Genomic DNA, 144,179 nt, shown 5'->3' on the forward strand with positions numbered 1-144,179 from the left:
ACAGCACCATATCACCAGGTAACATTCTGAGTATGTTGTCTAACAGCACCATATCACCAGGTAACATTCTGAGTATGTTGTCTAACAGCACCATATCACCAGGTAACATTCTGAGTATGTTGTCTATCACTAACAGCACCATATCACCAGGTAACATTCTGAGTATGTTGTCTATCACTAACAGCACCATATCACCAGGTAACATTCTGAGTATGTTGTCTATCACTAACAGCACCATATCACCAGGTAACATTCTGAGTATGTTGTCTATCACTAACAGCACCATATCACCAGGTAACATTCTGAGTATGTTGTCTAACAGCACCATATCACCAGGTAACATTCTGAGTATGTTGTCTAGCAGCACCATACCACCAGGTAACATTCTGAGTGTGTTGTCTAACAGCACCATATCACCAGGTAACATTCTGAGTGTGTTGTCTATCAGCACCATATCACCAGGTAACATTCTGAGTGTGTTGTCTATCAGCACCATATCACCAGGTAACATTCTGAGTGTGTTGTCTAACAGCACCATATCACCAGGTAACATTCTGAGTATGTTGTCTAACAGCACCATATCACCAGGTAACATTCTGAGTATGTTGTCTAACAGCACCATATCACCAGGTAACATTCTGAGTATGTTGTCTAACAGCACCATATCACCAGGTAACATTCTGAGTATGTTGTCTATCACTAACAGCACCATATCACCAGGTAACATTCTGAGTATGTTGTCTAACAGCACCATATCACCAGGTAACATTCTGAGTATGTTGTCTAGCAGCACCATATCACCAGGTAACATTCTGAGTGTGTTGTCTAACAGCACCATATCACCAGGTAACATTTTGAGTATGTTGTCTATCACTAACAGCACCATATCACCAGGTAACATTCTGAGTATGTTGTCTAACAGCACCATATCACCAGGTAACATTCTGAGTGTGTTGTCTATCACTAACAGCACCATATCACCAGGTAACATTCTGAGTATGTTGTCTAACAGCACCATATCACCAGGTAACATTCTGAGTGTGTTGTCTATCACTAACAGCACCATATCACCAGGTAACATTCTGAGTATGTTGTCTATCACTAACAGCACCATATCACCAGGTAACATTCTGAGTATGTTGTCTATCACTAACAGCACCATATCACCAGGTAACATTCTGAGTATGTTGTCTATCACTAACAGCACCATATCACCAGGTAACATTCTGAGTATGTTGTCTATCACTAACAGCACCATATCACCAGGTAACATTCTGAGTATGTTGTCTAACAGCACCATATCACCAGGTAACATTCTGAGTATGTTGTCTAGCAGCACCATACCACCAGGTAACATTCTGAGTATGTTGTCTAACAGCACCATATCACCAGGTAACATTCTGAGTATGTTGTCTAACAGCACCATATCACCAGGTAACATTCTGAGTATGTTGTCTAACAGCACCATATCACCAGGTAACATTCTGAGTATGTTGTCTAACAGCACCATATCACCAGGTAACATTCTGAGTATGTTGTCTAACAGCACCATATCACCAGGTAACATTCTGAGTATGTTGTCTATCAGCACCATATCACCAGGTAACATTCTGAGTGTGTTGTCTAACAGCACCATATCACCAGGTAACATTCTGAGTATGTTTTCTAGCAGCACCATATCACCAGGTAACATTCTGAGTATGTTGTCTATCAGCACCATATCACCAGGTAACATTCTGAGGACGTTGTCTAACAGCACCATATCACCAGGTAACAATCTGAGTATGTTGTCTAACAGCACCATATCACCAGGTAACATTCTGAGGACGTTGTCTAACAGCACCATATCACCAGGTAACAATCTGAGTATGTTGTCTAACAGCACCATATCACCAGGTAACATTCTGAGGATGTTGTCTAACAGCACCATATCACCAGGTAACATTCTGAGTGTGTTGTCTAACAGCACCATATCACCAGGTAACATTCTGAGTATGTTTTCTAGCAGCACCATATCACCAGGTAACATTCTGAGTATGTTGTCTATCAGCACCATATCACCAGGTAACATTCTGAGGACGTTGTCTAACAGCACCATATCACCAGGTAACATTCTGAGGACGTTGTCTAACAGCACCATATCACCAGGTAACATTCTGAGTATGTTGTCTAGCAGCACCATATCACCAGGTAACATTCTGAGTATGTTGTCTAACAGCACCATATCACCAGGTAACATTCTGAGTATGTTGTCTAACAGCACCATATCACCAGGTAACAGTCTGAGTATGTTGTCTATCAGCACCATATCACCAGGTAACATTCTGAGTGTGTTGTCTAACAGCACCATATCACCAGGTAACATTCTGAGTATGTTTTCTAGCAGCACCATATCACCAGGTAACATTCTGAGTATGTTGTCTATCAGCACCATATCACCAGGTAACATTCTGAGGACGTTGTCTAACAGCACCATATCACCAGGTAACATTCTGAGTATGTTGTCTAACAGCACCATATCACCAGGTAACATTCTGAGTATGTTGTCTAGCAGCACCATATCACCAGGTAACATTCTGAGTATGCTGTCTAGCAGCACCATATCACCAGGTAACAATCTGAGTATGTTGTCTATCACTAACAGCACCATATCACCAGGTAACATTCTGAGTATGTTGTCTATCAGCACCATATCACCAGGTAACATTCTGAGTATGTTGTCTATCACTAACAGCACCATATCACCAGGTAACATTCTGAGTATGTTGTCTAGCAGCACCATATCACCAGGTAACATTCTGAGTATGTTGTCTAGCAGCACCATATCACCAGGTAACATTCTGAGTATGTTGTCTAGCAGCACCATATCACCAGGTAACATTCTGAGTATGTTGTCTAGCAGCACCATATCACCAGGTAACATTCTGAGTATGTTGTCTAGCAGCACCATATCACCAGGTAACATTTTGAGTATGTTGTCTATCACTAGCAGCACCATATCACCAGGTAACATTTTGAGTATGTTGTCTATCACTAGCAGCACCATATCACCAGGTACCATTCTGAGTGTGTTGTCTAACACTAACAGCACCATATCACCAGGTAACACTCTGAGTATGTTGTCTATCACTAACAGCACCATATCACCAGGTAACATTCTGAGTATGTTGTCTAACAGCACCATATCACCAGGTAACATTCTGAGTATGTTGTCTAGCAGCACCATATCACCAGGTAACATTCTGAGTATGTTGTCTAGCAGCACCATATCACCAGGTAACATTCTGAGTATGTTGTCTAACAGCACCATATCACCAGGTAACATTCTGAGTATGTTGTCTAACAGCACCATATCACCAGGTAACATTCTGAGTATGTTGTCTAACAGCACCATATCACCAGGTAACATTCTGAGTATGTTGTCTATCACTAATAGCACCATATCACCAGGTAACATTCTGAGTATGTTGTCTATCACTAACAGCACCATATCACCAGGTAACATTCTGAGTATGTTGTCTATCACTAACAGCACCATATCACCAGGTAACATTCTGAGTATGTTGTCTAACAGCACCATATCACCAGGTAACATTCTGAGTGTGTTGTCTAACAGCACCATATCACCAGGTAACATTCTGAGTGTGTTGTCTAACAGCACCATATCACCAGGTAACATTCTGAGTGTGTTGTCTAACAGCACCATATCACCAGGTAACATTCTGAGTGTGTTGTCTATCAGCACCATATCACCAGGTAACATTCTGAGTGTGTTGTCTATCAGCACCATATCACCAGGTAACATTCTGAGTATGTTGTCTATCAGCACCATATCACCAGGTAACATTCTGAGTGTGTTGTCTATCAGCACCATATCACCAGGTAACATTCTGAGTATGTTGTCTAGCAGCACCATATCACCAGGTAACATTCTGAGTATGTTGTCTATCACTAACAGCACCATATCACCAGGTAACATTCTGAGTATGTTGTCTAACAGCACCATATCACCAGGTAACATTCTGAGTGTGTTGTCTATCACTAACAGCACCATATCACCAGGTAACATTCTGAGTATGTTGTCTAACAGCACCATATCACCAGGTAACATTCTGAGTGTGTTGTCTATCACTAACAGCACCATATCACCAGGTAACATTCTGAGTATGTTGTCTATCACTAACAGCACCATATCACCAGGTAACATTCTGAGTATGTTGTCTATCACTAACAGCACCATATCACCAGGTAACATTCTGAGTATGTTGTCTATCACTAACAGCACCATATCACCAGGTAACATTCTGAGTATGTTGTCTATCACTAACAGCACCATATCACCAGGTAACATTCTGAGTATGTTGTCTAACAGCACCATATCACCAGGTAACATTCTGAGTATGTTGTCTAGCAGCACCATACCACCAGGTAACATTCTGAGTATGTTGTCTAACAGCACCATATCACCAGGTAACATTCTGAGTATGTTGTCTAACAGCACCATATCACCAGGTAACATTCTGAGTATGTTGTCTAACAGCACCATATCACCAGGTAACATTCTGAGTATGTTGTCTAACAGCACCATATCACCAGGTAACATTCTGAGTATGTTGTCTAACAGCACCATATCACCAGGTAACATTCTGAGTATGTTGTCTATCAGCACCATATCACCAGGTAACATTCTGAGTGTGTTGTCTAACAGCACCATATCACCAGGTAACATTCTGAGTATGTTTTCTAGCAGCACCATATCACCAGGTAACATTCTGAGTATGTTGTCTATCAGCACCATATCACCAGGTAACATTCTGAGGACGTTGTCTAACAGCACCATATCACCAGGTAACAATCTGAGTATGTTGTCTAACAGCACCATATCACCAGGTAACAATCTGAGTATGTTGTCTAACAGCACCATATCACCAGGTAACATTCTGAGGATGTTGTCTAACAGCACCATATCACCAGGTAACATTCTGAGTATGTTTTCTAGCAGCACCATATCACCAGGTAACATTCTGAGTATGTTGTCTATCAGCACCATATCACCAGGTAACATTCTGAGGACGTTGTCTAACAGCACCATATCACCAGGTAACATTCTGAGGACGTTGTCTAACAGCACCATATCACCAGGTAACATTCTGAGTATGTTGTCTAGCAGCACCATATCACCAGGTAACATTCTGAGTATGTTGTCTAACAGCACCATATCACCAGGTAACATTCTGAGTATGTTGTCTAACAGCACCATATCACCAGGTAACAGTCTGAGTATGTTGTCTATCAGCACCATATCACCAGGTAACATTCTGAGTGTGTTGTCTAACAGCACCATATCACCAGGTAACATTCTGAGTATGTTTTCTAGCAGCACCATATCACCAGGTAACATTCTGAGTATGTTGTCTATCAGCACCATATCACCAGGTAACATTCTGAGGACGTTGTCTAACAGCACCATATCACCAGGTAACATTCTGAGTATGTTGTCTAACAGCACCATATCACCAGGTAACATTCTGAGTATGTTGTCTAGCAGCACCATATCACCAGGTAACATTCTGAGTATGCTGTCTAGCAGCACCATATCACCAGGTAACAATCTGAGTATGTTGTCTATCACTAACAGCACCATATCACCAGGTAACATTCTGAGTATGTTGTCTATCAGCACCATATCACCAGGTAACATTCTGAGTATGTTGTCTATCACTAACAGCACCATATCACCAGGTAACATTCTGAGTATGTTGTCTAGCAGCACCATATCACCAGGTAACATTCTGAGTATGTTGTCTAGCAGCACCATATCACCAGGTAACATTCTGAGTATGTTGTCTAGCAGCACCATATCACCAGGTAACATTCTGAGTATGTTGTCTAGCAGCACCATATCACCAGGTAACATTCTGAGTATGTTGTCTAGCAGCACCATATCACCAGGTAACATTCTGAGTATGTTGTCTAGCAGCACCATATCACCAGGTAACATTTTGAGTATGTTGTCTATCACTAGCAGCACCATATCACCAGGTAACATTTTGAGTATGTTGTCTATCACTAGCAGCACCATATCACCAGGTAACATTCTGAGTGTGTTGTCTAACACTAACAGCACCATATCACCAGGTAACATTCTGAGTATGTTGTCTATCACTAACAGCACCATATCACCAGGTAACATTCTGAGTATGTTGTCTAACAGCACCATATCACCAGGTAACATTCTGAGTATGTTGTCTAGCAGCACCATATCACCAGGTAACATTCTGAGTATGTTGTCTAGCAGCACCATTTCACCAGGTAACATTCTGAGTATGTTGTCTAACAGCACCATATCACCAGGTAACATTCTGAGTATGTTGTCTAACAGCACCATATCACCAGGTAACATTCTGAGTATGTTGTCTAACAGCACCATATCACCAGGTAACATTCTGAGTATGTTGTCTATCACTAATAGCACCATATCACCAGGTAACATTCTGAGTATGTTGTCTATCACTAACAGCACCATATCACCAGGTAACATTCTGAGTATGTTGTCTATCACTAGCAGCACCATATCACCAGGTAACATTCTGAGTATGTTGTCTAACAGCACCATATCACCAGGTAACATTCTGAGTGTGTTGTCTAACAGCACCATATCACCAGGTAACATTCTGAGTGTGTTGTCTAACAGCACCATATCACCAGGTAACATTCTGAGTGTGTTGTCTAACAGCACCATATCACCAGGTAACATTCTGAGTGTGTTGTCTATCAGCACCATATCACCAGGTAACATTCTGAGTGTGTTGTCTATCAGCACCATATCACCAGGTAACATTCTGAGTATGTTGTCTATCAGCACCATATCACCAGGTAACATTCTGAGTGTGTTGTCTATCAGCACCATATCACCAGGTAACATTCTGAGTATGTTGTCTAACAGCACCATATCACCAGGTAACATTCTGAGTGTGTTGTCTAACAGCACCATATCACCAGGTAACATTCTGAGTGTGTTGTCTAACAGCACCATATCACCAGGTAACATTCTGAGTATGTTGTCTAGCAGCACCATATCACCAGGTAACATTCTGAGTATGTTGTCTAACAGCACCATATCACCAGGTAACATTCTGAGTATGTTGTCTAACAGCACCATATCACCAGGTAACATTCTGAGTATGTTGTCTAGCAGCACCATATCACCAGGTAACATTCTGAGTATGTTGTCTAGCAGCACCATATCACCAGGTAACATTCTGAGTATGTTGTTTAACAGCACCATATCACCAGGTAACATTCTGAGTGTGTTGTCTATCACTAACAGCACCATATCACCAGGTAACATTCTGAGTATGTTGTCTAACAGCACCATATCACCAGGTAACATTCTGAGTGTGTTGTCTATCACTAACAGCACCATATCACCAGGTAACATTCTGAGTATGTTGTCTATCACCAACAGCACCATATCACCAGGTAACATTCTGAGTATGTTGTCTATCACTAACAGCACCATATCACCAGGTAACATTCTGAGTATGTTGTCTATCACTAACAGCACCATATCACCAGGTAACATTCTGAGTATGTTGTCTATCACTAACAGCACCATATCACCAGGTAACATTCTGAGTATGTTGTCTATCACTAACAGCACCATATCACCAGGTAACATTCTGAGTATGTTGTCTAACAGCACCATATCACCAGGTAACATTCTGAGTATGTTGTCTAGCAGCACCATACCACCAGGTAACATTCTGAGTATGTTGTCTAACAGCACCATATCACCAGGTAACATTCTGAGTATGTTGTCTAACAGCACCATATCACCAGGTAACATTCTGAGTATGTTGTCTATCAGCACCATATCACCAGGTAACATTCTGAGTATGTTGTCTAACAGCACCATATCACCAGGTAACATTCTGAGTATGTTGTCTAACAGCACCATATCACCAGGTAACATTCTGAGTATGTTGTCTAACAGCACCATATCACCAGGTAACATTCTGAGTATGTTGTCTATCACTAGCAGCACCATATCACCAGGTAACATTCTGAGTATGTTGTCTATCACTAGCAGCACCATATCACCAGGTAACATTCTGAGTATGTTGTCTAACAGCACCATATCACCAGGTAACATTCTGAGTATGTTGTCTAGCAGCACCATATCACCAGGTAACATTCTGAGTGTGTTGTCTAACAGCACCATATCACCAGGTAACATTCTGAGTGTGTTGTCTAACAGCACCATATCACCAGGTAACATTCTGAGTATGTTGTCTAACAGCACCATATCACCAGGTAACATTCTGAGTATGTTGTCTAACAGCACCATATCACCAGGTAACATTCTGAGTATGTTGTCTAGCAGCACCATATCACCAGGTAACATTCTGAGTATGTTGTCTAACAGCACCATATCACCAGGTAACATTCTGAGTATGTTGTCTAACAGCACCATATCACCAGGTAACATTCTGAGTATGTTGTCTAACAGCACCATATCACCAGGTAACAATCTGAGTATGTTGTCTAGCAGCACCATATCACCAGGTAACATTCTGAGGATGTTGTCTAACAGCACCATATCACCAGGTAACATTCTGAGGATGTTGTCTAACAGCACCATATCACCAGGTAACAATCTGAGTATGTTGTCTAACAGCACCATACCACCAGGTAACATTCTGAGTATGTTGTCTAACAGCACCATATCACCAGGTAACATTCTGAGTATGTTGTCTAACAGCACCATATCACCAGGTAACAATCTGAGTATGTTGTCTAACAGCACCATATCACCAGGTAACATTCTGAGTATGTTGTCTAACAGCACCATATCACCAGGTAACAATCTGAGTATGTTGTCTAACAGCACCATATCACCAGGTAACATTCTGAGGATGTTGTCTAACAGCACCATATGTGTTTGTATCGATGCGTGCTGATTGGTCTGTGTGTTTCCTCAGAGCCTTTGTGATGTTGGAGTGTCATGTGGTGTGACAGTGCGGGGGTTCCGGGGCTCACGCATCGGAATGCCACAGGGTTCCACGCCGACACCGCTGCTCGTCTTCCTATTGGCCACGCTGGGATACGGTGAGTGGGAGTGGCTCGAGGGTTTTAGTGCTGACTTGGAACAAAACTTTGCCCTAGAGTTCCACGCCGTTGCTCCTCTTCCTATTGGCCACGCTGGAATGGAGGGTCATATCAATCAATCAAATGTATTTATAAAGCCCTTTTTACATCAGCAGATATCTCAAAGTGCTGTACAGAAACCCAGCCTAAAACCCCAAACAGCAAGCAATGCAGGTGTAGAAGCACGGTGGCTAGGAAAAACTCCCTAGAAAGACCAAAACCTAGGAAGAAACCTAGAGAGGAACCAAGCTCTGAGGGGTGGACCAGTCTTCTACTGGCTGTGCCGGGTAGAGAGGAACCAGGCTCTAAGAGGTGGACCAGTCCTCTACTGGCTGCACTGGGTAGAGAGGAACCAGGCTCTGAGGGGCGACCAGTCCTCTACTGGCTGTACTGGGTAGACCAGAGGAACCAGGCTCTGAGGGGTGACCAGTCCTCTACTGGCTGTACTGGGTAGACCAGAGGAACCAGGCTCTGAGGGGTGGACCAGTCCTCTACTGGCTGTACTGGGTAGAGAGGAACCAGGCTCTGAGGGGCGACCAGTCCTCTACTGGCTGTACTGGCTAGACCAGAGGAACCAGGCTCTGAGGGGTGACCAGTCCTCTACTGGCTAGAGAGGAACCAGGCTCTGAGGGGTGGACCAGTCCTCTACTGGCTGTACTGGGTAGACCAGAGGAACCAGGCTCTGAGGGGTGACCAGTCCTCTACTGGCTGTACTGGGTAGACCAGAGGAACCAGGCTCTGAGGGGTGACCAGTCCTCTACTGGCTGTACTGTGTAGACCAGAGGAACCAGGCTCTGAGGGGTGACCAGTCCTCTACTGGCTGTACTGGGTAGACCAGAGGAACCAGGCTCTGAGGGGCGACCAGTCCTCTACTGGCTGTACTGGGTAGAGAGGAACCAGGCTCTGAGGGGTGGACCAGTCCTCTACTGGCTGTACTGGGTAGACCAGAGGAACCAGGCTCTGAGGGGTGACCAGTCCTCTACTGACTGTACTGGGTAGAGAGGAACCAGGCTCTGAGGGGTGGACCAGTCCTCTACTGGCTGTGCCGGGTAGAGAGGAACCAGGCTCTGAGGGGTGACCAGTCCTCTACTGGCTGTACTGGGTAGACCAGAGGAACCAGGCTCTGAGGGGCGACCAGTCCTCTACTGGCTGTACTGGGTAGAGAGGAACCAGGCTCTGAGGGGTGACCAGTCCTCTACTGGCTGTACTGGGTAGACCAGAGGAACCAGGCTCTGAGGGGTGGACCAGTCCTCTACTGGCTGTACTGTGTAGACCAGAGGAACCAGGCTCTGAGGGGTGACCAGTCCTCTACTGGCTGTACTGGGTAGACCAGAGGAACCAGGCTCTGAGGGGTGACCAGTCCTCTACTGGCTGTACTGGGTAGACCAGAGGAACCAGGCTCTGAGGGGCGACCAGTCCTCTACTGGCTGTACTGGGTAGAGAGGAACCAGGCTCTGAGGGGCGACCAGTCCTCTACTGGCTGTACTGGGTAGAGAGGAACCAGGCTCTGAGGGGTGGACCAGTCCTCTACTGGCTGTACTGGGTAGAGAGGAACCAGGCTCTGAGGGGTGGACCAGTCCTCTACTGGCTGTACTGGGTAGAGAGGAACCAGGCTCTGAGGGGTGGACCAGTCCTCTACTGGCTGTCCTCTACTGGCTGTACTGGGTAGAGAGGAACCAGGCTCTGAGGGGTGGACCAGTCCTCTACTGGCTGTACTGGGTAGAGAGGAACCAGGCTCTGAGGGGTGACCAGTCCTCTACTGACTGTACTGGGTAGAGAGGAACCAGGCTCTGAGGGGTGGACCAGTCCTCTACTGGCTGTACTGGGTAGAGAGGAACCAGGCTCTGAGGGGTGACCAGTCCTCTACTGACTGTACTGGGTAGAGAGGAACCAGGCTCTGAGGGGTGGACCAGTCCTCTACTGGCTGTGCCGGGTAGAGAGGAACCAGGCTCTGAGGGGTGACCAGTCCTCTACTGGCTGCCGGGTGGAGATTATACCAGAACATGTCCATTAAGGCTGGATTCCAGATCGTTCTTAGATGATCAGCAGGATCAATTTATATTTATATGTATTTTGTATGTTTATGTTTGTATACATGTTTTGTATGTTTGAACATGTTTTGTATGTTTGTATACATGTTTTGTATGTTTGTATACATATTTTGTATGTTTGTGTATATATATTTTGTATGCTCGAGGGGGTACAGGGGTGGCCGTAAAGTGTGTTAGTGCTGGGCTGGAGTGAAACCTTGCACACCATACAGGTCCTCATTGAACCAGAGTGTCCAATCCCTGTGATAGTGTCTCACTGAGATGCATGATAAGTAGCAGGATATGATGCTCGGTAGCAGGATATGATGCTCGGTAGCAGGATCTGATGCGCGGTAGCAGGATCTGATGCGCGGTAGCAGGATCTGATGCTCGATAGCAGGATATGATGCTCGGTAGCAGGATCTGATGCTCGGTAGCAGGATATGATGCTCGGTAGCAGGATCTGATGCTCGGTAGCAGGATCTGATGCTCGGTAGCAGGATCTGATGCTCGGTAGCAGGATCTGATGCTCGGTAGCAGGATCTGATGCTCGGTAGCAGGATCTGATGCTCGGTAGCAGGATGCAAAACAATGACAATAAATTATGCCGGGTACTGTTTCCTCTTTCCCAAATGTGATCGTTATCAATGTTGTCTTTGAATGTCAGTGACTTGTAAGTAGATATGGACTTTCTTTGTTTCGCATATTTACCTTTTGACACCTGCACTGTACACACACACACACACACAGGCACACACACACACACACACACACACACACACACACACACACACACACACACACACACACACACACAGCATTCAGAAAGCATTAGTCCACATGTTGTGTTACATCCTGAATTCATAATGGATTAAATTGTTGTTTTTCCTCACCCATCTACACACAATACCCCATAATGACATCACAATACCCCATAATGACATCACAATATCCCATAACGACAAGAGGAAAACCTGGTTCAGTCTGCTTTCCACCAGACACTTGGAGATGAATTCACCTTTCAGCAGGACAATAACCTAAAACACAAGGCCAAATATACACTGGAGTTGCTTAACAAGAAGACAGTGAATGTTCCTGAGTGGCCGAGTTACAGTTTTGACTTAAATCGGCTTTAAAATCTATGGCAAGACTTGAAAATGGTTGTCTAGCTATGATCAACAACCAATTTGACAGAGCTTGAAGATTTAAAAAAAGAATAATGGGTAAATGTTGCACAATCCAGGTGTGTAAAGCTCTTAGAGACTGACCCAGAAAGACTCACAGCTCTTAGAGACTGACCCAGAAAGACTCGCAGCTCTTAGAGACTTACCCAGAAAGACTCACAGCTTTTAGAGACTGACCCAGAAAGACTCACAGCTCTTAGAGACTGACCCAGAAAGACTCACAGCTCTTAGAGACTGACCCAGAAAGACTCACAGCTCTTAGAGACTGACCCAGAAAGACTCACAGCTCTTAGAGACTGACCCAGAAAGACTCACAGCTCTTAGAGACTTACCCAGAAAGACTCACAGCTCTTAGAGACTTACCCAGAAAGACTCACAGCTTTTAGAGACTGACCCAGAAAGACTCACAGCTCTTAGAGACTGACCCAGAAAGACTCACAGCTCTTAGAGACTGACCCAGAAAGACTCACAGCTCTTAGAGACTGACCCAGAAAGACTCACAGCTCTTAGAGACTGACCCAGAAAGACTCACAGCTCTTAGAGACTGACCCAGAAAGACTCACAGCTCTTAGAGACTGACCCAGAAAGACTCACAGCTCTTAGAGACTGACCCAGAAAGACTCACAGCTCTTAGAGACTGACCCAGAAAGACTCACAGCTCTTAGAGACTGACCCAGAAAGACTCACAGCTCTTAGAGACTGACCCAGAAAGACTCACAGCTCTTAGAGACTGACCCAGAAAGACTCACAGCTCTTAGAGACTGACCCAGAAAGACTCACAGCTCTTAGAGACTGACCCAGAAAGACTCACAGCTCTTAGAGACTGACCCAGAAAGACTCACAGCTCTTAGAGACTGACCCAGAAAGACTCACAGCTCTTAGAGACTGACCCAGAAAGACTCACAGCTCTTAGAGATTTACCCAGAAAGACTCACAGCTCTTAGAGACTGACCCAGAAAGACTCACAGCTTTTAGAGACTGACCCAGAAAGACTCACAGCTCTTAGAGATTTACCCAGAAAGACTCACAGCTCTTAGAGATTTACCCAGAAAGACTCACAGCTCTTAGAGATTTACCCAGAAAGACTCACAGCTCTTAGAGATTTACCCAGAAAGACTCACAGCTCTTAGAGACTGACCCAGAAAGACTCACCGCTCTTAGAGATTTACCCAGAAAGACTCACAGCTCTTAGAGACTGACCCAGAAAGACTCACAGCTCTTAGAGACTGACCCAGAAAGACTCACAGCTCTTAGAGACTTACCCAGAAAGACTCACAGCTCTTAGAGATTGACCCAGAAAGACTCACAGCTCTTAGAGACTGACCCAGAAAGACTCACAGCTCTTAGAGATTTACCCAGAAAGACTCACAGCTCTTAGAGACTGACCCAGAAAGACTCACCGCTCTTAGAGATTTACCCAGAAAGACTCACAGCTCTTAGAGACTGACCCAGAAAGACTCACAGCTTTTAGAGACTGACCCAGAAAGACTCACAGCTCTTAGAGACTTACCCAGAAAGACTCACAGCTCTTAGAGGCTGACCCAGAAAGAGACTCACAGCTCTAAGAGACTTACCCAGAAAGACTCACAGCTCTAAGAGACTTACCCAGAAAGACTCACAGCTCTTAGAGACTGACCCAGGAAGACTCACAGCTGTAATTGTAAAGGCTGTAATCGCTGCCAAAGGTGATTCTAACACGTATTGACTCAAAGTCAGTTAAGAACAAATTCTTATTTACAACGACAGCCTAGGAACAGCCTAACCCCCTGTTATTTGTTCTTAACTGACTTGCCTAGTTAAATGAAGGTTAAAAACATATTTTTTTAATGTATATATGTACAGTTGAAGTTGGAAGTGTACATACACCTTAGCCAAATACATTTAAAATCCGTTTAAAAAAAATCTCTTTTCCTGACATTTAATCAGAGTAACAATTCCCTGTCTTAGGTCAGTTAGGATCACCACTTTATTTTAAGAATGTGAAATGTCAAAATAATAGCAGAGAGAATGATTTTCTTTCTTTGTTCAGGGGAAGAACGACAGATGTTTACCTTTTCAGCTCAGGGATTCGATCTTGCAACCTTTCGGTTACTAGTCCAACTCTCTAACCACTAAGCTACCTGCTCTAACCACTAGGCTACCTGCTCTAACCACTAGGCTACCTGCTCTAACCACTAGGCTACCTGCTCTAACCACTAGGCTACCTGTCTCTAACCACTAGGCTACCTGTCTCTAACCACTAGGCTACCTGTCTCTAACCACTAGGCTACCTGTCTCTAACCACTAGGCTACCTGTCTCTAACCACTAGGCTACCTGCTCTAACCACTAGGCTACCTGCTCTAACCACTAGGCTACCTGCTCTAACCACTAGGCTACCTGCTCTAACCACTAGGCTACCTGCTCTAACCACTAGGCTACCTGTCTCTAACCACTAGGCTACCTGTCTCTAACCACTAGGCTACCTGCTCTAACCACTAGGCTACCTGCTCTAACCACTAGGCTACCTGCTCTAACCACTAGGCTACCTGCTCTAACCACTAGGCTACCTGTCTCTAACCACTAGGCTACCTGCTCTAACTACTAGGCTACCTGCTCTAACCACTAGGCTACCTGCTCTAACCACTAGGCTACCTGCTCTAACCACTAGGCTACCTGCTCTAACCACTAGGCTACCTGCTCTAACCACTAGGCTACCTGTCTCTAACCACTAGGCTACCTGTCTCTAACCACTAGGCTCCCTGCCTCTAACCACTAGGCTCCCTGCCTCTAACCACTAGGCTACCTGCTCTAACCACTAGGCTACCTGCTCTAACCACTAGGCTACCTGTCTCTAACCACTAGGCTACCTGCTCTAACCACTAGGCTACCTGCTCTAACCACTAGGCTACCTGCTCTAACCACTAGGCTACCTGCTCTAACCACTAGGCTACCTGCTCTAACCACTAGGCTACCTGCTCTAACCACTAGGATACCTGTCTCTAACCACTAGGCTACCTGTCTCTAACCACTAGGCTACCTGTCTCTAACCACTAGGCTGCCTGTCTCTAACCACTAGGCTACCTGTCTCTAACCACTAGGCTACCTGCTCTAACCACTAGGCTACCTGCTCTAACCACTAGGCTACCTGCTCTAACCACTAGGCTACCTGCTCTAACCACTAGGCTACCTGCTCTAACCACTAGGCTACCTGCTCTAACCACTAGGCTACCTGCTCTAACCACTAGGCTACCTGCTCTAACCACTAGGCTGCCTGCTCTAACCACTAGGCTGCCTGCTCTAACCACTAGGCTACCTGCTCTAACCACTAGGCTACCTGCTCTAACCACTAGGCTGCCTGCTCTAACCACTAGGCTGCCTGCTCTAACCACTAGGCTGCCTGCTCTAACCACTAGGCTACCTGCTCTAACCACTAGGCTACCTGTCTCTAACCACTAGGCTACCTGCTCTAACCACTAGGCTACCTGCTCTAACCACTAGGCTACCTGCTCTAACCACTAGGCTACCTGCTCTAACCACTAGGCTACCTGCCGCCCCTCCACTCTAACCACTAGGCTACCTGCTCTAACCACTAGGCTACCTGCCGCCCCTCCACTCTAACCACTAGGCTACCTGCTCTAACCACTAGGCTACCTGCTCTAACCACTAGGCTACCTGCTCTAACCACTAGGCTACCTGCTCTAACCACTAGGCTACCTGCCGCCCCTCCACTCTAACCACTAGGCTACCTGCTCTAACCACTAGGCTACCTGCTCTAACCACTAGGCTACCTGCTCTAACCACTAGGCTACCTGCTCTAACCACTAGGCTACCTGCTCTAACCACTAGGCTACCTGTCTCTAACCACTAGGCTACCTGTCTCTAACCACTAGGATACCTGTCTCTAACCACTAGGCTACCTGCTCTAACCACTAGGCTACCTGCTCTAACCACTAGGCTACCTGTCTCTGACCACTAGGCTCCCTGCCACATATGTACATACATATATTACACATATATACTTTTTATTTTAGAATTTTTCTTCTACTTTGACATTACAGTATTTTGTGTAGATCGTTGAAAATAATAAAGTACAATTAAATCCATTTTAATCCCAATTTGTAACACAACAAAATCTGGAAAAAGTCAAAGGGTGTGACTTTCTGAAGGCACACAAACACACATCCACACAACAAAGTTGTTCTCTTTGTTCTACTCTACCTCTTGCTATTGAGGTTTGTCCCAAATGGCACCCTATTCCCTATGGGCACTGGTCAAAAGTAGTGCACTAAATAGGGAATAGGGTGCCATCTGGTCTAAAGTAGTGCACTAAATAGGGAATAGGGTGCCAATAGGGACATATCTTTTTTAGTATGAAGGTCAACCAAACCCATTCAAACCTGCTGAGAAAGGAAAGACCACTGGGACAGGAAATAAAGGGAGAGAGAGGGGAAGGGAGAGAGTGTTGAAGAGATGGAGAGAGAGAGGGGAAGGGAGAGAGAGAGGGAGAGGGGAAGGGGAAGGGGGAGAGATGGAGGGAGACGGTTGAAGGGAGGGGCAGTCTGTTCCTCCACCCTCTTCCCTTTGTAGGGTGTGACAGGATGTGACCGATACACAGCGGCATTCACACATCACAATGCCACTGCAGCCCTGTACTACAAAGACACAGAGACGGACAGACAGACACACAGAGACAGGTAGAGAGAGAGACACAGGCAGAGAGAGAGACAGACGGATACACAGAGACAGACCGAGACCGATAAAGAGATGCGGAGGCAGACCGAGACGTAGAGAGGCAGACCGAGACGTAGAGAGGCAGACCGAGACGTAGAGAGGCAGACCGAGACGTAGAGAGGCAGACCGAGACGTAGAGAGGCAGACCGAGACGTAGACTTAGAGGTAGACAGACAGACAAACAAACACAGAGATACCATAATTGATGAAATGGACTACAATCTACATGATTTTTCTTACTGTCTACCTAACTACCTACTATTTAAATAAATCTGCCCCCTTCTCTGACTTTATAGCTATGGCTGGTCTCCGCCTGTGGCCCTCCGTCCATGTTGCCCTTAGTAACAGCAGTGTGTTCCTCAACTACGACACCGCAGACCGCAACGCTTCCTCCGACATCCGGAACATGACCCTAACTCTGGTTGACACGGAAACTAACGCCACCCTGCTCACCAAAACCCTGCCAGCCAACCAATCAGAGGGGAGATTAGGTTAGTGCTCTGGTCTAACGACATTGTCTGTAGACAACACTTGTCTCGTTCTAATGGTCTACGGACAATGTCGTTAGATGAAACCAGCCTTTACTTTTTTTTTTAACTGAATGTCAGAGCCGTGTATTTAGCGAGGACATTGAGGTTTCTGCGTTATGATACATTTACATGAAACTACATTTCATGGCAGCCATGTTGGCTCCCCGTGGGCAATATTGACCAATAGCAGTTCACTGAATTTTCTGACTTTGTACAAGGTTCCAAATTGTCGTCATGAATGGTTAAATAGAATGCTGTAAAGCGCTAACATGGTATTCATTCTAAAAGCTGGCCAAAACATCTCATTGAACTATGTACACTACGCTGTATCCCATATTACAAATACACTTTGATCTGACTTGATTTCAGAGTTAAACTGCTCCTGCTTCCTGTACGCTGGAACATTCCGCTTCCGCCTGGAGCAGATTGACTACGCAACCGCTAATGCTAATGCTAGCGTAACGGATAGAGATGGGAATGGGGTTGTTACGACTACTATTACTGCCACCTGGTGGTGGAGCTCGGAGCTTCGGGTGGAGTGGCCGACCTTTCACATTGCCGTGGACCGAGCCAGCAACCAATCAGGATCCTTCCAGGTGAGGAGAGGGTCTGTATGTGTGGATGGTTGGTTGTTAAACTTAATGATAGCCGTTTACACAATAGCTGCTATTTATCATCTTATGTATCATTCAAGTGAGCCACTGTCTGTCCCTCGTCCCCTTTGCCTCTCCCAGGTGGGGATCTCGACCAATGAGCTGTTCCAGTCCTGCTCCTCTGGCCTTGGTTCCGCCCTCTTCCTGGAGGTCAGCTACCTGGAGTTCAACCAGATTGGTCGAAATAGCATCGACAAGGTCCGCGCCCGCACCCGGCACCCAATCAAAGAGCTGCGTTCTCAGACGGTGGATCTGTCGTGTGCATTCCATTTCACAGAGCGAGACTTCATCAGGTACTTTGTTGTTTTACAATCTTTTAAAAAAACAATATGAAGGAGTGAGGCAGTTTATTGTATAGAGAGAGTTAGGCTGCGTTTACACAGGCAGTCCAATTCTGATCCCCCCCCCCCCCCCCCCCCCACCCACTATTTGGTCTTTTAACCAATCAGATCAGATGTGATTGGCCAAAAGATCAATTAGTGAATAAAATATGTGTAAACGCAGCCTTACACCTTGATCAAACCGGCCTGCGCACCATCGTGTGCATGTTGATTTTTGTCTATCCCACATGTAACAGTATAGCTTCCATGTAACATGTAACAGTATAGCTTCCATGTAACATGTAACAGTATAGCTTCCATGTAACATGTAACAGTATAGCTTCCATGTAACATGTAACAGTCCCCATGTAACAGTATAGCTTCCATGTAACATGTAACAGTCCCCATGTAACAGTATAGCTTCCATGTAACATGTAACAGTATAGCTTCCATGTAACATGTAACAGTCCCCATGTAACAGTATAGCTTCCATGTAACATGTAACAGTCCCCATGTAACAGTCCCTCTCCTCGCCCCAACCTGGGCTCGAACCAGGGACCCTCTGCACACATCAACAACAGCCACCCTCAAAGCATCGTTACCCACCGGGCCACAAAAGCCGCGGCCCTTGCAGAGCAAAGGGGAACAACTACTTCAAGGTCTCGGAGCGAGTGACGTCACCGATTGAAACGCTATTAGCGCGCACCACTGCTAACTAGCTAGCCATTTCACATCGGTTACACCCACAAGACATGACACGCAGATTAAAATTCCAAAACCCACTGTATTAATTAGGAGACAGGTCGAAAGACACATGAAACGTTCATGGAGATTAGTCTCTCCTTTTGGATTAGTCTCTCTCCTTTTGATTAGTCTCTCCTTTTGATTAGTCTCTCTCCTTTTGATTAGTCTCTCCTTTTGATTAGTCTCTCTCCTTTTGGATGAGTCTCTCTCCTTTGGGATGAGTCTCTCTCCTTTGGGATGAGTCTCTCTCCTTTTGATTAGTCTCTCTCCTTTTGATTAGTCTCTCTCCTTTTGATTAGTCTCTCTCCCTTTGATTAGTCTCTCTCCCTTTGATTAGTCTCTCTCCTTTTGATTAGTCTCTCTCCTTTTGGATTAGTCTCTCTCCTTTTGGATTAGTCTCTCTCCTTTTGGATTAGTCTCTCTCTCCTTTTGGATTAGTCTCTCTCTCCTTTTGGATTAGTCTCTCTCCCTTTGGGATGAGTCTCTCTCCTTTTGGATTAGTCTCTCTCCTTTTGGATTAGTCTCTCTCCTTTTGGATTAGTCTCTCTCCTTTTGGATTAGTCTCTCTCTCGTTTTGGATTAGTCTCTCTCTCCTTTTGGATTAGTCTCTCTCTCCTTTTGGATTAGTCTCTCTCTCCTTTTGGATGAGTCTCTCTCTCCTTTTGGATGAGTCTCTCTCTCCTTTTGGATGAGTCTCTCTCTCCTTTGGGATGAGTCTCTCTCCCTTTGGGATGAGTCTCTCTCCCTTTGGGATGAGTCTCTCTCCTTTTGGATTAGTCTCTCTCTCCTTTTGGATTAGTCTCTCTCTCCTTTTGATTAGTCTCTCTCTCCTTTTGATTAGTCTCTCTCTCCTTTTGATTAGTCTCTCTCTCCTTTTGATTAGTCTCTCTCTCCTTTTGGATGAGTCTCTCTCCTTTTGGATGAGTCTCTCTCCTTTTGGATGAGTCTCTCTCCTTTTGGATGAGTCTCTCTCTCCTTTTGGATGAGTCTCTCTCTCCTTTTGGATGAGTCTCTCTCTCCTTTTGGATGAGTCTCTCTCTCCTTTTGGATGAGTCTCTCTCTCCTTTTGGATGAGTCTCTCTCTCCTTTTGGATGAGTCTCTCTCTCCTTTTGGATGAGTCTCTCTCTCCTTTTGGATGAGTCTCTCTCTCCTTTTGGATGAGTCTCTCCTTGTTCAGCTTTCAATCACCCACGTATGTTAGTATGCTTGTGGAAACCAATGAGGAGATTGGAAAGGTGGGACTTGAAGCGCGTCAAGCGTCTGAAATAAATAATAAATTCAATTTTTATCACCTGACTAATAGGGCTGGGAATTATACTACTACTATACCATATTATCACCATACCATATTATCACCATACTGAGAGACCTCACCATACCATATTATCACCATACTGAGAGACCTCACCATACCATATTACCACCATACCATATTATCACCATACTGAGAGACCTCACCATACCATATTACCACCATACTGAGAGACCTCACCATACCATATTATCACCATACTGAGAGACCTCACCATACCATATTATCACCATACTGAGAGACCTCACCATACCATATTACCACCATACCATATTATCACCATACTGAGAGACCTCACCATACCATATTACCACCATACTGAGAGACCTCACCATACCATATTATCACCATACTGAGAGACCTCACCATACCATATTATCACCATACCATATTATCACCATACCATATTACCACCATACTGAGAGACATCACCATACCATATTATCACCATACAGAGACATCACCATACCATATTATCACCATACTGAGACCACCATACCATATTATCACCATACCATATTATCACCATACCATATTATCACCATACCATATTATCACCATACAGAGAGACCTCACCATACCATATTATCACCATACCATATTATCACCATACCATTTTACCACCATACCATATTATCACCATACTGAGAGACCTCACCATACCATATTATCACCATACCATATTACCACCATACCATATTATCACCATACCATTTTACCACCATACCATTTTACCACCATACCATATTATCACCATACTGAGAGACCTCACCATACCATATTATCACCATACCATATTATCACCATACCATATTATCACCATACCATATTATCAACATACCATATTATCACCATACTGAGAGACCTCACCATACCATATTATCACCATACCATATTATCACCATACCATATTATCACCATACCAAAGTATCACCATACCATATTACCACCATACTATCACCATACCATTTTACCACCATACCATATTATCACCATACCATATTATCACCATACCATATTATCACCATACAGAGAGACCTCACCATACCATATTATCACCATACCATTTTACCACCATACCATATTATCACCATACCATATTATCACCATACCATTTTACCACCATACCATATTATCACCATACCATTTTACCACCATACTGAGAGACCTCACCATACCATATTATCACCATACTATATTATCACCATACCATATTATCAACATACCATATTATCACCATACTGAGAGACCTCACCATACCATATTATCACCATACCATATTATCACCATACCATATTATCACCATACCATATTATCACCATACTGAGAGACCTCACCATACCATATTACCACCATACCATATTATCACCATACCATTTTACCACCATACCATATTATCACCATACCATTTTACCACCATACCATATTATCACCATACCATTTTACCACCATACCATATTATCACCATACCATATTACCACCATACCATATTATCACCATACTGAGAGACCTCACCATACCATATTATCACCATACCATATTATCACCATACCATATTATCACCATACCATATTACCACCATACCATATTATCACCATACTGAGAGACCTCACCATACCATATTATCACCATACCATATTATCACCATACCATTTTACCACCATACCATATTATCACCATACCATATTACCACCATACCATATTATCACCATACTGAGAGACCTCACCATACCATATTATCACCATACCATATTATCACCATACCATATTATCACCATACCATATTACCACCATACCATATTATCACCATACTGAGAGACCTCACCATACCATATTATCACCATACCATATTATCACCATACCATATCACCATACCATTTTACCACCATACCATTTTACCACCATACCATATTATCACCATACCATATTACCACCATACCATATTATCACCATACTGAGAGACCTCACCATACCATATTACCACCATACCATATTATCACCATACCATTTTACCACCATACCATTTTACCACCATACCATTTTACCACCATACCATATTATCACCATACCATATTATCACCATACCATATTATCAACATACCATATTATCACCATACCATATTACCACCATACCATATTATCACCATACCATTTTACCACCATACCATTTTATCACCATACCATATTATCACCATACTGAGAGACCTCACCATACCATATTATCACCATACCATATTATCCCCATTTTACCTGTGTCATCTATTTACTTCTTGTCTAAAAAATGTATTATATTTGTATCTGTCTTTATGTGAGTGTGAAGGACTGCAATTTATTGTTGGAAATGTGTGGTATAAATAAAGTTGTATTTTATTTGACCACAGGGTGGCGCTGCGCTCCCCTCACACAAACCAGGATGTCAAGTCATCTGGCCCGCTCTACCTGTCTAGGATCTTCTCCTATAAGCTACTGGTGGACAACATCAACTCCTACAGGTACACACAGAATCTCACACACACACACACACACACACACACACACACACACACACACACACACACTTTTGCAAAGTATTGTATTGAACCAAAAGACAGTGGGGGCCATACTTTGCGAACATAAGCAAGCATTTAAAGTTAATAAACAGGTTCTCACGCACATAATGCGTATCAGCCAATTAAAATTGTCGATTTACTTGCATGTGACAGAAAGCGAAATTGTAGCCGGTCCCATAAGATAACATGGCACATGTTAGCCCTATGCTAACCTCATCAGGTGGCAGTGATTACTTCCTGGTACAACTTCTGCTAGCCAGTTAGAAATTGTAGATGTAGTTTTGTAATGATCCTCCTCCTCCTCCAGGTCAGGCTGTGAGGGAACGGTATCTGTACGCCTGGTGACCCCTCCCTGTGCTCTGATCAACGGCAAGGTCCTCTTATTCCGGGACGGAGGTGTGGGGTCAGAGGGAAAGGGGGGCACAGGGGTGGGGGGGGCAGGTGGAGGGGTGGAAGGGGGTGTAGGGGCAGAGGGCCCGCTCCCCTCCGTTCCACTGGCGTTTAATTGGCTGACACAGGGGGAGAACGAGACAGAATTCAACTGTTCGGTGTTTGACCCAGGAAGGAATAAATACTGCTTCAGATTTGTGCTCAACTTCAGCCGCTCTCCGAGTCCAGCACAGACCTGCCTGGTGGTACACAGGAACGCAGGTAGGAACACAACCCTGGCCCAACCATGACCCTACACCCCTAACCCTGACCCAACCATGACCCTACACCCCTGACCCTACACCCCTAACCATGACCCAACCATGACCCTACACCCCTAACCCTGACCCAACCCTGACCCAACCCTGACCCTGACCCAACCCTGACCCTACACCCCTAACCCTGACCCTACACCCCTGACCCTACACCCCTGACCCTGACCCAACAATGACCCTACACCCCTAACCCTGACCGCAAACCCTAACTGCTATATTCTAGCACTAACCTTAACCCTAACTCAACTCAGAAAAAGCTTGACCAGCACTGACCAGCATCAGTCTAGCTTGACCAGCATCAGACCAGCATCAGACAGCACTGACCAGCATCAGACAGCACTGACCAGCATCAGACAGCATCAGACCAGCTTGACCAGCATCAGACCAGCTTGACCAGCATCAGACCAGCTTGACCAGCATCAGACCAGCATCAGACCAGCTTGACCAGCATCAGACAGCACTGACCAGCATCAGACCAGCTTGACCAGCATCAGACCAGCTTGACCAGCATCAGACAACACTGACCAGCATCAGACCAGCATCAGACAGCACTGACCAGCATCAGACAGCACTGACCAGCATCAGACAGCACTGACCAGCATCAGACCAGCATCAGACAGCACTGACCAGCATCAGACAGCACTGACCAGCATCAGACCAGCATCAGACAGCACTGACCAGCATCAGACAGCATCAGACAGCACTGACCAGCATCAGACCAGCATCAGACCAGCATCAGACAGCACTGACCAGCATCAGACAGCACTGACCAGCATCAGACAGCACTGACCAGCATCAGACCAGCATCAGACCAGCATCAGACTAGCTTTACCAGCATCAGACCAGCTTGACCAGCATCAGACAGCACTGACCAGCATCAGACCAGCTTGACCAGCATCAGACCAGCATCAGACCGCACTGACCAGCATCAGACCGCACTGACCAGCATCAGACTAGCTTTACCAGCATCAAACCAACTTGACCAGCATGAAACCAACTTGACCAGCATCAGTCCAGCATCAAACCAACTTGACCAGCATTTTTCAGCAGCTAGATAGCTACTGTATGTGACATCTCTCGCTCGCTCTCTCTCGATCCCCCAAAAACTCTTGCTCTCTCCTCCTCCCCCTCGCTCTCTCACCCCTCTCTCCTCTCTCTGTAGAGTCATGGGGTGTGTGGCAGGCGTGGAGTGTGTGCAGTGTGAGCTGTGGAGAGGGGGTGAGGGAGAGAGTGCGAGAGTGTCTGCTGCCCTCCGGTGGTGGAAGTATGCAGTGCACCGGCATGGTCAAGGAACAGTCTCTCTGCTCACTGGAAGACTGTACAGGTACGTTGTTCTTAACATCATCTAATGTCAACTCTCTCTCTTTTCCACTCTGTTTCTGTCATTTCCTCATATATTCAGTCATGCAGTATCTCCCTCCAACTCTCTCTCCTTTCTCTTTTATTTTTATCCCCAGTAATGTTACTTACCCATCAGTACAAGACGTGAAAAGACGTCTTTTTAACAAAAAATACATATTTTCAACATCTTTTCATTGTCTTGTGCTCATAGGCTTATACTCAATGATGTCATATTGATTTCCTCAATCATCTAACTTTGTTTCTCTTGTCCCCGCCCCCTCATCTATTTCTCTTTCTCCCTATTCCCTTCTCACTTCCTCTTTCTGTCTTCCAGTCCTCCCCGCTCCCTCTCCGTCCCTCCCCCCTCCTCCAGCCTCCTCCTTTCTCGGTGGTAACCTGGTAGTCGTGGCCGGTATATCCCTGTGTCTGGCGGTCATCCTAGCTACCATCCTGGTCACCCTGTGGCGTAAACTCTGCCGGACACCTCAGTGTAGCTCGGTCCGCAGCGGATCTATGCACTCACCTGGGGGACGTAAACTCTCTGACGAGGCCTCCATCTGTGGGAACAGCCTCCAGAGACCCAGCCTCTCCGACAGCCAGGGGAACCACGGGGGCACAGGGCCAGGGCTAGCCCAGAACGAAAGGCCTAACCCGGGGTGCAAGCCTCTGCCTCAGCCCCCTCCTCTGGTTATTCCCCTGGATCAGGACCCAGATAGACTGTCTCCATCGGGACAGAAGGTGCTACCGCCAATCTTTGGGTAGGTAGAGTTTGTTTGGTTATTTCAATTTAATGTATTACTATAATTAATATATGTTCACAAAATACTGGGTGCTCCACAAATACACTTTGACAGTCAAGTCCCTATTTTGACCAATCAGATTGCTTGGCTGGGACTAACCATCTCATAACTGACAATTTGATGTACACTGTAGTATTCTAGCTGAAGTACGGGGAATAACTGTAGTATTCTAGCTGAAGTACGGGGAATAACTGTAGTGTTCCAGCTGAAGTACGGGGAATAACTGTAGTGTTCCAGCTGAAGTACGGGGAATAACTGTAGTGTTCCAGCTGAAGTACGGGGAATAACTGTAGTGTTCCAGCTGAAGTACGGGGAATAACTGTAGTGTTCCAGCTGAAGTACGGGGAATAACTGCAGTGTTCCAGCTGAAGTACGGGGAATAACTGTAGTGTTCCAGCTGAAGTACGGGGAATAACTGTAGTGTTCTAGCTGAAGTACGGGGAATAACTGTAGTATTCTAGCTGAAGTACGGGGAATAACTGTAGTGTTCCAGCTGAAGTACGGGGAATAACTGTAGTGTTCCAGCTGAAGTACGGGGAATAACTGTAGTGTTCCAGCTGAAGTACGGGGAATAACTGTAGTGTTCCAGCTGAAGTACGGGGAATAACTGTAGTGTTCCAGCTGAAGTACGGGGAATAACTGTAGTGTTCCAGCTGAAGTACGGGGAATAACTGTAGTGTTCCAGCTGAAGTATGGGGAATAACTGTAGTGTTCCAGCTGAAGTACGGGGAATAACTGTAGTGTTCCAGCTGAAGTACGGGGAATAACTGTAGTATTCTAGTTGAAGTACGGGGAATAACTGCAGTGTTCCAGCTGAAGTACGGGGAATAACTGTAGTGTTCCAGCTGAAGTACGGGGAATAACTGTAGTGTTCCAGCTGAAGTACTGGGAATAACTGTAGTGTTCCAGCTGAAGTACGGGGAATAACTGTAGTGTTCCAGCTGAAGTACGGGGAATAACTGTAGTGTTCCAGCTGAAGTACGGGGAATAACTGCAGTGTTCCAGCTGAAGTACGGGGAATAACTGTAGTGTTCCAGCTGAAGTACGGGGAATAACTGTAGTGTTCCAGCTGAAGTACTGGGAATAACTGTAGTGTTCCAGCTGAAGTACGGGGAATAACTGTAGTGTTCCAGCTGAAGTACTGGGAATAACTGTAGTGTTCCAGCTGAAGTACGGGGAATAACTGTAGTGTTCCAGCTGAAGTACGGGGAATAACTGTAGTGTTCCAGCTGAAGTATGGGGAATAACTGTAGTGTTCCAGCTGAAGTACGGGGAATAACTGTAGTGTTCCAGCTGAAGTACGGGGAATAACTGTAGTGTTCCAGCTGAAGTACGGGGAATAACTGTAGTGTTCCAGCTGAAGTACGGGGAATAACTGTAGTGTTCCAGCTGAAGTACGGGGAATAACTGTAGTGTTCCAGCTGAAGTACTGGGAATAACTGTAGTGTTCCAGCTGAAGGGTTAACTATATGACTGTATTCTCCAGGTACCGTCTGGTTCAGCAGCTGAAGGGTTAACTATATGACTGTATTCTCCAGGTACCGTCTGGTTCAGCAGCAGCTGAAGGGTTAACTATATGACTGTATTCTCCAGGTACCGTCTGGTTCAGCAGCAGCTGAAGGGTTAACTATATGACTGTATTCTCCAGGTACCGTCTGGTTCAGCAGCTGAAGGGTTAACTATATGACTGTATTCTCCAGGTACCGTCTGGTTCAGCAGCTGAAGGGTTAACTATATGACTGTATTCTCCAGGTACCGTCTGGTTCAGCAGCTGAAGGGTTAACTATATGACTGTTCTCCAGGTACCGTCTGGTTCAGCAGCTGAAGGGTTAACTATATGACTGTATTCTCCAGGTATCGTCTGGTTCAGTAGCTGAAGGGTTAACTATATGACTGTATTCTCCAGGTATCGTCTGGTTCAGCAGCTGAAGGGTTAACTATATGATTGTATTCTCCAGGTATCGTCTGGCCCAGCAGCTGAAGGGTTAACTATATGACTGTATTCTCCAGGTACCGTCTGGTTCAGCAGCAGCTGAAGGGTTAACTATATGACTGTATTCTCAAGGTACCGTCTGGTTCAGCAGCTGAAGGGTTAACTATATGACTGTATTCTCCAGGTACCGTCTGGTTCAGCAGCTGAAGGGTTAACTATATGACTGTATTCTCCAGGTACCGTCTGGTACAGCAGCTGAAGGGTTAACTATATGACTGTATTCTCCAGGTACCGTCTGGCCCAGCAGCAGTTAAAAGAGATGAAGAAGAGAGGTTTAAAGGAAGCCACCCAGCTCTATCATGTCTCACAGAGCCCTGTCCACGACACTCTTCTGGAGGACTCCCCCACCTCCACCCCTACCCAGCCAGGGTTCACCCTCCCTGGGCTCAGCCCCCTGGACCTCCAGGAAGAGGATTCTAATCTGAGCCGGTTTCGTATCACCGCCCCCTTCCCCGAGCCCAGGGTCCCGCAGCGCAGCTCGGTTACTCTGCCAGACAGACTGAGCCCCAGGGTGGAGCTCGTCCTGGGGCCTCCCGTGACCGGATACATGAGAGAAGGCGGGGGAGGAGGTGGCGGGAGCTCCAAACGACGAGACCGCACGGCAGACTGGGTGGAGATGGTGGAGAGGACTGGGGTAGGAGGGATAGGAGGAGGAGGAGTTCCCTCCAACTCGTACCAGAAAAACCCAAACTGCAGACGAACATCCAGCTTTCACGTCACCAAGCCCCCACCTCCCCCAGCAGCCCCATGTCGCCCCCACAGGGAGAGGAGTCAGACCCAGGTAATAACCAATAACACCCGGGGAGGTAATAACCAATAACAACCCAGGGAGGTAATAACCAATAACAACCCAGGGAGGTAATAACCAATAACAACCCAGGGAGGTAATAGCCAATAACAACCGGGGAGGTAATAGCCAATAACAACCGGGGAGGTAATAGCCAATAACAACCGGGGAGGTAATAGCCAATAACAACCGGGGAGGTAATAGCCAATAACAACCGGGGAGGTAATAGCCAATAACAACCGGGGAGGTAATAGCCAATAACAACCGGGGAGGTAATAGCCAATAACAACCGGGGAGGTGATAGCCAATAACAACCGGGGAGGTGATAGCCAATAACAACCGGGGAGGTGATAGCCAATAACAACCGGGGAGGTGATAGCCAATAACAACCGGGGAGGTGATAGCCAATAACAACCGGGGAGGTGATAGCCAATAACAACCGGGGAGGTGATAGCCAATAACAACCGGGGAGGTGATAGCCAATAACAACCGGGGAGGTGATAGCCAATAACAACCGGGGATAGCCAATAACAACCGGGGAGGTGATAGCCAATAACAACCGGGGAGGTGATAGCCAATAACAACCGGGGATAGCCAATAACAACCGGGGATAGCCAATAACAACCGGGGATAGCCAATAACAACCGGGGAGGTGATAGCCAATAACAACCGGGGAGGTGATAGCCAATAACAACCGGGGAGGTGATAGCCAATAACAACCGGGGAGGTGATAACCAATCTCAACCGGGGAGGTGATAACCAATAACAACCGGGGAGGTGATAGCCAATAACAACCGGGGAGGTGATAGCCAATAACAACCGGGGAGGTGATAGCCAATAACAACCGGGGAGGTGATAGCCAATAACAACCGGGGAGGTGATAGCCAATCACAACCGGGGAGGTGATAACCAATCACAACCGGGGAGGTGATAACCAATCACAACCGGGGAGGTGATAACCAATCACAACCGGGGAGGTGATAACCAATCACAACCGGGGAGGTGATAACCAATCACAACCGGGGAGGTGATAACCAATCACAACCGGGGAGGTGATAACCAATCACAACCGGGGAGGTAATAACCTGGACCACAATGGAAATAAGTCAGTAGGCTTTGTGTTTTTATTCCTTGATAATATTTAATGTATGTATTGCTGTACTCAAATGACAGTGTACATATGCACAATTAATGATTAATTCAGCCATTCATCTATTCATTAATTCAGGTGGGTCCCCGCACCAGGACCCTCCCCGAGGGCAGCTGTAGGACCCGAGGAACCTTGGAGACCCAGAACCCAGCCTACCCCCCCTATCCCATCCCAGAGCAGAGCACCCCTGACTGGGCCAGGCCCAAACCGCGACCCCTTTGGCCTGGGGACGACAGGAGAAGACCCTGGGTGGAGACTGGATGTCCTCCGTCTTTCAGTAACAAACCCAAACACGCTGAAAACAACAACACCTACTTGATCTCTGACCCTGAACACACAGAGACCAACACTACAACGGCGGCCATGTTAGGATCTGAGCTGCTTAGCAACCCTGAACTCACCCTGGAGAGGCGGAGGATTGGTGATAGAAGAGAAGGAGGTGAAGAGAGAGGTGGGACTTCAGGTATAGGTGGACCAGGATTAGGACCAGGGGTGGGGTCTCGTGGCTGCACTGCTTACCTCACCCCGGACCGGGCGGAGCGGGCAGAACATAACTGGAACCGTCGAGGCCCTTCCCCGATTCAGAGAAATATCCTGGCCAGGAAGCTGAGAGAAGCTCAGTCCTGCAACACCGCCTCCGACCAGCAGGGGCGCCATAACCCACAGCAGCAGAGGCAGCGCAGCTCCACATTTAGCGTGTCTGCCAGTGAACAAAGGAAGGGGAGGTGCAGGTCTCTTCCTCTGTCTGGAGACTCCCCCTATGGACTGACTGAGGCAGAGCAATGCATGCTGGATCTAGATATGACCTCGCTATACCTGGGAGAGGATGAGTTTTGACCTGTACACACCTAGAGGAGAGGATGAGTTCTGACCTTTACACACCTAGAGGAGAGGATGAGTTCTGACCTGTACACACCTAGAGGAGAGGATGAGTTCTGACCTTTACACACCTAGAGGAGAGGATGAGTTCTGACCTTTACACACCTAGAGGAGAGGATGAGTTCTGACCTGTACACACCTAGAGGAGAGGATGAGTTCTGACCTGTACACACCTAGAGGAGAGGATGAGTTCTGACCTGTACACACCTAGAGGAGAGGATGAGTTCTGACCTGTACACACCTAGAGGAGAGGATGAGTTCTGACCTGTACACACCTAGAGGAGAGGATGAGTTCTGACCTGTACACACCTAGAGGAGAGGATGAGTTCTGACCTGTACACACCTAGAGGAGAGGATGAGTTCTGACCTGTACACACCTAGAGGAGAGGATGAGTTCTGACCTGTACACACCTAGAGGAGAGGATGAGTTCTGACCTGTACACACCTAGAGGAGAGGATGAGTTCTGACCTGTACACACCTAGAGGAGAGGATGAGTTCTGACCTGTACACACCTAGAGGAGAGGATGAGTTCTGACCTGTACACACCTAGATGAGAGGATGAGTTCTGACCTGTACACACCTAGAGGAGAGGATGAGTTCTGACCTGTACACACCTAGAGGAGAGGATGAGTTCTGACCTGTAAACACCTAGAGGAGAGGATGAGTTCTGACCTGTACACACCTAGAGGAGAGGATGAGTTCTGACCTGTACACACCTAGAGGAGAGGATGAGTTCTGACCTGTACACACCTAGAGGAGAGGATGAGTTCTGACCTGTACACACCTAGAGGAGAGGATGAGTTCTGACCTGTACACACCTAGAGGAGAGGATGAGTTCTGACCTGTACACACCTAGAGGAGAGGATGAGTTCTGACCTGTACACACCTAGAGGAGAGGATGAGTTCTGACCTGTACACACCTAGAGGGGAGGAGAGGATGAGTTCTGACCTGTACACACCTAGAGGGGAGGAGAGGATGAGTTCTGACCTGTACACACCTAGAGGAGAGGATGAGTTCTGACCTGTACACACCTAGAGGAGAGGATGAGTTCTGACTTGTACACACCTAGAGGAGAGGAGAGGGTGAGTTCTGACCTGTACACACCTAGAGGGGAGGAGAGGATGAGTTCTGACCTGTACACACCTAGAGGAGAGGATGAGTTCTGACCTGTACACACCTAGAGGAGAGGATGAGTTCTGACCTGTACACACCTAGAGGAGAGGATGAGTTCTGACCTGTACACACCTAGAGGAGAGGATGAGTTCTGACCTGTACACACCTAGAGGAGAGGATGAGTTCTGACCTGTACACACCTAGAGGAGAGGATGAGTTCTGACCTGTACACACCTAGAGGAGAGGATGAGTTCTGACCTGTACACACCTAGAGGAGAGGATGAGTTCTGACCTGTACACACCTAGAGGAGAGGATGAGTTCTGACCTGTACACACCTAGAGGAGAGGATGAGTTCTGACCTGTACACACCTAGAGGAGAGGATGAGTTCTGACCTGTACACACCTAGAGGAGAGGATGAGTTCTGACCTGTACACACCTAGAGGAGAGGATGAGTTCTGACCTGTACACACCTAGAGGAGAGGATGAGTTCTGACCTGTACACACCTAGAGGAGAGGATGAGTTCTGACCTGTACACACCTAGAGGAGAGGATGAGTTCTGACCTGTACACACCTAGAGGAGAGGATGAGTTCTGACCTGTACACACCTAGAGGAGAGGATGAGTTCTGACCTGTACACACCTAGAGGAGAGGATGAGTTCTGACCTGTACACACCTAGAGGAGAGGATGAGTTCTGACCTGTACACACCTAGAGGAGAGGAGAGGGTGAGTTCTGACCTGTACACACCTAGAGGGGAGGAGAGGATGAGTTCTGACCTGTACACACCTAGAGGAGAGGATGAGTTCTGACCTGTACACACCTAGAGGAGAGGATGAGTTCTGACCTGTACACACCTAGAGGAGAGGATGAGTTCTGACCTGTACACACCTAGAGGAGAGGATGAGTTCTGACCTGTACACACCTAGAGGAGAGGATGAGTTCTGACCTGTACACACCTAGAGGAGAGGATGAGTTCTGACCTGTACACACCTAGAGGAGAGGATGAGTTCTGACCTGTACACACCTAGAGGAGAGGATGAGTTCTGACCTGTACACACCTAGAGGAGAGGATGAGTTCTGACCTGTACACACCTAGAGGAGAGGATGAGTTCTGACCTGTACACACCTAGAGGAGAGGATGAGTTCTGACCTGTACACACCTAGAGGAGAGGATGAGTTCTGACCTGTACACACCTAGAGGAGAGGATGAGTTCTGACCTGTACACACCTAGAGGAGAGGAGAGGATGAGTTCTGACCTGTACACACCTAGAGGAGAGGAGAGGATGAGTTCTGACCTGTACACACCTAGAGGGGAGGAGAGGGTGAGTTCTGACCTGTACACACCTAGAGGAGAGGAGAGGATGAGTTCTGACCTGTACACACCTAGAGGAGAGGATGAGTTCTGACCTGTACACACCTAGAGGAGAGGATGAGTTCTGACCTGTACACACCTAGAGGAGAGGAGAGGGTTAACGGACACTGAAGAGAGGAAAGAAAAGCAGGGGTTGAGAGGAGGAGCTGTCTTGTTGCCTGGAAGGTGCCCAGAGGAGGAGAGGAGGAGGAGGAGGAGGAGGAGGAGGAGGAGGGGGAGGAGGAGAAAGTTGTAAAGACATGAGAGCCTTTTTTTTTTTTACTCTTTTACTGAAAACCCACCAGCATCATAACACGTTATGACACAGTCATAACAGCTGACATAATATGGTCATAAGTGTCATCAAATTGTATTTGTCACATGACCTTACCGTGAGATGCTTACTTACAAGCCCTTAACTCTTATAACTGCATTGTTGGCTAAGAAAATATTTACGAAATAAACTTAAAGTAAAAAATAAAATAATCATACTTTTCTAAAAAGTAACAATACCGAGGCTATATAGAGGGGGTACCGGTATCGAGTCAATGTGCGGGGGTACAGGTTAGTTGAGGTACTTCAAAGTACTACTTAAGTAGTTTTTTGGGGTATCTGTATTTTTGACAACTATTACTTTGACTTCACTACATTCCAAAAAAAAAAAGAAGTAACTACTTTTTATATCCAAAAAGTACTCGTTACATTTTGAATGCAGGACAGGAAATTGGTCAAATTCACGCACTTATCAAGAGAACACGTGGTCATCCCTACTGCCTCTGATTTGGCGGACTCACTAAACACAAATACATCTTTCATAAATGATGTCGGAGCGTGCCCCTGGCTATCTGTGAATTTAAAAAAAGACAAATTGGTGCCATCTGCTTTCCTTAATATAAGGAATTTGAAAAGATTTTTACTTTTGCATACTTAAGTAAAATTGAGCAATTATTTACTTTTGATACTTACTGCAAGTATATTTACAACCAAATACTTTTAGACTTTTACTCAAGTAGTATTTTACTGGGTGACTTTCAATTTTACTTGAGTAACTTTCTATTAAGTATGTATGACAATTGGTTGCTTTTTCCACCAATGTGTACATGTAGGTAAAGTGACTATGCATAGATAATAAACAGCGAGTAGCAGCAGTGTAAAAAAAGAGGGGTTAATGCAAATAGTCTGGGTAGCCATTTTGATTAGATGTTCAGGAGTCTAATGGCTTGGGGGTAGAAGCTGTTTAGAAGCCTTTTGGTCCTAGACTTGGTGCTCCGGTACTGCTTGCCGTGCGGTAGCAGAGAGAACAGTCTATGACTAAGGTGGCTGGAGTCTTTGGCAATTTTTAGGGCCTTCCTCTGACACCGCCTGGTATAGAGGTCTTGCAAGGCTGGAAGCTTGGCCCCAGTGACGTACTGGGCCGTACGCACAACCCTCTGTAGTGCCTTGCGATCGGAGGTTGAGCAGTTGTCGTGAATGTTTCATGTGTTTCTATCTGTCCCCAAATTAATATAGTTGGTTCAGAGTTTGTTTTGATATTTCAACTTGAGTGTCCTGATTGCGTCTGGTGCGGATGGACAAAATCAAAATGCATGTGATGGCGCACACGCTGATGCAACCAGTCAGGATGCTCTCGATGGTGCAGCTGTGGAACCTTTTGAGAATCTGAGGACCCATGACAAATCTTTTCAGTCTCCTGTGGAGGAATAGGTTTTGTCGTGCCCTCTTAACGACTGTCTTGGTGTGTTTGGACCATGTTAGTTTGTTGGTGATGTGGACGCCAAGGAACTTGAAGCTCTCAACCTGCTCCACTACAGCCCTGTCGATGAGAATGGGGGCGTTCTCAGACCTCCTTTTCCTGTAGTCCACGATCATCTCCTTTTGTCTTGATCATGTTGAGGGAGAGGTTTTTGTCCTGGTACCACACTGGCCAGGTCTCTGACCTCCTCCCTATAGGCTGTTTCATCGTTGTCGGTGATCAGGCCTACCACCGTTGTGTCGTCAGCAAACTTAATGATGGTGTTGGAGTCGTGCTTGGCCACACAGTCGTGGGGGAACAGGGAGTACAGGAGGAGACTAAGCACGCACCCCTGAGGGGCCTCCATGTTGAGGATCAGCGAGGCAGATGTGTTGTTATCCACTCTTACCACCTGGGGGCGGCCCGTCAGGAAGTCCAGGATCCAGTTGCAGATGGAGGGGTTTAACCCCAGGGTCCTTAGCTTAGTGATGAGCTTTTAGGGTACTATGATGTTGAACGCTGAGCTGTAGTCAATGAATAGCATTCTCACGTAGGTGTTCCTTTTGTACATGTGGGAAAGGGCAGTGTAGAGCGCAATAGAGATTGTGTCATCTGTGGATCTGTTTGGGCGGTATGCAAATTGGAGTGGGTCTAGGGTTGCTGGGATGATGGGATGATGGTATTGATGTGAGCCATGACCAGCCTTTCAAAGCACTTCATGGCTTCAGGACTGAGTGCTACGGGTTGGTAGACATTTAGGCAGGTTACCTTGATGTTCTTGGGCACAGGGACTATGGTGGTCTGCTTTAAACATGTAGGTATTACAGACTCAGTTGGTCAGCACATGCTCTGAGTACACGTCCTGGTAATGTTGACCTGTTTAAAGGTCTTAAATCACATCGGTTACGGAGAGCGTGATCACACAGTTGCCTGGAACAGCTGATGCTCTCATGCATGCTTCAGTGTTGCTTGCCTTGAAGCGCGCACAAGTCATTTAGCTCATCGGGTAGGCTCGTGTCACTGGGCAACTCGCGGCTGGGCTTCCATTTGTAGTCCATAATAGTTTGCAAGCGTTGCCACATCCAACGAGTGTCAGAGCCGGTGTAGAAGGATTCGGTCTTAGTCCTGTATTGATTTTTCCCTGTTTGATGGTTTGTCGTAGGGCAAAGCAGGATTTCTTATAAGCGCCCAGTCCCGCTCCTTGAAAGCAGCAGCTCTACCCTTTATCTTAGTGTGGATGTTGCCTGTAATCCATGGCTTCTGGTTGGGGTATGTACGTACGGTCACTATGGGTTGGTAGGATAGTCTCGAACGGAGCTCATCCAGTTTATTCTGCAATGATTCCACGTTGGTTGGTTACCAACTCGCCAACAAATTCTCACAAGGCTCCCGGATCTGCGTCCCCTGTATCGGCGAAGGACGGGGATTTGGGCCTGGTCCGGTATCGGCAGTAAATCCTTTGCGTCACACCTGTTATTTTATGGCTGGTTATAACACCTCCTACATAAGTGTCAAAACCTACATTTATTCAAATTAGTTTTGTTTGAAAGTTTGTTTTTTTAAATCCTTTGTTGTTGCAATGAATAATTGTTTTATCATATTTTAAATAACTTGCAGAAAATACAATTTATGACGAACCAATCTTGTGTCACTTTGCTAAGAAAATACACTTTCTACAACGGGTTGGTCAAAACAAGCATTTTTATTGGTTGAGACGCGTTCTAAGCCATACCTGTTTAGCCAATGACGCAAAAATGGGCATCTTGTTTTCTGTTCCACCTGACAAATCCCTGTGCATCCATCAGCCCAGCCAGCCAATTCATGAAATTGTTTTCCTCTGTAAAAAGCTTCTAGACTATATCTCCCCTTGCTTCTAGCCTACATTTGGTTTGTAACAATGGGGGTTTGTCAAAACGTTGCTGTCTGTCTCTAGACAATAAAATAAAATAGATCTATATTGAAATTCGATCTCCACTGTCCATGACCACAGCCATGCTAACAGTGTCTCCGTCTCGTACCCATGACCACAGCCATGCTAACAGTGTCTCCGTCTCGTACCCATGACCACAGCCATGCTAACAGTGTCTCCGTCTCGTACCCATGACCACAGCCATGCTAACAGTGTCTCCGTCTCGTACCCATGACCACAACCATGCTAACAGTGTCTCCGTCTCGTACCCATGACCGCAGCACAGCAGATCCGTCTCGTACCTATGACCGCAGCACAGCCATGCTAAAAAAAACTATTTACAACACCGTACAATTGCTTTGTTATGCCAAGAAGCATTATGACCATCATAATCATATAAACCAGAGAGGCCTATCACATACATGTCCTTATATCAGTCACATAGAGGGTGTCTAGTCCTGCTCCTGAACTCTGCTCCTACATTCATCCCAGTCATCAGTTACATAGAGGGTGTCTGGTCCTGCTCCTACATTCATCCCAGTCATCAGTTACATAGAGGGAGTCTAGTCCTGCTCCTGAACTCTGCTCCTACATTCATCCCAGTCATCAGTCACATAGAGGGTGTCTGGTCCTGCTCCTGAACTCTGCTCCTACATTCATCCCAGTCATCAGTCACATAGAGGGTGTCTGGTCCTGCTCCTGATCTCTGCTCCTACATTCATCCCAGTCATCAGTCACATAGAGGGTGTCTGGTCCTGCTCCTGAACTCTGCTCCTACATTCATCCCAGTCATCAGTTACATAGAGGGTGTCTGGTCCTGCTCCTGAACTCTGCTCCTACATTCATCCCAGTCAGTCACATAGAGGGTGTCTGGTCCTGCTCCTGAACTCTGCTCCTACATTCATCCCAGTCATCAGTTACATAGAGGGTGTCTGGTCCTGCTCCTGAACTCTGCTCCTACATTCATCCCAGTCAGTTACATAGAGGGTGTCTGGTCCTGCTCCTGATCTCTGCTCCTACATTCATCCCAGTCAGTTACATAGAGGGTGTCTGGTCCTGCTCCTGAACTCTGCTCCTGCATTCATCCCAGTCATCAACAACAGAGCACTGGGGCAGGTGCATGTCTGACATCAATGTGTACACAAATATACAAGGATCATTTTAATATGGTTAATTTCAGTAAATGTTATATAACATAAACATACTGTTGACACACAGGCCATGGTGTAATGAAATGTTTTGCCTCGTGTGGTAGGTTTTGTGGCCTCTGACACTTATGTAGGTGTCATAACTAGCCATGAAACAACTACTGTTGTGGCCTTTGACACTTATGTAGGTGTTATAACCAGCCATGAAATAATGCAATGTGTGTCACAACAGGTCTAAAATGTGTGTCGTGACAAGTTATGAGAGCGGTAGGTTGGGCCAGTAACCCGAAAGGTTGCTAGATGGAATCCCCCGAGCTGACAAGGTAAAAATCTGTCGTTCTGCCCCTGAACAAGGCAGTTAACCCACTGTTCCCCGCTAAGCCGTCATTGTAAATAATAATTTGTTCTTAACTGACTTGCCTGGTTAAATAAATGTAATCTTTCATGACATACGTGTTATGATGCTGGGAGTCAAATGGCACCACCATTTGGATATTAGAGCGATGATGTCAGTCACACGGAGCTTCTCAAAGACATTCATTCCTACAGGACAGCTACTATTTTGTACAAATAATGTTACCGTTCCTGCCATAAAGGAACTGTCTGTCCGTCCTTCTGTGTGTGAGCTTCTCAGATAGATGCAATTTTTGGTTTTACATGACATGATGGACACATGTTACCAAAACACTGTTACATGTTCTGCCAAAGGTCAATCAAAGCTGTTCTTTTTTCAGCTCCTACTGTCTGTTTCAAGGGATGCCAACATATATCCCTACTGTCCTACACTGTGTCCTGTCTACTGAGGCGATATGTCACTATTAGATGTGTTTATTGCTCATTAGCGTTATGAGTGATTGATGTGAATGTGTTGTTCATTAGTGTTATGAGAGATTTGTGTTTGTATTGCTCATTAGTGTTATGAGAGATTTGTGTTTGTATTGCTCATCAGTGTTATGAGAGATTTGTGTTTGTATTGCTCATTAGTGTTATATGAGATGTGTGTATTCTAAGCTTTTACCCAAAGAAATTTCACTTCACACCTTTTTTACAAGCTGGAGGCTTGCATTTTCATATTTTATAAGTGTATTTTCTATGCACTGCTTCTTTGCTTTTGTATACAACACAGACTGTACTACTACTATGTAGAATACTGTTTCTACTACAGTATTAGTGATTTATTACAATTTCAGGATCATCTATGAACATCAGGGAGCTGTGTTTTAGTTTATAAAGCTGGTTTATTATTGTATAAATACATTTGAGTTGGTATGATAAACGTCTGAACTACCATTCCCCCTGCTGTGAGCTTCATGTGTCAACTACACCATGAAACTGGAAAGAGTTTAACTTTCAATATATTTACAAAGAACTGGACAAAAGATGGTAAAACAACCAGTAGATTGTAACTTTACGTAAAGTCAAGTTGAGGGGCTCTTAGATGTTGCCCTTGTGGTCGTGGAGGAAGTGTTCTGATTTGAATGGCAGAAGAAGGAAAAGTTGTGGAAGAGTTTCATACTCTTCAGTGTTTGTCTTATTGGGAAAGTGGTCAAAATGGCCGTTTCAAAAAGTCTGGAAGAAAAGCAGTTGGTTCGGTTCCTCAAAACGGGTGTCATTCTTGATCGGTAAAAGTTATTCTTGTTCTGATTTTGAGATTTTCAGTAGCAGAGAAGGAGAGGAGGATTTCATACCCTCTAACACGTCTAAACTGTTGGTAAAGTGGACCAAGCTGATTTGTGTCAAAAGCCACAATAGCCTGAAAAGTTGACACTCGTTTTAAATAAAGGTGAAATAAATAAAAAAATTTAAACAGTTGACAATAGCCACAGAAAGAATGGAGTCCCTCTCAAATATTAGGCTGCATTACATTGAATACCAAAATAATCGATATCATGCCTGTTTTATCAGTAGGATAAAGTCAACCCGGCTCTGCATCGTCCCCTGAAATCCCAGATCAGTTTGTCTCCCCCCCCCCCCCCCCCCCCCCTGGTGGTCAAGGTAGGGAGTTGGCATGGATAAACTGATCCTGGATCTGTACCTCTGATACATCAGTTTGTCTTGTTCCCCCCCTGGTGGTCAAGGTAGGGAGTTGGTATGGATAAGCTGATCCTGGATCTGTACCTCTGATCCATCAGTTTGTCTTGTCCCCCCCCTAGTGGTCAAGGTAGGGAGTTGGTATGGATAAGCTGATCCTGGATCTGTACCTCTGATACATCAGTTTGTCTTGTTCCCCCCCTAGTGGTCAAGGTAGGTAGTTGGTATGGATAAGCTGATCCTGGATCTGTACCTATGATCCATCCTCAGTGGATAGATGTGTCCCAAATGGCATCCTGTTCCCAATGCAGTGCACTACATTTGACCAAGGCCCATAGTGCACTACATTTGACCAAGGCCCATAGCGCACTACATTTGACCAAGGCCCATAGTGCACTACATTTGACCAAGGCCCATAGCGCACTACATTTGACCAAGGCCCATAGCGCACTACAATTGGCAAAGGCCCATAGCGCACTTCATTTGACCAAGGCACATAGCGCACTACATTTGACCAGGGCCCATAGTGCACTACATTTGACCAAGGCCCACAGTGCACTACATTTGACCAAGGCCCACAGTGCACTACATTTGACCAAGGCCCACAGTGCACTACATTTGACCAAGGCCCATAGTGCACTACATTTGACCAGGGCCCATAGTGCACTACATTTGACCAAGGCCCATAGTGCACTACATTTGACCAAGGCCCATAGTGCACTACATTTGACCAAGGCCCATAGTGCACTACATTTGACCAAGGCCCACAGTGCACTACATTTGACCAAGGCCCAATGCAGTGCACTACATTTGACCAAGGCCCATAGTGCACTACATTTGACCAAGGCCCATAGTGCACTACATTTGACCAAGGCCCATAGTGCACTACATTTGACCAAGGCCCATAGTGCACTACATTTGACCATGGCCCATAAGCGCACTACATTTGACCAAGGCCCATAGCGCACTACATTTGGCCAAGGCCCATAGCGCACTACATTTGGCCAAGGCCCATAGCGCACTACATTTGACCAGGGCCCATAGTGCACTACATTTGACCAAGGCCCACAGTGCACTACATTTGACCAAGGCCCATAGTGCACTACATTTGACCAAGGCCCATAGTGCACTACATTTGACCAGGGCCCATAGTGCACTACATTTGACCAAGGCCCATAGTGCACTACATTTGACCAAGGCCCATAGTGCACTACATTTGACCAAGGCCCATAGTGCACTACATTTGACCAAGGCCCACAGTGCACTACATTTGACCAAGGCCCAATGCAGTGCACTACATTTGACCAAGGCCCAATGCAGTGCACTACATTTGACCAAGGCCCAATGCAGTGCACTACATTTGACCAGGGCCCATAGTGCACTACATTTGACCAAGGCCCATAGTGCACTACATTTGACCAAGGCCCATAGTGCACTACATTTGACCAAGGCCCATAGTGCACTACATTTGACCAGGGCCCATAGTGCACTACATTTGACCAGGGCCCATAGTGCACTACATTTGACCAGGGCCCATAGTGCACTACATTTGACCAAGGCCCATAGTGCACTACATTTGACCAAGGCCCATAGTGCACTACATTTGACCAAGGCCCATAGTGCACTACATTTGACCAAGGCCCATAGTGCACTACATTTGATCAGGGCCCATAGTGCACTACATTTGACCAGGGCCCATAGTGCACTACATTTGACCAGGGCCCATAGTGCACTACATTTGACCAAGGCCCATAGTGCACTACATTTGACCAGGGCCCATAGTGCACTACATTTGACCAAGGCCCATAGTGCACTACATTTGACCAAGGCCCATAGTGCACTACATTTGACCAAGGCCCATAGTGCACTACATTTGACCAAGGCCCATAGTGCACTACATTTGACCAAGGCCCATAGTGCACTACATTTGACCAAGGCCCATAGTGCACTACATTTGACCAAGGCCCATAGTGCACTACATTTGACCAAGGCCCATAGTGCACTACATTTGACCAGGGCCCATAGTGCACTACATTTGACCAGGGCCCATAGTGCACTACATTTGACCAAGGCCCATAGTGCACTACATTTGACCAAGGCCCATAGTGCACTACATTTGACCAAGGCCCATAGTGCACTACATTTGACCAAGGCCCACAGTGCACTACATTTGACCAAGGCCCAATGCAGTGCACTACATTTGACCAAGGCCCAATGCAGTGCACTACATTTGACCAAGGCCCAATGCAGTGCACTACATTTGACCAAGGCCCAATGCAGTGCACTACATTTGACCAAGGCCCATAGTGCACTACATTTGACCAAGGCCCATAGTGCACTACATTTGACCAAGGCCCATAGTGCACTACATTTGACCAGGGCCCATAGTGCACTACATTTGACCAGGGCCCATAGTGCACTACATTTGACCAGGGCCCATAGTGCACTACATTTGACCAAGGCCCATAGTGCACTACATTTGACCAAGGCCCATAGTGCACTACATTTGACCAAGGCCCATAGTGCACTACATTTGACCAAGGCCCATAGTGCACTACATTTGATCAGGGCCCATAGTGCACTACATTTGACCAGGGCCCATAGTGCACTACATTTGACCAGGGCCCATAGTGCACTACATTTGACCAAGGCCCATAGTGCACTACATTTGACCAGGGCCCATAGTGCACTACATTTGACCAAGGCCCATAGTGCACTACATTTGACCAAGGCCCATAGTGCACTACATTTGACCAAGGCCCATAGTGCACTACATTTGACCAAGGCCCATAGTGCACTACATTTGACCAAGGCCCATAGTGCACTACATTTGACCAAGGCCCAATGCAGTGCACTACATTTGACCAAGGCCCAATGCAGTGCACTACATTTGACCAAGGCCCAATGCAGTGCACTACATTTGACCAAGGCCCAATGCAGTGCACTACATTTGACCAGGGCCCATAGTGCACTACATTTGACCAAGGCCCATAGTGCACTACATTTGACCAGGGCCCATAGTGCACTACATTTGACCAGGGCCCATAGTGCACTACATTTGACCAGGGCCCATAGTGCACTACATTTGACCAAGGCCCATAGTGCACTACATTTGACCAAGGCCCATAGTGCACTACATTTGACCAAGGCCCATAGTGCACTACATTTGACCAAGGCCCATAGTGCACTACATTTGACCAAGGCCCATAGTGCACTACATTTGGAACCCTTCGGTGTTTGGTGCACCATTCTTTGCCTACCCCGCTCTTCTTGCTGGTCCTGGGGGGAAAACATCTGCATTGTACATCATCAGATTCCTACATCTGAAATAGAATGTTCTTTTTAGATAACGGTCATCGGGTACGTTTTATGATTCACTTAAAGTCTAATTTGTTCCCCATGAAGAGTTGGTGCAGTGCAATTAATCCCCTTTGATTCCAGATGTTTCTCAGAAGCTTTACCCTTTGTGAAAGATTGGTGCACAAAATTATTGGCATATTAATTGTATTAAAGTGAATATAAGTTTGTACATGAAGTGGAATAAAACAAGGTCATTGATTGACTGACCAGCAGACAGTGCAGTGAGGGGCATAGCCACTAGAATACCTTTCTGATAATACGGGACTATTAAAAGGGCCAGTGCACTACTTTTCAGGGTGTGCCTCAGCACCCTCAGCACGCCAACTTGTTATGGCAAGGAGGGGGGGGGGGGTCTACAGCAGGAGAGAGGAGCATTGCAGACTGAACTCGGTTCACTCAAAAGCGCTGTAGAATTCAATTTTTAATCCACGTTTCTCCAAACGTCAAATTTTGAAGTTAATAGTTAGGGTTACAGTTTTTTGCGATCGCTTACAGTTCTTGTTGTGGAATTTGGCTCGTTGTGTCAACGTAACACACAAGACAACACTCGGGGATAAACATCTCACTTCTGTCAAAATGAAACTCTGCAATCAAAACTTAACAATCCTTTTTCAAAAATGTCCCATTTGAATTACTCTTTCAAAGCAGTAACACACGGACGTACTTTATACAGAATACTGACGTCTTTAGTACATTGTATACCTTTTTAATTGTGTTATACAAGCTTCTGTGAAAGATTGCTCCCGTACATCTACTCACACCGAGGCGGCAGGTTTCCTAGAGGTTAGAGTGTTGGACTAGTAACTGAAAGGTTGTTAGATCGAATCCCCGAGCTGACAAGGTAAAATCTGTCGTTCTGCCCCTGAACAAGGCAGTTAACCCACTGTTCCTAGGCCGTCATTGTAAATAAGAATTTGTTCTTAATTAACTGACTTGCCTTGTTAAATAAAGATAAAATTAATAAACACAAAAGTAGAAAGGCTTCAGAAAAAAAAAATATACAGCTTAAGTTTTTACAACAAAAACAAAGTAATTACAGTACTCAATACATTACTGTAAACTCAGAGAAACAAAAGTAATGACAGTGCAATGGTAAACAAAACAAAAATATTGTAAGGGACGGGGTGGATGGTTTATGGATCCCGCCTTCTGTTAGGGTCTGGCCACATCACAAGCGATGTCATCCCTGGCTAGGCAACGGGGAAAATGTCGCCTTGCCACAAGCCATGTCATCCCTAGCTAGGCAACGGGGAAAATGTCGCCTTGCCACAAGCCGTCATCCCTAGCTAGGCAACGGGGAAAATGTCGCCTTGCCACAAGCCATGTCATCCCTGGCTAGGCAACGGGGAAAATGTCGCCTTGCCACAAGCCATGTCATCTCTGGCTAGGCAACGGGGAAAATGTCGCCTTGCCACAAGCCATGTCATCCCTGGCTAGGCAACGGGGAAAATGTCGCCTTGCCACAAGCCATGTCATCCCTGGCTAGGCAACGGGGAAAATGTCGCCTTGCCACAAGCCATGTCATCTCTGGCTAGGCAACGGGGAAAATGTCGCCTTGCCACAAGCCATGTCATCCCTGGCTAGGCAACGGGGAAAATGTTGCCTTGCCACAAGCCATGTCATCCCTGGCTAGGCAACGGGGAAAATGTCGCCTTGCCACAAGCCATGTCATCTCTGGCTAGGCAACGGGGAAAATGTTGCCTTGCCGTGTCCAACCCTGGACTGATCCCACCTCAATGTCTCCGCCTCTTCCATTGCTTGCAGAAGAGGCAGGCGGGCATGTGTTTGGCTGTCATATTCACTTTCCAACGGCAAGCTGAAAAATAATTCCTCAATCGGATTGAGAAATGGGGAGTAAAGGGGGGCAAGTATACACCTGTGACGTTATTGTGGTTGGTGAACCAGTCCCTGACCAGAGCAGCCCGGTGGGAACTAACATTATCCCAGATGACAACAAACCGGGGCTGCTGTGATCCGTCCTGTACAGCTGCATTATGTAGTGCATTCAGAAATCTGATTATGTGTTGCAGTATTGTAGGGACCCAGGGTGGCGTGGTGATGGAGAACTCCTTGCAGACTAATGGCGGAACACGAGGTGAAATTTCCCCCGCGCTGCCCAGGGACATTCACAACGGCTCTTTGTCCTGCAACATTTTCTTCCCCCTACGCCTGGTTTTTAGATTGAATCCAGATTCATCAATGAAAATGAACTCATGAGGCTGTGCAGCTGCATCAAAGTCCAGGACTCTCTGTAAACAGGGAATACATACACACTGTACTGTGAATACGATGTAACTCCAAACACAGGACTACAATGTCTACATGTTCACACAAGGATGGGGGTGAGGGGGTGGGTTGGGTCAGACACATTCAGTCAAAACTACAAGCTACAGGCAAGGCAGGTGCCCCCACAGTCGTGTAGCGACTCAGGTTGGACTGGACTCTCTGCCTCCCTCATCATCAGGCCATGATTTATGACACGGTCCACCAAAGTGGCCCTAATGGCGTCGGAAATATGTCTCCGTTTATTGCCTGGTCCACTTCTTTGTTCTTGTTGTTCTCCTCCTCTCTTCCTCTCACTGCCTCCATTGTTTGCAAAGTTCTCACAAAAGAGGTGATCTTACCTGAGGTCTATTTGTAGTGCTGAGGCTCTGACTAATTGGTGTTCAATTACTGTAGAAGTGTTTTCGTGTGTGTGGGGGTGTTGCCAATTTCAGGTATGTTTTGCTTTTTGAATAGAAGTGATTGCAAGAGATTTCATTCTTGAACGAAGTGTCTGATTTAAGAAACAGTGTGTAGTGTTTTGCAAAGTGTGTTACGGAATTGCAAACAAAGTGCAAAGCAGAAAATGTGTTTGTGCTGTTGGTGTCTTTGTTTAAGGGATGGTTACAAAAGTTAAGGTGTTGATGCTTTTGTCTAAGTATTCACTTTCAGTGTGGAAGCAATCGGCAAAAACTGTAAAACATTAAGTTTAGGCATTCAGTCCGAATGGTTAAGGTAAGGGTTTGGGTTAAAACATACAAAATTGGTGTCCAACACTGGGATTGAACACGTGACCTTCTGATCCAGAGTCATGGGATTACACCCATCCGCCACCCCATTGCAAAACGCAAGCTTTCTTGACGATAATAGCGCCGATTTTTGCCCTAGTGTCTGGTTTTTGAAGGCATTTCTCGACGTCCTCAGAATATGGTTAGACGTCCAATTTCGAAGTCACTCTTGAGCGATCTGCCTGTCAGGAAGTTGAAAACCGCTACGTTTGCAGAGTGGCGGAGGAATAGGAGGATGGAAGGAAAAAATACCTCCGTGAACCTTTGAACCGTCTTCTCGAACTAGTCACGAGACTCTCTTGAACCGTCTTATTGAACTAGTCACAAGACTCGTATACTTCCTAATCGGAATTGGCTATCACACATACCGATGCAGACGACCCGGTTCACTATGGGATCGCGATAAAGTGATTCGTTTTGATAAAGAAAATAAAACGAACGGAAAACAAGGGAAGGGGAGAGAGGAGCACCACAGCACTCTTCTATGCTGCTAAAAGAGAGTCGTTTAGGTTTGTATCATTGTAGCCACAACTTTCCAGATTATGTGTGGTTAACCTTTAATCAATTTTTACAAAAATACAGCAACAAGTCAATATGCTCAAGTGTAGACTTTGTTTTTGGAATGTTTGTTTCGGTCGGGCGACATATGAAAGTTCTGCAGAGATCCTGTTTATTTTGTGCAGTGCTTTCCGCCGGACCGTGTGCGGGTGTCGGCTACAGTGGATGGTTTCCCAGAAGCATCGTAATACGGCTCTGTTCATCGATAAAACCTTCGCAGGAGCGTCGTTTAAATCTCCCGAGCTGTTTCTCTAAAACCGTCTTTACTAAAGTTGTACATGAGAACGCTCGTTATTTTACCGACTGCTTCAGACCACACGGAGAACGGTGCGTCGTAAGATACGTTTTTGTTCTCCCCTATACCACGTCAAATTATACACAGAAGATCTAGGCTAAACATAGAAAGACAGATACACACATTGATTCTGTGACCTCTGATAACTCAGTTGTGAAGTTGACTACAAATAGTTACTTCGTCTTTACAATTGTTACAAAAAAAATGTTTCAAATGAGAACCGAGAGGACTGCATTGCAAGATAAACAGCCTAAACTATGTAATTCAATAATATAGAAGTCAATTTCATGTTAATTAAATTGAGTTGTATTTTGTTAATTATAGGCCACAGTCAACATGTGCGCAATGATGTGACTAGACTTGATTCAGTACATTATAGGGTAAGCATTAAGCCGTATATCAATATTTGCATCCATAGGTGGTAATATCTTGCTAGAAGTTGATCCGTCGTCAGTATTGTGGAATAATTGTAATGTTAAAGTAAGAGTTGAATGGAGAAAGCTGAACCAGAGAGCAGCTCTACCTTTTTCCGATCCTATCAGTATCGACGGTTCACTCACCGTGGTGTTTCGGGAAACGCATGTTACACCTTCGGGCGGTTTTAGGAAAGATGTTAAAACACCCGTAAACCTATGTTACATCGGGAAAGCAGTGCCTGTGCTCTTGTGTAGTATTATTCCTTGTCCAAACATTGTAACCAGCAGAAATGGGCCAAATGTCACACTATTCCCTACATAGTGCACTACGTTTGACCAGAGCTCTATGGGCACTTTTCGAAAGTTGTGTCCTATGTAGGGAATAGGGTGCCATTTGGTACTCAAAAGTGTTTGACAGAAACATGTCACCAAAGCCATCTGGGAAAACTTAAATCTCTGTGTGTTCAGGGGCGGACTGGTCTTCTGACATTTTGGGCAAATGACTGATGGGCTGGTTCATTTTTAGCCCAGTGGGGCTGTCTAACTAGTTGTTTTTGTTGCTACAAATTATGTGTTAGAAATGTCTAGGCCGAATTCTGTTCCCAGTCCGCCTCCTTGCCTGTGTTGATATACTTTCTCTATAACAGGAACAGGAAAGAGAGAATAAGAGGCCAACTGTAGAACCATCATGTCATCTGTTCATTTCAATCCAGGGGCGGATTCCAAAGAAGTTAATGGGTAAGTTAACACACACACACACACACACACACACACACACACACACACACACACACACACACACACACACACACTGACTGTCAACCTTTACTGTCTTTTAATGAGTCATCTACAGAAGTAGCTACTGTTAGGAGACATTATTTTACAATGACATGCTGAGCAGTGAAGGATTGTGTCCCAAATGTTACTATGGGCCCTGGTCAAAAGGAGTGCACTATATAAGGAATAGGGTGCCATAGGGCTCTGGTCTAAAGTAGTGCACTATATAGGGAATAGGGTTCCATAGGGCTCTGGTCTAAAGTAGTGCACTATATATAGGGAATAGGGTTCCATAGGACTCTGGTCTAAAGGTGCCGTTTGGGACAAACTCTAGGAATGGTCAGTTAAGACTACTGTAGTGTTGTAAGTCACTCTGACATTCTGCTGATGTCATCAGCTATTTCCTGGTTTGAAAAAACTGGTCATCCGCTATTTGTCCTTAAGCTCGTCTCCTACCGCACGGAGACAGAGGATCGACAGGACAATATGAATTACTCTGTCACCTCTACTTCACATCACATTTTATTGGTCACATAACACATATTTAGCGGGTGTTGTGAAATGATTGTGTTCCTAGATCCAACAGTAATATCTAACTAAATGCTTGTGTTTGTAACTCCAACAGTGCAGTAATACCTAATGCTTGTGTTACTAGCTCCAACAGTGCAGTAATATCTAACTAAATGATTGTGTTTCTAGCTCCAACAGTGCAGTAATATCAAACTAAATGATTGTGTTTCTAGCTCCAACAGTAATATCTAACTAAATGCTTGTGTTCCTGGCTCCAACAGTGCAGTAGTATCTAACTAAATGCTTGTGTTTCTAGCTCCAACAGTGCAGTAATATCTAACTAAATGCTTGTGTTCCTGGCTCCAACAGTGCAGCAGTATCTAACTAAATGCTTGTGTTTCTAGCTCCAACAGTGCAGCAGTATCTAACTAAATGCTTGTGTTTCTAGCTCCAACAGTGCAGTAGTATCTAACTAAATGCTTGTGTTTCTAGCTCCAACAGTGCAGTAGTATCTAACTAAATGCTTGTGTTTCTAGCTCCAACAGTGCAGTAGTATCTAACTAAATGCTTGTGTTTCTAGCTCCAACAGTGCAGCAGTATCTAACTAAATGCTTGTGTTCCTGGCTCCAACAGTGCAGTAATACCTAACTAAATGCTTATGTTCCTAGCTCCAACAGTGCAGTAATACCTAATGCTTATGTTCCTAGCTCCAACAGTGCAGTAATACCTAATGCTTGTGTTCCTAGCTCCAACAGTGCAGTAATACCTAATGCTTATGTTCCTAGCTCCAACAGTACAGTAATACATAATGCTTATGTTCCTAGCTCCAACAGTGCAGTAATACCTAATGCTTGTGTTCCTAGCTCCAACAGTGCAGTAATACATAATGCTTGTGTTCCTAGCTCCAACAGTGCAGTAATACCTAATGCTTGTGTTCCTAGCTCCAACAGTGCAGTAATACATAATGCTTGTGTTCCTAGCTCCAACAGTGCAGTAATACCTAATGCTTGTGTTCCTAGCTCCAACAGTGCAGTAATACCTAATGCTTGTGTTTCTAGCTCCAACAGTGCAGTAATACCTAATGCTTGTGTTTCTAGCTCCAACAGTGCAGTAATACCTAATGCTTATGTTCCTAGCTCCAACAGTGCAGTAATACATCATGCTTGTGTTCCTAGCTCCAACAGTGCAGTAATACCTAATGCTTATGTTCCTAGCTCCAACAGTGCAGTAATACATAATGCTTGTGTTCCTAGCTCCAACAGTGCAGTAATACCTAATGCTTGTGTTCCTAGCTCCAACAGTGCAGTAATATATAATGCTTGTGTTTCTAGCTCCAACAGTGCAGTAATACCTAATGCTTATGTTCCTAGCTCCAACAGTGCAGTAATACATAATGCTTGTGTTCCTAGCTCCAACAGTGCAGTAATACCTAATGCTTATGTTCCTAGCTCCAACAGTGCAGTAATACATAATGCTTGTGTTCCTAGCTCCAACAGTGCAGTAATACATAATGCTTGTGTTCCTAGCTCCAACAGTGCAGTAATACATAATGCTTGTGTTCCTAGCTCCAACAGTGCAGTAATACATAATGCTTGTGTTCCTAGCTCCAACAGTGCAGTAATATCTAATGCTTGTGTTCCTAGCTCCAACAGTGCAGTAATACATAATGCTTGTGTTCCTAGCTCCAACAGTGCAGTAATACATAATGCTTGTGTTCCTAGCTCCAACAGTGCAGTAATACCTAATGCTTATGTTCCTAGCTCCAACAGTGCAGTAATACATAATGCTTGTGTTTCTAGCTCCAACAGTACAGTAATACATAATGCTTGTGTTTCTAGCTCCAACAGTACAGTAATACATAATGCTTGTGTTACTAGCTCCAACAGTGCAGTAATACCTAATGCTTGTGTTTCTAGCTCCAACAGTACAGTAATACATAATGCTTGTGTTTCTAGCTCCAACAGTACAGTAATACATAATGCTTGTGTTCCTAGCTCCAACAGTACAGTAATACATAATGCTTGTGTTTCTAGCTCCAACAGTACAGTAATACCTAATGCTTATGTTCCTAGCTCCAACAGTGCAGTAATACCTAATGCTTGTGTTCCTAGCTCCAACAGTACAGTAATACATAATGCTTGTGTTACTAGCTCCAACAGTACAGTAATACATAATGCTTGTGTTACTAGCTCCAACAGTACAGTAATACATAATGCTTGTGTTCCTAGCTCCAACAGTACAGTAATACATAATGCTTGTGTTACTAGCTCCAACAGTACAGTAATACATAATGCTTGTGTTTCTAGCTCCAACAGTACAGTAATACATAATGCTTGTGTTACTAGCTCCAACAGTACAGTAATACATAATGCTTGTGTTTCTAGCTCCAACAGTACAGTAATACCTAATGCTTATGTTACTAGCTCCAACAGTGCAGTAATACCTAATGCTTGTGTTCCTAGCTCCAACAGTACAGTAATACATAATGCTTATGTTCCTAGCTCCAACAGTGCAGTAATACCTAATGCTTGTGTTCCTAGCTCCAACAGTGCAGTAATACCTAATGCTTGTGTTCCTAGCTCCAACAGTACAGTAATACCTAATGCTTGTGTTCCTAGCTCCAACAGTACAGTAATACATAATGCTTATGTTCCTAGCTCCAACAGTGCAGTAATACCTAATGCTTGTGTTCCTAGCTCCAACAGTACAGTAATACATAATGCTTATGTTCCTAGCTCCAACAGTGCAGTAATACCTAATGCTTGTGTTCCTAGCTCCAACAGTGCAGTAATACCTAATGCTTGTGTTCCTAGCTCCAACAGTGCAGTAATACCTAATGCTTGTGTTCCTAGCTCCAACAGTACAGTAATACATAATGCTTATGTTCCTAGCTCCAACAGTGCAGTAATACCTAATGCTTGTGTTCCTAGCTCCAACAGTGCAGTAATACCTAATGCTTGTGTTCCTAGCTCCAACAGTACAGTAATACATAATGCTTATGTTTCTAGCTCCAACAGTGCAGTAATACCTAATGCTTGTGTTCCTAGCTCCAACAGTGCAGTAATACCTAATGCTTGTGTTCCTAGCTCCAACAGTACAGTAATATATAATGCTTGTGTTCCTAGCTCCAACAGTGCAGTAATACCTAATGCTTGTGTTCCTAGCTCCAACAGTGCAGTAATACCTAATGCTTGTGTTCCTAGCTCCAACAGTACAGTAATACATAATGCTTATGTTTCTAGCTCCAACAGTGCAGTAATACCTAATGCTTGTGTTCCTAGCTCCAACAGTACAGTAGCATGTTAAGTGTCTAAACATACTGTACATGGAAACGTAGCTTTAATTGGTGTTGATCTCTTTCCCCATCTGTCTCTCTTCTCTCTCTCCTCAATCCTCTCTTCTCTCGCTCTTCTCTTTCTCACTCCCACCCACCTCTGTCTCCCCTCTGTGTCTCTCCTCTGTGTCTCTCCTCTGTGTCTCTCCTCTGTGTCTCTCCTCTGTCTCCCCTCCCTCCTCTGTCTCAGTAGTGTAGAGAAGCTGGAGGAGGCTAAGGTGGAGATAGACGATGGGAAGGATAAGAGTGCTGAACCGGATACCATGTATCAGTAAGTACACACACACACACACACACACACACACTGTGCTGAACCTGGTGTACCAGAACCATTCCACCTCAAAAAGCACAACAAAGAGGAAATTGTTTCTGTCGTTAGAAACGGACACAATTAGAATTCCAGAAACATTATTTTGTTGAAATATAATTTGATCTCTGAGACGTATAACTAATTAATTGAACCCAAATTGGCCCTTTATTTTAATGTATAGGATTCATATAATCTTCAATAAATATCGTACCTAACATCTAATTTGGATTATAATTGCTTTTAACTGTTTTCATTGGCTTCCTCATGTCTTACTCATTGTTAGGAAGAATTATGGTCCAAATCGGATGTTATTTATTGAAGACTATATGAATTAAAATGGCCAATTTGGGTGCAATCAGTACTCGGAGAAATTAAGCTATCAAATTAAATTTCAACAAAATAATTTTTTGCAGGAATGTTTATCTTATGTGTTTCTAACAACAGAAACTATTTCAGAACAACGTGAGCTGGTGTCATGTTGAAATGACATGGAACGACCCACCAGTAAGTACCGCGGCTCCAATTACGACGCCACGCCACACAACGCCACACGACGCCACACGACGCCACACGTACCTCCAAATCTATAGAAATGCTGTTTCTGATGAAATAAATAAATTGTCAAAATTCGTTTTTCTTTCTTCCTCGTTCTACAGACATATTCGGACGACGATTACGCCTTTTGTCATGTCCTTCGGATTCCGGTAGGCCCCATTACTTAGTGATGATGATGATGATTCTCTCTCTCTCTGTCTCTGTATTCCAGTATGTTTGGTGTGGTACTGATCTCTGTGTCTCTGTATTCCAGTATGTTTGGTGTGGTACTGATCTCTGTGTCTCTGTATTCCAGTATGTTTGTTGTGATACTGATCTCTCTGTCTCTGTATTCCAGTATGTTTGGTGTGATACTGATCTCTCTGTCTCTGTATTCCAGTATGTTTGGTGTGATACTGATCTCTGTCTCTGTATTCCAGTATGTTTGTTGTGATACTGATCTCTCTGTCTCTGTATTCCAGTATGTTTGTTGTGATACTGATCTCTCTGTCTCTGTATTCCAGTATGTTTGTTGTGATACTGATCTCTCTCTCTGTATTCCAGTATGTTTGTTGTGATACTGATCTCTCTGTCTCTGTATTCCAGTATGTTTGGTGTGATACTGATCTCTCTGTCTCTGTATTCCAGTATGTTTGTTGTGATACTGATCTCTCTCTCTGTATTCCAGTATGTTTGGTGTGATACTGATCTCTCTGTCTCTGTATTCCAGTATGTTTGGTGTGATACTGATCTCTCTCTCTCTGTATTCCAGTATGTTTGGTGTGATACTGATCTCTCTGTCTCTGTATTCCAGTATGTTTGTTGTGATACTGATCTCTCTGTCTCTGTATTCCAGTATGTTTGGTGTGATACTGATCTCTCTGTCTCTGTATTCCAGTATGTTTGGTGTGATACTGATCTCTCTGTCTCTGTATTCCAGTATGTTTGGTGTGATACTGATCTCTCTGTCTCTGTATTCCAGTATGTTTGGTGTGATACTGATCTCTCTGTCTCTGTATTCCAGTATGTTTGGTGTGATACTGATCTCTCTGTCTCTGTATTCCAGTATGTTTGGTGTGATACTGATCTCTCTGTCTCTGTATTCCAGTATGTTTGGTGTGATACTGATCTCTCTGTCTCTGTATTCCAGTATGTTTGGTGTGATACTGATCTCTCTGTCTCTGTATTCCAGTATGTTTGGTGTGATACTGATCTCTCTGTCTCTGTATTCCAGTATGTTTGGTGTGATACTGATCTCTCTGTCTCTGTATTCCAGTATGTTTGGTGTGATACTGATCATAGTGGATATAGTGTTGGTGATAGTAGACCTGTCTCTGATGAAGCGGAGCAGAGATGTGGGGGACGCTCTAGAGACGGTCTCTCTCATCATCTCTCTGTTCTTCCTCACCGACGTACTGCTACGGGTCTATGTAGAGGGGTAAGCGAGAGTGTGTACAGTGTGTGTGTGTGTGTTCTCAGAGTACATGAAGTAAAAGTGAGACTAGGACCGAGAGAGCGCAGGTTGGAGACCCCCCTGAGTGAGGGAGAGCTGTGGACCTCTGCTGTCTATGATGAGCTGTTTAAACAGGAAGTAATGTGCAGGAAATGGTTCCAGGAAGTGGTTTGCCATTTACTGGGCAGTAGGCCTTCTTGGAACACAGTTCTATGATGATTCATCAATGTTAAACTCTTTGAAACAGCTGTGTACAGTGGTGGCCAAAGGTTTTGAGAATGACACGAATATAAATCTTCACAAAGTCTGCTGCCTCAGTTTGTATGATGGCAATTTGCATATACTCCAGAATGTTATGAAGAGTGATCAGATGACTTGCAAAATCCCTCATTACCATGCTAATGAACTGAATCCCCCAAAAAACATTTCTACTGCATTTCGGCCCTGTCACAAAAGGACCAGATGACATCATGGCAGTGATTTTTCTCGTTAACACAGGTGTGAGTGTTGACGAGGACAAGGCTGGAGATCACTCTGTCATGCTGATTGAGTTCGAATAACAGACTGGAAGCTTCAAAAGAAGGGTGGTGTTTGGAATCATTGATCTTCCTCTGTCAACCATGGTTACCTGCAAGGAAACACGTGCCGTCATCATTGCTTTGCACAAAAAGGGCTTCACAGGCAAGGTTATTGCTGCCAGTAAGATCGCACCTAAATCAACCATTTATCGGATCATCAAGAACTTCAAGGAGAGCGGTTCAATTGTTGTGAAGAAGGCTTCAGGGCGCCCAAGAAAGTCCAGCAAGCGCCAGGACCGTCTCCTAAAGTTGATTCAGCTGCGGGATCGGGGCACCAACAGTACAGAGCTTGCTCAGGAATGGCAGCAGGCAGGTGTGAGTGCATCTGCACGCACAGTGAGGCAAAGACTTTTGGAGGATGGCCTGGTGTCAAGAAGGGCAGCGAGAAGTGGCTTTTTTTCCAGGAAAAACATCAAGGACAGACTGATATTCTGCAGAAGGTACAGGGATTGGACTGCTGAGGACTGGGGTAAAGTCCTTTTCTCTGATGAATCCCCTTTCCGATTGTTTGGGGCATCCGGAAAAAAGCTTGTCCGGAGAAGACAAGGTGAGCGCTACCATCAGTCCTGTGTCATGCCAACCATAAAGCATCCTGAGACCATTCATGTGTGGGGTTGCTTCTCAGCCAAGGGAGTTGGCTCACTCACAATTTTGCCTAAGAACACAGCCATGAATAAAGAATAGTACCAACACATCCTTCGAGAGCAACTTCTCCCAACCATCCAGGAACAGTTTGGTGACGAACAATGCCTTTTCCAGCATGATGGAGCACCTTGCCATAAGGCAAAAGTGATAACCTAAGTGGCTCGGGGAACCAAACATCGATATTTTGGGTCCATGGCCAGGAAACTCCCCAGACCTTAATCCCATTGAGAACTTGTGGTCAATCCTCAAGAGGCGGGTGGACAAACAAAACCCCACAAATTCGGACAAACTCCAAGCATTGATTATGCAAGAATGGGCTGCCATCAGTCAGGATGTGGCCCAGAAGTTAATTGACAGCATGCCAGGGCGCATTGCAGAGGTCTTGAAAAAGAAGGGTCAACACTGCAAATATTGACTCTTTGCATCAACTTCATGTAATTGTCAATAAAAGCCTTTGACACATATGAAATGCTTGTAATTATACTTCAGTATTCCATAGTAACATCTGACAAAAATATCTAAAGACACTGAAGCAGCAAACTTTGTGGAAATACATTTTTGTGTCATTCATAAAACTCAGGCCCCCCTTCCAACATTGGGGAACACTTGCAGAGGACACTTTGTCCTGGGGTTGCGGAGGACACTTTGTCCTGGGGTTGCGGAGGGCACTTTGTCCTGGGGTTGCAGAGGACACTTTGTCCTGGGGTTGCAGAGGGCACTTTGTCCTGGGGTTGCAGAGGACACTTTGTCCTGGGGTTGCAGAGGACACTCTGTCCTGGGGTTGCAGAGGACACTCTGTCCTGGGGTTGCGGAGGACACTCTGTCCTGGGGTTGCGGAGGACACTTTGTCCTGGGGTTGCGGAGGACACTTTGTCCTGGGGTTGCGGAGGACACTTTGTCCTGGGGTTGCGGAGGACACTTTGTCCTGGGGTTGCGGAGGACACTTTGTCCTGGGGTTGCGGAGGGCAGTTTTAAAGCTCATCTTCTTGGAATTCTATACATTTTGCCATGTCTAATGTGTAATCATGTGATATTTGAGCGACTCGAACATTACTACAAAATATACGGGGCAAAAAAAAAAAAAAAACGTTGATCTGGACATTACTGACAAGTTAGAAATAGCTCTCCACGGTCTGTAATGACTGACATGACGAGAGGAATACTGATGATGCACGATCTAATATAGATATTGCACCTTGTCCATTCTACTGTTTTCAACTTTCAAGAGTAAAAGCCCCCCCCTGGCCAACCCCTTACGCCCCCCACAGTTGGGGAAGCACTGGTCGATCTGTCCGTGTGTGACTGACTGACTGTCTGTCTTTGTGTGTCTGACTGACTGTCCTGTGTGTTTCAGGTTCAAGGTGTACTTCAGTTCCAGACTGAATATCATAGATGCCTGTATCGTTGTCATCACCCTGGTTGTCACTATGATCTACACCTTCTCTGACCTGACAGGGGCCAGCCTCATACCCAGGTAGGTACAGGGCCCGGCCTCATACCCAGGTAGGTACAGGGCCCGGCCTCGTACCCAGGTAGGTACAGGGCCCGGCCTCGTACCCAGGTAGGTACAGGGCCCGGCCTCATACCCAGGTAGGTACAGGGCCCGGCCTCGTACCCAGGTAGGTACAGGGCCCGGCCTCGTACCCAGGTAGGTACAGGGCCCGGCCTCGTACCCAGGTAGGTACAGGGCCCGGCCTCGTACCCAGGTAGGTACAGGGCCCGGCCTCGTACCCAGGTAGGTACGGGGCCCGGCCTCGTACCCAGGTAGGTACAGGGGCCCGGCCTCGTACCCAGGTAGGTACAGGTGTGGGTGTAACTACAGGGGCCAGACTCACCCCAGGTTAACACACCGGACTGCATCTCTGCCTGACCCACGACCCTTTCACCCTCTTCAGTCCCGTCCCACCATCCAGTTTCCTCTTCCATGATTGTTTTGATACAGTACCAGTCAAAGGTTTGGACACACCTACTCATTTTAGGGTTTTTCTTTATTTTTACTATTTTCTACACTGTAGAATAAAAAAAATTGTTCAACAAATCAAAATATATTTGAGATTCTTCCAAGTAGCTACTCTATGCCTTGATGACAGCTTTGCTCACTCTAGGCATTCTCTCAACCAGCTTCATGAGGTAATCACCTGGAATGCATTTCAATAAACAGGTGTGCCTTAAGTTAATTTGTGGATTTTCTTTCCTCCTTAATGCGTTTGAGGTAATCAGTTGTGTTGTGACAAGGTAGGGTTGGTATAAAGAAGATAGCCCTATTTGGTAAAAGACCAAGTCCATATTATGGCAAGAACAGCTCAAATAAGCAAAGAGAAACGACAGTCCATTACTTTAAGACATGAAGGCCAGTCAATAAGGAACATTTCAAGAACTTTGAAAGTGCAGTCGCAAAAACCATCAAGCGCTAAGATGAAACTGGCTCTCATGAGGTCCACCACAGGACAGGAAGACCCAGAGTTACCTCTGCTGCAGAGGATACGTTCATTAGAGTTAACTGCACCTCAGAAATTGCAGCCCAAATAAATGCTTCTCAGAGTTCAAGTAACAGACACATCTCAACATCAACTGTTCAGAGGAGACTGCGTGAATCAGGCCTTCATAGTCGAATTGCTGCAAAGAAACCACTACTAAAGGACACCAATCAGAAGAAGAGACTTGCTTGGGCCAAGAAACATGAGCAATGGACATTAGACCGGTGGAAATCCGTCCTTTGGTCTGATGAGTACAAATTTGAGATTTTTAATTCCAACCGTTGTGTCTTTGTGAGACGCAGAGTAGGTGAACGGATGATCTCCACATGTGTGGTTCCCACCTTGAAGCATGGAGGAGGAGGAGAAGGTGTGGGGGTGCTTTGCTTGTGACACTGTCACTGATTGATTTAGAATTCAAGGCACACTTAACCAGCATGGCTACCACAGCATTCTGCAGCTATACTCCATCCCACCTGCTTTGCGTTTTGCTCTGTTTTTCAACAGGACAATGACCTAACGCACCTCCAGGCTGTGTAAGGTATATTTGACCTAGGAGAGAGGATGTGTACAAACGGAAGGAGAGTGATGCTGTGCTGCATCAGATGACCTGGCCTCCACAATCCCCCGATCTCAACCCAATTGAGAAGGTTAGGGATGAGTGAAAAGAAAAGCAGCCAACAAGTGCTCAGCGTATGTGGGAACTCCTTCAAGACTGTTGGAAAAGCATTCCAGGTGACGCTGGTTGAGAGTGTGCAAAGCTTTCATCAAGGCAAAGGGTTGCTACTTTGAAGAATCTAAAATATATTTTGATTTGTGTGACCCTTTTTTTTTGTATACAACATGATTCCATATGTGTTATTTTAGAGTTTTGATGTCTTTACTATTATTCTACAATGTAGAAAATAGTCAAAAGTAAAGGACGACCTTGAATGTGTAGGTGTGTCCAAACTTTTGACTGGTACTGCAGGTGTAGAATCCACCGTGCTTCTATACCTGCATTGCTTGCTGTTTGGGGGTTTTAGGCTGGGTTTCTGTACAGCACTTTGAGATATCAGCTGATGTACGAAGGGCTTTATAAATACATTTGATTTGATTTATATATAGATAGAAAGATGTATACTGTACTCTTACTCTTTTCAGGGTGGTGACGTTCCTGCGTTTTCTGAGGATTATAATCCTGGTCAGGGTCTTCAGATTAGCCTCCCAGAAGAAAGAACTGGAGAAGGTCACCAGGAGGATGGTGAGTTCATCTCCATGGCAACACAATGTTTTTGAGGTCATTTTTAATAAAAACCGTTTGGGGGTGGGGGTTTAAGTGCCTTGTTCAATGGCTATAGGCTGTACCTGAGAGGGGTCTGGTCACTCCTTCCACTGGCATCCCTGCGGTTTCAATCCCCTTTCCGTTGAAGCTTGCATCAATGCTTAAAAATATATACAAGCGGAGTACCGATCAGAGAAAGGATGTGTACAAACGGATATGGACCCGTGCTCCGACCCTCCCTCGCTCCGACCCTCCCTCGCTCCGACCCTCCCTCGCTCCGACCCTCCCGCGCTCCGACCCTCCCTCGCTCCGAGCCTCCCGCGCTCCGAGCCTCCCGCGCTCCGAGCCTCCCGCGCTCCGACCGTCCCGCGCTCCGAGCCTCCCGCGCTCTGAGCACGGTAGTATGCATTTTGAGAAACACCCAAAGTATCCATGATCCTCATATAACCTCTGACCCTCTGACCTCTCTCCTGTCAGGTGTCTGAGAACAAGCGTCGCTACCAGAAAGACGGCTTTGACCTGGATCTCACCTACGTCACAGGTTATATCTCACACACACACACACACACACACACACCTGACCCTGACCTACGTCACATTAAAGACTAGTGTTAGGAATGTATCATGAATGTTTATAGTATATTACATATGAGTGGCACTTTATAGCTCCTCATCCCTCTCCTCTTCTTCTTCTCCTCTCTCCCTCTTCTTCTCTCGTCCTCCATCTCTACTCCTCTCTCCAGATCGTGTCATTGCCATGTCGTTCCCTTCCTCTGGGAAACAAGCCCTCTACAGAAACCCCATCAGGGTAAGCCTTGTACAGAAACCCCATCAGGGTAAGCCTTGTACAGAAACCCCCGTCAGGGTAAGCCCTGTACAGAAACCCCCGTCAGGGTAGGCCCTGTACAGAAACCCCCGTCAGGGTAGGCCCTGTACAGAAACCCCCGTCAGGGTAAGCCCTGTACAGAAACCCCCGTCAGGGTAAGCCTTGTACATAAACCCCCGTCAGGGTAAGCCTTGTACAGAAACCCCCGTCAGGGTAAGCCTTGTACAGAAACCCCCGTCAGGGTAAGCCCTGTACAGAAACCCCCGTCAGGGAAACTGTTATGAGAATTTCTTTATCAATGTTCATAAACTTTAATGAATCTACTCAGTCTGCAACCCAGAGTTTGTAATGTTCTGGTTTAAATGAAACAGTCCCAGTTTACAATAGTCAAAATGTTTATTCACGAGAGCTCTATAAAATCAAAAGTGCAAACACAGTCTTTATAACACACACAAACAAGTTCAAATCTTAAACTATGCCTTGCTCAGACAGTCTGTGTTTTTCCACTACACAGATACATTGTTTAATCTGCAACATGTTTCATAATCTTCTGCAAGCCTTACACGGAACCCAAACAGGCTGTGCGTGTGCGCCACCGTGCGCTATCGTGCATAAATGTATTTTGCCCTCCCACACCAAACGCGATCACGACACGCAGGTTAAAATATCAAAACAAACTCTGAACCAATGACATTAATTTGGGGACAGGTCGAAAAGTGTGGTAATTTAGCTAGTTAGCTTGCACTTGCTAGCTAACGTTAATTAGTCCTATTTAGCTAGCTTGCTGTTGCTAGCTAATTTGTCCTGGGATATAAACATTGAGTTGTTATTTTACCTGAAATGCACAAGGATCTCTACTCCGACAATTTAATCCACACATAAAACGGTCAACCGAATCGTTTCTAGTCATCTCTCCTCCTTCCAGGCTTTGTCATCGTTTAAATGATATGGTGATCGCATCTAAACTTTCATAGTATTACCACGACAACCGGCAACAAAGTTCGTCTTTCAATCACCCACGAGGGTATAACCAATGAGGGCACGTGGGTACCTGCTTCTATAAACCAATGAGGAGATGGCACGTGGGTACCTGCTTCTATAAACCAATGAGGAGATGGCACGTGGGTACCTGCTTCTATAAACCAATGAGGAGATGAGAGAGGCAGGACTTGCAGCGCGATCTGCGTCAGAAATAGGAATGACATCTATTTTAGCCCTTGGCGTCGCAGACGCTCGTTGGCGCGCGCAAGCAGTGTGGGTGCAATAATTGAATAACATAGATTTCTAAATTTATTTTGCAACGCGCACGTGAGTGGTGTAGTCAGCCTGTAACAGTTTCTCCCCTCCACGGGTGGAGACAGAATGTCCTGTAAGGAACACAGTAGTACAACTTGTCTGTCGACATCTCCTCTTGTCATGTGTTTCACACTTGCACCCTGCTGACGTACTAAAAAGGAACAAAAGGTCCTTGTTCTAATTCTGACTAAAACTACACACTAATACATTTCATACAATTATATGGTTTCAGGGTGGAATATTTTTTTTGTCATTATCTTAACATTACCTTAAACATATAAATCATTTAGTCATTATCTTAACATTACCTTAAACATATAAATCATATGCATTTCTATTATATCAGTAACACACACTATAGTGGAGGTTCTGATATTGTCAATAGGGAACTTGACTCCTAAAGGTCAGTAATATCGCCTCTCTCCCTGATCCCCTCATGAGGTGGCTAGGTTCCTAGACACACACACACACACACACACACCATGACTCCTAAAGGTGGCCAGAGAGGATAAAGGGCCAGATATCAGTTAGTTGTTTTAGAGAATAACCAAATTATATAATATCTCTTCTCTCTTCTCTCTGTCAGGAAGTGGCCAGGTTCCTAGATGCCAAACATGAAGACCACTACAGAGTATACAACCTCTGCAGTAAGTACACACTACTTCCAGTCTACTACAGAGTATACAACCTCTGCAGTAAGTACACACTACTTCCAGTCTACTACAGAGTATACAACCTCTGCAGTAAGTACACACTACTTCCAGTCTACTACAGAGTATACAACCTCTGCAGTAAGTACACACTACTTCCAGTCTACTACAGAGTATACAACCTCTGCAGTAAGTACACACTACTTCCAGTCTACTACAGAGTATACAACCTCTGCAGTAAGTACACACTACTTCCAGTCTACTACAGAGTATACAACCTCTGCAGTAAGTACACACTACTTCCAGTCTACTACAGAGTATACAACCTCTGCAGTAAGTACACACTACTTCCAGTCTACTACAGAGTATACAACCTCTGCAGTAAGTACACACTACTTCCAGTCTACTACAGAGTATACAACCTCTGCAGTAAGTACACACTACTTCCAGTCTACTACAGAGTATACAACCTCTGCAGTAAGTACACACTACTTCCAGTCTACTACAGAGTATACAACCTCTGCAGTAAGTACACACTACTTCCAGTCTACTACAGAGTATACAACCTCTGCAGTAAGTACACACTACTTCCAGTCTACTACAGAGTATACAACCTCTGCAGTAAGTACACACTACTTCCAGTCTACTACGGAGTATACAACCTCTGCAGTAAGTACACACTACTTCCAGTCTACTACGGAGTATACAACCTCTGCAGTAAGTACACACTACTTCCAGTCTACTACGGAGTATACAACCTCTGCAGTAAGTACACACTACTTCCAGTCTACTACAGAGTATACAACCTCTGCAGTAAGTACACACTACTTCCAGTCTACTACAGAGTATACAACCTCTGCAGTAAGTACACACTACTTCCAGTCTACTACGGAGTATACAACCTCTGCAGTAAGTACACACTACTTCCAGTCTACTACGGAGTATACAACCTCTGCAGTAAGTACACACTACTTCCAGTCTACTACGGAGTATACAACCTCTGCAGTAAGTACACACTACTTCCAGTCTACTACAGAATATACAACCTCTGCAGTAAGTACACACTACTTCCAGTCTACTACAGAATATACAACCTCTGCAGTAAGTACACACTACTTCCAGTCTACTACAGAGTATACAACCTCTGCAGTAAGTACACACTACTTCCAGTCTACTACAGAGTATACAACCTCTGCAGTAAGTACACACTACTTCCAGTCTACTACAGAGTATACAACCTCTGCAGTAAGTACACACTACTTCCAGTCTACTACAGAGTATACAACCTCTGCAGTAAGTACACACTACTTCCAGTCTACTACAGAGTATACAACCTCTGCAGTAAGTACACACTACTTCCAGTCTACTACGGAGTATACAACCTCTGCAGTAAGTACACACTACTTCCAGTCTACTACGGAGTATACAACCTCTGCAGTAAGTACACACTACTTCCAGTCTACTACAGAGTATACAACCTCTGCAGTAAGTACACACTACTTCCAGTCTACTACAGAATATACAACCTCTGCAGTAAGTACACACTACTTCCAGTCTACTACAGAGTATACAACCTCTGCAGTAAGTACACACTACTTCCAGTCTACTACAGAGTATACAACCTCTGCAGTAAGTACACACTACTTCCAGTCTACTACAGAGTATACAACCTCTGCAGTAAGTACACACTACTTCCAGTCTACTACAGAGTATACAACCTCTGCAGTAAGTACACACTACTTCCAGTCTACTACAGAGTATACAACCTCTGCAGTAAGTACACACTACTTCCAGTCTACTACAGAGTATACAACCTCTGCAGTAAGTACACACTACTTCCAGTCTACTACAGAGTATACAACCTCTGCAGTAAGTACACACTACTTCCAGTCTACTACAGAGTATACAACCTCTGCAGTAAGTACACACTACTTCCAGTCTACTACAGAGTATACAACCTCTGCAGTAAGTACACACTACTTCCAGTCTACTACAGAGTATACAACCTCTGCAGTAAGTACACACTACTTCCAGTCTACTACAGAGTATACAACCTCTGCAGTAAGTACACACTACTTCCAGTCTACTACAGAGTATACAACCTCTGCAGTAAGTACACACTACTTCCAGTCTACTACAGAGTATACAACCTCTGCAGTAAGTACACACTACTTCCAGTCTACTACAGAGTATACAACCTCTGCAGTAAGTACACACTACTTCCAGTCTACTACAGAGTATACAACCTCTGCAGTAAGTACACACTACTTCCAGTCTACTACAGAGTATACAACCTCTGCAGTAAGTACACACTACTTCCAGTCTACTACAGAGTATACAACCTCTGCAGTAAGTACACACTACTTCCAGTCTACTACAGAGTATACAACCTCTGCAGTAAGTACACACTACTTCCAGTCTACTACAGAGTATACAACCTCTGCAGTAAGTACACACTGCTTCCAGTCTACTACAGAGTATACAACCTCTGCAGTAAGTACACACTGCTTCCAGTCTACTACAGAGTATACAACCTCTGCAGTAAGTACACACTGCTTCCAGTCTACTACAGAGTATACAACCTCTGCAGTAAGTACACACTGCTTCCAGTCTACTACAGAGTATACAACCTCTGCAGTAAGTACACACTGCTTCCAGTCTACTACAGAGTATACAACCTCTGCAGTAAGTACACACTGCTTCCAGTCTACTACAGAGTATACAACCTCTGCAGTAAGTACACACTACTTCCAGTCTACTACAGAGTATACAACCTCTGCAGTAAGTACACACTACTTCCAGTCTACTACAGAGTATACAACCTCTGCAGTAAGTACACACTACTTCCAGTCTACTACAGAGTATACAACCTCTGCAGTAAGTACACACTACTTCCAGTCTACTACAGAGTATACAACCTCTGCAGTAAGTACACACTACTTCCAGTCTACTACAGAGTATACAACCTCTGCAGTAAGTACACACTACTTCCAGTCTACTACAGAGTATACAACCTCTGCAGTAAGTACACACTACTTCCAGTCTACTACAGAGTATACAACCTCTGCAGTAAGTACACACTACTTCCAGTCTACTACAGAGTATACAACCTCTGCAGTAAGTACACACTACTTCCAGTCTACTACAGAGTATACAACCTCTGCAGTAAGTACACACTACTTCCAGTCTACTACAGAGTATACAACCTCTGCAGTAAGTACACACTACTTCCAGTCTACTACAGAGTATACAACCTCTGCAGTAAGTACACACTACTTCCAGTCTACTACAGAGTATACAACCTCTGCAGTAAGTACACACTACTTCCAGTCTACTACAGAGTATACAACCTCTGCAGTAAGTACACACTGCTTCCAGTCTACTACAGAGTATACAACCTCTGCAGTAAGTACACACTGCTTCCAGTCTACTACAGAGTATACAACCTCTGCAGTAAGTACACACTGCTTCCAGTCTACTACAGAGTATACAACCTCTGCAGTAAGTACACACTGCTTCCAGTCTACTACAGAGTATACAACCTCTGCAGTAAGTACACACTGCTTCCAGTCTACTACAGAGTATACAACCTCTGCAGTAAGTACACACTGCTTCCAGTCTACTACAGAGTATACAACCTCTGCAGTAAGTACACACTGCTTCCAGTCTACTACAGAGTATACAACCTCTGCAGTAAGTACACACTACTTCTAGTCTACTACAGAGTATACAACCTCTGCAGTAAGTACACACTACTTCCAGTCTACTACGGAGTATACAACCTCTGCAGTAAGTACACACTACTTCCAGTCTACTACGGAATATACAACCTCTGCAGTAAGTACACACTACTTCCAGTCTACTACAGAGTATACAACCTCTGCAGTAAGTACACACTACTTCCAGTCTACTACAGAGTATACAACCTCTGCAGTAAGTAGACACTGCTTCCAGTCTACTACAGAGTATATAGTCCGTGTAGTCTGTGTGAGGAGAGGGTGGGGAACCATTTCTGACATGTTGTTTGTTCTTCAGGTGAAAAAGGTTACGACCCCAAGTTCTTCCACTACAGAGTAGAGAGGGTGTTTATCGACGACCACAACGTGCCTTCACTAGAGTGAGTACACCCTACCGTATGTGGAGTATGTGTGTGTAGTACACCCAACCGTGTGTGTAGTACAACCTCCCGTGTGTGTGTGTGTGTGTGTAGAGTACACCCTACCGTGTGTGTGTGTGTAGAGTACACCCTACCGTGTGTGTGTGTGTAGAGTACACCCTACCGTGTGTGTAGAGTACACCCTACCGTGTGTGTAGAGTACACCCTACCGTGTGTGTAGAGTACACCCTACCGTGTGTGTAGAGTACACCCTACCGTGTGTGTGTGTGTAGAGTACACCCTGTGGTAGTCGTGACATTTGTGTCGGCCGGGAACTCTCTCGGAAGGTTAGAAAAAGGGTGACGTTTTGTGACGAAGTAGTCCTAGGTCGGGGGAGCAGAAGTTCCTGTATGTTTCCCCTATCGCACCGTGTGTTCGTCATAAAGCAGAGACCACCGCTCTTACCAGAGAGAGCCCGCTTCCTATCTGCTTGAGAAACCTGTAGAACACGCTTGGTTGTATATTATCCGTTTGGATGTCGGAGGAAACGGACAGACATCTCCCCATATTTACAACCATTGAATTAAAGTTTTACAATCCAAGGTGTCACCAAGTAATTTAGTTTTCTCAACAGTCACATTATTCATTAACAAAAAAATGTCCACCTCTCCCACGCTGACTTTTTGGTTTTTTTATGCATGAATACGATGTATCTCTGTTCGTTGTTGGCATTTCCTTCCTAAGTTTGCCCACTTTGCCAATGAAGTCATCATCAAAATAATTGTCAACATCAAATAGTTTTGATAAATAAGCCATCGGATTTGATTAAAGGGGGGGGCTGGAAGCTACTGACCAGGAAGTTAGGCTCTCTCAATACTCCCAGTGTTTTGGGAGGGAGGGTGGTCAATGAGGATGACCTTCCTTCAGAGCAGGAGGGAGGAAGACCTTCCTTCAGAGCAGGAGGGAGGAAGACCTTCCTTCAGAGCAGGAGGGAGGAAGACCTTCCTTCAGAGCAGGAGGGAGGATGACCTTCCTCCAGAGCAGGAGGGGGGATGACCTTCCTTCAGAGCAGGAGGGAGGATGACCTTCCTTCAGAGCAGGAGGGAGGATGACCTTCCTTCAGAGCAGGAGGGAGGATGACCTTCCTTCAGAGCAGGAGGGAGGATGACCTTCCTTCAGAGCAGGAGGGAGGATGACCTTCCTTCAGAGCAGGAGGGAGGATGACCTTCCTTCAGAGCAGGAGGGAGGATGACCTTCCTTCAGAGCAGGAGGGAGGATGACCTTCCTTCAGAGCAGGAGGGAGGATGACCTTCCTTCAGAGCAGGAGGGAGGATGACCTTCCTTCAGAGCAGGAGGGAGGATGACCTTCCCTCAGAGCAGGAGGGACTTGTTCTTTTCTATCAAACAGTTTGACGTGTGTGTGTGTTCATCTCAGGGACATGCTGAAGTACACTGCCGGTGTGAGAGAGTGGATGGCAGCTGATCCCAACAACATCATTGCCATACACTGTAAAGGAGGAAAAGGTAACTACTACGCCATCTACTGGTAATATACTGTAGTAGCAGCCAGCTGTAATGTTGTTTATTAACTAAACTGACATGTTGTGCAATTATGGAGAAAAACACTGGGTTGGCTTAGATTTTTTTTACAAACAATATAGCTGTGATAACATGATAGTAGTATGTAGCTGTGATGTTAACAGGATGTAGCTGTGATGATAACAGGATGTAGCTGTGATGATAACAGGATGTAGCTGTGATGATAACATGATAGTAGCATGTAGCTGTGGTGATAACAGGATGTAGCTGTGTGAGAGCATGACATTTCTCTTTCACGCTGAGTGGTTGTGGAAAGGGAGAGAGCTGGAAAGATTTTTCATGTACATTGAGGAACTATTGTCATTCTCAATGGATGTAAAAACAGACTTTGTTTACTTGAGGTGAAGAAAACAACATTACTTTGAGAAGCTCCACAGGTCATTAGTGGTGGGGAGTTAGGACAATCAGAAATACTATCAGATGCCCAAATGGGCACATTATATATGCCGACATTCCTGCGCAGGCCAGGTAGCCTATAGGACTACTTCTATGTGTAATCAGGTAGTCTATAGGTCTACTTCTATGTGTTGCCAGGCCAGGTAGCCTATAGGACTACTTCTATGTGTAATCAGGCCAGGTAGCCTATAGGACTACTTCTATGTGTAATCAGGCCAGGTAGCCTATAGGACTACTTTGATGTGTAATCAGGCCAGGTAGCCTATAGGACTACTTCGATGTGTAATCAGGCCAGGTAGCCTATAGGACTACTTCGATGTGTAATCAGGCCAGGTAGCCTATAGGCCTACTTAAATGTGTAATCAGGCCAGGTAGCCTATAGGCCTACTTCGATGTGTAATCAGGATAGGTAGCCTATAGGCCTACTTTGATGTGTAATCAGGCCAGGTAGCCTATAGGCCTACTTCGATGTGTAATCAGGCCAGGTAGCCTATAGGACTACGTAGATGTGTAATCGGGCCAGGTAGCCTATAGGACTACGTAGATGTGTAATCGGGCCAGGTAGCCTATAGGACTACGTAGATGTGTAATCGGGCCAGGTAGCCTATAGGACTACGTAGATGTGTAATCGGGCCAGGTAGCCTATAGGACTACGTAGATGTGTAATCGGGCCAGGTAGCCTATAGGACTACGTAGATGTGTAATCGGGCCAGGTAGCCTATAGGACTACGTAGATGTGTAATCGGGCCAGGTAGCCTATAGGACTACGTAGATGTGTAATCGGGCCAGGTAGCCTATAGGCCTACGTAGATGTGTAATCGGGCCAGGTAGCCTATAGGCCTACGTAGATGTGTAATCGGGCCAGGTAGCCTATAGGCCTACGTAGATGTGTAATCGGGCCAGGTAGCCTATAGGCCTACGTAGATGTGTAATCGGGCCAGGTAGCCTATAGGCCTACGTAGATGTGTAATCGGGCCAGGTAGCCTATAGGCCTACGTTGATGTGTAATCGGGCCAGGTAGCCTATAGGCCTACGTAGATGTGTAATCGGGCCAGGTAGCCTATAGGCCTACGTAGATGTGTAATCGGGCCAGGTAGCCTATAGGCCTACGTAGATGTGTAATCGGGCCAGGTAGCCTATAGGCCTACGTAGATGTGTAATCGGGCCAGGTAGCCTATAGGCCTACGTAGATGTGTAATCGGGCCAGGTAGCCTATAGGCCTACGTAGATGTGTAATTGGGCCAGGTAGCCTATAGGCCTACGTAGATGTGTAATCGGGCCAGGTAGCCTATAGGCCTACGTAGATGTGTAATCGGGCCAGGTAGCCTATAGGCCTACGTAGATGTGTAATCGGGCCAGGTAGCCTATAGGCCTACGTAGATGTGTAATCGGGTGTGTGTCCTTTCTTTGACAGGAGAGATCCAAATAAAAGACAATGACTAAATTACCAAAACTCGTAAATGGAATAAAATAAACCAAAACTTGTTTCTTACAGGTGTAGCCTAGGTTGCGCTCTCTGTAAACAACGTGTCCACTCCGACAATCACCACGGTAACAGACTGGAGTAATTATATATTGAATGGATTAACAGACATGACCGTAACAGACATTTGTAGATTAGAAATGAACGGTAAAATACACTATCTATACAATATATGTGGACAAACCTTCAAATTAGTGAATTCAGCTAATTTAGCCACACATTGCTGACGGGTGTATAAAATCTAGCACAAAGCAATGCAATCTCCGTAGACAAACATTGGCAGGAGAATGGGCTTTACTGAAGAGCTCAGTGACTTTCAACGTGGCACCGTCATAGGATGCCACCTTTCCAACAAGTCAGTACGTCACATGACAGCTCTAGTAGGGCAGACCTTGTCAACTGTAAACACTGTTATTGTGAAGTGGAAACGTCTAGGACAAAAAACGTCTCAGCCGCGAAGTGGTAGGCCGCACAACCTCACAGAACGGGGCCGCTGAAGTGCGTAGCGTGTTAAAACCCGTCTGTCCTCGGTTGTAACTCTCACTACCGAGTTCCAAACTGCCTCTGGAAGCAACGTCAGCACAATAACTGTTCATTCAGAAGGTTCATGAAATGGGTTTCCGTGGCCGAGCAGCCGCACACAAGCCTAAGATCACCATGTGCAATGCCAAGCGTCGGCTGGAGTGATGTAAAGCTCGCTGCCATTGGAATCTGGAGCAGTGGAAACGTGTTTTCTGGAGTGATGAATCACACTTCACCATCTGGCAGTCCGACAGATTAATTTAGGTTTGGTGGATGCCAGGCGAACGCTACCTGCCCCAATACATAGTGCCAACTGTAAAGTTTGGTGGAAGAGGAATAATGATCTGGGGCTGTTTTTCATGGTTCGGACCCCTTAGTTCCAGTGAAGGGAAATCTTAACGCTACAGCATACAATGACATTCTAGATGATTCTGTGCTTCCAACTTTGTGGCAAAAGTTTAGGGAAGGTCCTTTCCTGTTTCAGCTTGACAATGCCACCATGCACAAAGCGAGGTCCATACAGAAATGGTTTGTCGAGATGTGGAAGAACTTGACTGGCCTGCACAGAGCCCTGACCTCAACCCCATCGAACACCTTTGGGATGAATTGGAACGCCGACTGTGAGCCCAACATCAGTGCCCGACCTCACTAATGCTCTTGTGGCTGAATAGAAGCAAGTCCCCACAGCAATGTTCCAACATCTAGTGGAAAGCCTTCCCAGAAGAGTGGAGACTGTTATACAGCAGAAGGGGGACCAACTCCATATTAATCACTTCCCAGAAGAGTGGAGTCTGTTATAGCAGCAGAATGGGGGACCAACTCCATATTAATGGCTTCCCAGAAGAGTGGAGGCTGTTATAGCAGCAATGTTCCAACATCTAGTGGAAAGCCTTCCCAGAAGAGTGGAGGCTGTTACAGCAGCAAATGGGGGACCAACTCCATATTAAAGACTTCCCAGAAGAGTGGAGGCTGTTATAGCAGCAAATGGGGGAACCAACTCCATATTAATGACTTCCCAGAAGTGGAGGCTGTTATAGCAGCAAATGGGGAACCAACTCCATATTAATGACTTCCCAGAAGAGTGGAGTCTGTTATAGCAGCAAATGGGGGACCAACTCCATATTAATGACTTCCCAGAAGAGTGGAGGCTGTTATAGCAGCAAATGGGGAACCAACTCCATATTAATGACTTCCCAGAAGAGTGGAGGCTGTTATAGCAGCAAATGGGGGACCAACTCCATATTAACGCTTAGCAGGGGTCCACATACGACTTCAAAAAATCTTGGTCGACCAACAGTCAAAAAAATCGACCAGTCCACTAATTGGGGTCAGCCCTATTGTTTACGTTTGTTTACCAACTTTGGAGTGAAACAAGCTTATATTTTGGGTTCTGATGACGTACGACAGTTAAGATCATGAGGCATTTATAAGTAATATTCTTCAAGAATCAATGTTTTACATTTCAATCATTTTAAGAAGTCCAAAACATGGCTGAAGCAACTGAAGATAGGCCCTATTTAACAGTGGCGTGTGTGTGTTCCTACAGGACGTACAGGGACTCTGGTGTGTACCTGGCTCATTGACAGTGACCAGTTTGAGAGTGCTCAGGTAGGGCAATAGCTGAAATTGTTCAGGTATTTCAGCGTGACACTTAAACAGTTTAACACAAAAAAGCACCACTCCCAGAGCTCCAGGGAATAACATGGTTTATATACCTACAGGACAGCTTGGACTACTTCGGGGAGAGGAGAACCGATAAGAGCCGCAGCTCCAAGTTCCAGGGAGTGGAGACCCCGTCTCAGGTACACGGATATATGACTTAACTCACGCTTAGTGTCTGGTACATTGGGGCTGCGTTTACACAGGCAGCCCAATTCTGATCTTTGTGAGGGAACATAAAAGATGACAAATTAGTGAAAACAAGATCAGAATTGGGCTGCCTGTGTAAAACACAGTTATAGACATAAAGGTGGCGCATAGTGTTACTCAACAAGGCCACAGGTAACATTTGGGTCCAAAACCTGGGCCATGCAATGTTTGATAAGGCAGTTTCATGGCGCCGATCTACTTTGGCACCTTACCTGCTAGCCCGGCCTGAAGAGCGGTGGCCTCGGGCTAGCCCGGCCTGAAGAGCGGTGGCCTCGGGCTAGCCCGGCCTGAAGAGCGGTGGCCTCGGGCTAGCCCGGCCTGAAGAGCGGTGGCCTCGGGCTAGCCCGGCCTGAAGAGCGGTGGCCTCGGGCTAGCCCGGCCTGAAGAGCGGTGGCCTCGGGCTAGCCCGGCCTGAAGAGCGGTGGCCTCGGGCTAGCCCGGCCCGTGTCTCCGTGTGTGTGTGCATTTTTGTTTTGTGTTTGTGTGTGTGTTACAGAGAAGGTAGATGGGTTACTATGAGGTGATGATGACGTACAGAGCAGGTACGTGGGTTACTATGAGGTGATGATGACGATGGTGCGTGTGTGTGTGTGTTACAGAGCAGGTACGTGGGTTACTATGAAGTGATGAAGACTAAGTTCAACCGACAACTTCCTCCAGAACAGAGCCTGAAGATCAAGAGCATCCGCATCAACTCCATAGCAGGTTTGATTGAATATCTGGCCACTATAATAACATCAACTCCATAGCAGGTTTGATTGAATATCTGTCCACTATAATAACATCAAATGTATTTATAAAGCCCTTCGTACATCAGCTGATATCTCAAAGTGCTGTACAGAAACCCAGCCTAAAACCCCAAACAGCAAACAATGCAGGTGTAGAAGCACGGTGGCTAGGAAAAACTACCTAGAAAGGCCAGAACCTAGGAAGAAACCTAGAGAGAGGAACCAGGCTATGAGGGGTGGCCAGTCCTCTTCTGGCTGTGCCGGGTGGAGATCCACTCCATAGCAGGTTTGATTGAATATCTGTCCACTATAATAACATTCACTCCATAGCAGCTTTTGATTATTTGATCAAAACGGCTCCACCATAAAACATTATTGAGGATAAAACACAATTTAGCCCATTGTTGTCCTCTGAAAAGAGATAATACACTGTTTTGATTGGGCAATGCATATTAACATACATTTTTGTCCCCGCGTCATTTCTCCATCAATACTCCATATTTTGGAGTGAAATTTGTCACACCAGCTGAGAACGTAATTCCCTAAAGGACCAGCAGATGGCGCTGCTGTCCACTTGCTAGTATACAAGTGGGGGGAATAATATTTAGCATGTCCTATAGGGACTTTATGAAGTAACGGTGGCGTTTCTTGGGAGGTTATCTACAGTGACACCAGAATCACAGAGAAAATATTTTAAAATACTTCCCATTGGAATATTTGAGAAAGGTGTTGTTGATTTTGAATTAATTATTATTTTCTCTGCTATCTTTTACATACAAAAAATTAAGGAAAGCTACTTACATGGGGGGGACGGGGACGCAAATGCTAACGGCTAATACTTCCTTTTTGTTGAAGAAGAAACAGAAAAGTGAGAATCTAACTGCTCTTGAAATGTATTCGATCTACAGTAATGTTTGGGGCTGTGACGTTCATTCTCTTGTCTTGACAACATGGCACCGTTAGCAACCAGTAGCTAGTTATTAGCTAGCTAGCTACATAATGTTTTATCCCAACAACATTGTTATATTTTTCTGTTGTCATCCATATCTAAGCCATATTCAAACTTGAATTCAAGCTAGATAGCATCATTGAAATGGCATCATCGTTTCGTTATTTGATGTTGTAACAGAGCCTTCAGAAAGTATTCACACCCTTTGACTTTTCCTACATTTTGTGAATTTAAAATTGATTAAATTGAGATTTTGTGTCACTGACCTACAATCAATCCCCCATAATGTCAGTGTTGTTATTTTTTTTACAAATGAAAAGCTGAAATGTCTTGAGTCAATAAGTATTCAACCCATTTTGTTATTGCAAGCCTAAAAACGAACAATGGAACAAAAATTGCTTAATTAACAAGTCACATGGACTGTTCTTAACATGATTTTTGAATGATTACCTAATTTCTGTTCCACACACACAGACAATTGTCTGTAAGGTCCCTCAATCGAGCAGTGAATTTCAAGCACAGATTCAACCACAAAGACCAGGGAGGTTTTCTTAATGGAGCTAAGCACAGGCAAAATCCTAGAGGGAAAAACTGGTTGTCTGCAAATTCACCTTTCAGCAGGACAATAACCTTAAAACACAAGGACAAATATACACTGGAGTTGCTTACCAAGATGACATTGAATGTTCCTGAGTGGCCTAGTTAAAGTTTTGACTTCAATCTGCTTGAAAATCTATGGCAAGACTTGAAAATGGCTGTCTAGCAATGATCAACAACCAACTTGACAGAGCTTGACATTTTCTTTTCAAGAATAATGTGCAAATATTGTACAATCCAGGTATGCAACGCTCTTAGACTGACCCAGAAAGACTCACAGCTCTTAGAGACTGACCCAGAAAGACTCACCGCTCTTAGAGACTGACCCAGAAAGACTCACCGCTCTTAGAGACTGACCCAGAAAGACTCACCGCTCTTAGAGACTGACCCAGAAAGACTCACCGCTCTTAGAGACTTACCCAGAAAGACTCACAGCTCTTAGACTGACCCAGAAAGACTCACAGCTCTTAGAGACTGACCCAGAAAGACTCACAGCTCTTAGAGACTGACCCAGAAAGACACTCACAGATCTTAGAGACCGACCCAGAAAGACTCACAGCTCTTAGAGACCGACCCAGAAAGACTCACAGCTCTTAGAGACCGACCCAGAAAGACTCACAGCTCTTAGAGACCGACCCAGAAAGACTCACAGCTCTTAGAGACTGACCCAGAAAGACTCACAGCTCTTAGAGACTGACCCAGAAAGACTCACAGCTCTTAGAGACTGACCCAGAAAGACTCACAGCTCTTAGAGACTGACCCAGAAAGACTCACAGCTCTTAGAGACTGACCCAGAAAGACTCACAGCTCTTAGAGACTGACCCAGAAAGACTCACAGCTCTTAGAGACTGACCCAGAAAGACTCACAGCTCTTAGAGACTGACCCAGAAAGACTCACAGCTCGTAGAGACTGACCCAGAAAGACTCACCGCTCGTAGAGACTGACCCAGAAAGACTCACCGCTCGTAGAGACTGACCCAGAAAGACTCACCGCTCTTAGAGACTGACCCAGAAAGACTCACCGCTCTTAGAGACTGACCCAGAAAGACTCACCGCTCTTAGAGACTGACCCAGAAAGACTCACCGCTCGTAGAGACTGACCCAGAAAGACTCACCGCTCGTAGAGACTGACCCAGAAAGACTCACCGCTCTTAGAGACTGACCCAGAAAGACTCACCGCTCTTAGAGACTGACCCAGAAAGACTCACAGCTCTTAGAGACTGACCCAGAAAGACTCACAGCTCTTAGAGACTGACCCAGAAAGACTCACAGCTCTTAGAGACTGACCCAGAAAGACTCACAGCTCTTAGAGACTGACCCAGAAAGACTCACCGCTCTTAGAGACTGACCCAGAAAGACTCACCGCTCTTAGAGACTGACCCAGAAAGACTCACCGCTCTTAGACTGACCCAGAAAGACTCACCGCTCTTAGAGACTGACCCAGAAAGACTCACCGCTCTTAGAGACTGACCCAGAAAGACTCACCGCTCTTAGAGACTGACCCAGAAAGACTCACCGCTCTTAGAGACTGACCCAGAAAGACTCACCGCTCTTAGAGACTGACCCAGAAAGACTCACCGCTCTTAGAGACTGACCCAGAAAGACTCACAGCTCTTAGACTGACCCAGAAAGACTCACAGCTCTTAGAGACTGACCCAGAAAGACTCACAGCTCTTAGAGACTGACCCAGAAAGACTCACAGCTCTTAGAGACTGACCCAGAAAGACTCACACAGATCTTAGAGACCGACCCAGAAAGACACTCACAGATCTTAGAGACCGACCCAGAAAGACACTCACAGATCTTAGAGACCGACCCAGAAAGACACTCACAGATCTTAGAGACTGACCCAGAAAGACTCACAGCTCTTAGAGACTGACCCAGAAAGACTCACAGATCTTAGAGACTGACCCAGAAAGACACTCACAGATCTTAGAGACTGACCCAGAAAGACTCACAGCTGTAATTGCTGCCAAAGGTGATTCTAACATATATTGACTCAGAGGGTTGAATACTAATCTAATCAAGATATACTAGTGTTTTAGTTTTCATTACATTTGTACAAATCATGGAATTTGCCTTCCACTTTGACATTAGAGTATATTGTTAAATGTAATAATCCCACTTTGTAACATAATGTGTAAAAAGTCAAGCGGTGTGAATACCTTCTGAAGGCTTTGTAGTAGCTAGCTAGGTTAACACGTGTCATAGATGGCCTGCTCGGACGAGACGTGAACCCACTAGCCTGGCTAGCTAGCTAATCAAACCGGCAATGCTCTAAAATTACCATAGCATATGCCACTACAGTTTCATTAAACAGAACTGTATAGCTACCGGTATGTCCATTCTTACCTTGATCATCATTTTGCTACTCTTTGGCCATATCTCCAATGTATTATTTGGAGTCTCATTTAAAATCATGCGTATCAGTGTCCAGGCAATGTTGTTCTGCCTCAGGACCACCTGGCCGGATGACTCCTTGCTGTCCCCAGTCCATCTGGCTGTGCTGCTGCTCCAGTTTCAACTGTTCTGCCTGCGGCTATGGAACCCTGACCTGTTCACCGGACGTGCTACCTGTCCCAGACCTGCTGTTTTCAACTCTCTAGAGACCGCAGGAGCGGTAGAGACACTCTTAATGATTGGCTATGAAAAGCCAACTGACATTTATTCCTGAGGTGCTGACCTGTTGCACCCTCAACAACCACTGTGATTATTATTATTTGACCCTGATGGTCATCTATGAACATTTGAACATCTTGGCCATGTTCTGTTATAATCTCCACCCGGCACAGCCAGAAGAGGACTGGCCACCCCTCATAGCCTGGTTCCTCTCTAGGTTTCTTCCTAGGTTTTGGCCTTTCTAGGGAGTTTTTCCTAGCGACAGTGCTTCTACACCTGCATTGCTTGCTGTTTGGGGTTTTAGGCTGGGTTTCTGTACAGCACTTTGAGATATTAGCTGATGTACGAAGGGCTATATAAATACATTTGATTGATTCTGTACTAGTGTGGCTGTTGACTTATGTTTCAGCATCTTAACCTAATTTTTGCCCACGCATTCTGGCAATGGTGTAATTGATAAACAACTTATTGAACTGCAAACGGCGGGTGATGAGACCACACTTTAGTCTGTCATTGACAGCCGTGTTGTTTTTATGCCATTTTCCAAATAGTTATAATTTCACTGACTTTCAAAAGGCCACTCTAATAACGTTTGGTGGCAGGACGTGTGCTATTTTCTCCCCTGCTGCAACACAAGACAAGCTATTAACCCTATTAGAATGACAGATTGTTGAATGAGAATCCTTTCCCCCCTCTGTGTTCTAGGTGTGGGTAAAGGGAACCGTAGTGAGAATCCTTTCCCTCTGTGTTCTAGGTGTGGGTAAAGGGAACCGTAGTGAGAATCCTTTCCCCCCTCTGTGTTCTAGGTGTGGGTAAAGGGAACCGTAGTGAGAATCCTTTCCCTCTGTGTTCTAGGTGTGGGTAAAGGGAACCGTAGTGAGAATCCTTTCCCCCCTCTGTGTTCTAGGTGTGGGTAAAGGGAACCGTAGTGAGAATCCTTTCCCCCCTCTGTGTTCTAGGTGTGGGTAAAGGGAACGGTAGTGAGAATCCTTTCCCCCCTCTGTGTTCTAGGTGTGGGTAAAGGGAACGGTAGTGAGAATCCTTTCCCCCCTCTGTGTTCTAGGTGTGGGTAAAGGGAACCGTAGTGAGAATCCTTTCCCCCTCTGTGTTCTAGGTGTGGGTAAAGGGAACGGTAGTGAGAATCCTTTCCCCCCTCTGTGTTCTAGGTGTGGGTAAAGGGAACGGTAGTGAGAATCCTTTCCCCCCTCTGTGTTCTAGGTGTGGGTAAAGGGAACCGTAGTGAGAATCCTTTCCCCCCTCTGTGTTCTAGGTGTGGGTAAAGGGAACCGTAGTGAGAATCCTTTCCCCCCTCTGTGTTCTAGGTGTGGGTAAAGGGAACGGTAGTGAGAATCCTTTCCCCCCTCTGTGTTCTAGGTGTGGGTAAAGGGAACGGTAGTGAGAATCCTTTCCCCCCTCTGTGTTCTAGGTGTGGGTAAAGGGAACCGTAGTGAGAATCCTTTCCCCCCTCTGTGTTCTAGGTGTGGGTAAAGGGAACCGTAGTGAGAATCCTTTCCCCCCTCTGTGTTCTAGGTGTGGGTAAAGGGAACGGTAGTGAGAATCCTTTCCCCCCTCTGTGTTCTAGGTGTGGGTAAAGGGAACCGTAGTGAGAATCCTTTCCCCCCTCTGTGTTCTAGGTGTGGGTAAAGGGAACCGTAGTGAGAATCCTTTCCCCCCTCTGTGTTCTAGGTGTGGGTAAAGGGAACGGTAGTGAGAATCCTTTCCCCCCTCTGTGTTCTAGGTGTGGGTAAAGGGAACGGTAGTGAGAATCCTTTCCCCCCTCTGTGTTCTAGGTGTGGGTAAAGGGAACCGTAGTGAGAATCCTTTCCCCCCTCTGTGTTCTAGGTGTGGGTAAAGGGAACGGTAGTGAGAATCCTTTCCCCCCTCTGTGTTCTAGGTGTGGGTAAAGGGAACGGTAGTGAGAATCCTTTCCCCCCTCTGTGTTCTAGGTGTGGGTAAAGGGAACGGTAGTGAGAATCCTTTCCCCCCTCTGTGTTCTAGGTGTGGGTAAAGGGAACGGTAGTGAGAATCCTTTCCCCCCTCTGTGTTCTAGGTGTGGGTAAAGGGAACGGTAGTGAGAATCCTTTCCCCCTCTGTGTTCTAGGTGTGGGTAAAGGGAACCGTAGTGAGAATCCTTTCCCCCCTCTGTGTTCTAGGTGTGGGTAAAGGGAACGGTAGTGAGAATCCTTTCCCCCCTCTGTGTTCTAGGTGTGGGTAAAGGGAACGGTAGTGAGAATCCTTTCCCCCCTCTGTGTTCTAGGTGTGGGTAAAGGGAACGGTAGTGAGAATCCTTTCCCCCCTCTGTGTTCTAGGTGTGGGTAAAGGGAACGGTAGTGAGAATCCTTTCCCCCCTCTGTGTTCTAGGTGTGGGTAAAGGGAACGGTAGTGAGAATCCTTTCCCCCTCTGTGTTCTAGGTGTGGGTAAAGGGAACCGTAGTGAGAATCCTTTCCCCCTCTGTGTTCTAGGTGTGGGTAAAGGGAACCGTAGTGAGAATCCTTTTCCCCCTCTGTGTTCTAGGTGTGGGTAAAGGGAACGGTAGTGAGAATCCTTTCCCCCCTCTGTGTTCTAGGTGTGGGTAAAGGGAACGGTAGTGAGAATCCTTTCCCCCCTCTGTGTTCTAGGTGTGGGTAAAGGGAACGGTAGTGAGAATCCTTTCCCCCCTCTGTGTTCTAGGTGTGGGTAAAGGGAACGGTAGTGAGAATCCTTTCCCCCCTCTGTGTTCTAGGTGTGGGTAAAGGGAACCGTGGTGAGAATCCTTTCCCCCCTCTGTGTTCTAGGTGTGGGTAAAGGGAACCGTAGTGAGAATCCTTTCCCCCCTCTGTGTTCTAGGTGTGGGTAAAGGGAACCGTAGTGAGAATCCTTTCCCCCCTCTGTGTTCTAGGTGTGGGTAAAGGGAACCGTAGTGAGAATCCTTTCCCCCCTCTGTGTTCTAGGTGTGGGTAAAGGGAACCGTAGTGAGAATCCTTTTCCCCCTCTGTGTTCTAGGTGTGGGTAAAGGGAACGGTAGTGAGAATCCTTTCCCCCTCTGTGTTCTAGGTGTGGGTAAAGGGAACCGTAGTGAGAATCCTTTCCCCCTCTGTGTTCTAGGTGTGGGTAAAGGGAACGGTAGTGAGAATCCTTTCCCCCCTCTGTGTTCTAGGTGTGGGTAAAGGGAACCGTAGTGAGAATCCTTTCCCCCTCTGTGTTCTAGGTGTGGGTAAAGGGAACCGTAGTGAGAATCCTTTCCCCCCTCTGTGTTCTAGGTGTGGGTAAAGGGAACCGTAGTGAGAATCCTTTCCCCCCTCTGTGTTCTAGGTGTGGGTAAAGGGAACCGTAGTGAGAATCCTTTCCCCCCTCTGTGTTCTAGGTGTGGGTAAAGGGAACCGTAGTGAGAATCCTTTCCCCCCTCTGTGTTCTAGGTGTGGGTAAAGGGAACGGTAGTGAGAATCCTTTCCCCCCTCTGTGTTCTAGGTGTGGGTAAAGGGAACCGTAGTGAGAATCCTTTCCCCCCTCTGTGTTCTAGGTGTGGGTAAAGGGAACGGTAGTGAGAATCCTTTCCCCCCTCTGTGTTCTAGGTGTGGGTAAAGGGAACCGTAGTGAGAATCCTTTCCCCCCTCTGTGTTCTAGGTGTGGGTAAAGGGAACCGTAGTGAGAATCCTTTCCCCCCTCTGTGTTCTAGGTGTGGGTAAAGGGAACGGTAGTGAGAATCCTTTCCCCCCTCTGTGTTCTAGGTGTGGGTAAAGGGAACGGTAGTGAGAATCCTTTCCCCCCTCTGTGTTCTAGGTGTGGGTAAAGGGAACGGTAGTGAGAATCCTTTCCCCCCTCTGTGTTCTAGGTGTGGGTAAAGGGAACGGTAGTGAGAATCCTTTCCCCCCTCTGTGTTCTAGGTGTGGGTAAAGGGAACCGTAGTGAGAATCCTTTCCCCCTCTGTGTTCTAGGTGTGGGTAAAGGGAACGGTAGTGAGAATCCTTTCCCCCTCTGTGTTCTAGGTGTGGGTAAAGGGAACCGTAGTGAGAATCCTTTCCCCCCTCTGTGTTCTAGGTGTGGGTAAAGGGAACCGTAGTGAGAATCCTTTCCCCCCTCTGTGTTCTAGGTGTGGGTAAAGGGAACGGTAGTGAGAATCCTTTCCCCCCTCTGTGTTCTAGGTGTGGGTAAAGGGAACGGTAGTGAGAATCCTTTCCCCCCTCTGTGTTCTAGGTGTGGGTAAAGGGAACCGTAGTGAGAATCCTTTCCCCCCTCTGTGTTCTAGGTGTGGGTAAAGGGAACGGTAGTGAGAATCCTTTCCCCCCTCTGTGTTCTAGGTGTGGGTAAAGGGAACCGTAGTGAGAATCCTTTCCCCCCTCTGTGTTCTAGGTGTGGGTAAAGGGAACCGTAGTGAGAATCCTTTCCCCCCTCTGTGTTCTAGGTGTGGGTAAAGGGAACCGTAGTGAGAATCCTTTCCCCCCTCTGTGTTCTAGGTGTGGGTAAAGGGAACGGTAGTGAGAATCCTTTCCCCCCTCTGTGTTCTAGGTGTGGGTAAAGGGAACGGTAGTGAGAATCCTTTCCCCCCTCTGTGTTCTAGGTGTGGGTAAAGGGAACGGTAGTGAGAATCCTTTCCCCCCTCTGTGTTCTAGGTGTGGGTAAAGGGAACGGTAGTGAGAATCCTTTCCCCCCTCTGTGTTCTAGGTGTGGGTAAAGGGAACGGTAGTGAGAATCCTTTCCCTCTGTGTTCTAGGTGTGGGTAAAGGGAACGGTAGTGAGAATCCTTTCCCCCCTCTGTGTTCTAGGTGTGGGTAAAGGGAACCGTAGTGAGAATCCTTTACCCCCTCTGTGTTCTAGGTGTGGGTAAAGGGAACGGTAGTGAGAATCCTTTCCCCCCTCTGTGTTCTAGGTGTGGGTAAAGGGAACGGTAGTGAGAATCCTTTCCCCCCTCTGTGTTCTAGGTGTGGGTAAAGGGAACCGTAGTGAGAATCCTTTCCCCCCTCTGTGTTCTAGGTGTGGGTAAAGGGAACGGTAGTGAGAATCCTTTCCCTCTGTGTTCTAGGTGTGGGTAAAGGGAACGGTAGTGAGAATCCTTTCCCTCTGTGTTCTAGGTGTGGGTAAAGGGAACGGTAGTGAGAATCCTTTCCCCCCTCTGTGTTCTAGGTGTGGGTAAAGGGAACGGTAGTGAGAATCCTTTCCCCCCTCTGTGTTCTAGGTGTGGGTAAAGGGAACGGTAGTGAGAATCCTTTCCCCCCCTCTGTGTTCTAGGTGTGGGTAAAGGGAACGGTAGTGAGAATCCTTTCCCCCCTCTGTGTTCTAGGTGTGGGTAAAGGGAACGGTAGTGAGAATCCTTTCCCCCCTCTGTGTTCTAGGTGTGGGTAAAGGGAACCGTAGTGAGAATCCTTTCCCCCCTCTGTGTTCTAGGTGTGGGTAAAGGGAACGGTAGTGAGAATCCTTTCCCCCCTCTGTGTTCTAGGTGTGGGTAAAGGGAACGGTAGTGAGAATCCTTTCCCCCCTCTGTGTTCTAGGTGTGGGTAAAGGGAACGGTAGTGAGAATCCTTTCCCCCCTCTGTGTTCTAGGTGTGGGTAAAGGGAACCGTAGTGAGAATCCTTTCCCCCCTCTGTGTTCTAGGTGTGGGTAAAGGGAACCGTAGTGAGAATCCTTTCCCTCTGTGTTCTAGGTGTGGGTAAAGGGAACGGTAGTGAGAATCCTTTACCCCCTCTGTGTTCTAGGTGTGGGTAAAGGGAACCGTAGTGAGAATCCTTTCCCCCCTCTGTGTTCTAGGTGTGGGTAAAGGGAACGGTAGTGAGAATCCTTTCCCCCCTCTGTGTTCTAGGTGTGGGTAAAGGGAACCGTAGTGAGAATCCTTTCCCCCCTCTGTGTTCTAGGTGTGGGTAAAGGGAACGGTAGTGAGAATCCTTTCCCCCCCTCTGTGTTCTAGGTGTGGGTAAAGGGAACGGTAGTGAGAATCCTTTCCCCCCTCTGTGTTCTAGGTGTGGGTAAAGGGAACGGTAGTGAGAATCCTTTCCCTCTGTGTTCTAGGTGTGGGTAAAGGGAACGGTAGTGAGAATCCTTTCCCCCCTCTGTGTTCTAGGTGTGGGTAAAGGGAACGGTAGTGAGAATCCTTTCCCCCCTCTGTGTTCTAGGTGTGGGTAAAGGGAACCGTAGTGAGAATCCTTTCCCTCTGTGTTCTAGGTGTGGGTAAAGGGAACCGTAGTGAGAATCCTTTCCCCCCTCTGTGTTCTAGGTGTGGGTAAAGGGAACCGTAGTGAGAATCCTTTCCCTCTGTGTTCTAGGTGTGGGTAAAGGGAACCGTAGTGAGAATCCTTTCCCCCCTCTGTGTTCTAGGTGTGGGTAAAGGGAACCGTAGTGAGAATCCTTTCCCTCTGTGTTCTAGGTGTGGGTAAAGGGAACGGTAGTGAGAATCCTTTACCCCCTCTGTGTTCTAGGTGTGGGTAAAGGGAACGGTAGTGAGAATCCTTTCCCCCCTCTGTGTTCTAGGTGTGGGTAAAGGGAACCGTAGTGAGAATCCTTTCCCCCCCTCTGTGTTCTAGGTGTGGGTAAAGGGAACGGTAGTGAGAATCCTTTCCCCCCCTCTGTGTTCTAGGTGTGGGTAAAGGGAACGGTAGTGAGAATCCTTTCCCCCCTCTGTGTTCTAGGTGTGGGTAAAGGGAACGGTAGTGAGAATCCTTTCCCCCCTCTGTGTTCTAGGTGTGGGTAAAGGGAACCGTAGTGAGAATCCTTTCCCCCCTCTGTGTTCTAGGTGTGGGTAAAGGGAACGGTAGTGAGAATCCTTTCCCCCCTCTGTGTTCTAGGTGTGGGTAAAGGGAACGGTAGTGAGAATCCTTTCCCCCCTCTGTGTTCTAGGTGTGGGTAAAGGGAACCGTAGTGAGAATCCTTTCCCCCCTCTGTGTTCTAGGTGTGGGTAAAGGGAACCGTAGTGAGAATCCTTTCCCCCCTCTGTGTTCTAGGTGTGGGTAAAGGGAACGGTAGTGAGAATCCTTTCCCCCCTCTGTGTTCTAGGTGTGGGTAAAGGGAACGGTAGTGAGAATCCTTTCCCCCCTCTGTGTTCTAGGTGTGGGTAAAGGGAACGGTAGTGAGAATCCTTTCCCCCCTCTGTGTTCTAGGTGTGGGTAAAGGGAACCGTAGTGAGAATCCTTTCCCCCCTCTGTGTTCTAGGTGTGGGTAAAGGGAACGGTAGTGAGAATCCTTTCCCCCCTCTGTGTTCTAGGTGTGGGTAAAGGGAACCGTAGTGAGAATCCTTTCCCCCCTCTGTGTTCTAGGTGTGGGTAAAGGGAACGGTAGTGAGAATCCTTTCCCCCCCTCTGTGTTCTAGGTGTGGGTAAAGGGAACGGTAGTGAGAATCCTTTCCCCCCCTCTGTGTTCTAGGTGTGGGTAAAGGGAACCGTAGTGAGAATCCTTTCCCCCTCTGTGTTCTAGGTGTGGGTAAAGGGAACGGTAGTGAGAATCCTTTCCCTCTGTGTTCTAGGTGTGGGTAAAGGGAACCGTAGTGAGAATCCTTTCCCCCTCTGTGTTCTAGGTGTGGGTAAAGGGAACCGTAGTGAGAATCCTTTCCCCCCTCTGTGTTCTAGGTGTGGGTAAAGGGAACGGTAGTGAGAATCCTTTCCCCCTCTGTGTTCTAGGTGTGGGTAAAGGGAACCGTAGTGAGAATCCTTTCCCCCCTCTGTGTTCTAGGTGTGGGTAAAGGGAACGGTAGTGAGAATCCTTTCCCCCTCTGTGTTCTAGGTGTGGGTAAAGGGAACCGTAGTGAGAATCCTTTCCCCCCTCTGTGTTCTAGGTGTGGGTAAAGGGAACGGTAGTGAGAATCCTTTCCCTCTGTGTTCTAGGTGTGGGTAAAGGGAACCGTAGTGAGAATCCTTTCCCCCTCTGTGTTCTAGGTGTGGGTAAAGGGAACCGTAGTGAGAATCCTTTCCCCCCTCTGTGTTCTAGGTGTGGGTAAAGGGAACGGTAGTGAGAATCCTTTCCCCCTCTGTGTTCTAGGTGTGGGTAAAGGGAACCGTAGTGAGAATCCTTTACCCCCTCTGTGTTCTAGGTGTGGGTAAAGGGAACGGTAGTGAGAATCCTTTCCCCCCTCTGTGTTCTAGGTGTGGGTAAAGGGAACGGTAGTGAGAATCCTTTCCCCCCCTCTGTGTTCTAGGTGTGGGTAAAGGGAACGGTAGTGAGAATCCTTTCCCCCCCTCTGTGTTCTAGGTGTGGGTAAAGGGAACGGTAGTGAGAATCCTTTCCCCCCTCTGTGTTCTAGGTGTGGGTAAAGGGAACGGTAGTGAGAATCCTTTCCCCCCTCTGTGTTCTAGGTGTGGGTAAAGGGAACGGTAGTGAGAATCCTTTCCCCCCCTCTGTGTTCTAGGTGTGGGTAAAGGGAACGGTAGTGAGAATCCTTTCCCTCTGTGTTCTAGGTGTGGGTAAAGGGAACGGTAGTGAGAATCCTTTCCCCCCTCTGTGTTCTAGGTGTGGGTAAAGGGAACCGTAGTGAGAATCCTTTCCCTCTGTGTTCTAGGTGTGGGTAAAGGGAACCGTAGTGAGAATCCTTTCCCCCCTCTGTGTTCTAGGTGTGGGTAAAGGGAACCGTAGTGAGAATCCTTTCCCTCTGTGTTCTAGGTGTGGGTAAAGGGAACCGTAGTGAGAATCCTTTCCCCCCTCTGTGTTCTAGGTGTGGGTAAAGGGAACCGTAGTGAGAATCCTTTCCCTCTGTGTTCTAGGTGTGGGTAAAGGGAACGGTAGTGAGAATCCTTTCCCCCCTCTGTGTTCTAGGTGTGGGTAAAGGGAACGGTAGTGAGAATCCTTTCCCCCCTCTGTGTTCTAGGTGTGGGTAAAGGGAACGGTAGTGAGAATCCTTTCCCCCCTCTGTGTTCTAGGTGTGGGTAAAGGGAACGGTAGTGAGAATCCTTTCCCCCCTCTGTGTTCTAGGTGTGGGTAAAGGGAACCGTAGTGAGAATCCTTTCCCCCCTCTGTGTTCTAGGTGTGGGTAAAGGGAACGGTAGTGAGAATCCTTTCCCCCCTCTGTGTTCTAGGTGTGGGTAAAGGGAACCGTAGTGAGAATCCTTTCCCCCCTCTGTGTTCTAGGTGTGGGTAAAGGGAACGGTAGTGAGAATCCTTTCCCCCCCTCTGTGTTCTAGGTGTGGGTAAAGGGAACCGTAGTGAGAATCCTTTCCCCCTCTGTGTTCTAGGTGTGGGTAAAGGGAACCGTAGTGAGAATCCTTTCCCCCCTCTGTGTTCTAGGTGTGGGTAAAGGGAACCGTAGTGAGAATCCTTTCCCCCTCTGTGTTCTAGGTGTGGGTAAAGGGAACCGTAGTGAGAATCCTTTCCCCCCTCTGTGTTCTAGGTGTGGGTAAAGGGAACCGTAGTGAGAATCCTTTCCCCCTCTGTGTTCTAGGTGTGGGTAAAGGGAACGGTAGTGAGAATCCTTTCCCTCTGTGTTCTAGGTGTGGGTAAAGGGAACCGTAGTGAGAATCCTTTCCCCCTCTGTGTTCTAGGTGTGGGTAAAGGGAACGGTAGTGAGAATCCTTTCCCCCCTCTGTGTTCTAGGTGTGGGTAAAGGGAACGGTAGTGAGAATCCTTTCCCCCCTCTGTGTTCTAGGTGTGGGTAAAGGGAACGGTAGTGAGAATCCTTTCCCCCCTCTGTGTTCTAGGTGTGGGTAAAGGGAACGGTAGTGAGAATCCTTTCCCCCCTCTGTGTTCTAGGTGTGGGTAAAGGGAACGGTAGTGAGAATCCTTTCCCCCCTCTGTGTTCTAGGTGTGGGTAAAGGGAACCGTAGTGAGAATCCTTTCCCCCCTCTGTGTTCTAGGTGTGGGTAAAGGGAACCGTAGTGAGAATCCTTTCCCCCCTCTGTGTTCTAGGTGTGGGTAAAGGGAACGGTAGTGAGAATCCTTTCCCCCCTCTGTGTTCTAGGTGTGGGTAAAGGGAACGGTAGTGAGAATCCTTTCCCCCCTCTGTGTTCTAGGTGTGGGTAAAGGGAACCGTAGTGAGAATCCTTTTCCCCCTCTGTGTTCTAGGTGTGGGTAAAGGGAACGGTAGTGAGAATCCTTTCCCCCCTCTGTGTTCTAGGTGTGGGTAAAGGGAACGGTAGTGAGAATCCTTTCCCCCTCTGTGTTCTAGGTGTGGGTAAAGGGAACCGTAGTGAGAATCCTTTCCCCCCTCTGTGTTCTAGGTGTGGGTAAAGGGAACGGTAGTGAGAATCCTTTCCCCCCTCTGTGTTCTAGGTGTGGGTAAAGGGAACCGTAGTGAGAATCCTTTCCCCCCTCTGTGTTCTAGGTGTGGGTAAAGGGAACGGTAGTGAGAATCCTTTCCCCCCTCTGTGTTCTAGGTGTGGGTAAAGGGAACGGTAGTGAGAATCCTTTCCCCCCTCTGTGTTCTAGGTGTGGGTAAAGGGAACCGTAGTGAGAATCCTTTCCCCCCTCTGTGTTCTAGGTGTGGGTAAAGGGAACGGTAGTGAGAATCCTTTCCCCCCTCTGTGTTCTAGGTGTGGGTAAAGGGAACCGTAGTGAGAATCCTTTCCCCCCTCTGTGTTCTAGGTGTGGGTAAAGGGAACGGTAGTGAGAATCCTTTCCCCCCTCTGTGTTCTAGGTGTGGGTAAAGGGAACCGTAGTGAGAATCCTTTCCCCCCTCTGTGTTCTAGGTGTGGGTAAAGGGAACGGTAGTGAGAATCCTTTCCCCCCTCTGTGTTCTAGGTGTGGGTAAAGGGAACCGTAGTGAGAATCCTTTCCCCCCTCTGTGTTCTAGGTGTGGGTAAAGGGAACCGTAGTGAGAATCCTTTCCCCCCTCTGTGTTCTAGGTGTGGGTAAAGGGAACGGTAGTGAGAATCCTTTCCCCCCTCTGTGTTCTAGGTGTGGGTAAAGGGAACGGTAGTGAGAATCCTTTCCCCCCTCTGTGTTCTAGGTGTGGGTAAAGGGAACCGTAGTGAGAATCCTTTCCCCCCTCTGTGTTCTAGGTGTGGGTAAAGGGAACGGTAGTGAGAATCCTTTCCCCCCTCTGTGTTCTAGGTGTGGGTAAAGGGAACCGTAGTGAGAATCCTTTCCCCCCTCTGTGTTCTAGGTGTGGGTAAAGGGAACGGTAGTGAGAATCCTTTCCCCCCCTCTGTGTTCTAGGTGTGGGTAAAGGGAACCGTAGTGAGAATCCTTTCCCCCCTCTGTGTTCTAGGTGTGGGTAAAGGGAACGGTAGTGAGAATCCTTTCCCCCCTCTGTGTTCTAGGTGTGGGTAAAGGGAACCGTAGTGAGAATCCTTTCCCCCCTCTGTGTTCTAGGTGTGGGTAAAGGGAACCGTAGTGAGAATCCTTTCCCCCCTCTGTGTTCTAGGTGTGGGTAAAGGGAACCGTAGTGAGAATCCTTTCCCCCCTCTGTGTTCTAGGTGTGGGTAAAGGGAACGGTAGTGAGAATCCTTTCCCCCCCCTCTGTGTTCTAGGTGTGGGTAAAGGGAACCGTAGTGAGAATCCTTTCCCCCCTCTGTGTTCTAGGTGTGGGTAAAGGGAACGGTAGTGAGAATCCTTTCCCCCCTCTGTGTTCTAGGTGTGGGTAAAGGGAACGGTAGTGAGAATCCTTTCCCCCCCCTCTGTGTTCTAGGTGTGGGTAAAGGGAACGGTAGTGACTTGAAGGTGAAGATCATTGTAAAGAAGAAGCTGGTGTTCCTGTGTGTCTGTGCCAAACAAGAAAACTGCACGGTGAGGCACACACACACTGATTGGTTGATTGATATATTGATCTGTCCCAGGTGTTTTCCTCATGTATTGATCTGTCCCGGGTGTTTTCCTCATGTATTGATCTGTCCCAGGTGTTTCCTGATGCTGGTAACAACTCGGTGGTGATCAGCCTGCAGGAGGGGCCTGTTGTCAACGGTGACGTTAAGATAATGTTTGAGTCCTCTGCTGTGAGTACCTGTGGATGGGGGGGAAGAATTTAGACGTGACACAAGAGTACCTGTTTTCAGGGGAATACTTTCGACGTAACACAACTAACTGGAGCTTGTATTTGGGGGAAGAATTTAAACGTAACACAACTGATGGAAGCTGCTATTAAGGAGAACATTTTAAAAGTCATTGGAAGCTGGTGTTAAGGAACCTATTTAAAATGTAACACAGATACAATTCACTCTCTCATAGCCCTTTTGGTGTGAGTTTTATCTTCAGTATATTGGCTTCTAATACGGCTTCCTTTATCTTCCTCTCCAGGGTCTCCCTAAAGGATATGAAGACTGTCCTTTCTACTTCTGGTTCAACACCTCCTTTATAGAGAACAACAGGTAGGCTGTCTGCTCCATCTGTGGGAATGAGCCCTAATACGGCAACGACACAAGGCCGTTTCTAATGCTGCTGTACTTCAGTCTTTTAAAACCCTGTGTGTTTAATGCCTTGTTCTCTGTCCTGTACCCCCTCCCAGACTGGTCCTGTCTAGAGAAGAACTGGACAACCCCCACAAAGCCAAGACCTGGGATCTCTACAAGGAGGACTTTGGAGTCACCCTGTCTTTCTCTGAACCATGACCTTTGACCTTTTAACCCCTGTCCAACTCTGAGCCCTTATCCCTGATAACAAACCTGTCTGTGTACCAAATAGCACTTTATATAGTGCACTGTCAGACCAGAGCCCCCATGGGGCCTGTATAAAGCTAAAGTACTGTATAGAGAATAGGGTACCATTTTGAGATTCATGCCTTCTCTGACCTCTGACCCCTTGATAGTCCTGTCAGACCAAAGGGTCTGCACCTCCTGAACTAGCCAAAAAGACACTCCACTACCAGAAATGACTGGCTATGTCCCAATCATCTATCCTTTCTCCTAGAGTGTGCACTCGTTCACTTCCTTTTCTTATCATTTGATAAGTACTGGTAGAATACATATGGTAGAAACACCCACCAATCCAACTCGGGGAAGCAGCGAAGGTGTGTACACCTTTTTAGGAGAAAGGTGATTTATTATTGGGACAGAGTACCTGGTGTCTGTTTGCACTGAGCCATTAGACCTGTATTAGTTTATCATTTAGTCCACTGAGCCATTAGATCTGTATTAGTTTATCATTAGTCCTCTGTGGTCATTAGACCGTTATTAGTTTATCATTAGACCGTTATTAGTTTATCATTAGTCCTCTGTGGTCATTAGACCGTTATTAGTTTATCATTAGTCCTCTGTGGTCATTAGACCATTATTAGTTTATCATTAGACCGTTATTAGTTTATCATTAGTCCTCTGTGGTCAAATCTGTGGATTTCCTTTTTTACATTTTATACGTTTCTGTTAAAAAAAGGGATCATTTGGATGTGAGGGATGTTCATTACTAAAACCTTAAAGATGATTGTTGTGGAGACCTTGGAAGATTTATGGGCCAGTTTCCCGGACATAGATTAAGCCTAGTCCTGGACTAAACAGATATTTAAATTGAAAGTGTTTTTTTTTGTCCAGGACTAGGATAATCTGAAACCAGGCTTATAAATGTAATTTTGAATTTTCTATGCTAATTTTCTCCTGTCAATCCAAAGGGGTATACTACAGAGCAAGATCTATAAATTAGCAAACTAAACTTAAATATTTTTGAAATAACTTTGTAATTTTGTATAATTTTTTTTGTAAGGATAAACTTGAAATAGGCATGGTCGAATTGACTCAACAACCAAAAACACATTTCTGAGTTTAACTTAATGAACCAGAAAATCAATAGATATTTCTTGTTTATCAGTTAGCTGGCTAACTTGTTGATCCTGCATTGTAGCAGAGCCCTCCTGATAGTTACTGGGCTGTAGGAGAGGAAGACTGGGGTTCTATTTCACAAAAATATCAGTGTATTCCAACTTAAAATAAACATTTCCATTTGTCATGTTGTGTTTTTTTTCTTCATATTTTACTCAAATTATACATTATACTGGTACATATTGTAGATGACAAAGGTTTTAAGGGCCAGATTCAATCCGTTTGACTTTTGTCGGCACGTTTTAAAGGCTATGCACGTTTTAAAGGCAATGTTCCCGCGTTCACAGAGACCACATTCACGGTAAACGCAGCATATGTCGGCTCAATGGGAAACGTCAATCTCGCTATAACACGATCTTCCACGGGTCCAGATTGAATCTAGGCTTAACTTTTAATGCAGTCTAGTCTTCATGAGTGTAATGATACCTTATTTTTAAGTTTACTGTCAATGTCCAGTCTCAACAGGCATGGTAATGAATTGTACATGTTGTCATTTCTGTAATATAAAGACTTGATGATCAGTAATGACTATACAACTAGAATTATACCCGTCGCACAACTTTACAAAACTCAGATTCTTCGGTTGAAGGGTTCTGTTTGTAAATGCATTCCCATGACAACAGACAGGAAGGAAGTAGTGTGTCTCGTGACAAGGGCGACGAATGATGACATCATAGGGCCCTGGTCAAATGGCTTCCTATTCCCTTCATAGTGCCACAGGGCCCTGGTCAAATGGCTTCCTATTCCCTTCACAGGGCCCTGGTCAAATGGCTTCCTATTCCCTTCATAGTGCCACAGGGCCCTGGTCAAATGGCTTCCTATTCCCTTCATAGTGCCACAGGGCCCTGGTCAAATGGCTTCCTATTCCCTTCATAGTGCCACAGGGCCCTGGTCAAATGGCTTCCTATCCTGGACCTCTTTAAAGTCACATAGATCACATCGTTACACTCTTTGTTTACAAAGCCCTGCTCCACAAGCTTCTGACGTACCAGACGTCACTGTTAACAACCCCATAGTGGCGTATGCATGTACAGTTGAAGTCGGAAGTTTACATACACCTTAGCCAAATACATTTAAACTGACAGATTGGCTGATACATTGGCCTGATGATGACTGATAGATTTGTCTGATGACTGACAGGTTGGTCTGATTATGACTGATAGATTTTTGAAAAAGCTCATGAGTGAGCTTTGCTTTGCCATAATTTGTGACGAGCTAGCGCTAGATAGCATTAGCAAAGATTTGCAGAAGGTCAAAACAATTTGCCCACAGTTAGCTAGCTGGTAGGTACGGATATGGGGGAGGTGGGGGGGGGGTTGGTACCATATCAAATTGTATTAGTCACATGCGCCGAATACAACAGGTGTAGTAGACCTTACAGTGAAATGCTTACTTACGAGCCCCTAACCAACAATGCAGTTTCAAAAAATACAGACAAGAATGAGATGAAAGTAACAAGTAATGAAAGAGCAGCAGTAAAATAACAATAGCAAGACTGTACACAGGGGGGGTACCGATACAGAGTAAATGTGCGGGGGCACCGGTTAGTTGAGGTAATATGTACATGTGGGTATTGTTAAGTGACTATGTATAGATGACAACAGAGAGTAGCATCGGTGTGGCAATGCAAATAGTCTGGGTAGCCATTTGATTAGATGTTCAGTAGTCTTATGTCTTGGGGGTAGAAGCTGTTTAGAAGCCTCTTGGACCTAGACTTGGCACTCCGGTACCGCTTGCCGTGCGGTAGCAGAGAGAACAGTCTATGACTAGGGTGGCTGGAATCTTTGACAATTTTTAGGGCCTTCCTCTGACACCGCCTGGTATAGAGGTCCTGGATGGCAGGAAGCTTGGGATGGCAGGAAGCTTGGCCCCAGTGATGTACTGAGCCGTACGCACTACCCTCTGTAGTGCCTTGCGGTCGGAGGCCGAGCAATTGCCGTACCAGGCAGTGATGCAACCGGTCAGGATGCTCTCGATGGTGCAGCTGTAGAACCTTCTGAGGACCCATGCCAGATTTAGCTTTAAAACTTGCTCTCCGCCTCATGGCAAAATGTGTAGAATAGCAGGAAATGAGCTGAGATTCTTTAATGTCGGAACAATCAAAATTATATGACAATATTTGTTTGGGGAGCTCTATGCCTGGAAATGCCCTTGTCCAGAGCAAAGGGTCCCAATTTCAAACTCTCAAAAGGTGTTAAAAATGGGGGGGGGGAAACGTGATAATGGATATTAACTGAAACATTCTCATGTAGTTTCTTGAAATAGCCCCGTGACTTACTTCAAAACTTCAAATAATATTTCTCAAAACTGTGTCCGTAGATTTGGTGAACTCTATCAGATTAATCTAAAATTAAAATCAGGAATGAACAGGGACAGCTATACCACAAGGACCCCTTATTCATGGTCTGGATAGTTCTCCATTTTTCACAGTGGCGTGGTGTCCAAGAGACTTTTTTCGTCTTTGTTCATTTAATATCCTTCAATTCCCGAGGCTAAATGTTCTTTATCTCACCAGAGAACGCATCAGCACCCCTCCGTCTGTGTAACTGAAGCGGTCCCCCATAGCGTTGAATGCAAGGGAAGCCAGCGAGCATCTGGCCCTTGCTTGTTAAAATAAAGAGTTAAGTTTAGTGAGCTCAGCTTTGAATGGGAAGCCAGTTTGGATTTGGCTTCAGACCAATCACATCACCTCAGAAGCCAAACGTCATTATTAACTGAAAGACAATTGAGTTCTCCTCCAGTGGCTAGCTAGCTAAAAAAATAATCATCCCTTTCCTAAATTAGCCATGGATGGAGATAGGGATTTTGACTTGTGGTTTTACTTAATTCTCCAATGATTCTGATCCAACCATTAATTCATACATTGTTGTGCCTCTGGCCTGAGAGAATGGAAGTTCAATATGTAGCTAAATGTTAACTAGCTGGCCTGGCGCATTGTTGCCCATTAAAGTTAGGCTAGCGAGCAAGCATTTTAGCCAGGTAGCCTAGGACAACAAATTTAAAAAAAGCTTGTACTGTGTGATAAAGCTTATGTTGATTGGACTGAATCATTTGGTATCTTTTAGATGTCAGTTAGATGTTGAAATGCTGTAAGCAGCTCCTGTTTTCTTTGCGACTTGCTCTTTTCTGGTCGTCGGAAACATGACCACGCTGCAGGTCATGTAACTGTTACATGCTTTGTGAACTCCACAAGACAGAGGTTTCTCTCCGGTCCCGGCCTTTAGGCATATATCTCTCAGCGTCAAGGCATATGAACTAGCCACTATTTGACTCACAAGTTCTGATTAAGGCTGAAACGGCAACCATAATAGTTGTATCAATAAAACAACGATGAGCTAGCTTTGCGCCTTTTCAATTATACATTTTATATATATATATATATATATATATTTTTTTTTTTTTAAATGCACCTCGATTCACCTCGGTTGAGCGCCCTCCACTCACTGGGTCAGAAAGAAAAGGGCAACGAATTAAGTAAATCTCAAAATGCATCTTTATTCCCAAAAAATGTATCTTTTTAATAAATTACAGACATGTTACACACAAGACAATCCACACCAGAAATTAAAGTGCTGAATGAGAGTGGAAGGTATTGGTGAAGACACTGAAAATCACCAGTTAGTAATTTCACAACATGTGCAAACAACTCACTGAAGACAAATACAGAGCTGAAACGCTTCGATACAAAATCTGGACACCCAAGGTGCGTAAAACAGCTTTTCACAAAACCAGAAGATTAAAGACCCAGGATTCTGATCACAATGGCAGCTATGCACCTTTTTAAAGAAACGGCAATGTTCCCGTGTTCGCATTGACCATAAACGCTGCATTTCTCGGCTCAAATCGAGAAAATTACCTTTAAAAATGGCACATAGCCAACAATGGATTGAATCCTGGCCTCCATCTAAGTAATCAGTTAATCAATGTAAACTGGTTGCCACTAGGTTTATGTGGATGTGACAGGCAACAACTGATGTCAATCTCATTCTGGGGAAAAGTTCACACCAAAATACTGACTGTTGATTTCAACACCAGCCGCCGCTCTCCCCCGGACTCGCCCAGTCATTCTGAAACCGCCCCGGACTCAAACAGCATAGACACCCTCAACTCGTCGCCAACGTGATGAAATCCATTAGGCTAAATGAATGCAGTAACACCATCAACGCAACCCTTTACTATGAACACTTCAGGACTCAACTCAGTGAAGAGACTCAACATGACACAATGTTCTGCATTGTGTCTTTGTAAAAAACAAAAAAAACACATTGTTTTTTTTTTTGTCCATTATTTTGACATCTTAATGTCCTCTGACAACGCAGATACTGATTAGACAGGTTGAGGTCCAGAACAAAAGAACCAGGCCATCAACCAGTGCCCCATTACGTTTCACTTAGCCAGAATCACATTCAATGTCTTAAACAGTTGGTGACAACATGGCCGACATTCAAACTAAATTAACCCCCCCCCCCCCTCACACAGAGCCCCCACCCTAACCCAGTTCAACACAGTGTCTTCCTAACAGCTGTAACTATATCCCCCCCGAACGCCAACAGATCACACTGCTTCAGCTCGTCATATCTGCCTGAACGTAGGAAACAGACAATGGTTGTCTTACAGGCATCTATACAGGGTTCTGACACGTGGCCTTTATGTCTGAGGTACCAGAACCGCTGAAACACGCGGTCGTCCTGGAGGAAGGTCCTGATCAGCCCGTCCCAGTCCGACGGGAACAGGGAGGAGACGCCGTAGGCTTCAGAAGCGCGGTAGAGCAGGGTCCATTTGGGGTTTGGGTCAGGGTGGAAGATGGGGTGTTGTGAGGTGGTGGGGAGCAGGGTGGAGACCCCCCCTTCAGGCTGTCGGTTAGCTTCTGTAAGGTTTAAGATATACGTCTCGTGGTCCAGAACAAACCGAGAACTGTCCTTGTAGTTACCGTCGACCAGGTAGACCCGGTAACCTGGCAACAACAATAAGAGAAGCTCTATGATTTGTTTTCTGTCTCTAGTACATGACTACACAACAGTTTGAGATCTTGTCCTCTGACAGAGTAGAAGAGACCATCCATTCTGATTGGGAGGCAACAAATTCAAGTGTGGGGCCGGGGGTGAAGTGTGGGGCCGGGGGTGAAGTGTGGGGGCGGGGGTGAAGTGTGGGGGCGGGGGTGAAGTGTGGGGCCGGGGGTGAAGTGTGGGGGCGGGGGTGAAGTGTGGGGGCGGGGGTCTGGGATTGGCAAATCGGTGGGTATAGAGTGTCTGACCTGGGTTGAGGTTGACGTAGGTGGTGATGGAGGGAGCGATGAAGGCCACGCCCACAGCCCGTGTCATCGTCGCCTCGTCATAAAACATCTGAAACTCATCCATGTGTGTGTGGCCGAAGAACTGACCCGTGATCGTACCCTCATACCTGGACACAGACGGATACACACATTAAAACCACCCACAACAGAACTGACCCGTGATCGTACCCTCATACCTGGACAGAGGATACACACATTAAAACCACCCACAACAGAACTGACCCGTGATCGTACCCTCATACCTGGACACAGACGGATACACACATTAAAACCACCCACAACAGAACTGACCCGTGATCGTACCCTCATACCTGGACAGAGGATACACACATTAAAACCACCCACAACAGAACTGACCCGTGATCGTACCCTCATACCTGGACACAGACGGATACACACATTAAAACCACCCACAACAGAACTGACCCGTGATCGTACCCTCATACCTGGACAGAGGATACACACATTAAAACCACCCACAACAGAACTGATCTGATCCTGAACTACAGTCAGGAAGAACTGACCCGTGATCGTACCCTCATACCTGGACACAGACGGATACACACATTAAAACCACCCACAACAGAACTGACCCGTGATCGTACCCTCATACCTGGACACAGACGGATACACACATTAAAACCACCCACAACAGAACTGACCCGTGATCGTACCCTCATACCTGGACAGAGGATACACACATTAAAACCACCCACAACAGAACTGACCCGTGATCGTACCCTCATACCTGGACACAGACGGATACACACATTAAAACCACCCACAACAGAACTGACCCGTGATCGTACCCTCATACCTGGACAGAGGATACACACATTAAAACCACCCACAACAGAACTGATCTGATCCTGAACTACAGTCAGGAAGAACTGACCCGTGATCGTACCCTCATACCTGGACACAGACGGATACACACATTAAAACCACCCACAACAGAACTGACCCGTGATCGTACCCTCATACCTGGACACAGACGGATACACACATTAAAACCACCCACAACAGAACTGACCCGTGATCGTACCCTCATACCTGGACAGAGGATACACACATTAAAACCACCCACAACAGAACTGACCCGTGATCGTACCCTCATACCTGGACAGAGGATACACACATTAAAACCACCCACAACAGAACTGATCTGATCCTGAACTACAGTCAGGAAGAACTGACCCGTGATCGTACCCTCATACCTGGACACAGACGGATACACACATTAAAACCACCCACAACAGAACTGACCCGTGATCGTACCCTCATACCTGGACAGAGGATACACACATTAAAACCACCCACAACAGAACTGATCTGATCCTGAACTACAGTCAGGAAGAACTGACCCGTGATCGTACCCTCATACCTGGACACAGACGGATACACACATTAAAACCACCCACAACAGAACTGACCCGTGATCGTACCCTCATACCTGGACAGAGGATACACACATTAAAACCACCCACAACAGAACTGACCCGTGATCGTACCCTCATACCTGGACACAGACGGATACACACATTAAAACCACCCACAACAGATCTGATCTGATCCTGAACTACAGTCAGGAAGAACTGACCCGTGATCGTACCCTCATACCTGGACACAGACGGATACACACATTAAAACCACCCACAGCAGATCTGATCCGATCCTGAACTACAGTCAGGAAGAACTGACCCGTGATCGTACCCTCATACCTGGACACAGACGGATACACACATTAAAACCACCCACAGCAGATCTGATCCGATCCTGAACTACAGTCAGGAAGAACTGACCCGTGATCGTACCCTCATACCTGGACACAGACGGATACACACATTAAAACCACCCACAACAGATCTGATCCGATCCTGAACTACAGTCAGGAAGAACTGACCCGTGATCGTACCCTCATACCTGGACACAGACGGATACACACATTAAAACCACCCACAGCAGATCTGATCTGATCCTGAACTACAGTCAGGAAGAACTAGTTGATAAACCTCTCCCTCAGGAAAAGACTTCACTATTTTGTTGGAGCCCTGAACTAGCGCCACCGGGTTAATCTAGTCAAGGGCTTGCTGGTTAGTTGAATCAGGTGTTAGCTCTGGAAAACATGGAAAAGGTCCCTGGGGAGAGGTGTGAGAACCAGTGAGAGAACTGAATGTAGTCTGGAATCCACATGACTGTATAAAAGAAAATGAACTAACAGATTGGTACCAGTCTGGGATTATTTATATATATATATATATATATATATACTGCTCAAAAAAATAAAGGGAACACTTAAACAACACAATGTAACTCCAAGTCAATCACACTTCTGTGAAATCAAACTGTCCACTTAGGAAGCAACACTGATTGACAATACATTTCACATGCTGTTGTGCAAATGGAATAGACAAAAGGTGGAAATTATAGGCAATTAGCAAGACACCCCCAATAAAGGAGTGGTTCTGCAGGTGGGTTGTTGCCCTTCTACGGCCTCCTCCACGTCTCCTGATGTACTGGCCTGTCTCCTGGTAGCGCCTCCATGCTCTGGACACTACGCTGAAAGACACAGCAAACCTTCTTGCCACAGCTCGCATTGATGTGCCATCCTGGATGAGCTGCACTACCTGAGCCACTTGTGTGGGTTGTAGACTCCGTCTCATGCTACCACTAGAGTGAGAGCACCACCAGCATTCAAAAGTGACCAAAACATCAGCCAGGAAGCATAGGAACTGAGAAGTGGTCTGTGGTCACCACCTGCAGAACCACTTATATAATAATAGAATATAATAACAATAATAATAACTTTATAATAGAACGCTCGTTACCACGACAGCCTTTATAATAGAACGCTCGTTACCACGACAGCCTTTATAATAAAACGCTCGTTACCGCGACAGCCTTAATAGAACGCCTGTTACCGCGACAGCCTTAACAATAGAACGCCTGTTACCGCGACAGCCTTAACAATAGAACGCCTGTTACCGCGACAGCCTTTACAATAGAACGCTTGTGACCACAACAGCCTTTACAATAGAACGCTTGTGACCACAACAGCCTTTACAATAGCACGCTTGTTACCACGACAGCCTTTACAATAGCACGCTTGTGACCACGACAGCCTTTACAATAGAACGCTTGTGACCACGACAGCCTTTACAATAGAACGCTTGTGACCACGACAGCCTTTACAATAGAACGCTTGTGACCACGACAGCCTTTACAATAGAACGCTTGTGACCACGTAAATATTACACTGGGGGAAAAAAACCATCTTAAAGTAGAAATAGAATGTGGCCACTATAGACATCGATCAGGTGCACAAGGCTACATGTGGCGCAAAAATAACATTCACAAGAGTTACTGTCAAGTTCAACACAACAAACACAACCTCTTTGGGCTACACTGCACATTATTACATTTTACACTTTCTGCCAGTGGACATCTGTTCTACAATGTGCCAGTAGCAGAGCAGGATACTCCTTGTTGGCATAATTGATCTCTGTCAGGCAGAGAGTATACCTGGCATACCCCTTTTATCCAATGTACTGAAGTAGTGAGAACGAGGGAAAGTGTGTGGTGTTCCTTTCACCTCTATAGTGGCATCCATCTTAAGCCAGGCCCAGCTTAATTAAACCAGGCCCAGCTTAATTAAACCAGGCCCAGCTTAATTAAACCAGGCCCAGCTTAATTAAACCAGGCCCAGCTTAATTAAACCAGGCCCAGCTTCAGCTACACTTGATCCCTGAATCCACTTGTTTAACAAGCAAAGCCTCATTTTCACATATTTCCCCCAATCCTGAAAATGTACCACATACTGTAGAGGGAAACCATTAGTTTGTTAGCTAGTTAACATTACAGATTTCTAGGGTCCAGTAAGCAACTAAAGTTAACGCGTTATAACTTGAGGAACAGCAAGGAGTCATATAACGTTATCAGTTAATACTATAGCGATTTGGTTTGGTTACTAACATTAACTCATGTTGTAACGTTAGCTGTCTGACTATTAGCCAGCTAATTGTCGCACCATAAACTAAATGATTTGATCAGCTAAGTTGGCTAATGTTTCTCAACATTTCTCTGGCTAAATTAGCTAATGGAGAAATCGATCCAGCTAGCAAGATACTTAATGCTAACATTCCTGTTCCATCACACTTCCTCCCTCAAACTTTACAAATGCCGGTTGTTTTTCGGTTACAGGTCATGAAGTACGCTTCATCACCTTCTCACCCCGGTCTCCGTAGTCTGGCGTCTCACCTACCGTTACCGTTCAGGGGAGGCGCTGCTGTAACCTTCTCACCCCGGTCTCCGTAGTCAGGGGTCTCACCTACCGTTACCGTTCAGGGAGACGCGCTGCTGTAACCTTCTCACCCCGGTCTCCGTAGTCAGGGGTCTCACCTACCGTTACCGTTCAGGGAGACGCGCTGCTGTAACCTTCTCACCCCGGTCTCCGTACTCAGGCGTCTCACCTACCGTTACCGTTCAGGGGAGGCGCTGCTGTAACCTTCTCACCCCGGTCTCCGTACTCAGGCGTCTCACCTACCGTTACCGTTCAGGGGAGGCGCTGCTGTAACCTTCTCACCCCGGTCTCCGTAGTCAGGCGTCTCACCTACCGTTAGCTCTCCGTTACCTTCCAGGGGACGCGCTCCTGTAACCTGCTCACCCCGGTCTCCGTAGTCAGGCGTCTCACCTACCGTTACCGTTCAGGGGACGCGCTGCTGTAACTGACAAGTCTCTTCCGTCTTCAGTCGGGCGCTGCGTTCTATTGTCATGTGAATGACTGGCTGAGCCTTGGATACAGACAGGATTGGTCCAAACGCACATCACTCATTCACTGACAGCCAGTAGGGATCCAAAGCCCCCCCCCCCCCCAAACTAGGTCACCTATGTCACCTATTTTGGATTCAAAATGGCGAATTTCGCCCGAAAGATGACTAGTTTGCATCCCTGACTTCCTACCGGTTGATGATGTGGTAGTAGTTCCAACTCCAGCTGCTCAGACAGAGACCAGGGGGGATGTGACCGATGATGTGGACCTGAGACAGATGGACAGGAGTGACATAGACAAGGGGGAGAGGGACGGTGAGAGAACCATGAGAGAGAGAACGATGGTTATATTACAGCCGGCAGAGCAAATGCATCCCCACCAAAAATAAATACTTTTAAAAAATGTATATAACAAGTTTCACAAATTCAGCACACCCCCTGTCATTTTCTTCACCCTACTAAAACATCCGCAGACTCATACCGGACATCCACTTTTAACATTAGACAGAAGTTCTTCTCCTCCCTCCACACATTCTCTCCCTTCTCCTCACTGGCATGCAGTATGTTGACCAGACACTGGAGCAGGTTAGTTACACCCCTCTTCTCATCCCTCCCTCCTTCCCAAATCCTCTTCCTGCAGAATATTGACCAGACACTGGAGCAGGTTATCTTTAACGCCCCCCCCCCCCTCAAATCACTCTCTCCTCACCCTCTCTCCCTTCTCTTCACTGGCCTGTAGTATGTGGATCAGCCACTGGAGCTGGTTAGCAGGGTCAGTAGAGTTGACCATCAGCCAGTAATTTTCCCTGGCACAGAAGTTCATGTTCAGAGACACCACTCGAAGACCTGGCTGGACCTCTACTGTGTAGAACCCACCATACCTGGGGAGAGAGAGAGAGAGAGAGAAGAGGGGAGAGAGAGAGAGAAGAGGGGAGAGAGAGAGAGAAGAGGGGAGAGAGAGAGAAGAGGGGAGAGAGAGAGAAGAGGGGAGAGAGAGAGAAGAGGGGAGAGAGAAGAGGGGAGAGAGAAGAGGGGAGAGAGAAGAGGGGAGAGAGAGAGAAATACATTTTACAATAAGGCTGTAACGTAACAAAATGTGGAAGGGGTCTGAACACTATGTATGTGTTCAGCTGATCCAGGGATTGTGAGATCTGGCATACGTCTGCAATGCAGTCGGGGAAGGAGATACCTAGTCAGTTGTACAACTATATGCATTCAACTCAAATGTGTCTTCCACAGTTTCCCCCCAAACAGCTAACCACATTATGAGAGTTTAACATATCAGCTAACCACTTCATACAACAATCTGATACCTGGACAGGTGTTTAACATTAACTACATCAATCTAGTGTCCAAATGCAGTCATTGACGTAGCACACAACCATTGGTTGACGCATGCAACGTCTGAGCAGAGGAGCACAACCAGTGCCTCAGCAGAACTAACTCACCACTACAGATGACTGTCTGGATCCTACCAACCAGTGCCTCAGCAGAACTAACTCACCACTACAGATGACTGTCTGGATCCTACCAACCAGTGCCTCAGCAGAACTAACTCACCACTACAGATGACTGTCTGGATCCTACCAACCAGTGCCTCAGCAGAACTAACTCACCACTACAGATGACTGTCTGGATCCTACCAACCACACTGCCTCAGCAGAACTAACTCACCACTACAGATGACTGTCTGGATCCTACCAATCAGTGTGCCCCCCTCGTCCCATCTGGGATCAGTTTCCGCTAGGTACAAATCTGGGATCAGCTTTAGTAGCGGAAAATGCTAAACTGACCCAAGATCAGCATCTAGTACTCTATCCAACCCTGCAGGCCCATTAGTCCTAAATAAAAGAACTACGGCGAACTAGAAGATTCTCTAGTTTAAACTCATTATCATACCTAAGGGTCTTCAGGGCCTCTTCTGGTAACCATGGCGCCCACTCCTCGGCCATGGTGTCATAGAGCCAGCGTGACGACCGGTTGCCATGGACGAACGGCGGGGGGAAACTGTTGACCGGGGTGCTCTCGTGGTTACCGATCGCCGGGTACACCTTCAAGTTACCTAGGTGACTACGGAGAGAAAGATAAGGTGGTCAGTTACCATTCAACCTGCGCGTGTGTGTGTGTGTGTGTGTGTGTGTGTGTGTGTGTGTGTGTGTGTGTGTGTGTGTGTGTGTGTGTGTGTGTGAGATTGTGTACCTGTGTATCAGTCTGGTGATAACGGTGAGTTCCGACAGTTGCTGCTTCCTGGTTTGAGACCAGATGTTATGAGCAGGTATGTCTCCTGTCCAGTAGACCCAGTCCCACGGACCGGTCCTAGCTGCGTTCTCCAACATGTTCTCCACGGTTCTCAGGGGCAGGTCACATTTACTGTAGGAACCCCAGAACCCAGCCGCTCTCTGACGCCAGTCGGGAGATCCAGACTCATTACGACAACACAGCGGGTCCTTACAGTCAGCAGAGCTGCCCACTGCATACTCCTGTTCACAAATAACACCAGGATGGACATTAGAGGTGTATTTTATGTTGCGAAAGCAGCAGCTACTCTTCCTGGAGTCCAAACAAAACATATTACAGAACAGGAATAATGACTGCCACAATGAATGATGCGTGAAGCGAATTTGCGTGAAGCTAAACTTATTTCTGTAATGGGTGGTCTAAAGGTAACTCATCCCCCCCCTCAACACAATGCTTTTACATGCATTTAAGGACCAGTTTATTATTAAAATGGGTGATTTATTGAAGGTAATGTAGGTCTACCAAAGTGGCATACCATCAAAAACAATGGAGAAAATGCACCCCGTAACATTTTAACATGGAAACAGATGTTCTACCATTCAGCCTACAGTAGCAGCCAATGTGTGGTGTTCAATGTAGACATACATTACAGGAGACGTTTGGGGGAGGGGATAAAAATTGCAGGGTGTGACAACCTGTTAATCCTCTTGTCCTTCAGACAAGGTGATTGCTTATGTGTATGATGCAAGAAACCACTTTACAAAATAAAGTGCATTATTCCCATACCATTATTACATAGAATCAGACAAATGCTACTTTCTGCCTATTGGCTACTTGGCTTATTCAAGCCCCTCTCAAAATACAACACTGCCCCTTTAAGACATAAAAAAAAAGCTCTTTACCTGACAGGCTTTTTCAAAGATGTCTAGAAATGTACACGTTTTGTTATCTTGCAGGAAACAACCATTCCCCTATTGCTGACTACAAAGTATCTTTAACTGGGCTAATAACTCACTAACTAGCAAAGAATAGGAACAAATGTACACAGGTGGCTACATGCAGCTTTGATCTCAAACCAAGAGCATCTATTCACGACCGCTCATGTTGTAAACACAGTCCAGTTCAAAATGACTGGCACAGATCCATATACGGCAAGGGTCTATTTGCATATAGGCCTACTGCAGCACAGTGGAGTACGGGCTGAGTCATGCGCGTCATCGCAATACGATGCGTTCTGCCTACAACAACATCTCTGGCAGACTTCGTTGTTTCGGTATGTTGCATTGGAAGTGGCTCATTTTGCGTTCGATCACAATAGCAGGGAAAACTCTAGAACAGTGATCACTAACCTTCGAGTCAAAATGCAAACCGTGATCTACCGCGCAGATGTTTCAAAATATATATTTGAAAAAAGCCTATGCAACATTAACCAATTAAAAACAGTACTGTATCAATGAGGTTTGTACAGTAAGCTATAGACTCAATACATTATCACTGCATAATGGCTATGCGTGAACTGCCCTGCCAATGCATTGTTGTTCAGGCCATTTCAAAAAATATTTCAACATTTGATGTAGACTATGATCACAGCGGTAATAGTGCCGTTGTATTACTTGAGGCACAGCTGAATGAGCATTTTTATTTAAGTGGGCTGTTGGTGCCTGCATCTGATGGTCAGTCTCTGCGGAGGGAGAGAGCAGCAGACTGAGGGTCCGTCTTTCAACAGCCCTCCCTTTCCTCCACTGACCAAAGAGACACCGTCTTCCAGCTGATGGCGAAATACGAGACGCACCGCATTGTGCAGAAATGCATGTTGTTACTCCTATGAACAGAGAAAGTGAAATAGTCCTCGATATTAAGACTCAAGCCGCTAATAAAAACACAAGCCTATCGATACACTTTCCCTACTCATTCATTACTAGGAAGAACGCGCATTTTATGGCTTATAAGTGTTGCTGAGTAAGACCTTAAGCTCCCTCATAAAAACTCTCGTTGCTGTATTCGTTGACCGTCTCTCTCTGGTCGTGGTTTTAAACGTTTAGAAATCTCACATTAACTTTTCTGTAGCTTTCTTTTATGCCTGCTACGTTACTGCAGACACGGTCAATTGAGCCAGTCGACGGACCTGTGGAAACCTATAGTGCATTTGATTTGCCCGCCGACAGAGTTTGTACCTTCAGACACATGAAATGGTTCTTAATGGGAACAGTTCGCCTATTACCGCGCACGGCAGCCGAATCGGGTGCATCTACCCGCAAACAGCACGACCAACAGATGCATATCTGTATTCCTAGTCAGGTGAAATCCGTAGATTTGGGCTTAATTAATTTATTTCAATTGACTGATTTCCTTACATGAACGCAGTCATTAAAATTGTTCCGTTTATATTTTTTTGTCCAGGATCAGTAACCGAGCAGAAATTACAATAAGCATTTTAGATCTGCGTTTACAAAACACAGCAAGATGTTGCCTACGCGACTCCCAAGTTTAACTTGCTAAATTAGTGGCAGAATTCCCTCCCCCTCCTTTAGACAAGGATGCATTTACATTCGCTTGTAAAATGTCCAAACTCACTGAAAATGACATTCGGTAGCGCCTACACACAAAATCATAACTTTATGAGCTGGATTGCCGGTCTTTGCAATTAATTTGTGTTTGTGCTCGTTAGCATATTTAGCTAGCAGCCTCCATTGAAATCCAATATTACTTGTGCTAATTTTGTAATGAAACAGGCAGGGAGGGAGCAGGTCTCGAACCCTCGACCTTCTAAGCCCGAAGTCCAGAGCGCTATCGACAGTGCCGCAAAAGCACGCTGGAACGGTAGAGTCGATATCCACGCTTATAAACCCAGGGTCGTTACAGTATGTGACAGACAGCCCCCATGGGCTTTTGGGAATGTTTTTGGCGCCCCGCTAAACCGCTAACTGTAAATCCTAGAATGAGACATGGTAATCTGGATACCACTCAACCGTAGTTCACGGTTGACATTTCACGGAGTTTGTCAACGTTTAGTTAAAGTCATTGAAAATGATTGGCAAGGTTGAAAGTCCTTTATTAAAAATGACCCATCAACTTCAATGAACAGACTAATTAAGTTCTGCCCATGATATCATTTAAGGTATTCTTATTCTTAAATAATTTCTTATTTTTTTTGTTGAGTTTAGTTACAACATCTCAATGTATAGTATTTCAACCAATCCGCTGAGCAGCCGGACTTGTTTGCGTAATTTCTTTTGAACCATAACGGGTTTCAATTCATCATGGATCCAGAGGGCTCGTACAGTTCAATTCATCATGAATCCAGAGGGCTCGTACAGTTCAATTCATCATGAATCCAGAGGGCTCGTACAGTTCAATTCATCATGGATCCAGAGGGCTCGTACAGTTCATTTCTAAACCGGTAGGTGGCATGCTTGTCAACAACTGGCATTAATCCTTTTAACAAATGCTTCCAGTGGTGAATCTGGATTCTACTCATTATACACAGACCAACAGACATGTTTTTTTTTTTTATGTTAAAACAACAGAGTCCTGAAGAAAACATTTTGTATGACCTCTTAAGAATTACTTTAGCCTCAAACCTTTGGCCTTGTCATGGTCACTACCACCAATAGGAAATGATATTACTATGGGAAAAAGCTCTGGCACATTAGTGAAGATGTGATCAATACAGACATCACAGATCCAACACCATTGGTACGCACTCGAGTTGGTTGAGTGATAAACCTGGGTTATATTACAAGCATTAGTCACAGTTAGAAGTTTCCTCTTCATTAGGACAACTAGTTTACTAACCAGTCAATGTTCAGGTCACCCAGAAAAAAATAAAAAGACCTCTTAACATCATACACTATCAAGCATTGCACACATTATCCAAATACTGACTGTTAACACTTGGTGGCCTATAGCAGCACCCCAAAATAAAGATCCTTCATACGAGGCAGGTGAACTTGTAACTGCAACACTTAACATAAGCTAACACAGAAATGTGTCTCTGAACACATAGAGCGTCCGGTTCCCCCAACGGGCATTCCTGTCTTTCCTGCACATGTTATATAGCTACAGCTTTATCAAAGGAATGATCTAGGGGAGTAGACACTACTCTATAGCACACCTGACAGAACTGGTCAACATATTAATGATTAGATGAGCTAGTTCAGGACTACAACCACAGTGAAACGTCTTCCCTGAGGAGAGTTCTGGAAAAACTGCCCCTACCACATTTTGACTAACCTGATCCCAGTGTATGTCTGTGAGGAAGAGAACCCTGCTCTGTGGTGCTCCAGGCTTGGGGGGCGTAGGCGGGGTGACTGGGGGTTTGGGGATCCGGGGTAGGGTTACGTTCCAGGGGGCATAGATATCGAAGCGTCCGCATGACCTCCCCACCAGCAGAGCACAGGCCTCCGACGGCCACAACAGAGACTGCTGCAAGGCGCTGAAAACAGGAAGGACATGACCCATTACTTACACCTACCCGTCTCCATGGAAACAAAGGCATGTGGTCCAGGTGCAGCGATCACATCACCTCTTTAAATAAATACTGAGGACCGCATCTCTTCAGAGGCTAGGTGTATTCACTCACTGTCCCACCATGCAGACTTTATGATAGAACATCAGGAAACATGATTTATTCATGAAAAGAGGATGATGTCAGATAATCAGGACCAATCCCAAGCCTACCTGATGAAGTCATCTCTGAACAGTTCTGTGATTTGACGACAGACCCGCTCTTCAGCCAGGTGGAGACGGATACAGGCCTCACCCACAGCCCGCGCAACACGCTCCTCGTTAACGTCACTCTACATGGGACAGGAAGTAGTGAGGAGAGAGGTTAGACAGAATGATACAGGCTTGTCCCACATCCCGCTCATCACGCTACATGGGACAGGAAGTAGTGAGGAGAGAGGTTAGACAGAATGATACAGGCTTGTCCCACAGCCCGCTCATCACGCTACATGGGACAGGAAGTAGTGAGGAGAGAGGTTAGACAGAATGATACAGGCTTGTCCCACAGCCCGCTCATCACATCACTCTACATGGGACAGGAAGTAGTGAGGAGAGCGGTTAGACAGAATGATACAGGCCTGTCCCACAGCCCGCTCATCACATCACTCTACATGGGACAGGAAGTAGTGAGGAGAGAGGTTAGACAGAATGATACAGGCCTGTCCCACAGCCCGCTCATCACATCACTCTACATGGGACAGGAAGTAGTGAGGAGAGAGGTTAGACAGAATGATACAGGCCTGTCCCACAGCCCGCTCATCACATCACTGTACATGGGAGAGGAGAGAACCACCAATTTCCTCAGATACGATATATACAAGTTTAGACTAAGGTTGCAAGAACTAATAATAATTAAAACCCGGGTGGGAGGAGTCCAGATTCTTAGTCCCTCCTGATTTGGTGAATCTCCGAACCAGGTTTTTGCAACCCTCGGTTGACAGACGATAGAGAAAGACATTGGCTCCTCTTTTCTGGTTCAGCCACAGCCAATGAACTAATCAGACCAGACCCCGCTGTTACCTGGTTCCTATTATACAGCCAATGAACTAATCAGACCAGACCCCGCTGTTACCTGGTTCCTATTATACAGCCAATGAACTAATCAGACCAGACCCAGCTGTTACCTGGTTCCTATTATACAGTCAATGAACTAATCAGACCAGACCCAGCTGTTACCTGGTTCCTATTATACAGTCAATGAACTAATCAGACCAGACCCAGCTGTTACCTGGTTCCTCTACAGCCAATGAACTAATCAGACCAGACCCCGCTGTTACCTGGTTCCTATTATACAGTCAATGAACTAATCAGACCAGACCCAGCTGTTACCTGGTTCCTCTACAGCCAATGAACTAATCAGACCAGACCCAGCTGTTACCTGGTTCCTATTATACAGCCAATGAACTAATCAGACCAGACCCAGCTGTTACCTGGTTCCTCTACAGCCAATGAACTAATCAGACCAGACCCCGCTGTTACCTGGTTCCTATTATACAGCCAATGAACTAATCAGACCAGACCCAGCTGTTACCTGGTTCCTCTACAGCCAATGAACTAATCAGACCAGACCCCGCTGTTACCTGGTTCCTATTATACAGCCAATGAACTAATCAGACCAGACCCAGCTGTTACCTGGTTCCTCTACAGCCAATGAACTAATCAGACCAGACCCCGCTGTTACCTGGTTCCTCTACAGCCAATGAACTAATCAGACCAGACCCAGCTGTTACCTGGTTCCTATTATACAGCCAATGAACTAATCAGACCAGACCCAGCTGTTACCTGGTTCATATTATACAGCCAATGAACTAATCAGACCAGACCCAGCTGTTACCTGGTTCCTCTACAGCCAATGAACTAATCAGACCAGACCCCGCTGTTACCTGGTTCCTATTATACAGTCAATGAACTAATCAGACCAGACCCAGCTGTTACCTGGTTCCTCTACAGCCAATGAACTAATCAGACCAGACCCAGCTGTTACCTGGTTCCTATTATACAGCCAATGAACTAATCAGACCAGACCCAGCTGTTACCTGGTTCCTCTACAGCCAATGAACTAATCAGACCAGACCCCGCTGTTACCTGGTTCCTATTATACAGTCAATGAACTAATCAGACCAGACCCAGCTGTTACCTGGTTCCTATTATACAGTCAATTAACTAATCAGACCAGACCCAGCTGTTACCTGGTTCATATTATACAGTCAATTAACTAAGTAGACCAGACCCAGCTGTTACCTGGTTCATATTATACAGTCAATGAACTAATCAGACCAGACCCAGCTGTTATCTGGTTCCTCTACAGTCAATGAACTAAGTAGACCAGACCTAGCTGTTATCTGGTTCATATTATACAGTCAATGAACTAAGTAGACCAGACCCAGCTGTTACCTGGTTCCTCTACAGCCAATGAACTAATCAGACCAGACCCAGCTGTTACCTGGTTCCTCTACAGCCAATGAACTAATCAGACCAGACCCAGCTGTTATCTGGTTCCTCTACAGCCAATGAACTAATCAGACCAGACCCCGCTGTTACCTGGTTCCTATTATACAGTCAATGAACTAATCAGACCAGACCCAGCTGTTACCTGGTTCCTATTATACAGTCAATGAACTAATCAGACCAGACCCAGCTGTTACCTGGTTCATATTATACAGTCAATTAACTAAGTAGACCAGACCCAGCTGTTACCTGGTTCATATTATACAGTCAATGAACTAATCAGACCAGACCCAGCTGTTATCTGGTTCCTCTACAGTCAATGAACTAAGTAGACCAGACCTAGCTGTTATCTGGTTCATATTATACAGTCAATGAACTAAGTAGACCAGACCCAGCTGTTACCTGGTTCCTCTACAGTCAATGAACTAAGTAGACCAGACCCTGCTGTTATCTGGTTCCTATTATACAGTCAATTAACTAATCAGACCAGACCCAGCTGTTATCTGGTTCCTATTATACAGTCAATGAACTAAGTAGACCAGACCCTGCTGTTATCTGGTTCCTATTATACAGTCAATGAACTAATCAGACCAGACCCAGCTGTTACCTGGTTCCTCTACAGCCAATGAACTAATCAGACCAGACCCAGCTGTTATCTGGTTCCTATTATACAGTCAATGAACTAAGTAGACCAGACCCAGCTGTTACCTGGTTCCTATTATACAGTCAATGAACTAAGTAGACCAGACCCAGCTGTTACCTGGTTCCTATTATACAGTCAATGAACTAATCAGACCAGACCCAGCTGTTACCTGGTTCCTCTACAGCCAATGAACTAATCAGACCAGACCCAGCTGTTACCTGGTTCCTATTATACAGTCAATGAACTAAGTAGACCAGACCCAGCTGTTACCTGGTTCCTATTATACAGTCAATGAACTAAGTAGACCAGACCCCGCTGCCATCTCTTTGGTGTCTAAGCAGACCGGAAATGTTACCCAATCACAACCCTTCTTGGTTGTTATGGGGATGAAGCATGACGTTGAGATGTGACTAACTGCAGTATCAACCAAAAGCACACAGTTCGCCTCAGTGACGTTTGCTCACCACCAGGCCTAACCACAGAGCCGTCTTCCAGTCAGGCCTCTTAATCTGTGTTACTTTCGGTTTTGTCTTCAGACAAGAGATCGCCTTATACCCTGGTTAACACAAACAAATACATTTTTAAAAAACACTAAAAAAAGTGTGATCTTTATTGCTGGTCATTTCAGCTACCTTAGTTGACAGACAGATGAATAGGCCTGGAGTGCTTTCTACTAGGATGAAGTATCATGGAACATCCATGTCCCCCGATTCCCTATGGGCCATAGAGCTCTGGTCTAAAGTAGTGCACTATATATAGGGAATAGGGTTCTATAGGGCCCTGGTCTAAAGTAGTGCACTATATATAGGGAATAGGGTTCCATAGGGCCCTGGTCTACAGTAGTGCACTATATAGGGAATAGGGTTCTATAGGGCTCTGGTCTAAAGTAGTGCACTATATATAGGGAATAGGGTTCCATAGGGCCCTGGTCTACAGTAGTGCACTATATAGGGAATAGGGTGCCATAGGGCCCTGGTCTACAGTAGTGCACTATATATAGGGAATAGAGTAGTGCACTATATATAGGGAATAGGGTTCCATAGGGCTCTGGTCTAAAGTAGTGCACTATATAGGGAATAGGGTGCCATAGGGCTCTGGTCTACAGTAGTGCACTATATATATAGGGAATAGGGTGCCATAGGGCCCTGGTCTACAGTAGTGCACTATATATAGGGAATAGGGTTCCATAGGGCTCTGGTCTAAAGTAGTGCACTATATAGGGAATAGGGTTCTATAGGGCTCTGGTCTACAGTAGTGCACTATATATATAGGGAATAGGGTGCCATAGGGCCCTGGTCTACAGTAGTGCACTATATATAGGGAATAGGGTGCCATAGGGCCCTGGTCTACAGTAGTGCACTATATATAGGGAATAGGGTGCCATAGGGCCCTGGTCTACAGTAGTGCACTATATATAGGGAATAGGGTTCCATAGGGCTCTGGTCTAAAGTAGTGCACTATATAGGGAATAGGGTGCCATAGGGCTCTGGTCTAAAGTAGTGCACTATGTAGGGAATAGGGTTCCATAGGGCTCTGGTCTAAAGTAGTGCACTATATAGGGAATAGGGTGCCATAGGGCTCTGGGTCTGAAGTAGTGCACTATATATAGGGAATAGGGTTCCATAGGGCTCTGGTCTAAAGTAGTGCACTATATAGGGAATAGGGTTCTATAGGGCCCTGGTCTAAAGTAGTGCACTATATAGGGAATAGGGTGCCATAGGGCTCTGGGTCTGAAGTAGTGCACTATATATAGGGAATAGGGTTCCATAGGGCTCTGGTCTAAAGTAGTGCACTATATAGGGAATAGGGTTCTATAGGGCCCTGGTCTAAAGTAGTGCACTATAAAGGGAATAGGGTGCCGTTTGGAACACAGATGGTCGTTTGCCGTCACAAAATTGATGCGCACATTGATGTGGCCGGAAGGTGTGGGTTATGCTTTTGAATGGTCAGATAGCCGGCAACAATGACAGGAAACTGCATTGTGGGGAATCGTAGGTGGCTCGTTTTTAATCTTGTTGTTGACACCATGTCTCGTTGAGCTGTTTTGTCTGATTTCATGTCAAAGCTAATATGGATCAAATTCTCTAGCTAGCTTAGGATTCATTTGAGACATCAAGTGTTCATTCTGCAAATGATTTATGTTTTAAATAAGCATGGAGACAAAATGTATATAGTTTACATGTAGCCCCAGTATCAGTGGTGTTGCTAAACAACCAACCCTGTCTGTTAAACCACATGTAGCCCCTCCCCCTATTAGTTGTGTTGCTAAACAACCAACCCTGTCTGTTAAACCACATGTAACACCCCCCCCCTATCAGTTGTGTTGCTAAACAACCAACCCTGTCTGTTAAACCACATGTAGCCCCTCCCCCCTATCAGTTGTGTTGCTAAACAACCAACCCTGTCTGTTAAACCACATGTAGCCCCTCCCCCCTATCAGTTGTGTTGCTAAACAACCAACCCTGTCTGTTAAACCACATGTAGCACCCCCCCCCCCCCCCTATCAGTTGTTTTTCTAAACAACCAACCCATCTATCTATTCTGCCCTACCAAGCAAGAAGGCAGTAACTGCTCATAGCGTGGAACTGAGATAAATGGCTTTTAAATTTACCTTGGTTTCACAGTAACTTTATCCAGTTACTGCTAACATGACCCACATTTTCTCCTGAATACAATAGAGGCAGGATACTTGTCCACATGATTAAGCAGTATACAAAAAAAAATTGCTAAAATGACATGAACACATTTTTGACCAAATGAGCCGTTAGTGTCTTTTTGCTTGGTAGGACAGTACTGCCCATTGGCATTGCTAGTTTGATAAAGCTCTGCCAACGCCAGGTCACATATATAAACCGTATGGTTTACAGAACCGGGTCAAGGCTAGGTGCTGCACCAAGTCACAGGATCAGCTGCACCAAGTCACAGGATCAGCTGCACCAAGTCACAGGATCAGCTGCACCAAGTCACAGGATCAGCTGCACCAAGTCACAGGATCAGCTGCACCAAGTCACAGGATCAGCTGCACCAAGTCACAGGATCAGCTGCACCAAGTCACAGGATCAGCTGCACCAAGTCACAGGATCAGCTGCACCAAGTCACAGGATCAGCTGCACCAAGTCACAGGATCAGCTGCACCAAGTCACAGGATCAGCTGCACCAAGTCACAGGATCAGCTGCACCAAGTCACAGGATCAGCTGCACCAAGTCACAGGATCAGCTGCACCAAGTCACAGGATCAGCTGCACCAAGTCACAGGATCCGCTGTAAATGCCAAGACCCTTGTGACTTCTGGAACACGACGTCTCAAAACTGAGTCATGGTTTTATGAAGATAAATACTAAATACTACAGGTTTCAGACAATTGTTTTGTACTTCCCCCCCTGGGGACACGCTGTCGTTCTCCCTGCCCCGTCTGTTAGTAGCGACAAGCTGTCGTTCTCCCTGCCCCGTCTGTTAGTAGCGACAAGCTGTCGTTCTCCCTGCCCCGTCTGTTAGTAGAGACACGCTGTCGTTCTCCCTGCCCCGTCTGTTAGTAGCGACACGCTGTCGTTCTCCCTGCCCCGTCTGTTAGTAGCGACACGCTGTCGTTCTCCCTGCCCCGTCTGTTAGTAGCGACACGCTGTCGTTCTCCCTGCCCCGTCTGTTAGTAGCGACACGCTGTCGTTCTCCCTGCCCCGTCTGTTAGTAGCGACACGCTGTCGTTCTCCCTGCCCCGTCTGTTAGTAAAGACACGCTGTCGTTCTCCCTGCCCCGTCTGTTAGTAGCGACAAGCCGTCGTTCTCCCTGCCCCGTCTGTTAGTAGCGACACGCCGTCGTTCTCCCTGCCCCGTCTGTTAGTAGCGACACGCCGTAGTTCTCCCTGCCCCGTCTGTTAGTAGCGACACGCTGTCGTTCTCCCTGCCCCGTCTGTTAGTAGCGACAAGCTGTCGTTCTCCCTGCCCCGTCTGTTAGTAGCGACACGCTGTCGTTCTCCCTGCCCCGTCTGTTAGTAGCGACACGCTGTAGTTCTCCCTGCCCCGTCTGTTAGTAGCGACAAGCTGTCGTTCTCCCTGCCCCGTCTGTTAGTAGCGACAAGCTGTCGTTCTCCCTGCCCCGTCTGTTAGTAGCGACAAGCTGTCGTTCTCCCTGCCCCGTCTGTTAGTAGCGACAAGCTGTCGTTCTCCCTGCCCCGTCTGTTAGTAGCGACAAGCTGTCGTTCTCCCTGCCCCGTCTGTTAGTAGCGACAAGCTGTCGTTCTCCCTGCCCCGTCTGTTAGTAGCGACAAGCTGTCGTTCTCCCTGCCCCGTCTGTTAGTAGCGACAAGCTGTCGTTCTCCCTGCCCCGTCTGTTAGTAGCGACATGCTGTCGTTCTCCCTGCCCCGTCTGTTAGTAGCGACAAGCTGTCGTTCTCCCTGCCCCGTCTGTTAGTAGAGACACGCTGTCGTTCTCCCTGCCCCGTCTGTTAGTAGCGACACGCTGTCGTTCTCCCTGCCCCGTCTGTTAGTACCGACAAGCTGTCGTTCTCCCTGCCCCGTCTGTTAGTAGAGACACGCTGTCGTTCTCCCTGCCCCGTCTGTTAGTAGCGACACGCTGTCGTTCTCCCTGCCCCGTCTGTTAGTACCGACAAGCTGTCGTTCTCCCTGCCCCGTCTGTTAGTAGAGACACGCTGTCGTTCTCCCTGCCCCGTCTGTTAGTAGAGACACGCTGTCGTTCTCCCTGCCCCGTCTGTTAGTAGCGACAAGCTGTCGTTCTCCCTGCCCCGTCTGTTAGTAGACGACAAGCTGTCGTTCTCCCTGCCCCGTCTGTTAGTAGCGACAAGCTGTCGTTCTCCCTGCCCCGTCTGTTAGTAGCGACAAGCTGTCGTTCTCCCTGCCCCGTCTGTTAGTAGCGACAAGCTGTCGTTCTCCCTGCCCCGTCTGTTAGTAGCGACACGCTGTCGTTCTCCCTGCCCCGTCTGTTAGTAGCGACAAGCTGTCGTTCTCCCTGCCCCGTCTGTTAGTAGAGACACGCTGTCGTTCTCCCTGCCCCGTCTGTTAGTAGCGACACGCTGTCGTTCTCCCTGCCCCGTCTGTTAGTACCGACAAGCTGTCGTTCTCCCTGCCCCGTCTGTTAGTAGAGACACGCTGTCGTTCTCCCTGCCCCGTCTGTTAGTAGCGACACGCTGTCGTTCTCCCTGCCCCGTCTGTTAGTAGCGACAAGCTGTCGTTCTCCCTGCCCCGTCTGTTAGTAGAGACACGCTGTCGTTCTCCCTGCCCCGTCTGTTAGTAGAGACACGCTGTCGTTCTCCCTGCCCCGTCTGTTAGTAGCGACAAGCTGTCGTTCTCCCTGCCCCGTCTGTTAGTAGCGACAAGCTGTCGTTCTCCCTGCACCGTCTGTTAGTAGCGACATGCTGTCGTTCTCCCTGCACCGTCTGTTAGTAGCGACATGCTGTCGTTCTCCCTGCACCGTCTGTTAGTAGCGACAAGCTGTCGTTCTCCCTGCCCCGTCTGTTAGTAGCGACAAGCTGTCGTTCTCCCTGCCCCGTCTGTTAGTAGCGACAAGCTGTCGTTCTCCCTGCCCCGTCTGTTAGTAGCGACAAGCTGTCGTTCTCCCTGCCCCGTCTGTTAGTAGCGACAAGCTGTCGTTCTCCCTGCCCCGTCTGTTAGTAGCGACACGCTGTCGTTCTCCCTGCCCCGTCTGTTAGTAGCGACGCGCTGTCGTTCTCCCTGCCCCGTCTGTTAGTAGCGACGCGCTGTCGTTCTCCCTGCCCCGTCTGTTAGTAGCGACGCGCTGTCGTTCTCCCTGCCCCGTCTGTTAGTAGCGACGCGCTGTCGTTCTCCCTGCCCCGTCTGTTAGTAGCGACGCGCTGTCGTTCTCCCTGCCCCGTCTGTTAGTAGCGACGCGCTGTCGTTCTCCCTGCCCCGTCTGTTAGTAGCGACGCGCTGTCGTTCTCCCTGCCCCGTCTGTTAGTAGCGACGCGCTGTCGTTCTCCCTGCCCCGTCTGTTAGTAGCGACGCGCTGTCGTTCTCCCTGCCCCGTCTGTTAGTAGCGACAAGCTGTCGTTCTCCCTGCCCCGTCTGTTAGTAGCGACACGCTGTCGTTCTCCCTGCCCCGTCTGTTAGTACCGACAAGCTGTCGTTCTCCCTGCCCCGTCTGTTAGTAGCGACACGCTGTCGTTCTCCCTGCCCCGTGTGTTAGTAGCGACATGCTGTCGTTCTCCCTGCCCCGTCTGTTAGTAGCGACAAGCTGTCGTTCTCCCTGCCCCGTCTGTTAGTAGCGACAAGCTGTCGTTCTCCCTGCCCCGTCTGTTAGTAGCGACAAGCTGTCGTTCTCCCTGCCCCGTCTGTTAGTAGCGACATGCTGTCGTTCTCCCTGCCCCGTCTGTTAGTAGCGACATGCTGTCGTTCTCCCTGCCCCGTCTGTTAGTAGAGACATGCTGTCGTTCTCCCTGCCCCGTCTGTTAGTAGAGACAAGCTATCGTTCTCCCTGCCCCGTCTGTTAGTAGAGACAAGCTATCGTTCTCCCTGCCCCGTCTGTTAGTAGAGACATGCTGTCGTTCTCCCTGCCCCGTCTGTTAGTAGAGACAAGCTATCGTTCTCCCTGCCCCGTCTGTTAGTAGAGACATGCTGTCGTTCTCCCTGCCCCGTCTGTTAGTAGAGACAAGCTGTCGTTCTCCCTGCCCCGTCTGTTAGTAGAGACAAGCTGTCGTTCTCCCTGCCCCGTCTGTTAGTAGCGACAAGCTGTCGTTCTCCCTGCCCTACATGCACCAATCGCTCCAGGCGTTTACAGCGTACTAATCCTGTTAGCGCAGGTTGTTAGTTCAAGAGCCCTCTGGCTGCCCTGAGAGAATAGGGTGCAAGGGCCCATTAGGTTCTGATCAAAAGTAGTGCACTATATAGGGAATAGGGTGCCATAGGACCCTGATCTAAAATACTGCCCTATATAGTGAATAGGGTCCCATCTTACCAGCAGAGCGATATCCAGTATGGTGAAGAGGACTTTACACACCGGACAGGTCAGGTTCCGCCAGTTGAACCCGACCCGGAGACGCCCGACCTCTTCCAGAAACGTTATGCCCGGTTTCCCCTCGTCCTGAACGGGGAACGAGGTCCCCAATGGTACCGAGCACAACACCAGAACACAACACAGCAGCCCCACGGCGCAGGGGATAGGTGCGAAGCGCATTGTTCTGCTCAACAGCGAAGTTAGCTCGCCGAAAGGGATTCAAAAATGTTCAGTCCAATATTTGAAAAATAAGTAAGCTACAAAAATAAACGATCCAAATTGCCTTTTTCTAAAACCTCTAGTTGCTTAGTTAGCTAGTCAGCTATCACACAATAACCAAGTTTGCATTCGCAGCTGTTGTGTTCTGTTTGGTTGCGACACCGATGTAATAAAATAAAAACAGGAAGCGCTGTGATGACAGCTTTGTTTCCTTCTTTATAAAAGTCTACAGCGCCGCAATAAACATAATCGATTTGTGACAAACTCGAGTGCTGCTGTACCGAGAGAGAAACCTTCGGTCTAACACCCCAAAACTGCTGAACAAGAAACAAACGAACGAATGAACGACGACTGCCTTGTTTTATGAGCCAGTACGGGGATCAGCTGACTGATCACGTGACAGAACCGGTTTACTGTGTGATATAAACGGGTTCTCTGGTTCAGATTGGAGCCAATCAGTTGGTTCATTACTACTAATCAGTCATTGAATAGTTATGTTCATCGTTGGATTTTTAACGTCAACATTACATACCTTAAATTTAAAAAAATAATGAGGATTATAACACAATAAAGCCTGAAGCCTTCTTTCCTTTATGGTCCTGGTGATGTGTTATATGTTATGATATGTGTTATATGTTATGATATGTGTTATATGTTATGATATGTGTTATATGTTATGATATGTGTTATATGTTATGATATGTGTTGTAAGTCGCTCTGGATAAGAGCGTCTGCTAAATGACTTAAATGTAAATGTGTTATATGTTATGATATGTGTTATATGTTATGATATGTGTTATATGTTATGATATGTGTTATATGGGAATGCTTAGTAAGGTCTACTTTTCCATCAATAAGAAAACTATTACATTTTTTTTCTTCAAACCTGATCAATTTATAATTTCCAACATGCAGCATGTACTATTTAATCTAATCTCCTCGTTCAGAAACGCAGACATCGAGGGTCACAGTCTACAGATAAGCATGATGCAAAAACTGCCATTTTGTTCTTTTACTTTTGTTTGTCCTAGGCTGTGTTCCAAATTGAACCCTATTCTGTGTATATAGTGCACTAGGGTGGCCTTTGGGATGTTTCCCCAGTCAACCACCTGCCAAAGACTGAATGATATTTTTTAAATGTATTTTATTTCACCTTTATTTAACCGGGTAGGCCAGTTAAGAAACAAAGAGATCTTCTGTTAAATCTGACAATTAATCTTGATGGTTGTAAAGTCGTCTCAAATAAAACTGTGAAGGACCTCGGCGTTACTCTTGACCCTGATCTCTCTTTTGACGAACATATCAAGACTGTTTCAAGGACAGCTTTTTTCCATCTACGTAACATTGCAAAAATCTGACATTTTCTGTCCAAAAAGGATGCAGAAAAATTAATCCATGCATTTGTTACTTCTAGGTTAGACTACTGCAATGCTCTACTCTCCGGCTACCCGGATAAAGCACTAAATAAACTTCAGTTAGTGCTAAATACGGCTGATAGAATCCTGACTAGAACCAAGAAATTTGATCATATTACTCCAGTGCTAGCTTCCCTACACTGGCTTCCTGTTAAGGCAAGGGCTGATTTCAAGGTTTTACTGTTAACCTATAAAGCGTTACATGGGCTTGCTACTACCTATCTTTCCGAGTTGGTCCTGCCGTACATACCGACACGTACGCTATGGTCACAAGACGCAGGCCTCCTAATTGTCCCTAGAATTTCTAAGCAAACAGCTGGAGGTAGGGCTTTCTCCTATAGATCTCAATTTTTATGGAATGGTCTGCCTACTCATGTGAGAGACGCAGACTCGGTCTCAACCTTTAAGTCTTTACTGAAGACTTATCTCTTCAGTAGGTCATATGATTGAGTGTAGTCTGGCCCAGGAGTGTGAAGGTGAACGGAAAGGCTCTGGAGCAACGAACCGCCCTTGCTGTCTCTGCCTGGCCGGTTCCCCTCTCTCCACTGGGATTCTCTGCCTCTAACCCTATTACTGGGGCTGAGTCACTGACTTACTGGTGCTCTTTCATGCCGTCCCTAGGAGGGGTGCGTCACTTGAGTGGGTTGAGTTACTGACGTGATCTTCCTTTCTGAGTTGGCGCCCCCCCTTGGTTTGTGCTGTGGTGGAGATCTTTGTGGGCTATACTCAGCCTTGCCTCAGGATTGTAAGTTGGTGGTTGAAGATATCCCTCTAGTGGTGCGGGGGCTGTGCTTTGGCAAAGTGGGTGGGGTTAAATCCTTCCTGTTTGGCCCTGTCCGGGGGTATCATCGGATGGGGCCACAGTGTCTCCCGACCCCTCCTGTCTCAGCATCCAGTATTTATGCTGCAGTAGTTTATGTGTCGGGGGGCTGAGGTCAGTTGGTTATATCTGGAGTATTTCTCCTGTCTTATCCGGTGTCCTGTGTGAATTTAAGTATGCTCTCTCTAATTCTCTCCTTCTCTCTTTCTTTCTCTCTCTCGGAGGACCTGAGCCCTAGGACCATGTGTCAGGACGACCGGGCATGATGACTCTTTGCTGTCCCCAGTCCACCTGGCCTTGCTGCTGTTCCAGTTTCAACTGTTCTGCCTGCGGTTATGGAACCCTGACCTGTTCACCGGACGTGCTACCTGTCCCAGACCTGCTGTTTTCAACTCTTAATGATCGGCTATGAAAAGCCAACTGACATTTATTCCTGATTATTATTTGACCATGCTGGTCATCTATGAACATCTGAACATCTTGGCCATGTTCTGTTATAATCTCCACCCGGCACAGCCAGAAGAGGACTGGCCACCCCTCATAGCCTGGTTCCTCTCTAGGTTTCTTCCTAGGTTTTGGCCTTTCTAGGGAGTTTTTCCCAGCCACTGTGCTTCTACACCTGCATTGCTTGCTGTTTGGGGTTTTAGGCTGGGTTTCTGTACAGCACTTCGAGATATTAGCTGATGTACGAAGGGCTATATAAAATAAACTTGATTTGATTTGATTTGATTTGAGAACAAGTTCTCATTTACAACTGCGACCTGGCCAAGATAAAGCAAAGCAGTGCGACACAAATAACAACACAGAGTTACACACGGAATAAACAAGTGAATAACACAATAGGAAAACATCTATATACAGTGTGTGCAAATGAGGTAGGATAAGAGAGGTAAGGCAATAAATAGGCCGTAGTGACGAAGTAATTCCAATTTAGAAATAAAACACGGGAGTGATAGATGTGCAGAAGATGAATGTGCAAGTAGAGATACCGGGGTGCAAAGGAGCAAAAATAAATGAATAACAATATGGAGATGAGGTAGTCGGATGGGATATCATTGTTTAAATGTAATAATATGGAGACACCAGATTTCAACTGGCAGCAAAAACAACCTAAAGGTACTATTATGGTTCCCTACTCCCTTTATAGTGTGATACTTTTGGACCGCGGGCCAAAAGTAGTGCACTTACGTAGGGAATATTATTTGGGACTCGTGGTTTTATAAGCGTTAATAAGTTATATAAAGTCTGATGTAGAGCATTGTTAATGTCATATTAAACAGCACAAATACATCTAATTCAGTTCATTATTACTGATCTGTATCACTAACCCACTGATCTGTGTCACTAACCCACTGATCTGTATCACTAACCCACTGATCTGTATCACTAACCCACTGATCTGTATCACTAACCCACTGATCTGTATCAATAACCCACTGATCTGTATCAATAACCCACTGATCTGTACCACTAACCCACTGATCTGTATCAATAACCCACTGATCTGTATCACTAACCCACTGATCTGTATCACTAACCCACTGATCTGTGTCACTAACCCACTGATCTGTATCACTAACCCACTGATCTGTATCACTAACCCACTGATCTGTGTCACTAACCCACTGATCTGTATCACTAACCCACTGATCTGTATCAATAACCCACTGATCTGTATCACTAACCCACTGATCTGTATCACTAACCCACTGATCTGTATCACTAACCCACTGATCTGTATCACTAACCCACTGATCTGTATCACTAACCCACTGATCTGTATCACTAACCCACTGATCTGTATCACTAACCCACTGATCTGTATCACTAACCCACTGATCTGTATCACTAACCCACTGATCTGTATCACTAACCCACTGATCTGTATCACTAACCCACTGATCTGTATCACTAACCCACTGATCTGTATCACTAACCCACTGATCTGTATCAATAACCCACTGATCTGTATCACTAACCCACTGATCTGTATCACTAACCCACTGATCTGTATCACTAACCCACTGATCTGTATCAATAACCCACTGATCTGTACCACTAACCCACTGATCTGTATCACTAACCCACTGATCTGTATCAATAACCCACTGATCTGTACCACTAACCCACTGATCTGTATCAACAACCCACTGATCTGTATCACTAACCCACTGATCTGTATCACTAACCCACTGATCTGTATCACTAACCCACTGATCTGTATCAACAACCCACTGATCTGTATCACTAACCCACTGATCTGTATCACTAACCCACTGATCTGTACCACTAACCCACTGATCTGTACCACTAACCCACTGATCTGTATCACTAACCCACTGATCTGTATCACTAACCCACTGATCTGTATCACTAACCCACTGATCTGTACCACTAACCCACTGATCTGTATCACTAACCCACTGATCTGTATCACTAACCCACTGATCTGTACCACTAACCCACTGATCTGTATCACTAACCCACTGATCTGTATCACTAACCCACTGATCTGTATCACTAACCCACTGATCTGTATCACTAACCCACTGATCTGTGTCACTAACCCACTGATCTGTATCACTAACCCACTGATCTGTGTCACTAACCCACTGATCTGTATCACTAACCCACTGATCTGTATCACTAACCCACTGATCTGTATCACTAACCCACTGATCTGTATCACTAACCCACTGATCTGTATCACCAACCCACTGATCTGTATCACTAACCCACTGATCTGTATAACTAACCCACTGATCTGTATCACTAACCCACTGATCTGTATCACTAACCCACTGATCTGTATCACTACCCCACTGATCTGTATCACTAACCCACTGATCTGTATCACTAACCCACTGATCTGTATAACTAACCCACTGATCTGTATCACTAACCCACTGATCTGTATCACTAACCCACTGATCTGTATCACTAACCCACTGATCTGTATCACTAACCCACTGATCTGTATCACTAACCAACTGATCTGTATCACTAACCCACTGATCTGTAACACTAACCCACTGATCTGTATAACTAACCCACTGATCTGTAACACTAACCCACTGATCTGTACCACTAACCCACTGATCTGTATAACTAACCCACTGATCTGTATATACTAACCCACTGATCTGTATAACTAACCCACTGATCTGTATAACTAATCTGTATAACTAACCCACTGATCTGTATCACTAACCCACTGATCTGTATAACTAACCCACTGATCTGTATCACTAACCCACTGATCTGTATCACTAACCCACTGATATGTATAACTAACCCACTGATCTGTATAACTAACCCACTGATCTGTACCACTAACCCACTGATCTGTATAACTAACCCACTGATCTGTATAACTAACCCACTGATCTGTACCACTAACCCACTGATCTGTATAACTAACCCACTGATCTGTATAACTAACCCACTGATCTGTATCACTAACCCACTGATCTGTATATCTAACCCACTGATCTGTATCACTAACTCACTGATCTGTATTACTAACCCACTGATCTGTATAACTAACCCACTGATCTGTATAACTAACCCACTGATCTGTATCACTAACCCACTGATCTGTATCACTAACCCACTGATCTGTATAACTAACCCACTGATCTGTGTAACTAACCCACTGATCTGTATCACTAACCAACTGATCTGTTAGGTTGTCCTGTCCTCAACAAGACAAGCTGACCTATTGAACTCATTTGGATGCTGGTAAAATACTGCAACAATCCATCCGTGATAAAACATCAATAAAATATAACAATCAAAACAAAACCATAAAATATGAAACAGACAAAAACAGAACACATGAAGCACTTAACATGCACTCAACTGGACTAGCGTAGTGATTATCAACAACTGGACTAGTGTAGTGACTATCAACAACTGGACTAGTGTAGTGATTATCAACAACTGGACTAGTGTAGTGGTTATCAACAACTGGACTAGTGTAGTGATTATCAACAACTGGACTAGTGTAGTGATTATCAACAACTGGACTAGTGTAGTGATGATCAACAACTGGACTAGTGTAGTGATTATCTACAACTGGACTAGTGTAGTGATTATCAACAACTGGACTAGTGTAGTGATTATCAACAACTGGACTAGTGTAGTGATTATCAACAACTGGACTAGTGTAGTGATTATCAACAACTGGACTAGTGTAGTGATTATCACCAACTGGACTAGTGTAGTGATTATCAACAACTGGACTAGTGTAGTGATTATCAACAACTGGACTAGTGTAGTGATTATCAACAACTGGACTAGTGTAGTGATTATCAACAACTGGACTAGTGTAGTGATTATCAACAACTGGACTAGTGTAGTGATTATCAACAACTGGACTAGTGTAGTGATTATCAACAACTGGACTAGTGTAGTGATTATCAACAACTGGACTAGTGTAGTGATTATCAACAACTGGACTAGTGTAGTGATTATCAACAACTGGACTAGTGTAGTGATTATCAACAACTGGACTAGTGTAGTGATTATCAACAACTGGACTAGTGTAGTGACTAGAAACAACTGGACTAGTGTAGTGATTATCAACAGCTGGACTAGTGTAGTGACTAGAAACAACTGGACTAGTGTAGTGATTATCAACAACTGGACTAGTGTAGTGATTATCAACAACTGGACTAGTGTAGTGATTATCAACAACTGGACTAGTGTAGTGATTATCTACAACTGGACTAGTGTAGTGATTATCAACAACTGGACTAGTGTAGTGATTATCAACAACTGGACTAGTGTAGTGATTATCAACAACTGGACTAGTGTAGTGATTATCAACAACTGGACTAGTGTAGTGATTATCACCAACTGGACTAGTGTAGTGATTATCAACAACTGGACTAGTGTAGTGATTATCAACAACTGGACTAGTGTAGTGATTATCAACAACTGGACTAGTGTAGTGATTATCAACAACTGGACTAGTGTAGTGATTATCAACAACTGGACTAGTGTAGTGATTATCAACAACTGGACTAGTGTAGTGATTATCAACAACTGGACTAGTGTAGTGATTATCAACAACTGGACTAGTGTAGTGATTATCAACAACTGGACTAGTGTAGTGATTATCAACAACTGGACTAGTGTAGTGATTATCAACAACTGGACTAGTGTAGTGATTATCAACAACTGGACTAGTGTAGTGATTATCAACAACTGGACTAGTGTAGTGACTAGAAACAACTGGACTAGTGTAGTGATTATCAACAGCTGGACTAGTGTAGTGACTAGAAACAACTGGACTAGTGTAGTGATTATCAACAACTGGACTAGTGTAGTGATTATCAACAACTGGACTAGTGTAGTGATTATCAACAACTGGACTAGTGTAGTGATTATCAACAACTGGACTAGTGTAGTGATTATCAACAGCTGGACTAGTGTAGTGATTATCAACAACTGGACTAGTGTAGTGATTTTAAAACGGCTGGACTAGTGTAGTGATTATCAACAACTGGACTAGTGTAGTGATTATCAACAACTGGACTAGTGTAGTGATTATCAACAACTGGACTAGTGTAGTGACTATCAACAACTGGACTAGTGTAGTGATTATCAACAACTGGACTAGTGTAGTGATTATCAACAGCTGGACTAGTGTAGTGATTATCAACAACTGGACTAGTGTAGTGATTATCAACAACTGGACTAGTGTAGTGATTATCAACAACTGGACTAGTGTAGTGATTATCAACAGCTGGACTAGTGTAGTGATTATCAACAACTGGACTAGTGTAGTGATTATCAACAACTGGACTAGTGTAGTGATTATCAACAACTGGACTAGTGTAGTGATTATCAACAACTGGACTAGTGTAGTGATTATCAACATCTGGACTAGTGTAGTGATTATCAACAACTGGACTAGTGTAGTGATTATCAACAGCTGGACTAGTGTAGTGATTATCAACAACTGGACTAGTGTAGTGATTATCAACAACTGGACTAGTGTAGTGATTATCAACAACTGGACTAGTGTAGTGATTATCAACAACTGGACTAGTGTAGTGATTATCAACAACTGGACTAGTGTAGTGATTATCAACAACTGGACTAGTGTAGTGATTATCAACAACTGGACTAGTGTAGTGATTATCAACAACTGGACTAGTGTAGTGATTATCAACAACTGGACTAGTGTAGTGACTAGAAACAACTGGACTAGTGTAGTGATTATCAACAACTGGACTAGTGTAGTGATTATCAACAACTAGACTAGTGTAGTGATTATCAACAACTGGACTAGTATAGTGATTATCAACAACTGGACTAGTGTAGTGATTATCAACAACTGGACTAGTGTAGTGATTATCAACAACTGGACTAGTGTAGTGACTAGAAACAACTGGACTAGTGTAGTGATTTTAAAACGGCTTGGCATTTTAAGAACAGTCCTTAGTCTTGCTATGTTGGCCATATATCAGACCACTCCTTTTTAATTTAAAAAAATTTATTTGACCTTTATTTATACAGGTTCTTTCTCAGTGAGATAACATCTATTTTCCAAGAGAGACCTGGTCCAATATTAGCAGGGGCAACAAAGTTTCAGACAAAACAACTTACATACACTAACACAATATTAAACAAAACTATAGACACACATACAGTACAACAATTACATACAGTATTACGTTAAAAAACACGAAAGTCTTGAGTAAAAAACAGCCCTCCTAAAGACAATTACACTCTATGATATATACATCGATCAAGTGTTTAAACTCCACCAACGAAACTAGATCATCACATTTTAAATGTTCAGGAGAGAATTCCAGGACCACGGAGCTGAGTAACTAAAACTATTTCTACCATGACCTGTTCTAATGTTTGGTTCTTTTAGAAGCAAATTACAATGGGACCGTAATTTATATTGATTTACTGACCTGATTAAAAAAGAACAGAGATAAAATGACATTTTTGTAACGATAGTCTTCGTCCTCCTCATCTGAGGAGTAGGAAATGTCGGACCAACACGCAGCGTGGTGAGTATTCATATTTATTCGAATACTTTTCAACAAGAACGAAAACAATAAACTGAACAAAATAAACGAAGACGCAACAGTCCCAAAATAGTGAACACTAAACATAGGAACACACAAACAGGAACAATCACCCACAACCCACAATACAAAACAGGCTACCTAAATATGGCTCCCAAACAGAGACAATGACAAACACCTGAGAATCATATCAGGCCAAACACATAGAAATAGACAAACCAGACATACAACATAGAATGCCCACTCAGATCACACCCTGACCAAACAAAACATAGAAACATACAAAGCAAACTTGTAACGGCAGTCTATTTCGTCCTCCTCATAGGACGAGGAGAGGCGTGAAGGATCGGAGGACCAATGTGCAGAGTGGTAAGTTTCCATGATATTTAATAAACACGAAAACAATACACGATACAAAATAACAAACGAACTAACCGTAACAGTCCCGTGTGGCACAAACACTGACACAGGAAACAAACACCCACAAACCAAACGTGAAACCCCGGCTGCCTAAGTATGATTCTCAATCAGGGACAACGATTGACAGCTGCCTCTGATTGAGAATCATACCAGGCCGAACTCAAAATCCCAACATAGAAAAACACACATAGACAACCCACCCCAACTCACGCCCTGACCATACTAAATAAATACAAAACAAGGGAAATAAGGTCAGGAACGTGACAAAACTATGATCAGGGTGTGACAATTTTACCCAATGTGGCCTTATAAATCAGTTTATACCAGTGTTTAAGCCTACGCAAGGTCAATGACGACCAGCCAACATCGATGTAGAGATCACAATGATGTGTTAGACGTTTATGATTTGTAATGATCCTGAGGGCTGCATGATAGACTGAATCAAGTGCTCTCAGGGTGGTGGTTGAGGCCTGCATATATATAACATCACTAAAATCTAAAACCGACAGTAATGTACATCGTACCAGCTCCTTCCTGGCCTCCAGAGAAAAACAAGCCTTATGCCGATAATAAAAACCTATTCTCAGCTTGAGCTTCTTTATCAAGTTCTCTACATGCACAGTGAAGCTCAGCTTATCATCAACCCACACACCCAAATATTTATACACTTTAACTTGCTCTATAGTATGTCCAGCCAATGTAGCAATGACATGATTAGTAACATGCCTGGCATTTGAAAATACCATGCATTTAGTTTTACCCGAATTTAGAACCAGCTTTAAATCATACAAATTATCTTGAACGATGTTAAATGCTCTTTGAGCATTTTCAAAAGCTAAATATAAACTACTACCACTTGAATAAAGAACAGTATCATCTGCATTAAAATGAACATCCGCTGTTTCATTACGATCCCCAATGTTGTTGATATACAAAATGAACATTCACTGTTTCATTAAGATCCCCAATGTTGTTGATATACAAAATGATCATCCGCTGTTTCAATAAGATCCCCAATGTTGTTGATATACAAAATGAACATCCGCTGTTTCATTAAGATCCCCAATGTTGTTGATATACAAAATTAACATCCGCTGTTTCATTAAGATCCCCAATGTTGTTGATATACAAAATGAACATCCACTGTTTCAATAAGATCCCCAATGTTGTTGATATAAAAAATTAACATCCGCTGTTTCATTAAGATCCCCAATGTTGTTGATATACAAAATTAACATCCGCTGTTTCATTAAGATCCCCAATGTTGTTGATATACAAAATGAACATCCACTGTTTCATTAAGATCCCCAATGTTGTTGATATACAAAATTAACATCCGCTGTTTCAATAAGATCCCCAATGTTGTTGATATACAAAAGGAACAACAGTGGGCCCAAAATAGAACCTTGCGGAACACCTGAGCACACCTCTATGGACTCAGATTTACAACCATCCGCCATTACACATTGTGTAAGATTTGATAGGTAATTTATAAACCAATCTAGAGCAGGACCAGTAATTTCACAACATTTTAACCTTTGCACTAACACAGCATGGCCCACGGTGTCAAAAGCCTTCGACAAATCAATAAAGGCAGACACACAATGTAACTTCTTATCAAGAGCGCAGTGGATGTCATTTAAAACCTTCAATGTTGCTGAAACAGTGCTGCGTTGAACAAATACCAGAACGATCCTTAGTCTTGGTATGTTGAACATATACCAGAACAGTCCTTAGTCTTGGTATGTTGAACATATACCAGAACAATCCTTAGTCTTGGTATGTTGAACATATACCAGAACAGTCCTTAGTCTTGGTATGTTGAACATATACCAGAACAGTCCTTAGTCTTGGTGTGTTGAACATATACCAGAACAATCCTTAGTCTTGGTATGTTGAACATATACCAGAACAATCCTTAGTCTTGGTATGTTGAACATATACCAGAACAATCCTTAGTCTTGGTATGTTGAACATATACCAGAACAATCCTTAGTCTTGGTATGTTGAACATATACCAGAACAGTCCTTAGTCTTGGTATGTTGAACATATACCAGAACAGTCCTTAGTCTTGGTATGTTGAACATATACCAGAACAGTCCTTAGTCTTGGTGTGTTGAACATATACCAGAACAATCCTTAGTCTTGGTATGTTGAACATATACCAGAACAATCCTTAGTCTTGGTGTGTTGAACATATACCAGAACGATCCTTAGTCTTGGTATGTTGAACATATACCAGAACAATCCTTAGTCTTGGTATGTTGAACATATACCAGAACAATCCTTAGTCTTGGTATTGTAGACATATACCAGAACAATCCTTAGTCTTGGTATGTTGAACATATACCAGAACAATCCTTAGTCTTGGTATGTTGGACATATACCAGAACAATCCTTAGTCTTGGTATGTTGGACATATACCAGAACAATCCTTAGTCTTGGTATGTTGAACATATACCAGAACAGTCCTTAGTCTTGGTATGTTGAACATATACCAGAACAATCCTTAGTCTTGGTATGTTGGACATATACCAGAACAATCCTTAGTCTTGGTATTGTAGACATATACCAGAACAATCCTTAGTCTTGGTATGTTGAACATATACCAGAACAATCCTTAGTCTTGGTATGTTGGACATATACCAGAACAATCCTTAGTCTTGGTATGTTGGACATATACCAGAACAATCCTTAGTCTTGGTATGTTGAACATATACCAGAACAGTCCTTAGTCTTGGTATGTTGAACATATACCAGAACAGTCCTTAGTCTTGGTATGTTGAACATATACCAGAACAGTCCTTAGTCTTGGTATGTTGAACATATACCAGAACAATCCTTAGTCTTGGTATGTTGAACATATACCAGAACAATCCTTAGTCTTGGTATGTTGAACATATACCAGAACAATCCTTAGTCTTGGTATGTTGAACATATACCAGAACAATCCTTAGTCTTGGTATGTTGAACATATACCAGAACAATCCTTAGTCTTGGTATGTTGAACATATACCAGAACAATCCTTAGTCTTGGTATGTTGGACATATACCAGAACAATCCTTAGTCTTGGTATTGTAGACATATACCAGAACAATCCTTAGTCTTGGTATGTTGAACATATACCAGAACAATCCTTAGTCTTGGTATGTTGGACATATACCAGAACAATCCTTAGTCTTGGTATGTTGGACATATACCAGAACAATCCTTAGTCTTGGTATGTTGAACATATACCAGAACAGTCCTTAGTCTTGGTATGTTGAACATATACCAGAACAATCCTTAGTCTTGGTATGTTGGACATATACCAGAACAATCCTTAGTCTTGGTATTGTAGACATATACCAGAACAATCCTTAGTCTTGGTATGTTGAACATATACCAGAACAATCCTTAGTCTTGGTATGTTGGACATATACCAGAACAATCCTTAGTCTTGGTATGTTGGACATATACCAGAACAATCCTTAGTCTTGGTATGTTGAACATATACCAGAACAGTCCTTAGTCTTTGTATGTTGAACATATACCAGAACAGTCCTTAGTCTTGGTATGTTGAACATATACCAGAACAGTCCTTAGTCTTGGTATGTTGAACATATACCAGAACAATCCTTAGTCTTGGTATGTTGAACATATACCAGAACAATCCTTAGTCTTGGTATGTTGAACATATACCAGAACAATCCTTAGTCTTGGTATGTTGAACATATACCAGAACAATCCTTAGTCTTGGTATGTTGAACATATACCAGAACAATCCTTAGTCTTGGTATGTTGGACATATACCAGAACAATCCTTAGTCTTGGTATGTTGAACATATACGAGAACAATCTTTAGTCTTGGTATGTTGAACATATACCAGAACAATCCTTAGTCTTGGTATGTTGAACATATACCAGAACAATCCTTAGTCTTGGTATGTTGAACATATACCAGAACAATCCTTAGTCTTGGTATGTTGAACATATACCAGAACAATCCTTAGTCTTGGTATGTTGAACATATACCAGAACAATCCTTAGTCTTGGTATGTTGAACATATACCAGAACAATCCTTAGTCTTGGTATGTTGAACATATACCAGAACAATCCTTAGTCTTGTTATGTTGAACATATACCAGAACAATCCTTAGTCTTGGTATGTTGAACATATACCAGAACAATCCTTAGTCTTGGTATGTTGAACATATACCAGAACAATCCTTAGTCTTGGTATGTTGGACATATACCAGAACAATCCTTAGTCTTGGTATGTTGGACATATACCAGAACAATCCTTAGTCTTGGTATGTTGAACATATACCAGAACAGTCCTTAGTCTTTGTATGTTGAACATATACCAGAACAGTCCTTAGTCTTGGTATGTTGAACATATACCAGAACAGTCCTTAGTCTTGGTATGTTGAACATATACCAGAACAATCCTTAGTCTTGGTATGTTGAACATATACCAGAACAATCCTTAGTCTTGGTATGTTGAACATATACCAGAACAATCCTTAGTCTTGGTATGTTGAACATATACCAGAACAATCCTTAGTCTTGGTATGTTGAACATATACCAGAACAATCCTTAGTCTTGGTATGTTGGACATATACCAGAACAATCCTTAGTCTTGGTATGTTGAACATATACCAGAACAATCTTTAGTCTTGGTATGTTGGACATATACCAGAACAATCCTTAGTCTTGGTATGTTGAACATATACCAGAACAATCCTTAGTCTTGGTATGTTGGACATATACCAGAACAATCCTTAGTCTTGGTATGTTGAACATATACCAGAACAATCTTTAGTCTTGGTATGTTGAACATATACCAGAACAATCCTTAGTCTTGGTATGTTGAACATATACCAGAACAATCCTTAGTCTTGGTATGTTGAACATATACCAGAACAATCCTTAGTCTTGGTATGTTGAACATATACCAGAACAGTCCTTAGTCTTGGTATGTTGAACATATACCAGAACAATCCTTAGTCTTGGTATGTTGAACATATACCAGAACAGTCCTTAGTCTTGGTATGTTGAACATATACCAGAACAATCCTTAGTCTTGGTATGTTGAACATATACCAGAACAATCCTTAGTCTTGGTATGTTGAACATATACCAGAACAATCCTTAGTCTTGGTATGTTGAACATATACCAGAACAATCCTTAGTCTTGGTATGTTGAACATATACCAGAACAATCCTTAGTCTTGGTATGTTGAACATATACCAGAACAATCCTTAGTCTTGGTATGTTGAACATATACCAGAACAATCCTTAGTCTTGGTATGTTGAACATATACCAGAACAATCCTTAGTCTTGGTATGTTGGACATATACCAGAACAGTCCTTAGTCTTGGTATGTTGAACATATACCAGAACAATCCTTAGTCTTGGTATGTTGGACATATACCAGAACAGTCCTTAGTCTTGGTATGTTGAACATATACCAGAACAATCCTTAGTCTTGGTATGTTGAACATATACCAGAACAGTCCTTAGTCTTGGTATGTTGAACATATACCAGAACAATCCTTAGTCTTGGTATGTTGAACATATACCAGAACAATCCTTAGTCTTGGTATGTTGGACATATACCAGAACAATCCTTAGTCTTGGTATTGTAGACATGTACCAGAACAATCCTTAGTCTTGGTATGTTGAACATATACCAGAACAATCCTTAGTCTTGGTATGTTGAACATATACCAGAACAATCCTTAGTCTTGGTATGTTGAACATATACCAGAACAATCCTTAGTCTTGGTATGTTGAACATATACCAGAACAATCCTTAGTCTTGGTATGTTGAACATATACCAGAACAGTCCTTAGTCTTGGTATGTTGAACATATACCAGAACAATCCTTAGTCTTGGTATGTTGAACATATACCAGAACAATCCTTAGTCTTGGTATGTTGAAAATATACCAGAACAGTCCTTAGTCTTGGTATGTTGAACATATACCAGAACAATCCTTAGTCTTGGTATGTTGGACATATACCAGAACAATCCTTAGTCTTGGTATTGTAGACATATACCAGAACAATCCTTAGTCTTGGTATGTTGAACATATACCAGAACAATCCTTAGTCTTGGTATGTTGGACATATACCAGAACAATCCTTAGTCTTGGTATGTTGGACATATACCAGAACAATCCTTAGTCTTGGTATGTTGAACATATACCAGAACAGTCCTTAGTCTTTGTATGTTGAACATATACCAGAACAGTCCTTAGTCTTGGTATGTTGAACATATACCAGAACAGTCCTTAGTCTTGGTATGTTGAACATATACCAGAACAATCCTTAGTCTTGGTATGTTGAACATATACCAGAACAATCCTTAGTCTTGGTATGTTGAACATATACCAGAACAATCCTTAGTCTTGGTATGTTGAACATATACCAGAACAATCCTTAGTCTTGGTATGTTGAACATATACCAGAACAATCCTTAGTCTTGGTATGTTGGACATATACCAGAACAATCCTTAGTCTTGGTATGTTGAACATATACGAGAACAATCTTTAGTCTTGGTATGTTGAACATATACCAGAACAATCCTTAGTCTTGGTATGTTGAACATATACCAGAACAATCCTTAGTCTTGGTATGTTGAACATATACCAGAACAATCCTTAGTCTTGGTATGTTGAACATATACCAGAACAATCCTTAGTCTTGGTATGTTGAACATATACCAGAACAATCCTTAGTCTTGGTATGTTGAACATATACCAGAACAATCCTTAGTCTTGGTATGTTGAACATATACCAGAACAATCCTTAGTCTTGTTATGTTGAACATATACCAGAACAATCCTTAGTCTTGGTATGTTGAACATATACCAGAACAATCCTTAGTCTTGGTATGTTGAACATATACCAGAACAATCCTTAGTCTTGGTATGTTGGACATATACCAGAACAATCCTTAGTCTTGGTATGTTGGACATATACCAGAACAATCCTTAGTCTTGGTATGTTGAACATATACCAGAACAGTCCTTAGTCTTTGTATGTTGAACATATACCAGAACAGTCCTTAGTCTTGGTATGTTGAACATATACCAGAACAGTCCTTAGTCTTGGTATGTTGAACATATACCAGAACAATCCTTAGTCTTGGTATGTTGAACATATACCAGAACAATCCTTAGTCTTGGTATGTTGAACATATACCAGAACAATCCTTAGTCTTGGTATGTTGAACATATACCAGAACAATCCTTAGTCTTGGTATGTTGAACATATACCAGAACAATCCTTAGTCTTGGTATGTTGGACATATACCAGAACAATCCTTAGTCTTGGTATGTTGAACATATACCAGAACAATCTTTAGTCTTGGTATGTTGGACATATACCAGAACAATCCTTAGTCTTGGTATGTTGAACATATACCAGAACAATCCTTAGTCTTGGTATGTTGGACATATACCAGAACAATCCTTAGTCTTGGTATGTTGAACATATACCAGAACAATCTTTAGTCTTGGTATGTTGAACATATACCAGAACAATCCTTAGTCTTGGTATGTTGAACATATACCAGAACAATCCTTAGTCTTGGTATGTTGAACATATACCAGAACAATCCTTAGTCTTGGTATGTTGAACATATACCAGAACAGTCCTTAGTCTTGGTATGTTGAACATATACCAGAACAATCCTTAGTCTTGGTATGTTGAACATATACCAGAACAGTCCTTAGTCTTGGTATGTTGAACATATACCAGAACAATCCTTAGTCTTGGTATGTTGAACATATACCAGAACAATCCTTAGTCTTGGTATGTTGAACATATACCAGAACAATCCTTAGTCTTGGTATGTTGAACATATACCAGAACAATCCTTAGTCTTGGTATGTTGAACATATACCAGAACAATCCTTAGTCTTGGTATGTTGAACATATACCAGAACAATCCTTAGTCTTGGTATGTTGAACATATACCAGAACAATCCTTAGTCTTGGTATGTTGAACATATACCAGAACAATCCTTAGTCTTGGTATGTTGGACATATACCAGAACAGTCCTTAGTCTTGGTATGTTGAACATATACCAGAACAATCCTTAGTCTTGGTATGTTGAACATATACCAGAACAGTCCTTAGTCTTGGTATGTTGAACATATACCAGAACAATCCTTAGTCTTGGTATGTTGAACATATACCAGAACAGTCCTTAGTCTTGGTATGTTGAACATATACCAGAACAATCCTTAGTCTTGGTATGTTGAACATATACCAGAACAATCCTTAGTCTTGGTATGTTGGACATATACCAGAACAATCCTTAGTCTTGGTATTGTAGACATGTACCAGAACAATCCTTAGTCTTGGTATGTTGAACATATACCAGAACAATCCTTAGTCTTGGTATGTTGAACATATACCAGAACAATCCTTAGTCTTGGTATGTTGAACATATACCAGAACAATCCTTAGTCTTGGTATGTTGAACATATACCAGAACAATCCTTAGTCTTGGTATGTTGAACATATACCAGAACAGTCCTTAGTCTTGGTATGTTGAACATATACCAGAACAATCCTTAGTCTTGGTATGTTGAACATATACCAGAACAATCCTTAGTCTTGGTATGTTGAAAATATACCAGAACAATCCTTAGTCTTGGTTTATTGGGGTGGCAGCGTAGCCGTGTGGTTAGAGCGTTGGACTAGTAACCGAAAGGTTGCAAGTTCGAATGTCTGAGCTGACAAGGTACAAATCTGTCGTTCTGCCCCTGAACAAGACAGTTAACCCACTAGGCCATCATTGAAAATAAGAATTTGTTCTTAACTGACTTGCCCAGTTAAATAAAGGTATAAAATAAAAATTAAAACCAAATATAAAACATGCCCCTCCAGGGTTTCCTCTTTGACCCGTTTCCTGACCCGTTTCCTGACCCATTTCCTGACCCGTTTCCTGAGCTCTACAAAAACACAAGTGAGAAACAGTCAAAATAATTCTGAAGATTAAATATGGTTTCATACACAAACTGTCAATCGTGCAGGTACTAGGGTAAATATTAGGGAAAGGCTGTTCATACCTGGGTCCTTCCATTACGAGGTGAAGCCTGGTTCAGAACCCCACAGAGCCAGCACCCTTCCTGGGAGAGGAACACCATTCTCTATCCCCATCCGTCTCAATTCCTACAGATGACAAGAACGAGAGAGACAGACAATCCCAAATGAATTATTTTGTTGGAAATGAGTAGTTAATGTATCTCTGTGAAGAATGTGCTATTTACAGGTATATCAGTGTTATCACATTATATACGGACCACGACTCTGGTTGCACTCTGTAAAACAACACATACAATTATTATTATTGTTATTGTTATTATTATTATTTTCATTACTAATCTTACAATGGTGGTTATGCAATGTGATGACGCAATCCCTCCAACACCACTATTGTCCTGTCAGTTCTATGTTGTATTTCCACCCCCCTCTAAAATAAAAATGTAAATAAACAATTGGTCAGTTGAATCATATATTTATTAGAAAAGTGTTTACAACACTGGAGATATCTGGATATTCCTTTTCCTTGACACTGTCATGACATGACACGTATGAGTGATACGATACGGAAGGTCAAAGGTCATACAATAACAAATATAAAGAATCAATCCGAAAGGTCAATATCATAGCGTATCTTGTTTAAGCTAACATGCTAACATGCTAACATGCTAACATGCTAACATGCTAACACGCTAACATGCTAACATGCTAACATGCTAACATGCTAACATGCTAACAAGACTTGGCGAATGCACATCCTAGTCTTGTTGCCAGTGTTTTGGCACACACACTTGCATACTTAAAGAGCAGAAACTACTGTGGTTGTGTGAATTAATTAGGCCTATCGTATGAAAGTTATACAACTAGCTAGGCTCTGCTAACTACATACTGTAGATTAGACTCAATCCTGTCACATAGGCCGCAAGAAGAGGTTCTCAAGTCCAAGTCATATCGTTTTCATTTCATACTCTCACCGAATTGAATTCATGTCACAAGTTGCCCCAGAAATAAACTAATTAGGGCGGATTTGAAAAAAGCTGTTCAAAAGAGGACATTGTATTATCATTTCTTTTGGACTCGCTGACGAAGGTCACGCAGCCGCAAACGCGTCGGATTTTTAAACTTTGTTTCTATTGAACATGCCATACTAATAAAGGCATTTATTTCAGAAATTGGCCCGGGTTATCCTGCGCCAGCTCTGCACACTGTGTCTCCAGTACGTCTGCACAGCCCAGTGCGTCCTGTGCCTGGGCCCCGCAGGTGCAGGGCCAAAGTCACCATACAGCCAGGACGGGTTGTGCAGGCTCTTTTCTCGAGATCTCCAGTGTGCCTCAGTGTATCCGGTGCCTCGGCCAAGGACAGGGCCTCCTGCATGTCTCCCCAGCCTGGTGAGTCATGTGCTAAGCTCTAACCCTCCTGCATGTCTCCCCAGCCTGGTGAGTCCTGTGCCTTCTCCCAGAGCGAAGCTTCCAGTGATGATCCATGGCACAAAGCCTCCAGTGATGATCCATGGCACGAAGCCTCCAGTGATAATCCATGGCACGAAGCCTCCTGTGATGATCCATGGCACGAAGCCTCCTGTGATGATCCATGGCACGAAGCCTCCAGTGAGGATCCATGGCACGAAGCCTCCAGTGAGGATCCATGGCACGAAGCCTCTAGTGAGGATCCACGGCACGAAACCTCCAGTGAGGAGTTATGGCACGAGGCCTCCAACGAAGGACGTCAGTCCGGAGCCTCCAGCAACGCCTTCTAGTCCGGAGCCTCCAGCGTCACCCTCTAGTCCGGAGCCTCCAGCGACGCCCTCTAGTCCGGAGCCTCCAGCGTCGCCCTCTAGTCCGGAGCCTCCAGCGTCGCCCTCTAGTCCGGAGCCTCCAGCGTCGCCCTCTAGTCCGGAGCCTCCAGCGACGCCCTCTAGTCCGGAGCAGCCAGAGTCTCCCTCCTGTCCGGAGCAGCCAGAGTCTCCCTCCTGTCCGGAGCAGCCAAAGTCTCCCTCCTGTCCGGAGCAGCCAGAGTCTCCCTCCTGTCCGGGGCCCGCTGCGAGGGTCCCCGTTCCGGGGTCGGCGGTAAGGGGTCCACGTCCCGCACCAGAGCCGCCACAGCAGTGAAATGCCCATCCAGACCCTCCCCTATAGGTTCAGGTTTTGCGGCCGGAGTCCGCACCTTTGGGGGGGGGGGGGGGGGGTACTGTCATGCCCTGACCGTAGAGATCCTTTTTATGTCTCTATTTTGGTTGGTCAGGGCGTGAGTTTGGGTGGGCATTCTATGTCTGGTGTTCTCTGTTGACCTTGTTTTGTATTTCTATGTGTTTGGCCGGGTATGGTTCTCAATCAGAGGCAGCTCTCTATCGTTGTCTCTGATTGAGAATCATACTTAGGTAGCCTGTTCCCACCTGTGTTGGTGGGTGGTTGTTTTCTGTTTAGTGTATGTCACCTTGCAGAACTGTTCGTTTATCGTTTTTGTTGTAGTATTCGTATTCATTAAAAGGAATTATGAATATTTACCACGCTGCACCTTGGCCTTCTCCATCTCCTCTATACGACAATCGTTACAGTTTGAGTCGTCATAGAACGTAAAACTGTAGCTGTAAAGGGTTTTAATTTGGTATTTTCTTACTTAAAATATCCAACAACATACCATGGTTTTAATGTGCTTCTTCCTTTATATCCGTACGCGACTGAAGCTAACTAGCTGGAACAACGTAGCTCGGCTACAACGACGTACAACGACGAGAGATGACGAGGGAAGTACAAAGTGAGCTACCTGCTTCTGTTCCAGGATCTTTATGTTGAAGTCCACTTATTAAACACACAACAACAGGAATAAAATAATTCAACGTTTCTTAGGTAATATAACTTTTCGCGTTCTTAACTTGTTCACTTTGCAAAAAAAGGTTTGGGGTCAATTCCATTTCAATTCCAGTCCATTCAGAAAGTAAACAAACGTTCAAATTTCAAATGACAAATGTTCCTAATCAATACACGTTGAAGAAAAGTGGATTTTCAGTGTACCTCCTAAATGGACTGGAATTTAAATTGAATTGACCCCAACCTTAAAATGTACTAGTAATTATATTAGTTTCTGTCCACAAGATGGGGCTCACTCAACATGTAATCAGCTCACTTTGGACCAGGGGTTCTTAAAACTGTGGGCCGAGACCCAAAGTGGGACCATGGGTACGTGCGACGTGGTTCGTGAGTTACAATACTATAATCACACATTATGTCTTCTTAGACGTGGGTCGTTGGAGGATGATTTAGGTCATGGGTGAACGGTCAGTTTCTCATTTGGGTCTTTAGCTGAAAAGTTTAAGAACCCCTCTGTAGAGTAAAATGGTGGAATTAAAGTAAACACACACATGTAAAAAATTTTTTTTTATAATACCTGGTTTCCTGGGCAACATTACAGACGAACAGTTTCAAATATACTTCAACCTGGTACAGCTGCTTGCTCTTTGGGGGCTACTGTGAAGTATTTTTGTGACAAATATTGTTAAAAGTAACTACTATAAATTAAGTTGCATTGATTTGATAGGGTATCTTGAGTTGTCCATCTGATCTGTAGGTCTTTCAAATTTAAAGTGTTGTCCACATGTATTATATTATTATATTATATTATATTATATTTAGTGTCTTTCCCATGATGTAGATTGAAGATTGACATGAAGATTTTGAAGTTTCCAGCGGAGAAAGGTGTTACCTGACTGCGTTAGGATGTGCACACTCACACAAACCCACACAAACCCCAACGACAGGTTTCAGTGGAGTGCTATTTTCCATTGTCACTCTTCATACATCTTATCAGCTGAGACACCTGACCACATCCTGTTTGCACTGCACACTTACTTACACTAATCCAACTACAGGTTTCACTGATGTGCTCATTTCTGTTGCAGCACAGGGGGAGACGGACAAAGTTCAGCCCTGGTACTCAGTCCTGACATTATAACCAGCTCATGACAAGTACAACTCACCATTATAAATGTGTCTCTGTTACCTCCCTGTTGTGCAGTCAGTCTGTCTCTATACCGTTTCTGTTGTCACTATACCTTCTCTGCTGTCACTGGCAGTCTGCCTCTCTGTGTACCTTCTCTGCTGTCACTCTGTCTGTCAGTCTGTCTCTATACCTTCTCTGCTGTCGCTGTCAGTCTGTCTATATATTTTTTATTTTATTTTATTTAACCTTTATTTGACTAGGCAAGTCAGTTAAGAACAAATTCTTATTTACAATGACGGCCTACCCCAGCTAAACCCTAACCCGGACGACTTTGGGCCGATTGTGCGCCGCCCTGTGGGACTCCTAATCACGGCCGGTTGTGATACAGCCTGGAATCGAACAGGGGTCTGTAGTTACGCCTCTAGCACTGAGATGCAGTGCCTTAGACTGCTGCACCACTTGGGAGCCCAAGTCTGCTGTCACTCTGTCTGTCTGTCTCTGTCTGTCTCTCAGTCTGTCTTGTTCTGTCTGTCACTCTGTCTGTGTCTGTCTGTCTGTCAGCTTTACACTACCCTGTACTACCATCAGCTTTACACTGCCCTGTACTACCATCAGCTTTACACTACCCTGTACTACCATCAGCTTTACACTACCATCAGCTTTACACTACCCTGTACTACCATCAGCTTTACACTACCCTGTACTACCATCAGCTTTACACTACCCTGTACTACCATCAGCTTTACACTACCCTGTACAGCCATCAGCTTTACACTACCCTGTACTACCATCAGCTTTACACTACCCTGTACAGCCATCAGCTTTACACTACCCTGTACTACCATCAGCTTTACACTGCCCTGTACTACCATCAGCTTTACACTACCCTGTACTACCATCAGCTTTACACTACCATCAGCTTTACACTACCCTGTACTACCATCAGCTTTACACTACCCTGTACTACCATCAGCTTTACACTACCCTGTACTACCATCAGCTTTACACTACCCTGTACAGCCATCAGCTTTACACTACCCTGTACTACCATCAGCTTTACACTACCCTGTACAGCCATCAGCTTTACACTACCCTGTACTACCATCAGTTTTACACTACCCTGTACTACCATCAGCTTTACACTACCCTGTACAGCCATCAGCTTTACACTACCCTGTACTACCATCAGCTTTACACTACCCTGTACTACCATCAGCTTTACACTACCCTATACTACCATCAGCTTTACACTACCCTGTACTACCATCAGCTTTACACTACCCTGTACTACCATCAGCTTTACACTACCCTGTACAGCCATCAGCTTTACACTACCCTGTACTACCATCAGCTTTACACTACCCTGTACTACCATCAGCTTTACACTACCCTGTACTACCATCAGCTTTACACTACCCTGTACTACCATCAGCTTTACACTGCCCTGTACAGCCATCAGCTTTACACTACCCTGTACTACCATCAGCTTTACACTACCCTGTACTACCATCAGCTTTACACTACCCTGTACTACCATCAGCTTTACACTACCCTGTACTACCATCAGCTTTACACTACCCTGTACTACCATCAGCTTTACACTACGGTACCATCACTCATTCATATATCTTTATGTACATATTCTTTATCCCTTTACACTTGTGTGTATAAGGTAGCTGTTGTGAAATTGTTAGGTTAGATTACTCGTTTGTTATTACTGCATTGTCGGAACTAGAAGCACAAGCATTTCGCTACACTCGCATTAACATCTGCTAACCATGTGTATGTGACAAATAACATTTTATTTCATTTGTGTACTAATACTTTACGTTTCAGGGAATATGGTGCATTTTGGGACACAGTCTGCCTGTTGTATTTGTCTTTTTTCTCAATCCCCATTAGCTGCTGCAAACAATTAAAAACATTACATTTCATATTTCTGTATTTTTAAAGTTACATATCTTGATTGTTGACATGCACAACATTTTGGTTGTCAACAACGGACTAATGAAACAGACAATGAAAATATATATTTTTTATGGAATTTTCCTTTAGGTGGGGTTCGTCAGGCTGCTACTCTACTACAATACAAAATTAATCAAATCAAATGTATTTATATAGCCCTTCTTACATCAGCTGATATCTCAAAGTGCTGTACAGAAACCCAGCCTAAAACCCCAAACAGCAAGCAATGCAGGTGTAGAAGCACGGTGGCTAGGAAAAACTCCCTAGAAAGGCCAAAACCTAGAAAGAAACCTAGAGAAGAACCAGGCTATGAGGGGTGGCCAGTCCTCTTCTGGCTGTGCCGGGTGGAGATTATAACAGAACATGGCCAAGATGTTCAAATGTTCATAGATGACCAGCAGGGTCAAATAATAATAATCACAGTGGTTCTCGAGGGTGCAACAGGTCAGCACCTCAGGAGTAAATGTCAGTTGGTGCAACAGGTCAGCACCTCAGGAGTAAATGTCAGTTGGCTTTTCATAGCCGATCACATTCAGAGTATCTCTACCGCTCCTACTGTCTCTAGAGAGTTGAAAACAGCAGGTCTGGGACAGGTAGCACGTCCGGTGAACAGGTCAGGGTTCCATAGCCGCAGGCAGAACAGTTAATGTGTACGTGTGGGTATGTTATCATGCGTAAGTGTGCTTCTGTGTCTCTTCACAGTACCTGCTGTTCCATAAAGTGTATTTTTTATCATTTTATCCGCTTGCATGAGTTACTTGATGTGGAATAGAGTTCCATGTAGTCATGGCTCTGTCTAGTCCTGAGCCCTACCCTCTCTACTGTAAACCATTCTCTCCATCCCAGTCCCCCAGTTAAGCAAACGAAGGGGAGAGGCCGTGACTGTATTTGATGTAGTGAATTACTTTTCCCGTCAATGACTGTCACGTTCCTGACCTGTTTTCTCTTGTTTTGCATGTGTTTAGTTGGTCAGGGCGTGAGTTGGGATGGGCAGTCTGTGTTGTTTGTTCTATGTGGGAGTGTGTTGGTTAATTAGCCTGATATGGTTCTCAATCAGGGACAGGTGTTATTCATCTCCTCTGATTGAGAACCATATATAGGTAGGCTGTTTTACACTGTTAGTTTGTGGGTGATTGTCTTCCGTGTCTGTGTTTGTCGCGCCACACGGGACTGTTTCGGTTTGTGTAGTCTGTACCTGTTCGTGTGTTCTTCGTGTGTCTGTAAGTTCTCATGTTTAGGTCAGTCTACGTCGTTTTGTTATTTTGTATCAATTCAAGTGTTCTTCGTGTTTTCGGTTTTGTTTAAATAAATTCATTATGACTGCATACCTCGATGCGTATTGGTCCGACCCATGCTTCTCCTCTTCAGACGAAGAGGAGGAGAGCAGCCGTTACAATGACTTTATTTTATAAACTTAATTTATTGTTGTATGCGTGTACCGTTTGAAGGTTTAATTAAACCTTTATTCAGACAAGAAATCCATATTTTATATTGGT

General features: G+C 45.1%; 3 protein-coding genes and 1 long non-coding RNA gene across 8 annotated transcripts in view; 3 read left to right on the forward strand and 1 right to left on the reverse strand.

Annotated features, from left to right (window-relative positions):
* Positions 1–31,028, forward strand: part of LOC139552881 (thrombospondin type-1 domain-containing protein 1) — a 45,528-nt gene extending 14,500 nt beyond the window's left edge. The window contains exons 2-11 of the mRNA XM_071365000.1: positions 8,985–9,111; positions 17,372–17,566; positions 17,975–18,201; positions 18,340–18,551; positions 23,017–23,127; positions 23,492–23,835; positions 25,051–25,212; positions 25,564–25,987; positions 28,251–28,803; positions 30,038–31,028. Coding sequence (XP_071221101.1) covers positions 9,051–9,111; positions 17,372–17,566; positions 17,975–18,201; positions 18,340–18,551; positions 23,017–23,127; positions 23,492–23,835; positions 25,051–25,212; positions 25,564–25,987; positions 28,251–28,803; positions 30,038–30,796 — 3,048 coding nt within the window. The 5' untranslated portion in view covers positions 8,985–9,050 and the 3' untranslated portion in view covers positions 30,797–31,028. The remainder of the gene's footprint in view (positions 1–8,984; positions 9,112–17,371; positions 17,567–17,974; positions 18,202–18,339; positions 18,552–23,016; positions 23,128–23,491; positions 23,836–25,050; positions 25,213–25,563; positions 25,988–28,250; positions 28,804–30,037) is intronic.
* A 6,788-nt stretch (positions 31,029–37,816) lies between these two features.
* Positions 37,817–39,389, forward strand: LOC139552888 (uncharacterized). The gene is made up of 2 exons (XR_011670550.1): positions 37,817–37,923; positions 37,980–39,389. It is a non-coding gene; the product is annotated as an uncharacterized lncRNA (long non-coding RNA).
* A 7,260-nt stretch (positions 39,390–46,649) lies between these two features.
* On the forward strand, positions 46,650–91,073 carry tpte (transmembrane phosphatase with tensin homology). Of its 4 annotated transcripts, none has more exons than XM_071362888.1 (19): positions 46,650–47,046; positions 48,454–48,544; positions 52,618–52,698; positions 53,394–53,441; positions 54,548–54,709; positions 57,302–57,421; positions 59,565–59,664; positions 60,163–60,226; positions 60,429–60,493; positions 62,394–62,454; positions 66,493–66,574; positions 67,989–68,077; positions 72,100–72,161; positions 72,275–72,355; positions 73,022–73,127; positions 88,833–88,930; positions 89,041–89,136; positions 89,438–89,508; positions 89,646–91,073. In XM_071362888.1, the coding sequence occupies exons 2-19, from the start codon at positions 48,495–48,497 to the stop codon at positions 89,746–89,748; spliced, it is 1,539 nt and encodes a 512-aa protein (XP_071218989.1). In that variant the 5' UTR covers positions 46,650–47,046; positions 48,454–48,494; the 3' UTR covers positions 89,749–91,073. The 4 variants fall into 4 exon arrangements, with proteins under 4 accessions (XP_071218989.1, XP_071218993.1, XP_071218994.1 ...); XM_071362892.1 differs by having other exon boundaries at positions 52,621–52,698; XM_071362893.1 differs by lacking the exon at positions 46,650–47,046 and adding an exon at positions 47,274–47,422 and having other exon boundaries at positions 52,621–52,698.
* Positions 91,074–94,423: 3,350 nt separating this feature from the next.
* On the reverse strand, positions 94,424–118,380 carry smpd1 (sphingomyelin phosphodiesterase 1). 2 transcript variants are annotated; one of them, XM_071362894.1, is made up of 9 exons: positions 117,768–118,380; positions 107,927–108,045; positions 107,480–107,681; positions 103,208–103,488; positions 102,908–103,078; positions 101,718–101,889; positions 101,201–101,277; positions 96,203–96,348; positions 94,424–95,902 (listed from the first exon to the last, which is right to left on the reverse strand). In XM_071362894.1, exons 1-9 carry the CDS (start codon positions 117,984–117,986, stop codon positions 95,448–95,450), a joined length of 1,842 nt encoding a protein of 613 aa, XP_071218995.1. In that variant the 5' UTR covers positions 117,987–118,380; the 3' UTR covers positions 94,424–95,447. The 2 variants fall into 2 exon arrangements, with proteins under 2 accessions (XP_071218995.1, XP_071218996.1); XM_071362895.1 differs by lacking the exon at positions 117,768–118,380 and adding an exon at positions 108,612–108,725.
* Positions 118,381–144,179: the final 25,799 nt, after the last annotated feature.

This window comes from Salvelinus alpinus, chromosome 24 (assembly GCF_045679555.1).
Source record: "Salvelinus alpinus chromosome 24, SLU_Salpinus.1, whole genome shotgun sequence".
In the NCBI taxonomy this organism is placed as follows: domain Eukaryota; kingdom Metazoa; phylum Chordata; class Actinopteri; order Salmoniformes; family Salmonidae; genus Salvelinus; species Salvelinus alpinus.

Bases quoted from the DNA above. Each gene is read 5' to 3' on its own strand.
- tpte (XM_071362888.1), top strand. From the start codon at position 48,495: ATGTCATCTGTTCATTTCAATCCAGGGGCGGATTCCAAAGAAGTTAAT. The intron at 60,494-62,393 runs GTAAGCCTTGTA...TCTCTCTGTCAG, and splicing joins TCTACAGAAACCCCATCAGG to GAAGTGGCCAGGTTCCTAGA. The intron at 66,575-67,988 runs GTGAGTACACCC...TGTTCATCTCAG, and splicing joins CACAACGTGCCTTCACTAGA to GGACATGCTGAAGTACACTG.
- smpd1 (XM_071362894.1), bottom strand. From the start codon at position 117,986: ATGCGCTTCGCACCTATCCCCTGCGCCGTGGGGCTGCTGTGTTGTGTT. The intron at 101,278-101,717 runs GTGAGGAGAGAG...CATCTGTCTCAG, and splicing joins GTGAAGAGAAGGGAGAGAGG to GTCCACATCATCGGTCACAT. The intron at 95,903-96,202 runs GTCAGACACTCT...TGTTGTTGCCAG, and splicing joins CTACGTCAACCTCAACCCAG to GTTACCGGGTCTACCTGGTC.